Source organism: Ceratotherium simum, chromosome 33, assembly GCF_057802395.1.
Source record: "Ceratotherium simum simum isolate JZ-2026a chromosome 33, ASM5780239v1, whole genome shotgun sequence".
In the NCBI taxonomy this organism is placed as follows: Eukaryota; Metazoa; Chordata; class Mammalia; order Perissodactyla; family Rhinocerotidae; genus Ceratotherium; species Ceratotherium simum.
In genome coordinates, this window is record NC_141932.1 from 21,011,888 (window position 1) to 21,140,055 (window position 128,168).

General features: G+C 41.7%; 3 pseudogenes; 2 read left to right on the forward strand and 1 right to left on the reverse strand.

Annotated features, from left to right (window-relative positions):
- The first annotated feature begins 31,515 nt into the window (after nt 1–31,515).
- Nucleotides 31,516–53,316, forward strand: LOC147912884 (cytochrome P450 2B4-like; annotated as a pseudogene).
- A 13,304-nt stretch (nt 53,317–66,620) lies between these two features.
- On the reverse strand, nt 66,621–79,701 carry LOC101391625 (cytochrome P450 2B11-like; annotated as a pseudogene).
- A 15,171-nt stretch (nt 79,702–94,872) lies between these two features.
- On the forward strand, nt 94,873–108,246 carry LOC101391378 (cytochrome P450 2B11-like; annotated as a pseudogene).
- Nucleotides 108,247–128,168: the final 19,922 nt, after the last annotated feature.

The following is a 128,168-nucleotide window of genomic DNA, read 5'->3' on the forward strand; positions in this document are numbered from 1 at the left end:
GAGTAACATTCATAAGCAGAACATTTCTGACCCACTACACTGTCCCTATAAATTTTTAAGACTATGGTAAAATTAAACTAAAGAAAAATGGGAAATTGAGCTTCTAAAAGCCTACCAGTTCCTGAATGGGCAGCCTCCCCTTGGAACTCCAGCTGGGTTCATGCTGAAACTTGCAAGAACTAAACAAAATGGGAATATCTGTAAACAGCTGTCAAGATAACCCAGGATAATTTAAAATTACAGTGGCATGTTGGAGTTTCTTTATAAGAGGCAGGTATAGAGAAATTTTTAAAGAGTTGAACTCGCCACCTTCCAGCACAATTGCTCAAAACAAAATGTTCCAGAAGCAGTAAATATTTACAAAGAACATAAACAAAATCTTACCAAGGTTATTCCATGTCCTGAGGGCTTGGCCTAATAATCTTAGGGTTGGAGTCCCAAAATATGATTGAAAAAAAATGTGCTTGCACCCCGATTTGTGGTCAGAGATGGTTGGACAGAAAAGTGGGTTGCACTACATTTCAGGATATGGGTCCTATCAAACTACTTCTGGCCTCAAGGGAATTACATTGGTCATTAGAAGGAATGTTCTGATTAGATAAGATCATTTAAAAAGTGCACTTAAAAGCAAAGATTTTGAAATTCCAAAATAACCTTATTGAAAGTTTTGTTGCAAAAGCTAATAGAAAATTAAGTTATAAAAGGTACCTAAAATAAAATTATATTAGGTATATGGCTTTACAGACACTCTGGAAATCTGCTCCCAGAGTTAATGAGACTCAGAGCTTTTCTGGGAAACTGCTGTGTTAAAGTTTAATGGATAGGCAATACTGCCAGGTATAATTACTGTTTGTCCCAGCTGAAAGCTTGCAAGATATTTGAAAGGATTTAGCAATTCATACAAAATAGAAGCTGATATTCAGAGCCTGATAAGAATTTTTAGACTTTCTTCCCTAAGTTAAAATAAAACTAAACACCCAGAGGGAAAGAAGTAAATTAGGATGATGTAGTTGGACAGGTATATTGACCTGTAATATCATTTAAGTTACAACCCAAATTTCTGAGGAATTAAGAGCCACTTACAAATATTTGCCAAATTGGAGAGCACCTCTAGAGGCAGTTCAGATTCCTTCTATTTCCTTTATCTCAAAAAGGCTTATCACCTCTCCAGGAATTGTTACCTAGTCTATCACCAATTCTGGAGACTGAAGAAAAAAAGGAGCAAAGTGGATGTTTGTATTACTGTACCTGATTTTGAAGTATTTTTAAAACAATAGCTGTGGAGTCTGTGTGTACATGTTTATGTATCTTTTATGTGTGTGATATTTTTACCTCTGGCTAGGATAATTTCTAAAGAGCTCTATTTAATTGGCTTAAAGCAAGCACTTATATAAATTTAATGGAAAATAACTCAAATGTGTTTCAACTTAACATGATATAAAACAATCTTTGGTAAGTGAAAGCTTAAGTTTGTTGGTTTGATTAAAATGGGCATGACCTCAGAGTTGTCAGCATTAACTGACAGTTATAATGCAGACATGCAGCCTTTATTCTATGTTTATTGGTCAAATAAGCTAATGTTATCTCTGTTACAAACTGAGTAGAAAAAAAAACACCTTAAAATAATAGCAGATTTTACCTAATGTCTGATGAAGCTTTTTTAGGCAATTTAAATAATTGTTGGGAACAAGTAAACTAAATAGATGTGTAAAAGATAGAAGTGTTGGGTGAACTTTTTAGCAATAGTTATGTTATGGTGTATGTACTTGAAATAACTTCAAAACATTTCGGCAACTTGAAACCTTAGAGTTTTGCTAAATTGAGTTAAATGATAAAATTTATTGTGTATCTAGGTCATTTCTACATAAGATATAATATTAGATATTAATTACTAAACAAAGATTTATATACCTTTGACACTGTATTACAGAGAAATTGGAAAATTACTTAGGTTTAATTGCTAAACATGTTTTGTGCCATGCTTAGAAATTTTCTATGAGAAAGAACATTTCTAAACAGTATTTGGGATCTGCCAATCCACAGGTTGCCAAAACTAGAAAATTAAGGAAACTAAGATATATCTTTTTGTAAAGAAGATTTAAGGAGTGAAGATATTTTTATTTGTTTTGTTAAGAGAGATAAGTTTGTCCTAAAGTACTAGGAAGGAAAGAAGGCATGGGATAAATTCTGAATGTAAAAAGAAAGTTATAGAACGTTTGTGGAAGAAGAACCATGAGGAAAGAGTTTTGTGCATGGTCAAACTGGATAAGGTTAAAATGGATTTAATTAAGTAAATACTTTTTTGCTGGGAAAGATTCGCCCTGAGCTAACATCTGTTGCCAATCATCCTACCTTTTTTTTTTTCCTCCCCAGAGCTCCAGTACATAGTTGTATATTCTAGTTGTAACTCCTTATAGTTCTTCTACGTGAGCTGCTGCCACAGTATGGCTACTGACAGATGAGTGGTGAGTTTCTGTGCCTGGGAACTGAACCCAGGCTGCCTAAGCAGAGTGTGCCAAACTTTAAGTACTAGGCCATCAGGGCTGGCTCAGTAAATGTTTTAATATCAAAAGTAAGCTGGTACAAAAATTGGAATTTTGTTTTCTCTCTCTTAAAAGATAATTTTCTTGAACGTTTAGTTCTGCTCTTAATAAAAAGATTATAAAATGTTTTCTTTACCTGTGAGTTATTACACCTAAAAGACAGAAATTTTATGGTTTTTCAAAATAATTTCTGTATGTTTGCCTTTAACATATTCCATGTCACTTTGGTTAAATTGATAACTTAGAATTATTTCACAGTGACCACTGTTTCACAGCAGCACAAGGCTTGTTTGACCTTGTTTGATCTTGTTTGACCAAGTGTTTTAAAACCTGTCGATGTTTTTGACAAGCTTCCCCAAAATTCATTCCCTAAGTGAAGTCATTCTTTTGACTTGAAAATTTCTCTGAGAATTTTCAGAGGGCCCTTGGGACTTCTCAAAGAAATTTGTTCTCTCTTCATATAAAGAGGGAGATACAAAACCAACTAGGCTTTTTTGGTATGCCAAATTTCATGGGAAGCAATGCCAAGTAAATGATAATATAACTTCTTAGGTTATATTGCACAGGTAAATATTATTCACTACCTTAACCCTGCCACATTGCTTTCAGTAACACTGGAGGTAAAGGCCACAACTGCATTCTATTATCTAACTTGGTTTACAGATGGATCTCAAGGCCACTTGCCCCTTCCTAAGGGACCCTTTGAGGTATAGCATTTCGACTTTGTTAAAATGCCACCATCTCAAGGGTAAATATATCTTGTAATGATCTGTATGTTCTCACATTGAGTTGAGGCCTTTCCTTGCAGAAGAGTTATGGCTTTAGATAAATTATTATTGGAAAAGATAATTCCTGTTTGGGGTATTCGTGCTGAGTTACACAGTGAATGGGGAACTCATTTCACAGGACAAATAATCAAATCTATTTGTGACATTTGGCCAAGAATGCAACATTTTAACTAATGGCACAATCAAAAATCAATTGACAAAGCTTTCAGAAGCATTTAATCTCTCATGGTCAAAAGCTCTCCCAATAGTGCTCCTCAATCTTAGATCTACACCCTTTGGTAAAAATCAGCTGCCCCTTTCAAGACAATAAATGGATGGCCTATGCAATTAGAAGAAGAAATGTAGGAACCAACTTTGCTTAAAAGAGCTATCTTACATTATTGTCAAGGTCTCATTGAAACACTTAAAAAGAATGAGATGTTGGTAGCTGATTCTTTTCACAATGAGCTCCCAGAAGATGAAGATATTAAGCATCACGGATTTCAACTTGGAGTCAGGGCCAGAATGGGGGGCCCAGACACAGGAGTCAGGGCAGGATGGGGGGCCCAGGTAGAGGAGTCATGGTTGGGATCAGGAGGAGGCACAGGCAGAGGAGTCAGTGCCAGGATGGTGAAATCTCTGGGGATTTGGACAGCCAGCCTCTCTTTCTTCCTCCCTGCCCTCCTGTCTCCTGCCTCTCAACACCTGGCATGCATGCCTGCTGCCTTTCCCTCCTGTCTCTCTCCTTCATCTCCTTTCCTCTCCTGCTTTCCTTATAGGTGTCTCCTGAGTTGGGTAGGAAGTTCACTCCCATCCTTCCCAAGCATGCCTCCCTCAGCCCAGAAAAGTGAGATTGGAAGAGCTGAGATTGGGATGTGTGTCCACATGCCTGTGTCAGTAGGAGGGAGACAGGGAGGGAGGGGATCCTGCCTGGAGAAGGGCCCCCCCACCAGGGAACTCTGTGAGGGAGGGGCTGGGCTGTCTAGCTCACTGCTGTGTCGCCAACATCCAGCACTGTAATATTTCTGATGAAATCTAAGGATGGGAGTTTCACTCCCAAAAGGATTTCCAGGCTGGCATTCGTTACTCTGATAATTCACCATAATTCAAGAGCTGGTTCTCAACCCTTGTTCTGTGTTTTCTTATCTTCTGTATTTGTCAATTTGGCATCCAATCATCACAGGGCCTATTATATTAACTATATTTTCTTTATTTGAAGCTCTGACACTTGTGGCCTTGTTGATTGGGGAGAGACTGCGCCTCTCAGGGCCAGCTTACTCTGTGAGATGGTAAACAACATGTTGGGGAGCCTGCCTTTCATGTACAAACCCATCAGTCCTGAGTCCATGCCCACAGACACTCACTTTACCTAACTCTCATACACCTACCCTAAATCAACCCAGGGCTTGGTACCAGACAACTAGGGACAGCTCCTATGCCCCAAAGCCCACGGGAATTATTCAGACTAGCCAGTCCTATGCTGTTTACCTTTCCCTGCCTTTCCCATGTAAACCCCAATAAAGGTTGTGGCCCACACCTTCCCCTTGCTGTTTTCTGCCTCTTGACCAACACTGGTGTTTCTCCCTGTGAGTTTACCACTCAGTCACCTTCATAAATTAGAATCCTGTGAGTACAATTGAGACAACCCTATAGGCTCAGGAATCTGATCTTGTCCTGATACTGAGGTGGCCCCATCATGCCAGGCCCAAGGTAGGGACACAGGAATGCACAGTCTCAGGTGACCAACAAGGCAGAGTGGTGGGGAGCAAGGGTTCAAGAACCACATTGCCTGAGTTTGAATTGTCCAGCTCTGAGTCTGAACAAGTTTCCTAAGTTCTCTGTCTCACTTCACCATCTAAAATTCCTTCCTCTAATGGTTGTTGGGTGATTAACTGAGTTAATACCTGTGAGAAGCATGGAGCATCTAGTGGTCCATGGGGAGCATGATACATGAGTTAGTTGCATTGCTGATCAACAGAGGTTTAGTGAGCACATACTCCATATTAATGTAGGCTTAGGGGCTTTAGCCAAGAACACAAAAATCAAAGTGCCTCCCCTCACGGAGTTTGTAAATTCTAGCAGGTGAGACAAACTAAAATCTAGCAGCATATTGAATAAATAAGAAGACTTCAGTTGGTGATAAATACCAAGAAGAAAATTAAACAAGGAAATATGATGGATACTAACTGGTGGGGGCTGCTCTAAATTGGGTTTCAAGGAAGGCTTCTTTAAGGAGGTGACTTCTGAGAGTCAGCCATGGGAAGGTGTGGGGAGAAGCCTTCCCAGGGGAGGGAATAGAAAAGGCGAGCTAGCCTTTGCGAAAGCAAAGCCTTGAGGTGAGAGCAAGATGAACAAACTCCATGAGCAATCAGACATAGGCTCTGACCATGTCTCCTCCTACCCAAATGTCAGCTTTGTGAGGCAGGGATTCAAGCTGATTATGCACTGTTGTTGTGTTTGTTTGCTTTGGTCTCCGTGGGGACCATCCTCCCACCATCCTCTAGGCCAGTGTCCAACACACAGTAGGGTTCCTAATAACAATGTGTGGAATAAATAAGAGCTGTACCTTCCAGGGATCCAAAATTCTTGAACACAGCTTCTCCAGTTAGGCATGACAGATCCCTGTGTTGCATAATCATTTCAGGGTGTTCATAGGCTCCTTCTATCAGTCTTTGGACGCCAGGCTAAGAACTCATTTTTCTGAATTTGGGGGCTGCATCCCTGGAGTCCCCAGTTCTCTCTCTTGAGAGTGGAGGAGTTAAAATCACAGATTGGAGCCAGATAGCTGGGTGTTGAATCCTAGCTATGAGCTGGTGAATTTTATAAGTGACTTAACCCCTATGCTCTGTAAAATGGAGATAATAGTTGTTCTCACTGTGTAGGGTTGTTGTGGAGATTAGTGAGATGTGTGCAAAGTACTCAGAACATGCCTGGGGCATATTCGGTGCTCTAGAGGTATTAGCTGTAATCATTACCACTGAGACTTGTTGTTGGAATTAAAAGGGATCAGATCTGTCAGGGCTTGGCACAAAAGGTGTGCTGGAAACACGACTGTGCTGGCTGCTCATGAGGCTTTCCAGGCCAAGCTGGCAGGTCTTGGCCAGGTAGCCTACCCCTCTGATTGGCTCATAGCTCTCCTCCCTGCTGCCACCCTGTTCTGCCTCAGGCATGTCTCCGTCTCCTTCATTGGACTGTTTTTACTTCCCTTTGTGTCTCTTTGTCCCTCCCTCTGATCTTCTGTCTCAGTCTCTCCGTAGTACAATGGCTCTCTCCTCTGAATCTGTACTTCATACTTCTCTAGATCTCTCCACGTCTCCAGGTCTCTCTAAGTCTTTATCTTTGTCGACACATCTAAGTGAGTGTCTCTCTCTAGCTTGGTCTATCTCTTCCTTTCCCTGTATATGTCTCTTTCCATCTCTGGCTCTGTCTCTCCCTCTATCTGTGCCAGTGTCCTTCTCTGATTCTTTCTCCTTGTTTCCCTGGGTCCCAGTCAATCATTCCCTCCTCCCTTCCTCTCTCCTATTCTCTCTTTTTGTCTCTCTGACACTTTGTCTATTTCTCTGTCTCTCCCTGACTCTTTCACTCTCTCTCTTCCCACTGCCACTCTTTCTTTCTCTTTCTCTCTGTCACTCTGAAATTGCTTTCTCTTGCTCTCTTCTTACTTACACATGCTATTTTCCCAGATACCTCCCCTTCTGGCTTGCTGCCTGTGAGAGGTAGGAAGACGGAGCTGACTATGTAATTGTGTGTTATGAGTACAGGGGGTGAGGGATGAGGAGGAGGCCAGGAAGGAACATTTTCTTCCTTCATACCTTTCTTAACCCTCTCTTTTTTCCTCAATCCATCAACCTGGCCTCATAGATGCCTCTTCCAGCTCCTTTCTTCCTGGGTTGTGTGGAGAGATCAGACAACTGCCTTCCTCACTTGGAGACAATGAAAGAAAATATAACCTATATGGGGAGTCTATATGTGATCGCAGAGGCTTCAATCAGGGAGTGCTTCTCAGAGGTGAGCAGAGCAAGGCCATTGCTCAGTAACAAGCAGGTAGTAGGGCTCTCCTCCAATGCCTAGAAAGGGTGCTAAAGCAACAGAATCAAGATGTTAGTGGAAACTTCAGGGAACCACCCAAGACAGCTGGTTGAGGCCTAAGACATCCAGTTTCTGAATGCCCAAACTGAGACCTCTGAGGACAGAAGGAAGGTGCCCCAGCCTCCTCCCCAGCTCATTGGTTTGGGGCTTCCACAAGGGGGGAGGTACTTTACCATCTACCCCCTTCCTGGGGATTCTTGGTTACCATGGTGGCCCTGAAAAGTCTGTGGATCACTGCCTCTCTTAGCGGGGAAATATATTAAGCAGTTTATCCTCCCAACACCTTCACTTCGGCACTAGAAATCTCCTTACCCTACTCGCAGTCTCCCTACATCTTACACCATCCTTGCTATGTAGCAGCCAGTCTCATCCACGCATCTTCTTCCACGATGCAGCCTGAAGAGACAAGCCCCAAGCAGGTCACTGGAGGGGGGAGGTAGTGACTGGTGTGTTAATTCTAAGTCTGTCCCTTGAGAGCCCAGTGACTTATAGTGAGTCTCAGTCTGTTTGTGTGCAAAATGAGAAAGACACAGAGACATGAATATCCAATGAGAGCAATGAGTTTCCTAGTGTAAGAGAGCATAAGTGAGCCATCTTGTTACACTAAACGGTCCCAGTCCCTCCTCTGTGTGACTTCTCACTGCTCTGCATGCACTCCAAAAAGTTAATACACTCTCCTGATTTATGGCCTCTGCTTACATATGTACTTCGCAATAGCTTGAGAAATTAAAAACTTTGTTCTATGAGCTTCTCTCCAGGAACAGGCTGACCATAGGCAGAAAACACACCTACAAGGTATCCATCACAGCTGATGGAAGAATGGAACAATGTCATACCTGGAGCCCATCACTCCTGGAGACCAACATCCCTGGACCCCCTCCTTACTGCCCATTTTCCCTATATAACTGCCTCAAGATTCTGTAATATTTGAAGACGGTTTTTTTAGACATTACTCTACCATCTTCCCGGTTAGGCCAGCTAATCAAATTAAAGCTTTGTTTCTCGATCCCTAACTCGTTGTGATTAATTGCCTCTGATCGTGGTGAGCAGAGCAAGGCCATTGCTCAGTAACAAATTCTGGTTACCCAGACAGGACCACAGCTTCTGCCTGTGGCTAGTCAACTTGGAGGAGGCAGCTTGGGGATTTTCCTTGCAGCTGCCAGGCAGCTTGTTCTGCCAGGGAAATTCCCCTTGTGGCTTTCTCCCTTGCTGACTGCCTCTAACGCTTCAGTGATTGGTAAACAAAGGACTGGACCATAAGCTGACGAGCTTTCATCTGCAGCTAGGTGAGTCATCTGCAGTGCACCTCCCCAGTACTATATTTCTTTTTTCTTATCTGGAGGCCTTGGTCAGGCCAAGGTCCATCTGGTTGAGGCGCCATTGTTTAGGGATAAGGAAAGTACAGACTGCCTAGTATATTATCTGGAAGACTAGTCTCTGTTTTTTTCTGTGGTGTACATGCCTGTATGATCTGTTCTCGTGTTGAGTGTGTGTGTTGTTCCACAAGTCTGTGTGCCAGTTTTTCTCTGTGTCGGAATCCCTCAGCACAGTTCCAGTGCTTCTTACATCATCTGTGGGGACATGAAGTTTGTGACCTTTTCTGTCAAGTGTCAAGTCAAAATTGTACACCTCAATGTGGGCACTGCTCTTTGTGTGCTAACCCTTGGGTGGAAGCTATGAGAGCACGGCCTGACCATCTTTTCCCCTTCTTTGTCTATCTTGTCTGGCACTTTCTTTGTTGTCATTGTGTGGAAGTTAGCTTGGGCTGAAAGTAAGCTGAACTTAAACTTCCTGCAAAATAGAAACTTTCTGCCAGGCACCTGACCTCCTACACCAGCATCTGGAAATTAGATCTTATCTCTTGCCTCTTTGACTTGTTTGGCACTGGTGTGAGAACTGTATGCTTGGGAAGAGTTGGATTTGGATAAGTCCTGTAAGTTATCTGGATGCCCAGAGTCAATCCCTATACCCTTTTCCTGGTCCATTAATTGTCAGACACACAGACCCTTTATCACCATGGGCACCACTCTGTCCATTCCCAAAAAAGGGCCAACTAGGGTGCATGCTGGAAAATTGGGTTGATTTCAGTTATGAGCCCATGACAAAGAAAAGGATGATCTTTTACTATAATGTAGCCTGTCCCCAGTATAGACTAGGCTCAGGAGAAAATTGGCCCCTAAATAGGTCACTCAATTATGATATGATCTTGCAGCTAGATTCATTCTACAAGAAGGCAGCAAAGGAAAATAAAATTCCCTATGATTAAGTCTTTCTGCTGCTATATCTAGATCAGGAAGGGGGGACGATGGACCAAGGAGTCCCCTGGGTCCTCCTCATCCTCCTTTTCTCAGGCCCACAGCTCGTCCAGGGGAAAATGCCTGAATGATTACCAGGTCTAAGAGAGGGATTCTCTCCTTCTTGAACCTGACAAGGGATACAATTTGGTCAGGGGGCCCTTCCCAGATCGGGGCAATTTCCACTGTGAAAATGTCCCATAGGCATAAATGGACAAGGGCAACTGGCTGGCTTCATTTGGATGCAAGCTCCTTTCTCTACCTTGGATCTTTTTTTGTGTGAGGAAGATCAGTCCTGAGCTAACATTCAACGTCAATCCTCCTCTTTTTTGCTGAGGAAGATTGGCCCTGGGCTAACATCTGTCCGCATCTTCCTCTACTTTATATGGGATGCCGCCACAACATGGCTTGATAAACAGTGCATCGGTGCTCACCCAGGATCTGAACCTGCGAACCCCGGGCCACCACGGTGGAGCACGCACACTTACCCGCTGTGCCACTGGGCCGGCCCCCCTTGGATATTTTTAATTGGAAAAATTTTATATCCCTGAATGCCCTGCTCTCATCCTGGGACAAAACCTTCTATGTAAACTGAGTGCTGAATTGACTCTTGCTCCAGGCCAGCTAGAGATGAAAGTGCCACCAGAACAATCATCCTTATGGTTCCAGATGACACTGCCAGGGGTTCAAACACCACTGCTGGACCCACTGTCACCAGAGATGCTTAAGGAGGTAAGACTGCACATGTGGGCAGATGGGAGACCTGGGAAAGCAAAGAATGCCCAGCCAATATATATACCTTTGAAAACCCATAAGATAAAGCCTAGCCAGAAACAATATCTGCTAAAACAGGAGGCTCAAAAGGGCATTCAGCCAGTGATGCAGAAATTACTGGTGGCAGAATTAATCAGACCTGGCCAGTCGCCATATAATATTCCTATTCACCTGGCTGATAAAAAAAAAAAGAAAACAAAAAAAACAGTTCAGAGGAATATGGGTTTGTTCAGGACCTTTGTTCCATAAATGAGGTGTTTCAGGACCTGCACCCTATGGTATCCAGCCCTTATACTTTGCTAACCCACATTCCAGGTGAATATGGCTGGTTTTCAGTTTTGGACTTAAAAGATGCATTCTTCTGCATACTGCTCACAGAAGAATCACAACAACTCTTTGCCTTTGAATGATGTGACCCAGACACTCAGGCCTCTGAACAATATTGCTGGACAGTGCTCCCTCAGGGCTTCAAAAACTCCCCTATGCTATTTGGGGAGGCCCTAGCTAAAGACTTGAGCCACTTACAATTATAAGAAGGATTACAGTATGTGGATGACTTGCTGATAGTGAGCCCTACTTATGAGAAGTGTTTGGCCAACACAATAAAGATCTTAAATCATTTGGCTGAACGTGGGTACAAGGTCTCACAGAAGAAAGCACAGATCTGCAAACAAAACCTTACATACTTAGGGTTTACATTATCCAAAGGTCAGAGCGGGGGCAGGCCCAGTGGCATAGTGGTTAAGTTTACATGCTCCACTTTGGTGGCCCGGGGTTCACAGGTTCAGATCCCAGGTGCAGAGCTATGCAACATCTATCAAGCCATGCTGTGGCAGGTGTCTCACATATAAAGTAGAGGAAGATGGGCACGGATGTTGGCCCATAGCCAATCTTCCTCAGCAAAAAGAGGAGGATTGGCAACAGATGTTAGCTCAGGGCTAATCTTCCACACAGAAGGAAAACAAAAGGCCAGAGGGAACTGCTGCCAGATTAAGAAAGCGCGATAGAATGCCTGAGGCCTGCCGCCACCCAGCAACAGCTACCAGGATTCTTAGGCACAGCTGGTCTCTGTCGGATCTGGATTCTTAACTATGGTCTTAGACCCTTCTATGAGGCCCTAAAAGAGCTAGCCTGGGAGCCACCAGAATGGAGAAAGGAGCGTCAGGTAACCTTTGATACCATTAAGACAAAGTTAATTTTAGGCCTAGCCTTGGGGTTTCCTGACTTGGACAAGCCCTTCAGCCTTTACAAACATGAAAGGCAGACAATAATCCTGGGGGTTTTAACTCAAAAACTGGACATGACCCCCAAGCCAGTGGCTTATTTTTCCAAGCAATTGGATCAGACCATCAAAGCCTGACCACTCTGCCTCAGGGCAATGACTGCTACCTGTGACATCCCGCAGGAAGCTGAAAAATTCACCTCAGGCCAACCCACCATGGCATACGTGCCTCATCAAGTACTTACATTATTGGAGCAAAAAGGGGTATACTGGCTCACTTCTGGATGGATGGACAAACACCAGTCCATCCTTTTGGACAATTCAAATGTACAGACTCAAGTATCGTCCTCTCTAAACCCAGCCACCTTACTCCCTAATGAGACATCAGAAGCTAGAACATGACTGCTTACAAGTTATGGAGACAATGTATTCTAGCCAACCTGATTTGTTGGACTGTCCACTGGAAGAATCAGACTTGGAACTCTTCACAGATGACAATAGCTTCATGGATCAAGATAAGAGATGCGTGGAGTACGCTGTCATAACTTTACAAGATACTTTAGGGGCTAAAGCCCTACCCACAGGGACATCTGCTCAAAAGACAGAAGCCATTGCCTTCACTCAGTCTCTACATCTAACTCAAAGGAAAAGAGTAAATATATACACAGATTCCCGTTATGCCTTTGCTGTAGTTCACACTCATGGGACAATCTGGAAGGAAAGGGGACTCTCAACAGCAGGAAAAAATGAAATCAGACATGGCCCTAAAATCTTAAAACTTCTTGGTGCTATTAATGAGCTTGCCCAGGTAGCTATAATGCATTGCCCTGGACATCACTGGGAGAACCTAATGGGTCCGTAAGTACCCCATAGGGCCCCACCTACAAAAGATTATACAACAGGTGGCCAAAATTGCGTAATCTGTGCAAAGAACAACTCCAAGACCGCTTCCACTCCCCCACATATGGGCACCCAGCATAAAGAAACTGGCCCAGTGAAGACTGACACATAGACTTTACCCAGATGCCCTGGCAACTGGAAATTTCAGGTTTTTATTAGTGTTTGTGGACACCCTCACCAGATGGGTAGAAGCCTTTCCCACTAGGACTGAGAAAACATCAGAAGTCACTCGCATGTTGCTAAAAAATCATCCCTAGGTTTGGTCTGCCTAATACCTTACAGAATGATAATGGACCAGCTTTTGTCTCCCAAATAACCCAGCAAGTGTCCAAAAGCTTAGACACCTAATAAATACTACATTCCACTTGGAAACCTCAATCAACTGGAAAGATGGGGAAACAACGAATCACAAGTTAAAGAAAACCATTGCCAAAATCTGTCAGGAAACACAACTAACTTGGGATAAGTCACTGTCCCTTGCCCTGCTATGGGTTAGAGTAGTTCCCTGAAGTGAACTTAAATTCAGTCCTTTTGAATTCTATATGGGAGACTCTTTCAGGCGTCTCCCTCTGGGGCTAAATCTCTGGATGTTTTAAGGAATGTTATGATTGCTAATTATGTTAAATCATTAAGCTCTGTATTAATTTCTGACCATGAGTTTGCTTCTCATAGGTCTGCATATCCATCTGACATCCCTCCACGTGCTTTCTGATCTGGTGACCACGTTTTGCTGAAAACTTGGAAAGACCTGGGACCTCAAAACCAGTTGTCACCCAAATGGACGGGCCACTTTAAGATTCGTCACACTTTAAGATTCATCCATAAAACTTGCAGGCATGAAACCCTGGATACATCACTTCTGGATCAAGGCAGCCCCCAAATCACAGGAAAGTATCCCACCTGTATTGAGGGAAAAATGGGTGATAGAACACCTTGAAGAGGTAAAATATGTCTTTAAAAGAAAACTTTATCTCTTCTATAACTCTTTTCACACACTATTTATTGGAGTATTAACCTTTTTCCTTCTTAAGTTGGGTATTAAATGCCTATCTGCCATAAGCTCCAAATTGATCAAGTCAGCAACACTACAGCTCCAATTAAGGGTCCCCTCCAATGAATTCTAAAGGAAAGTAACTCTTTTCCATGCTATGGTCCCCCTATGATGTCCTGATTCAGCAGGAAGTAGCTAGAGAAAGTACGACACCCTTTCTCCCTTTGACCATAAGATTATGGGTTATTACTGACGGGGGAAAATTGTAAGTGAGCACAGGTGAGGCCATCTTGTTACACTAAATGGCGCCAGCCCCTCCTCTGTGTGACTACTCACTGCTCTACATGTACTCCAAAAAATTCACATGCTCTCCTGATTTATGGCCTCCACTTACACATGTACTCTCCAATAGCTTGATAAATTAAAAACTTTGATCTATGAGTTTCTCTCCAGGAACAGGCTGACCACAGTTCGGAAACACACCTACAAGGTATCCATCACAGCTGACAGAAGAATTGAACAATGTCATGCCTGGAGCCCATTATGCCTGGAGACCAACGTCCCTGGACCCCCTCCTTACTGCCCATTTTCCCCACAACACTGCCTCAAGATTCTGTACTCTTTGAAGATGGTTTTTTGAGACACAAGTCTACCATCTTCCCGGTTATGCTGGCTAATCAAATTAAAACTTCATTTCTTGATCCCTAATTCCTTGTGATTAATTAGCTCTGATCATGGTGAGGAGAGTGAGCCCATTGCTCGGTAACACTAGGGCTATCATAGCAAAGTACTACAAACTGGGTGGCTTAAAACATAGAAATTTATTCTCCCACAGTTCTGGAGGCTAGAAATCCAAAATCAGTGTATGCAGGGCCATGCTCCCTCTGAAGGCTCTAGGGGAGGATTATTGTTTAACTGTCGCTAGTTTCTGGTGATTGCTGGCAATCTTTTGTGCTCCTTGGCTTATAGATGCATCCTTCCAATCTCTGCCTCCATCATCACATGACATTCTCCCTGTGTGTCTGTGCATCTCTTCACATGGCATTCTGCTCTCTGTGTGTCTCTCTGTTTTCTTTTCTTATAAGGACACTAGTCATTGGATTAGAGCCCACCCTAACCCAGTATGACTTCATTTTAACTCAAGTAATTGCATCTGCAAAGACTCTACTTCCAAATAAGGTCACACTTTGAGGTTCTCTGTGGACGTAAACTTGGGAGCACTATTCACCCCAGTACAATACAATATCCCTCTTCTCATCCTTTAGTGGACCCCATACACCTAATCTCCTGGGACAGCTCTAACAGGAAGCCAGCCTCATCCTGGAGCTCCTCTTTTTCCCCCAAACTCAAGTCTTCCAGAAAATTAAGAAGTAGCAAATGAATTTCCAGTGCTCCTTGTTGACCAGAGTCAACTCTGCTAGCAACTTAAGGTCTATTTTTTCTTCCCCTTACCCACAGGCCAGGGATGGGGAAATACTAGGAGCCATCTTGGTCCTCCTTTTAAGGATCTTCCTCTTTCCCTCATGTGTCTAGCCTCATGGTGAGCCATATTGTAAGGAGAGTGGAGTGGGGGCAGAGTCAGTCTCCTGTATCAGACCTTTGTGAGGCCACTTCTTTTTTACACCTGTTTCTATCACTCACTGGATAGAGGGCAGCTCAGGAGGCTGAAACCTTGGGATAAGGGAGGACGTCTAGTAGAAAACGTGGGTTCTGCTGGGTCAGGTGGGTGATAGGGAATGAGCATATGTGTTGAAATAAGGCTGGTGTATAAGTGATGATGAAGACCCCTACCTGGGTCATCTGGAACTACATAGAAGCCCATTTCTCAGTCATCCTTCTGTTTCTTTCCTCACTATAAGGGCCCAGTTCATTGTTCCTTCTCTCCCTTCCTCTTTTCTTCTAAAGTTGGACAAAGAGATCAGATTTCAACCTCTCCTCTCCTAAAAAATGACTCAATGAGAGGGTCAGACAGGGAGGAAGGGAAAGCAAATCAATCAGTGTGGAATTTCTTGATGAGGATGACATGGATAGAGGGGATATGGATGTTTAGAAGGATTAAAGCTGGTAGAGGTGGATGGAAGCAAGTATGGGATGAAAGGACACATGATTGAATGATGAAGAGAAGGATGAATGGATGGGAGGATGGATGGATGAATAGCTGGACAAATGGAGAGAAAAATCATTGGATGTAGATGGTTCAATGGGTAAGTGAATGGGAGGATGGCAAATAGATAAAAGTTTGAAGGTATTTGTGAATGGAAGGATGAAGAAATAAATGTATTGATGGATGAGAGGATGTAATGATGGAATAAAGAATGGATGGATGGTTAAATGGATACATGGTAGAAGGGAGGGATGGATGATTGTAGGATGAATGTATCAGAGGACAAAGGATTAAAAAATGGATGCTATTGAAAGGGTACATAGCTAGAATTTCAGATAAGTTCCTGGTTGGGTACGAATGGATGGAAGAATGCCTGAATGATAGATGGGATGAAGAAGGGAAGGTTGAATGAACCAGCCTGAAGGGGGAAGGCTTTTTGAAATTGGTGCATGGGCAGTTGGGGATGAGTGGATGGATCTTAGAGTGGCAAGTCTCTGTGAGGAAAAGGTATATAGTTCCTATGGATTGTGGGTTGGGGGGATATTCAATTAGAAAGTCAATTAGAAAAAAGGAAAGGATGTTGTATCTGTATGTGTCAGAGACCCAACAATAACAGTGGCTTAAACAAGATAACAGTTTATCTCTGACGTGCCAGTCTGAGTGTAGGCAATCCGAGGGTGATATGGAAGTTTCAGCAGTAAGAACCCAGGTTTCTTCTGTCTTTAGCAGCACAGTTTCCCAGGGCATTGCCCTGATCCTCACAGTAGAAGATGACTCACTGCCCCCACGCGCTGAGTGTGCATTCCAACCAGCAGGATGATGGGGCACAGAAGTGGAAGGCAGAACCTGGATGTGGCAGACATTACTTTCCTTCAAATCTCATTTGCTCACAGTCTCAGTGTCACACTAAGCTGCAAGGAAAATGTAGTCTTTATTTTGGATGTTCTTGAGCTCAGTTCAGATTTAAGGGTTGCATTACCAAAGAAAGAAGGGGTAAGTGAATGAAGGGGAACAGTTAGCAGTGCCTGCCATAGGGATTGGCTCAGGGCTAATGGGGAAACAAAAGGAAAGCCATCTGCAAAGAGTAGGGTTGACATCCAGTGGACACACTCATTGTTATGAAAGTTCGGGTCAGGAAGTGGGGTCCCAGACAGGTTCCTAGACATGGCAGAGATGAATTCCTTTGGGCATCTTGCTCCTTTTGTTCACCTGCTTCCAGGCGGTAAAGATCACTAGGATGGACATGTGGCAAACTGGAAGAGATTGATGACCTCTCAGATTTCCATAGTACCAGGAGAAGGAACTGCCCTTGGCCAGGGGCCCTGGTTACAAAGATCTTGGGATTCAACTTCTTCAGTAACCTGAATGCTTTCAGACTAAATTTCCTGGGAGTTGGGTCCCACATGGGACCTTGTTGTGCTGTGGAGTTTATATGACTTCTGGTCTCTCTCTGAGCTCACCATTGAATGCAAACTCATGAGGCCATTATCTTGTCTTCATTTCTTCAGCCCCCTCTTCAGTCACGTCCATGTCCTTTGAGAGCATGTCCAAGGTCATGGAATGCTCTAGGGTCAGGAGGAACCAGGTTCAAGTCCTGTGTCTGCTACTTTCATGGTGCATAGTGATCTTGAACAAGACACTTCATTTCTTAGATTTCAGTTTCCATTTCTGTAAAATGAGAATACCAATAACAGTACCTCCCTTGCCAGGTGGTTGTATGGATTAAATGTATTGAAGGTCATCAGCACAGTACAATTACCATTAGTTATTAAACAGCCTACTGTCTAATCCGTGCTCCTTAGCCCTTTGAAATCTGTTCTCAGGGAGGAATATTCTGTGAGTGGGGCTGATAGCTACAACAGTGATGTTGAGCAGTGGGCCGAGCATAGACTGAGGCTGATGGAAGGTAGTGGGTAGACTACAGCATGGACTGTCAATTTGGTGCTGGTCCAGCAGGGGAGGGAGAGAGAAGAGGGGACTCCCTGTTCCTGGGCTTCTTCTGTGTGTCAGCGCTGTGCTAAGTAAACCATCTTCAAAGATTACAGAATCTTGAGGCAGTTATATAGGGAAAATGGGCAGTAAGGAGGGGGTCCAGGGATGTTGGTCTACAGGAGTGATGGGCTCCAGGTATGACATTGTTCCATTCTTCCGTCAGCTGTGGTGGATACCTTGTAGGTGTGTTTCCTGCCTATGGTCAGCCTGTTCCTGGAGAGAAGCTCATAGAACAAAGTTTTTAATTTCTCAAGCTATTGCGAAGTACATATGTAAGCAGAGGCCATAAATCAGGAGAGTGTATTAACTTTTTGGAGTGCATGCAGAGCAGTGAGTAGTCACACAGAGGAGGGGCTGGGACCATTTAGTGTAACAAGATGGCTCACTTATGCTCTCTTACACTAGGAAACTAATACAGGGACTATGAGGTCAGCCCTGAGAAGATCAAACCACATGGTGGTGGTCCCATGGAGAGAGGGGTGGTTGAACTCCTTAGGAAGGCTTGGACTGAGTGTTCCTGGATATCACCAGTTGGGGAATCATAGGAAATATCATTAAAATTCCTCTTGCCCAGGAAATCTTGACCCAGGGACCATGGCTAGGATTAGAGGGCCCTGTGAACTTCCTGAAATCAAATACAAAACCCACTGAGCATAAATATTCATGCAGTCAGGTTTGGGAGTAATATCACAGTTAGTAAAGCATAACTCTGCCTCCAAAATGAATTCAAAGTAATTTGAAACTGTTATTACCTTTCTGTCAGGACAGTAAAAGGAGATCTTGGGGGAAAAAAAAAAGGCATGGTGGCAGACTGGCTAAGTGTTTGCCAATCCTGTTTCTTCCCTCAGGGCGCACAAGATTACATTTCCCAATATTCCCTTGTAGCAGCTAGCTTAGGACCAGGAACATCAGCACGTGTTTTATGTAAGTAAGAAATAAGCCTTTGTGTGTTAAGTTAGTATGATTTTGGGATTGTTTGTTGCACCAGCTAACTGACTAAATTGAGGATCCAAGCACGTAGTCCTTGGGATCTTATTAAAATCCCATTTCCTCTCTTTCTCATTTCATCAGCTCTCTGCAGTTCTCTGGAGACATTGCCTCACCTCTGTGTCATTCCCTCACCACCACCTCTTCCGTCATCACTCTGCATTTCACCGACCACCCCCTTCACTTGCCTTCATGCGTATGTTGCATGCCTGGCTGGTGCTTCAGCCAGAGTAGCCCCTTTGGAATTATAAATGTTCTTATGCTCTCACTGTTCTTCTCATGAGTCTAAGCACCCACATACCCAGCTCGATTACTATTGTCTCCTACAGTCTTCCCTCCTTCCTAAGTTTTTCAGGTGGAATTGGCTGTAGTCACTCATATGTCAACTGTTTCTTTTGTGTTCATTATATATGTACATTTGAGTGTGGTGGGGGGTGGGTTCATCTGAAAGTAAACAGAAAAAATATAACAGGAGCTTAAGTAAGATCATTTAATTCTCTTACATATTCTAGACATTCAGAAGTTGTCCGTTCAAGGTTAATATGGTGCTCCAAAGGGTCTGGCTCTTCCGTCTTGTTCTGTTGTGTGTTTTCCACTCCCAAGATCACATCATGGTGCAGAACGACTGCTGGAGCTCCAGCCATTTATTCCATATGCCAGCCATCAGAAAGGAAGAAGAGAAATAGGATAAAAAGAGGGTCAAATACTTAAACCATGTTCATTAGTGGAGATACCAAGAAGGTGCCACATGACCATCGTGGTATGTCCCATTGACCAGAACCTAGTTATGTGGCCCCAGCCAGCTGAAAGTGAGGCTGGAAAATGTAGATTTAACTCTAGATGCCATGTGCCCGGCTACAAATTTGTGTTTCTGTGGCTGTGGAAGAAGAGGAGAGCAGATTTTAGGGGGCAATTGGTGATCTCTATTACAGTATAAAAATATTTGTTTTTCTAGGAATATACATATCATATATCTTCTTCTTGAATCATCTGTTTACATATTTTGCCCACTTTAGAAATTAAGGTTTTAAAAAATTGTTAGATAGAAGTCCTTTATCAGATGTGATTGGCAAATATTTTCTCCCAGTTTGTGACTTGCGTTTCCATTCTCTTAATAGTGTTTTTTTCAGAGCGAATGTTTTTAATTTTGATAAAGTACAACTTACAAAACTTTCTTTGATAAAGTATGCTTTTGGTATTGTATCTAAAAGCTCTTTGCCAAATCCAAAGTTACAGAGATTTCTTTTTAAATATTCTTTTAGGAGTTTTATAGTTTTACATTTTACATTTAGGTCTATGATACATTTTGAGTTTTTTTTTTTTAATAATATGTAAGACATGTATCTATGTTTTTTCCCTTTTTTTGCGTATGTATTTCCAACTGTTGCAACATCATTTCTTTAAAAAGATTATCCTTTCTCCATTGCAACTAGTTTTGTCAAAAATTAGTTGACTAGAATGATATGGGTCTATTTCTGGGCTATTTTATTACATTGATCCATATATCTGTCCTTTTGCCAATACTGTCCTGTCTTGATGAATGTATATTTACAGTAAAGATATCCAGTAACAGGACTCCTTTACCTTGGTTTTTTTTTCAGAATTGTGTTGGCTCTTCTAGTTCCTTTGCCTTCCCCTACGACTGTTAGAATCAGCTTGTTGATATCTATGAAAAAAGTCTTACTGGGATTTTTATTGGTATGGTATTAAATCTACAGAACAAATTGGAGAGAATTGATATCTTAACAATATTGAGTCTTCAATCCACGCACGTGGTACTCTTCTCCCTTTATTGAGATCTTTGATTTCTTTGTGTTTTATAGTTTTCTATATATAGATCTTGCACAAATTTTTATATTCAGAACTTAGTACTTCATTGTCTGGTGCTAACATAAACAGTATTAAAAAAAATTAGATTCCAATTGTTCGTTGCTGGTATGCAGGAATACAACTGACTTTTGTGTGATAACCTTTTACTCTGCGACCTTGTAAAACTTACTTATTAGCTCCAGTTTTTTGTGTATTCTTTGGGATTTTCTACAGACACCTTCGTATCGTCTGCAAATAAGGATAGTTTTATTTCTTTATTTTCTGTCTGTAGGCAGTTTATTTCTTTTTCTTGCCTTACTGCACTAGCTAGGACTGCCAATATGATGTTCAGTAGGACTGATGGGAGAGAACATCCTCGCCTTGTTCCAGATATTAGCAGGAAAGCATTTAGTCTTTCACCATTAAATGTGATGTTACCTGTAGTTTTTACATAGGTATGTTTTATTAGATTAAGGAAGTTTGCTCTATTCTTAATTTGCCGAGCACATCATGAATGGATGTTGAATTTTGTCAAAAGCTATTTTTGCATCTATTGATATGATCACATTTTTCCTTATTTATTAATATGGTTAAAGATATTGATTGATTTTTTGTCATGTATTATTCTATTTATATATTACTAGATTTGATTTGTTAATATTTTTTACATGTATGTTTATGAGAAATATTAGTCTGTAGTTTTATTTTCTCTTAGTGTCTTGTCTGTTTTTAGATTAAGGTAATGCTGGCCTGATGAAATGAGCTGGGAATTCCTCCCTCTTCTTGAAGAGACTGTTTAGAATTAGTGTTATTTCTTCTTTAAGTATTTGGTAGAATTCACCAACGAAACCGTCTTAGCCTCCAGTGTTTTTATTCTTCTTTTGCAGATTTTCAACTACTGCTTCAATATCTTTAACAGCATTGGGCTACTCAAGTTGTTTGTTTATTCTTCTGTGAGTTGTGGTAGTTGGTGTCTTTCAAAGATTTTGTATATTTCATCTAAGTTTTCAAATTTATGTGTATAAAGTTGTTTGTAATAGTCCCCTAGTACTTTTAATGTCTGTGGGTCAGTAATGATGTCTCTTTTCATTCCTGATATTGGTAATTTGTATCTTCTTCCTTTTTTCCCCATTAACATGGCTAGATCAATTTTATTGGCCTTTTCAAAAGAATCAGTTTTTGGTTTTACTGATTCTATTTTTTTCCCTACTATCAATTTCATCGATTTCTGCTCTACTTTTTATTATTTCCTTCCTTCGGCTTGCTTTACATTTAATATGCTCTTCTTTCTCTAGGTTCCTACGGTGGAAACTTAGGTTATTGATTTTAGATCTTTCTCCTTTTCTAATATATGCCTTTAATGATATAAGTTCCCTTTTAGCACCACCTCAGCTGCATCCCACAAGTTTTGACTTTCATTTAATTCAAATATTTTTTAGTTATTTTTGAGACTTCCTCTTGATCTATGGATTATATAGAAGTGTGTTAATTTCCAAATATTTAATTTTTTCTACATATATTTCTTTTACTGATTTCTAGTTTAATTCATTTATGGTCCAAGAATGCACAACATATTATTTATATTCTTTTAAATTTGTCAAGATTTGTTTTATAGGCAAAAATATGGCCCATCATACTGAATGTTCCATGTTTACTTGAGAAGAAAGTGTATTCTGCTATTGTGGATGGAGTTTTCTATGAGCTGTAAGTAGGTCAAGTTGGTTGATAGTGCTGTTTAGATTATCTATAGTCTTACTTCATGCCTTCTTATTATATCAGTCATTGAGGGAAGAATGCTGATATACCCAACTATAATTGTGGGTTGGTCTATTTCTCCTTTCTGATACATCAATTTATGTCTTGTGTATTTTGAAGCTCTTTTATTACGTGCATACATGTTAGGGTTAATGTGTCTTCATGGAAAATTGACCCCTTTTTCATTATATAGTGTCCTTCTTTATCCCAATTATCTTCTGAAATTTACGTTGTCCAAAATTAATATAGCTACTCCAGCTTTCTTTGAATTAGGTTTTCATGGCATATCTTTCTCCATTCTTTTGATCTTTTAATCTAAGCCTTTACATTGAAAGTGTATTATAGACAACATATAGTTGAGTCTTGCTTTTAATTCAATCTGACGAACTCTGGTTTTTAATTTGTGTATTCAGACCATTCACATTAAAACTGATTATTACTCAATTAAAAAATGGGAAGAGGATCTGAACAGACATTTTTCCAAAGAAGATACAGATGACCAGTAGACACATGAATAGATGTTCAACATCATTAATTATAGGGAAGTGCAAATCAAAACCACAATGAAATATCACCTCACTCCCATCAGAATGGCTATTATTAAAAAAAACAAAAACTAACAAGTGTTAGAGAGGATGTTGAGAAAAGGAAACCATCATACACTGCTGGTGGGAATGTAAACTGGTGCAGCCATTATGGAAAACAATATGGAGATGCCTCAAAAAATTAAAAATAAAACTACCATATGATCCAGCTATTCCATGCCAGGGTATTTATCCAAAGAACATGGAAACACTAATTCAAAAGGTATACACACCTCTGTGTTCATTGCAGCGTTATTCACAATAGCTAATACTTTGAAACAAGCTAAGTGCCCATCAATGGAAGAATGGATAAAGAAGATGGAATGCTGTTCAGCCATGAGAAAGATGAAATATTTCCATTTGTGACAACATGGACAGACCTTGAGGGTATTATGCTAAGCTAAATAAGTTGCATGGAGAAAGATGGAGAAATATCATAGGATTTCACTCATATGTGGAAGATAAACAAACAAAAAACACCAAACACGTAGATACAGAGAACAAATTGGTGGTTACCAGAAGGGAAGGGAGGTGGGGGAGATTGAAAGGGGTAAAGGGGTACATGTGTACAGTGAAGGATGGCAAATTGACTTTTGGTGGTGAACATGATGTAGTCTAGAGAGAAGTAGAAACATAATGATGTACACCTGAAATTTATATAATGTTATAAACTGATGTTATGTCAACAAAAAGACTTAAAAAATAATAAAAAAAATAAACTGGTTATTGATATATTTGGATTAAAATCTACCATCTGGCTAGCTGTTTTCTATTTGTTATATTTTCCTTTGTTTTTTGTTTCCTTTTTTCCTGCCTTTTCCGATTTTTTTTCCTGTGAGGAAGATCAACCCTGAGCTAACATCCATGCTAATCCTCCTTTTTTTTTTGCTAAGGAAGACTGGCTCTGAGCTAACATCTATTGCCAATCCTCCTCCTTTTTTTTTCCCCAAAGCCCCAGTAGATAGTTGTATGTCATAGTTGCACATCCTGTTAGTTGCTGTATGTGGGATGTGGCCTCAGCATGGCCGGACAAGCAGTGCATCAGTGCACCCCCGGGATCCGAACCCAGGCCGCCAGTAGCCGAGCGCGCGCACTTAACCACTAAGCCACGGGGCCGGCCCAGCTTTTTCTGATTTTAATTGAGTATATTTTATGGTACCATTTTATTTCTGCATGCAACATACTATTTATATCTTTTGTGAAAACTTTCTTAGTGGTTGCCCCAGGCAATGTACAATATTAAATTATAGGAGTTCATTTTCAAATAAAATTGTACCATTTCATGTGCAGTGAAAGAAACAGAATGGTATATTACCAATTCTTCCTTCCTAGCTCTTGTGTCATTCTTGTCATACATTTCACTTTTAATAGGCTATAAACACCCAATACATTGTTAATGTTATTACTTTAAACTGTTATTTTTGGGAACAATTTAAAATAAGAGAAGATATAAAATATTATTATTGAAAATTTATTTGATCTAACTCTCTTCATTTATTTTTGTAGATCCAAGTTTTGACCTTAATCATAGGCCTTTTGACTGAAGAATTTCCTTTAATATTTCTTATGGGGCAAGCATGCTGGCAATGAATCTCACTCCCCCCTCTTTTTTGTCTAAGAGTTTTGTTTGTCCTTCATTTAAAATTTTTGGCAAAATATACACAACATAAAATTTACCATTTTAACCATTTTTAAGTGTACAGTTTAGTGGCACAAAGTACATTCAGATTGTTGTGCAACCATTACTACTATCCATCTCAATAAGTTTTTAATTATGCCAAACTGAAACTCTGTGCCCACTAAACGATAACTCCCCATTTCTCCTTCATATTTGAATAACATTTTTGCTGTATATAGAATCGTTGGTTGACAGTATTTTTCTTTCAACACTTTAAAGATATCACCCCATTGTCTTCTTGCTTGCATGATTTCTAACAACAAGTCTGCTGTAACACTTATACTTGTTTCTTATAGGTAAGGCTGCCTTCAAAATTTTGTCTTTGTCTTAGTTTTCCTGAAGTTTGAATATAATATGCTTACATGTGGTTTTCTTTTTTGGTATTTACCCTGTCAGTGTTCTTTTACCTTGGATCTGTGGTTTGGTGTTTGTGATTACATTCGGGAAAAAAAAATTGGCCATTATTTTTTCTAATATTTCCGCTGTGCTATTCTGTCTTTCTTCTTCTTCTTCTGGTATTACAGTCAGCCACATGTTACACCATTTGATAGAGGGAGAGGTGGAAGAGGGGAAAAGAGAAAGAAATAGAGAGAGGAGAGGAGAGGGAAAGCAAAAGGAGGGAGGGGGTGAGATGAGAGAGAGAGAATGAAGGAAGAAAGAAGGAAGATATAGGGCAAGAGTCTTTGAAAGAGGGAGGACAGAGAGAGGGAGACAGGGGATAGACAGAGAAAAGGATGAGGGGAAAAGAGAGGGATAAGGGAGAGAGGAGAATTGGTGAGGGGAGAGAGGAAGGAAGGAAGAGAGGAAGAAAAGGAGGGAAATATTGAAAGGATAATTCTCAAAATGATAAAACATAATTCTCAAAATAGATGTTGTACATGTGTAAAAGATTATTTAATTCATTAATGAGGGAATCAGGTGTGAACAAAGCTGGTTCAAAAGACAAAAGAAACACTGGGATTTTTATAGTTAAAAAAAGAAAAGAAATGCTGAGTTAAATACAAAACTGGCTAATGTCTAATTTAATGCATTTGCTTTGGGAGGGGGCTGGAGGTCGACTTCTCTACTAAACAGAAAAGATAGTCCTCATGCTTTAGCAGTTTTACAGAATTGTAAAAGCCTAGACGCTGATCAGTTGTGTAAACAAAATGACATTCCATTTTGGGATGAGATTATCTTTAAATGGGCATGTTAGAAAATGTGCTACCCAACAGAAAAGATAGTCATTATGACATAGCAGTTTTACTTTGTAAAAAGCCTGAAACCTAGTTAACTGTGTAAACAAAGTGACATTCTATTTTGCAATGAGATCATCTTTAAATGGGCATGTTAGAAAATACAGTCATGCGCTGCATAACAATGTTTCAGTCTACGAAGGACCACAAATATAACAGTGGTCCCATAAGACTGGTACCAGACGGTCTAGTTGTGTAGTAGACTATACCATTTGGGCTTGTGTGAGCACACTCTGTGATGTTCACACAATGACAAAATTGCCTAATGATATATTTTTCAGAACTTAACTCCATCGTTAAGTGATGCATGACTATATGCTTACCTTGACATGAAAAACTTTCATAATCATTTTTTCCTTATTTCCAGGTTTTGGATAATTTTTCTTAGTGGAAGAAAAGAAATTCAAGAGTTCTATTTACTATCCTTGCCTCTGTCTAACAGAAGAATGATGCTTGTGCCAAATTCAACATCTAGAATTTGGTTCCTAAGGCTCGACAAGTTTATTTTTGCTGGCACTGAGAGCAACAATTATGTATTGGCCGTACCTTCCTGCTCCTGATGCAAGCATCCAGGGGGAAGTAAAAGGTCATCCTACTGTTGTCCCCACAGCTCTGCACTTTTCTAAAGCTGATTCCCCACTCACAACTGGAAGAATCCATAGACCACTGAAAACTTATAATCATAGAATTCTGGAATCATAAAATATTGGGACAACAGATTCTGAGAACCACGGTATCTTAAAAAAAAAATGCTAGCTCGGGGAGGCTGTTCAGCCCCATCTTGAAACTACCCCATAACACACCTCCTGTAATAGGTCTTCTTAGATTATGCATGAAGATCTCCCAGACTCACTTACCTTGCCATCCTAGAAAAAAGATTCAAATCTAGGTATCCTCCCTTCTACTGCAGTCAAGGAAAGAAACCAACAGATTTCTCCGTTTCCACAGTGAAGGAGATGAGAAAGGACACTCTTTCTCCATTCAGCTTTTCCTGGTCCCAGCCCCATTTTCCCAGCAGCACTCTGTCTAATTTTAATTTTAACAAATATTTATTAAATGTTTGCTGTGTGCCATAATTTGTTGAATTGTCCCCCAAACCACAAAAGATCAATATAATTATTTGCCTCATTTTACAGAGGGGGAAACTGAAGCACAGATAACGTCCATGGCTTATTCTCAGGGAATCTTAGGACCATGTCATTTTACAACTATCTAACCACGCTAAAAGCCTTCTTTTGGCTGACCTCTTTAGTATGTGCCAAGGTCTACATTGAGAGCTTCACATGCACGTTATCCAAAACTTCAAAAACCCTATGAAGGAGGCACTGTTATTTTCATCTTCAAAATATGGATAAGGAAAGGCTCAGAGAGGGAGGCTCACTTTTCTATAGTTTTCATGTCTATCAGTCTCTAGAGTCATAGAGTGCTATTCCCTGTATGACATTATCTGGGACATAAACATCAGAGCCAAATGAGCCCCAACTGAGCCCTCTTCTCCATTGCCTTCCCCCACAGAGAGGCAGAGACTTCTGGGGGAGTTACAGCTCATGTGGAACTCATGATACCAGCAAGCATCTGAAGATCTTCCCTTGTGCTCCCTTGGATCACCTACAAACATCAACCCCAAGCCTAGATCTCCAACTTTGGAAATGCAACCCTAGTGATGTACTGGCAAACATTTAACAATCATCTCTTGAGGAGGAAAAGCCCTGATTTGTAGAGTTTTTGTGGTGGAAATAGATACACCATGGCTGATTTCAAGCAACCAACCAACCTGATGCCACTAAACATGCAGTTGGGAAGAAACGTACAGAACCACACCATCATATAGTATTTTCACCGTATAGATACAAATAGACATAAATAACCTCAAGAGCATAGAAATGGCAAAATAATTAGGAAGTAATGAGCTTTGATATTTTTTACCTTCTTTTAAAAATATAATGAATTCAATTTTAAGTTTACACAATTTAACTAATAACGACTGTTTCACAATTAGCTCACATAATTTCTGAATATTTAATAATCAGCTCTTGTGCCAGCTCCACCACACCACTGCCCCTCACCTATAAGTTCTGCATCAAGCTCTGATGAGACCCCTTCCCAGGGGAGAAGGGAACTTCTGGAGGGCTATGCCTAGGGCTAAAATTCAGCACATTTATGCCACTGTGGTCCTGTGAATGTTATGGGCATCTTTTACAGAAGTTAGTAAACAGATATTCCTTCAGGACCACCGTTAACCAATATCCCCATAATTCAGCTACTAACAGAGCCTCCAGGACATCCTCCATCTCCAGCCAGTGTCTGTCTCTGCTGCATCAGTTGTTAAGTATTTTTATTGTTACCACAAGCAATATACAACTCCATGCATACATCCTCGCTCCAAGGAATTTTGCAATACCTCATAATTTATAGGTCTACTCTCTGCGCTGGCATTGGGTCCGAGGCAGACTGCAGTGGGCAGAAAGACAGTGAAGCTGAGCCAAAGGGTGTTAGAGCCAAAGGGATACAAAGCATTCCAGATGGACAGCTCCAGGGATGGGGAGGATGGGATGAGTGGAAGGTAACAGGCATCAAGCTGTTCTGGAAGAGCTGGTTGCAGAACTAGTTAGAGGAGAAGAACCAGCCAGGAGTCCTACCCCAAGTATTTCTAAGCTCATGTCTCCTAATTTCTGGATGTGCCAGAAAGATGTGGACCCTTCCCAAGATAGCTACATATAGGTGCAACATCTATCAACTTGAAAGGTCTAGCACATGCCTAGAAACTCGACCTTGACATGACCTTCCACAGTTGTCAGCTTACAGATGAAGAAGCACTAAGAAAATGAGGAGGCTCTTAGTGTCTCTGCCTGAATTTTCAGCTCCCTTTATCCTCATTTCTTCCAAGGTCATGGTTTATAACCTATTGGAGGCGGGGAGGGTCCTTACATGTCTGAGAATCTGTTGGAAGCCGTAGACTCCCCTCTAATGTGCATAAGTCTCATTCACAATCTTATGTACAATTTGGGGAATTTTCAGTCTTCCAAGGTTGTGGTTTATAACCTATTGGAGGGGGAGAGGGTCCTTACATGTCTGAGAATCTGATGGAAGCTGTAGACTCCCCTCTAATGTGCCGCAGTCTCATTCACAATCTTATGTACAATTTGGGGAATTTTCAGAGCTCCTGAAATGCATGGCTCTCAGGCTGAGAAAGAAAGACTTTCAGATATAAACAAACAGACCTGGTGCCAGAGACACATCCCACACACACTCCCAACACACACACCCAGAAAAAGACACAAAGCAATAACTACATTTGTAGGATCCTTCATAAGGGCCAGAATAGAATTCTCTTCTAAGAGTTTTTGAAAATATTATTTCTTTAACCTCAAAATAGCCCTATGAGATAGGTACCATTCTACTCATATTAGAAATGAAGAACATTAAAAATGTTATGTCAGAAATATGCAGACACCTACATGTGGAGGCAGACACACACATATACACACACACACATCAGACCAGAAGTGGATCATTAGATTCTGTGGGGCCACTGAACCCTTTGGAAATCTAACAGAAGCTACAAACTCTCTCCTGGAAAAATGTGCAAGGCACATCCACCAAAGATTTGCATCTGGATCCATAGGGTTTGGGAACCCCCTAAAAGTCCACCCATAATGCAGGTTAAAGGCCAATCCCATGCAAATCTGTTGCAATGGATGCAGATGTCCGGGCTTTGTGATGTGACAGGGCAAAGAATGTGCATCCACCCTGTGCCCACATTGACAATCCTCTGTGCCCAAAGGGAAGCCCATTTGTCTTGGTGAAGACATCATTCAAACTGGATTATTCCTCTTCTTAACCATCATCCTTCAGATCTTCTCTGTGGCCAGCACTTGGTGGGCCCTGAGGACATCGACCTCTCACTCCAGGAGAGTGGTGTGGGCAAATGGTCCCCAATGTACCAGATCAGCTTCCTGCCCCACCAAGGGGGCTGAGGGAAGGAGGTCAAAGTATTCCAGTGTCATGAATTATTACCACTTCTGCAGAGAACGGTGACTCTCTCCACATCATCTCCCGTCTGGGAGACCCACTGCGAGCCTGTATCCTTAACTTCATCTCCTTCCATCTTCTGCAGTTGTTCTAAGGACTCAAGGAAGTGTTTCTTTTCTCTGTTACCAAAAGTCCAGAAGTGGTATATATATAGAAATGGGGGTCTAAGAGGGGAAACCTGGCTCAGGGTCTCTGCAGTTCCACCTTCCATGCCATAGCTCACCCTGAGTGACTTCTCCCTTGCTCAGAACAACCACAGCTTCCCTTTATCAACTCCTTGTTCTCCACGATGTGTGCATACATGACCGCACCTGAATCCTCCTCCTGTTAGACCCCTGTGCTGAGTACAATGAGCATGCCCATTTTACAGATGAGTAAACAGAGCCCTGGCATTGGCATCAGTTGTCTGAGGCCACAAGGCTAGTGAGTGGAGAAGCACGATTCATACTGTGTCTGCCTAGCTCTAGAACTCAAAATCTTCACCACAGCTCCTTCTCCCTCCTTATATATATTTTAAATTAAGATGAAATTCACGTAACATAAAATTAAGCACTTTAAAGTGCGTAATTTAGTGATATTTGTTTAATTCACAATGTTGTATATACACCACCAGTATTTACTTCCAAATATCTTCATCAACCCAGGAGAAAACCTGGTACCCATTAGCAGTCACTCCCCATTCTTCATTCCCTCTGCCCCTGGCAAACACCAGTCTGCTTTCTGTCTCTGTGGATTTCCCTATTCTGGAAATTTCATATAAATGGAATTACACAATGTGTGATCTTTTGTGTCTAGCCTCTTTCACTCAATGTGATATTTTCGAGGTTCACCTGCATCGTAGACCACAGTTGTACACCACCATCGTCCTCCCGCATCCTCATTCTTACATCCTCTCCCTCTTCTTCCCTCTACTAAAGGGCCTCCTCATCCCACAGCCCCTGAGCTGTTGGATTCTAAACTTGTGACGTGGATTCCCTTATATTCCCTTCCAAGCCCCCTGAAACTCAAATAAACATCCAATGCCTGACGTCCTGGGTCAAGGGGTGATCTGTGCCATTTTAGGTGTGAGCCACTTATTGTGGGCTCACTAGGGATCTTTCCAGAGGGTGAGAACTTCTCCTTCACCTCAGTGCCAGCTCCACGAAGGTGAACCCATTGTCTTGTTCATCACTGTACTCTCAGCACCTGGAACAGTGTGTGGCATATGACAGGTGTTCAAAATATTTGTGGAAGAATGAATGAATGAAGGGCTAAATCAAGCAACCCTCAAACCCACCCAATGTGGCACTAAGCCTCCCCTTTCCTTCTCCATATCTTACTCTCCTCTGATGTCCAGAATAAATCCCCGTCCTAATTCTGAATGGCAGCTACTCTCGATCTCTCATGCTGCCATGCCACCCTTTGACTAAGCTGAGAGCCACCCTTGCAGGGCAACCACCTTAAACCCAGCCTGCACATGTTCCACAGCTGGCACCATCACCTTTCTTTGAGGGAGGTGCTCTCTTTCCAAGGGCATGGCTCACTAAGGTACCTCTGCCCAGCCAAGGGCAAGGGGAAGGCAGCCTTGAGAACCAAACAAGATGGCCAATTCCTGGCGTGTGCAGCACTTTCCTTTTGTCTCTAGAGAGTTATCCAGAATGTGCGAAGGTACATTCCTGGCATACACTTCCCCAACAACCACAGAAATAAAACAAAAAACAACAGAGTAGCCTGCCTTTTAAGAGAGACAGGGGAAGGAAAGGCAGGCACATAGAGGACCATGGCACTCTCGGCCATCCTGCTCCTCATCATTCTCGTTGGCCTGTTTCCACACCCCCTTCCCAGGGTCGTGTCCTTCCTGTACCCTGGCCTCTGCCATTTCTGGGGACCATTTTGCAACTAGACCACAGGGTTTTCTCAAGTCCTTCCAGGCAGTGACATGGGGAGGGCAAAGCGGTGGAGAGCAGGAGAGGCATGGACAGGAAACAGCTTACAGGCAGCAAAGCAGTTGAGGGTCAAACTCTGGGTGGGACTTGGTAGGCCAGCTTGGGGATTGTCTTCTTCTAGCCACAACCTGACCCAACATGCCCACTAGAGATGCTTCTGGAATTCTTGTGAGGAAGACTGGAGGGAGAAATTCTGATAGACTTGAGGCTTTGAGATGTGGTCCTGTGGGGATTGGGAGGGAGAGGTACTAGAGCTCAGATATGGGGAGTCTCTGTCATTATTAAAATCCAAAACTGGGAGGGTTCTTGGAAAAGTCAAGAGAGAAGGAGACTTGGGGTGAGGTCATGTGTGGGAAGCTTGAAGGAGGCCATGGAGTTCAAGTCTCCATTCTTCCCTGATGGGGCTGCAGCCAGCGGTGTTTGGGCTACCCTGGAAGGTATGGTCCAGGTGGGAGTGTGGAGACATTTCTCTTGAGTTAAATAGTGAGATCGGGACCTGCCCAACAGCTGAAGGAGTAATATGGGAATGTATTCACCATCCACCTGGGACCCCAGCCAGCCATCACCCTGTGTGGCTACGAGGCAGTGAGGGAAGCCCTGGTGGATCAGCCTGAGGCTTTTTCTTGCCAAGGTCAGATTGTCATCCTTGACTCCATCTTCCAAGGAACAGGTGAGTGGGCAATGGAGGTGGGAGTGGGGAGAGGATGAGGCCAAAACTTATGCCTCTTCACAAACTTCCTTGCGTGCTGCACAAATCAGGTGTGGCCTTTGCCAGTGGAAAGTCTTGGAAGGCCTTCCACAATTCTCTCTAGCCACCAAGAGGGACTTTGGGATGGGGAAGTGGAGCATGCAGGGGCAAATGAAGCAGGAGGCTCAGGGTCTGGTGGAGGAGCTTCAGAATTCCCAGGGTGAGATCCAGGCTTGGGAAGAAGGGCGGAGGTGCAGGCAGGGGTTGTGTGAGATGGGGACAGAAAGGATGAGTCAGAGAACGTGACTGACGGAGAGAGACCTGGAGACAGAGACAGACAGATGCAGAAACATGTTCGGAGAGAGAAGAGAAGTATACAGATGCAGAAATGGAGAAAGAGCATGAGGACAGCAGAGAGTGACAGAGACTGGGAAGGAGAGGGGGAGAGGGGGAGAGGAAGAGAAAGAAGACAGAGAAAAGAACAGAGACAGAGAGACTGTAAGACAGTGACAAACTGAGGACACTGACAAAGATTGATCCAGAAGCAGAAACTGCAAGGAAAAGGCTTATAAAGAAAAAGGTAAAAATAGAAATAGATCATGTAAGACTTAGAATGTCAATGAGGCCAAAGATAGGAAGCACAAAGAGACAGAGCATGAAAAGAGTAAGCATGGAGATGAAGAGGCTGAGCCTCCAAGAAAGACTCAGAGACAAGACCAGAGAAAGACACAGAGGCACCAAGAAAGTCAGACCCAGACAGAGATGGAGAAAAATAACAAGAGACACAGAGGGGGAGACTGCCAGAAAGAAAAATGAGATGCAGAGGCCCAGTGAGAGCTGGGCTGGGCAAGAGGCAGAGAAAGAAACCAGTCAACCAAACCACCAGCCAGATCAGATTCACCCAGAAAGGCAATGCAGGGACCCCCATGACAGACCTCTTATTCCCAGGGACATATCTGGATCCTACTTTCCTCTTTAACACCATCACGGCCAACGTCATCAACTCCATTATCTTTGATGAGCGCTTTAATTACCAGGATCCCAGATTCTTTTTTTTTTTTAACCTTTTATGGTTATCAGTATTTTATTTATTTATTTTTATTGCAGTAACATTGGTTTATAACATTGTAAAAATTTCAGGTGTACATCATTGTACTTCTATTTCTGCATAGATTACATCATGTTCACCCCCCAAATACTAATTACAACCCATCACCACACACATGTACCGAATTAGTCCTTTCACCCTCCTCCCTCCCTCCTTCCCCTATGGTAACCACCAATCCAATCTCTGTCCCTATGTGTTTGTTTATTGTTGTTATTATCTACTACTTAATGAAGGAAATCATACGGTATTTGACCTTCTCCCTCTAACTTATTTCACTTTGCATTATACCCTCAAGGTCCATACATGTTGTCACAAATGGCTGGATTTCATCACTTCGTATGGCTGAGTAGTATTCCATTGTGTATATATACCACATCTTCTTTATCCATTCATCCCATGATGGGCACTTAGGTTGCTTCCAAGTCTTGGCTATTGTGAATAATGCTGCAATGAACACAGGGGTGCATGTACCTTTACAAATTGGTGTTTTCAAGTTCTTTGGATAAATACCCAGCAGTGGAATAGCTGGATCATATGGTAGTTCTATGCTTGATTTTTTGAGGAATCTCCATACTGTTTTCCATAGTGGCTGCACCAGCTTGCACTCCCACTAGCAGTGTATGAGAGTTCCCTTCTCTCCACATCCTCTCCAACACATGTTGTTTCCTGTCTTGTTAATTATAGCCATTCTGACGGGCGTGAGGTGATATCTCATTAAGTTTTGATTTGCATTTCCCTGATAGTCAGCGATTTGGAACATCTTTTCATGTGTCTGTTGGCCATCTGTATATATTCTTTGGAGAAATGTCTGTTCAGGTCTTTTGCCCATTTTTTAATTGGGTTGTTAGTTTTTTTGTTGTTGAGACGCATGAGTTCTTTATATATTGTGGAGATTAAGCCCTTATCAGATGTATGGTTTGCAAATATCTTCTCCCAATTCTTAGGTTGTCTTTTCGTTTTGTTGATGGTCTCCTTTGCTGTGCAGAAGCTTTTTAGTTTGATGTAGTCCCATTTGTTTATTTTTTCTATTGTTTCTCTTGCCCAGTCAGACATGGTGTTTGAAAAGATGTTGCTAAGACTGATGTCGAAGAGCATACTGCCTATGTTTTCTTCTAGAAGTTTCACAGTTTCAGGTCTTACATTCAAGTCTTTAATCCATTTGGAGTTAATTTTTGCGTATGGTGTAAGGTAAGGATCTACTTTCATTTTTTTGCATGTGGCTATCCGGTTTTCCCAACACCATTTGTTGAAGAGACTTTCTTTTCCCCAATGTATGTTCTTGGCTCCTTTGTCAAAGATTAGCTGTCCATAGATGTGTGGGTTTATTTCTGGGCTTTCGATTCTATTCCATTGATCTGTGTGTCTGTTTTTGTGCCAGTACAATGCTGTTTTGGTTACTATAGCTTTGTAGTATATTTTGAAACCAGGGAGTGTGATACCTCCAGATTTGTTCTTTTTTCTCAGGATTCCTTTAGCTATTCGGGGTCTTTTGTTGTTCCATATAAATTTTAGAATTCTTTGTTCTATTTCTGTGAAAAATGTTGTTGGAACTTTGATAGGGATTGCATTGAATCTATAGATGGCTTTAGGAAGTATGGACATCTTAACGATGTTAATTCTTCCCATCCAAGAGCACGGAATATCTTTCCATTTCTTTGTGTCTTCTTCAATTTTTTTCAGAAATGTTTTATAGTTTTCGGTGTACAGGTCTTTCACCTCTTTGGTTAAGTTTATTCCTAGGTATTTTATTCTTTCTGTTGCAATTATAAATTGGATTGTATTCTTAATTTCTCTTTCTGCTACTTTTTTGTTAGTGTACAGAAGTGCAACTGATTTTTGCATGTTGATTTTGTATCCTACAACTTTACCATATTCGTTTATTACTTCTAAAAGTTTTCTGGTGGATTCTTTAGGGTATTCTATATATAAAATCATGTCATCTGGAAATAGTGACAGTTTGACTTCTTCCTTATCCATTTGGATCCCTTCTATTTCTTTCTCTTGCCTGATTGCTCTGGCTATGACTTCCAGTAATATGTTAAATAGGAGTGGTGACAGTGGACATCCTTGTCTGGTTCCTGTTCTTAGAGGGATAGGTTTCAGTTTTTCACCATTGAGGATGATATTAGCTGTGGGTTTCTCATATATGGTCTTTATTATGTTGAGGTACTTTCCTTCTATACCCATTTTATTCAGAGTTTTTATCATAAATGGATGCTGTATCTTGTCAAATGCTTTCTCTGCATCTATTGAGATGATCATGTGATTTTTATTCTTCATTTTGTTAATGTGGTGTATTACCTTAATTGATTTGTGAGTGTTAAACCATCCCTGCATACCTGGAATAAATTCCACTTGATCATGGTGTATAATCTTTTTAACGTCTTGTTGTATGCGATTTGCTAGTTTTTAGTTGAGTATTTTTGCATCGAAGTTCATCAGTGATATTGGCCTGTAATTTTCTTTTTTTGTGTTGTCCTTGTCTGGTTTTGGTTTCAGGGTAATGTCAGCTTTGTAGAATGAGTTAGGGAGATTCCCGCCTCTTCAATTTTTTGGAAGAGTTTGAGAAGGATAGGTATTAAGTCGTCTTTAAATGTTTGGTAGAATTCACCAGGGAAGCCGTCTGGTCCTGGACTTTTATTTTTGGGGGAGGTTTGTGATTACTGTTTCGATCTCCTTACTGGTGATTGGTCTATTCAAATTCTCTACTTCTTCTTGATCCAGTTTTGGAAGGTTGTATGATTCTAAGAATTTATCCATTTCTTCCAGATTGTCGAATTGGTTGGCATATAGCTTTTCATAGTATTCTCTTATAATCTTTTGTATTTCTGAGGTGTCTGTTGTAACCTCTCCTCTTTCATTTCTGATTTTATTTATTTGTGCCTTCTCTCTTTTTTTCTGGGTGAGTCTAGCTAAAGGTTTGTCAATTTTGTTGATCTTTTCAAAGAACCAGCTCTTGGTTTTATTAATTTTTTCTATTGTTCTTTTGGTCTCTATTTCCTTTATTTCTGCTCTGATTTTTATTATTTCCCTTCTTCTACTGATTTTGGGCTTTGTTTGTTCTTCTTTTTCCCGTTCCTTTAAGTGCATTGTTAGATTGTTTATTTGAGATTTTTCTTGTTTGTTGAGATAGGCCTGTATCGCTATAAACTTCCCTCTTAGAACCACTTTTGCTGTATCCCATAAATTCTGGCATGTCATGTTTTCATTTTCATTTGTCTCCAGGTATTTTTTGATTTCTTCTTTGATTTCTTCATTAACCCAGTCGTTGTTCAGTAGCATTTTGTTTAATCTCCACGTATTTGTGGCTTTTCTGATTTTCTTCCTATAGTTGATTTCTAGTTTCATACCGTTGTGTTCAGAAAAGATGCTTGGTATTATTTCAATCTTCTTAAATTTATGGAGACTTGTTTTGTGGCCTAATATGTGTCAATCTGGAGAATGTTCCATGTGCATTTAAAAGGACGTGTATTCTTCGGTTTTTGGATGTTAATGCTCTGTATTTATCTACTAGGTCCATCTGCTCTAGTTGTCATTTAAGGCCAATGTTTCCTTATTGATCTTCTGTTTGGATGATGTATCCGTTGGTGTAATTGGAGTGTTAAAGTCCCCTATTATTATTGTGTTACTGTCTATTTCTGTTTTTTTTTATTGATGTTTTAATGATTTCTAACATTGTGAAATTTTGGGTTGTACATTTTTGTTTGTCCATCACCATATATATGACTCCCTTCACCCCTTGTGCCCACCCCCCACCCCCACTGCCCTGGTAACCACAGTCCAGTTTTCTCTGTCCATGTGTTGGTTTATATTCCACATATGAGAGAGATCATACAGTGTTTGTCTTTCTCTTTCTGGCTTATTTCACTTAACATAATACGCTCCAGGCCCATCCATGTTGTTGCAAATGGGACGATTTTGTCTTTTTTTATGGCTGAGTAGTATTCCATTGTATATATATACCACATTTTCTTAATCCAATCGTCAGTCGAGGGACACTTAGGTTGCTTCCACTTCTTGGCTATGGTGAATAACGCTGCAAGGAACATAGGGGTGCATAAGCCTCTTTGGATTGTTGATTTCAGGTGCGTTGGATAGATGCCCAGTAGTGGGATGGCTGGATCATAGGGCATCTCTATTTTTAATTCTTTGAGGAATCTCCATACCGTTTTCCATAGAGGCTGCACCAATTTGCATTCCCACCAGCTGTGTATGAGGGTTCCTGTTTCTCCACTTCCTCTCCAACATTTGTTGTTTTTTGTCTTGGTGATTATAGCCATTCTAACGGGCGTGAGGTGGTATCTTAGTGTTGTTTTGATTTGCATTTCCCTGATGATTAGTGATGTTGAGCATCTTTTCATGTGCCTATTGGCCATCTGTATATCTTCCTTGGAGAAGTGTCTGTTCATTTCCTCTGCCCATTTTTTGATCGGGTTGTTTGTTTTTTTGTTGTTCAATTGTGTGAGTTCTTTATATATTATGGAGATCAACCCCTTGTCAGATGTATGTTTTGCAAATATTCTCTCCCGCTGGTTGGTTGTTTGTTCATCTTGATTCTGGTTTCATTTGTCTTACAAAAGCTCTTTAATCTGATAAAGTCCCACTTGTTTATTTTTTCTTTAGTTTCCCTAGTCTGGGTAGGCATGTCATCAGAAAAGATCCCTTTAAAACCAATGTCAAATATTGTGTTGCCTATATTTTCTTCTATGAGTTTTATAGTTTCAGGTCTCACCTTCAGGTCTTTGATCCATTTTGAGTTAATTTTTGTGAATGGCGATAGCACATGGTCCACTTTCATTCTTTTGCATGTGGCTGTCCAGTTTTCCCAACACCATTTATTGAAGAGACTTTCCTTTCTCCATTGCATGTTCTTAGCACCTTTGTCGAAAATTAGCTGTCCGTATATGTGTGGTTTTATTTCTGAGCTTTCAATTCTGTTCCATTGATCTGTGTGCCTGTTTTGGTACCAGTACCATGCTGTTTTGATTACTATTGCTTTGTAGTATGTTTTGAAGTCAGGGATTGTGATGCCTCCTGCTTTGTTCTTTTTCTTTAGGATTTCTTTAGCTATTCGGGGTCTTTTGCTGCCCCATATACATTTTAGTATTCTTTTTTCTATTTCTGTGAAGAATGTCATTGGGATTCTGATTGGGATTGCATTGAATCTGTAGATTGCTTTAGGTAATATAGACATTTTAACTATGTTTATTCTTCCAATCCACGTGCATGGGATATCTTTCCATTTCTTTAGGTCATCGTGGGTTTCCCTCAATAATGTCTTGTAGTTCTCATTGTATAGGTCCTTCACCTCCTTGGTAAGATTTATTCCTAGGTATTTTATTCTTTTTGATGCAATTGTAAATGGTATTATCTTTTTGAGCTCTCTTTCTGTTAGTTCATTATTAGCATATAGAAATGCAACTGATTTTTGTAGATTGATTTTGTACCCTGCAACTTTGCTGTAGTTGTTGATTGTTTCTAATAGTTTTCCAACAGATTCTTTAGGGTTTTCTATATATATAATCATGTCATCTGCAAATAGTGAGAGTTTCACTTCTTCGTTACCTATTTGGATTCCTTTTATTCCTTTTTCTTGTCTAATTGCTCTGGCCAAAACCTCCAGTACTATGTTGAACAGGAGTGGTGAGAGTGGGCAGCCCTGCCTCGTTCCTGTTCTCAGAGGAATGGCTTTCAGTCTTTCCCCGTTGAGTATTATGTTGGCTGTGGGTTTGTCATATATGGCCTTTATTATGTTGAGGTACTTTCCTTCTATTCCCATTTTATTGAGAGTTTTTATCATAAATGGATGTTGTATCTTGTCAAATGCCTTCTATGTGTCTATTGAGATGATCATGTGGTTTTTATTCTTTGTTTTGTTGATGTGATGTATCACGTTGATTGATTTGCGGATGTTGAACCATCCCTGCGTCTCTGGTATAAATCCCATTTGATCATGGTGTATGATCTTTTTAATGTATTGTTGTATTCGGTTTGCCAATATTTTGTTGAGGATTTTTGCATCAATGTTCATCAGCGATATTGGCCTGTAATTTTCTTTCTTTGTATTGTCTTTGTCTGGTTTTGGTATCAGGGTGATGTTGGCCTCATAGAACGATGTAGGAAGCGTTCCATCTTCCTCTATTTTTTGGAATAGTTTGAGGAGGATGGGTATTAAATCTTCTTTGAATGTTTGGTAAAATTCACTGGAGAAGCCATCTGGTCCTGGACTTTTATTTTTTGGGAGGTTTTTGATTACTATTTCAATCTCTTTACTTGTTATTTGTCTATTCAGATTCTCCATTTCTTCTTGGTTCAATTTTGGGAGGTTGTATAAGTCTAAGCATTTATCCATTTCTTCTAGATTGTCCAATTTGTTGGCATATAGTTTCTCATAGTATTCTCTTATAATCCTCTGTATTTCCATGGTATCCGTTGTAATTTCTCCTCTTTCATTTCTAATTTTATTTACTTGAGCCTTTTCTCTTTTTTTCTTAGTAAGCCTGGTTAAGGGTTTGTCAATTTTGTTTATCTTCTCGAAGAACCAACTCTTTGTTTCATTAATCCTTTCTACTGTTTTTTTGGTCTCAATATCATTTATTTCTGCTCTGATTTTTATTATTTCTCTCCTTCTGCTGGCTTTGGGCTTTGTTTGTTCTTCTTTTTCTAGTTCTGTTAGGTGTAATTTAAGGTTGCCTATTTAGGCTTTTTCTTGTTTGTTAAGGTGGGCTTGTATCGCTATGAGTTCCCTCTCAGGACCGCTTTTGCTGCATCCCATATGGTTTGATATGGCATGTTATCATTTTCGTTTGTTTCCAGATAGTTTTTGATTTCTCCTTTAATTTCATCAATGATCCATTGGTTGTTCAGTAGCATGTGGTTTAATCTCCACATTTTTGTCACTTTCCCAGTTGTTTTTTCCTGGTTCATTTCCAGTTTCATAGCCTTATGGTCTGAAAAGATGCTTGTTATGATTTCAATCTTCTTAAATTTATGGAGGCTTGCTTTGTTTCCCAACATGTGGTCTATCCTAGAGAATGTTCCATGCGCGCTTGAGAAGAATGTGTAGTCAGCTGTTTTTGGGTGGAGTGCTCTGTATATGTCTACTAGGTCCATCTCGTCCAGTTTTTCATTTAAGTCTACTATTTCTTTATTAACTTTTTGTCTGGATGATCTATCCATTGATGTAAGTGGGGTGTTAAGATCCCCTACTATTATTGTGTTGTTGTTGATTTCTCCTTTTAGGTTTGTTAATAGTTGCTTTATGTACATTGGTGCTCCTATGTTGGGTGCATATATATTTATAAGTGATATGTCTTCTTGATGTAGTGTCCCTTTTATCATTATATATTTCCCTTCTTTGTCTTTCTTAACCTGTTTTATCTTGAAGTCTACTTTGTCTGATATGAGTATGGCAACACCTGCTTTCTTTTGTTTGCCATTAGCTTGGAGTATTGTCTTCCATCCTTTCACTCTGAGCCTGTGCTTGTCTTTAGTGCTAAGATGTGTTTCCTGAAGGCAGCATATTGTTGGGTCTTGCTTTTTAATCCATCCTGCCACTCTGTATCTTTTGATTGGAGGGTTCAATCCATTTACATTTAGGGTAATTATTGAAATATGAGGGCTTAATGTTGCTGTTTTGTCACTTATTTTCTGGTTCTTTTGCATTTCCTTTGTTTCTTGTCCCATTTGTTTTGGACTGCCAATTCAGATTTGTTGTTCTGTCTTATGATTCTTCTAGTTTTCTCTTTGTTTATCATATGTGGTTTTGCTTTGATTATTTGTTTAGTGGTTACCTTGAGGTTTGGGCAAAAAATCTTGTGTATGAGATAGTCCATTATCTGATAGCCTCCTATTTCCTTATACTAAGTCAATTCAGTCACTTTCCTCTTCCCCTTCTAAGTTGCTCTTGTTATACCTTATTCTATCTTGTGTTGTGGCTGTGTGTTTACAGTGATGAGGTTAAATTTATTTTTGGTGAATTTCTTCCTTTGATCTTTGAGATTAGTATTTAAGTGGTTGCTAACCTATTCCGGTAAAGATCTACTATTTCTCTGATTTTGTCTACCTACTTTTCTCCTTCCTCCAAGCTTTGTGTTCCCTTTCTCTTCTTTTTTTCAGGCCTGAGGGCCTTCTTGAGTATTTCTTGTAGTGGGGGTCTGTGGCCATGAACTCCCTTAGCTTTTGTTTATCTGGGAGAGTTACTATTTCTCCATCATATTTGAAGGATATTTTTGCTGGATAGAGTATTCTTGGCTGAAAGTTTTTGTCTTTTAGTATTTTGAATATATCATTCCAGTCTCTTCTAGCCTGAAAAGTTTCTGTTGAGAAATCCACTGAGAGCCTGATGGGAGTTCCTTTGTACGTTATTTTTTGTTTTTGTCTAGCTGCCCTTAATATGGTTTCTTTGTCGTTGACCCTGGCTAACCTTACCACTAGGTGTCGTGGTGAAGGCCTTTGTCTGTTAATATGTATAGGTGTCCTGTTGGCTTCGCTTACTGGTATTTCCTGCTCCTTCCCCAGATTTGGGAAATTTTCAGCTATTATTTCCTTGAATAGGCTCTCTGTTCCTCTTTCCCTCTCCTCTCCCTCAGGAATACCTATAATTCTTATGTTACATTTTCTAATAGAGTCAGATATTTCTTGGAGTCTTTCTTCATTTCTTTTTAGTCTTAGTTCTCTCTCCTCTTCCATCTGGAGTATATCTGTATTCCTATCCTCTAAAGTGCTAATTCTTTCCTCCATATTGTCAGCTCTGTTCTTTAAAGATTCCAGATTCTCCTTTATCTCCTCCATTGTGTTCTTCATCTCCATCAGCACTGATTGGTTTTTCTTTATGATTTCAATCTCTTTTGTGAAGAAACTCCTAATCTCATTGAATTGTTTGTCTGTGTTGTCTCGTATTTCATTGAGTGTTTTTATGATAGCTATTTTGAAATCTCTGTCATTTAGTTTATGGATTTCTGTGTCTTCGGGGTTGATTTCTGGGTGCTTGTCATTTTGTTTCTGGTCTGGTGATTTCATATATTTTTGCATTGTGGTTCCTGTGTTGGTTTTGTTTTTCCTCATCCTGGAAGTCTCTGGTTGCAATTTCCACCTGCCGCCACTGTCTGGTGGTAAAGGGCTGTGTAGTCTAAGCCCCCTGTGCTCTGCCCCGGTTTTTCTGCTGCGATCCGCAGTTTTGTTTTTTTTTTTTTTTTCCCTGCTGCGATCCACGGGTCCAGTCCAGTTTGATCAGGTCTGCCTCGGATCGCTAGGTCTGGTCTGGTCAAGCTGCAGACTCCGGTTGCGGGGAGGGGGGAGCTCTCTCTTTTGCCCTCTGGGTCCCTGACGTGGGAGGCTTCTCGTTTGCCCCTCTTTATCCGCTCTCTGGGGTGCTCAGATGTTGATGGTAGCCCTGTGGCTCCTCTGAGTCCTCTGTGTGGGAGTTTCCCACTGGCTGAGAGAGTCCGAAGAGCCACGGTTTCCCCGCCGAGGGCCGCCCCTCCCCCCTCTCTGGGAGCCGCGCGGACTGGGATCGCTGATCTGGTGGGGAGGGAGCAGAGTTCTCCTTACCTCTCCCTACTTCCTCCGGGGGCCCAGCACGTTCCGCTCTCAGATGTGCGGCAGTGTGGATCCCTCTGCTCTAGGTTTTCACTGTCTGGGATTCCGTTGTTGGTCTGTGGCTGTTGCTTTTGTTGTATCTTGTGGGGGAAGAATTCACGGGAAAGCTCACTCCACCATGATGCTGACGTCACTCTGTCTATTTCTGTTTTTATGTCTGTTAATAATTGCTTTATATATTTATGTGCACCTACATCGGGTGTGTAGATATTTACAAGTGTTAAATCCTCTTGTTGGGTTGTTCCCTTGATCATTATGTAATGCCCTTCTTTGTCTCTTTTTACAGTTTTTGTTTTAAAGTCTATTTTGTCTGATATGAGTACTGCTACCCCAGCTTTCTTTCCATTGCCATTTGCGTGGAGTTGTTTTTCCATCCCTTCACTTTCGGTTTGTGAGTGTCTTTAGGTCTGAAGTGTGTCTCTTGTATGCAGCATATATATATGGGTCTTGTTTTTTTATCCAGTCAGCCACCCTATGTCTTTTAATTGGAGCATTTAGTCCATTGACGTTTAAAGTAGCTATAGGTAAGTATGTACTTACTGCCATTTTTTAACTTTTTTTTCCCCAGTGTATTAGTAGTCCTTCTCTGTTCCTTTCTTCTTTTATACAGAATTGATAGTCACTTTAGTTTGACCTCTGTCTGAAACCTGTACTCTTTAACTCCCCTCCTCCCTCCTTTTATGTTTTTGATATCATATCTAACCTCTTTTTGGTGCATTTGTATCCATTACGTTCTTATCATGGAAATAGATAATTTTTCCTATTTGTGGTCTTCTCTTTTCCCCTTAAATCGGTCCCTTTAACATTTTTTGTAGTACTGGTTTCTAGGTGACAAACTCCTTTAATTTTTGCTTGTCTGGGAAATTTTTGATCTCTCCTTCCAGTTTGAATGATAACCTTGCCGGGTAGAGTATTCTTGGCTGTAAGTTTTTTCCTTTTAGCACTTTAAATATATCGTGCCATTCTCTTCTAGCCTGTAAGGTTTCTGCTGAGAAGTCAGCTGATAGCCTTACGGGATTTCCTTTGTATGTAACTTGATATTCTCTTGCGGCTTTTAGGATTTTCTCTTTATCTTTAATTCTCGACATTTTGATTATGATGTGTCTTGGTGTGGGCCTCTTTGGGTTTGTCTTGTTTGGCGCTCTCTGTGCTTCCTGTACCTGGATGTCTGTTTCCTTCCTTAGGTTAGGGAAGTTTTCATCTATTATTTCTTGAAAAAGATTCTCTGACCACTTGTCTCGCTCTACTCCTTCCAGGACACCTATAACAAGGATGTTAGTGCACTTGATGTTGTCCCAGAGGTCCCTTAGGCTGTCCTCACTCTTTTTAATTCTTTTCTCTTTTACCTGTTCACCTTGGGCAATTTCTTCTAGTCTTTCTTCCAGCTAACAGATCCGTTCTTCTGTATCCTCTACTCTGCTTTTGAGTCCCTCTAGTGAATTTTTCATTTCCAGTATTTTATTCTTCATTTATGATTGGTTCTTTTTTATATCTTCCATTTCTTTGTTGACATTCTCACTGAGTTCATCTATTCTTCTCCCCAGATCAATGAGCATCCTTAACACTCTTAGTTTGAACTCTCTGTCAGGTAGGTTGCTCATTTCTGTTTCACTTAGTTCCTTTTCTGGGGTTTTGTCCTGTTCCCTTACTTGAAATGTATTCTTTTGCCTCATCATTTTGCCTCTTTCCCTGTGCTTGTGTCTACATATTAGGTAGGTCAGCTATGTCTCCTGCTCTTGGATAGGTGACCTTATGTAAGTGATGCCTTAGGAGGCCTGCAGTGTGTTTCCCTCAGTTCTCAATGTTCCAGGGATGACCCATATGTGGGCTATGTGTGTCCTTCTGTTGTGGCCTGTTTGCTCTCCCTGTAGGCACAAAGGGAGGCCGAGTTATGCTCCTGGCCAGCTGTTGTAATGCTCAGCTGCTTGTAGTTGTTGTGGGCCCTTCAGTCTCTTTATCAGGTGTGGGGAGCCCCAGCACACTTGGCTGCAAGTTCTAATACCACATTTGTGTTGCAGCATTTCTTTTAAGTGAGTAGGCCCCCAGGGTGGCAGGTTGTTAGGCTCAGGGCCTAACCCATGTGAGCTCATTACCCATGTGAGCTGCTCCCGCCAGCCATGAAGCTGGCGGCTTGTGAAGACAGCGTTTTTCCTCTCCAGATGGGAGTCTCTGCCTCTTCTACCTCAGTTAGGATTGTCCATTGTTGCAGGAGTTCCTCTTATCCAGTTTTCAGTTTTGTTGCATGGGTAATTTTTCCACGAGTAGTTGTAAATTGGCTGTGTCTATGGGAGGAGGTGAGTTCCAAGTCTGCTTATGCCGCCATCTTGACTTCCCCTCCAGGATCCCAGATTCTTATGGATGCTAAATTTAATGAATGAAATCCTCAACATTTCAGCTCTGTCTACAGCCAGATGAGTCCAAAGATTCAATGGTGGCCAGGAATCGGGGTATGTTGACCCTGAGAAGAGATCAGATGCTTTCTACCCTGGACACTGAAGCAAGAAGGCTTCAAGATGTTGGTTTTCTGTGTCATCGCCTACACCCTCCCAGGTGAGAATATAAATCAGTTTGGGGGTAGGAATCAGACTTCCCACAAGGGTGGACTTTGACAGAAGAATCCTCAGCAGATGTAAGAGTGAGTGTAGCTGTTCATGCACCACTGAGTCTGTGTGCATGAACATGTGTGTGTGCAAGTCTGCTCAGCTAGGGGGCACATTCCCCAAGTCCACGTGGTGAATGGTGCCCTTCAGATGTTTCTGTTGTGCAATGCACAGTGTCAACACCAATAACAGAATCCCAGAGAGTAGAACAGGTTCAGAGGCCTTCCCTGCTTACCTGTAGATTTTGAACTCCTCTCTGGCATCTTGAAACACTTTCCGGGCACACACACTCGCTTGTACAGAAACATTCAAGAATACGAAGATTGTCACCAAGAACATTGAGAGGCACTGGGAAATGCTGGACCCCAGTGCCCCAAAGGACTTCATTGATTCCTTCCTGCCATGCATGGACAAGGCAAGTGCTGACCTGGATTGGGGGTGGGTGGGAAAGAGAGTGATGGACACACTACTGACATTGACCTAGCGTGTTTGGGTACAATGTGTGTTGTCTAAATATTGAAATACTTCCCTACGGGTTGGTAAGAATGCCACTAGCCCAATCCCTCTTTCCCCCATTCCTTCCTCAGCCTCCCCAGGTTCCCCTCCTGGAAATCCTGTTAAGAGGTGGCAACTGAAGATGTAAAGTCTGGCCCAGCAGGGGGCCTCCGAAATCCTGTTTGGCCCTCTCATTCTTTTTTTAAAAATTATTTTATTGAGGTCATATTAGTTTATAATATTTTGTAAATTTCAGGTGTACATTATTATATTTCAGCTTCTAGGTAGAATCCATCACGTTCTGTTCACCAAAAAAAGTCTAGTTTCGATTGGTCACCATACATATGTGCCTTTTACCCTTTTTGCCCTCCCTCCACCTGCTTCTGATCTGGTAACCACCAATCTGTTCTCCTTATTTATGTGTTTGTTTGTTTGTTTATCTTCCACATATGAGTGAAATGATACAAATCATATTTGTCTTTCTCTGTGTTATTTCACTTAGCATTATACCCTCAAGGTCCATCCATGTAGTCACAAATGGCATGATTTTGTCTTTTTAATGGCTGAGTGGTATTCCATCGTGTATGTATATACCACTTCACATCTTCTTTATCCATTAATCCCTTTATGGACACGTAGGTTGCTTCCGTGTCTTGGCTATTGTGATTAATGCTACAATAAACATAGGGGTGCACAAATCTTTTTGAATATGTGTTTTCATCATCTTTGGATAAATACTCAGAATTGGAACAGCTGGATCACATGGTCTTTCTATTTTTAATTTTTTAAGAAATCTCCATGTTGTTTTCCATAGTGGCTGCACCAATTTGCATTCCCAGCAGCAGTGTATGAGGGTTCTCTTTTCTCCACAACCTCTCCAACACTTGTTATTTCTTCTCTTGTTAATAATAGCCATTCTGATGGGTGTGGTGATATCTCATTGTAGTTTTGATTTGCATTTCCCTAATAATTAGTGATGTGGAACATCTTTTCACGAACCTGTTGTCCATCTGTATATCTTCTTTGGAAAAACATTGGTTCATCTCCTCTGCCCATTTATTGATGGGTTATTTGTTTTTTTGTTGTTGAGTTGTATGAGTTCTTTATACATTTTGGAAACTAACCCCTTGTTGGATAAATGATTTGCAAATATTTTCTCCCAGTTGGTGGGTTATCTTTTCATTTTTTTGATGGCTTCCTTTTCCTTGCAGAAGCTTTTTAGTCTGATGTAGTCCCATTTGTTCATTTTTTCTTTTGTTTCCCTTGCCCTAGGAGCCCCATCCCATTCTGATTGGTCAGAGAACCATGTCTGTTCTGATTGGTCAGATGCTCGTGTCTGCTCTGATTGTTAGAGCCCATGTCTCTTTTGATTGGTCTAGAAAGAGTCATAAAGGTTGTTAAATATCTTCAGTATTACCTGTGAATACACAGCTGCAAGAGCCAATCAGGAGAGCAAAGACACCAAAGGACAGAGAAGAGAAAAACAACAACAATGTATTAATGCCTAGTGTTTATCAAACACTTACATACATAATATCAAAACAACCCCATTTCTTGAACTAAGTCACAGAGAGGTTATGTTCTTTGCCCAAAGGCACACAGCTAGTAAATGGTAGGGTCTGAGCTTGATACCAGTCAGTTTGGCTCCAGAGCCCACTCTTTTGCTACACTGTTGGCCTTGAACAGAGAAAAAGGGAAAGAAGGAAAAAGAAAAAGTGGCACAGAATAACATGGGGGTCGCTGGGGAGAAAAAGGGTAGGCATGAAGGATTGTCCATTGCCACCCCCTGGAATGCTCTAATCCTGAGAGTGAGTTCCATCATAAGAATCTCGTCCACACGGTACTCTCCCTGTTCTTCGCTGGCGTGGAGACCTCTAGCACCACTCTCTGCTATAAGTTTCTACTCCTTCTTAAGAATCCTGATGTCTTATGTGAGCTGGGCTTATGGTGGATGAGGGTGGGGACAGTTGAGGGTCTCTGAGGCCATGCTGGAAGGTGGCTGGGTGACTGATGAAGACATCTGTCCTAATCAGTCTGAAAAATTAAAAAAAAATCCACCTCTGTAGAGATTTGTAACTTATATTAAAGCTTTGATGCTGATGAAGATCTTTGAAGTTGACAAGGTACTTACAGTTTACTAAATAGTTTTCATTCAATGCAGCACCCTAGGTTTAGAAGATACTTTTGTATTTATGAGGTGTTTTGTAACTTGCAAAACACTTGGCAAGTTGTAAAGTGCTTGATGGTTTACAAAGCATGCTCCAGTCACAAAGCATTACCATTCATGGAACATTTTACAGTCTACAAAAGCACGTGGGTCTTGACAGAACTTTTTGAGGTTGACACTTTGAGGAAGACAAAGAACTTGAATATTTGGAGTATATTGCTGATTTACAACTAACTAAAAACCTCCTCAGTTGGTTCTCGTCTGGATGGTCTGCAGAAAAAACTTGGAGAAACTTTCATCTAATCCAATCTCCTTATTTTACAGATATGAATTTAGGCCCAGAGATGGGAAGTGACTTATCCAAGATCACATAGCAAATCAATGGGACAGAAGGAGAAGCCTCCAGTTCCAGCTGCAAGTCATTTTTTTCAGTGGTGCCTTGGGGCCAGCCCCGTGGCATAGTGTTTACCTGTGCAGGCTCCTCTTCAGCAGCCTGGTGTTTGTGGGTTTGGATCCTGTGTGTGGATCCACTCATCACACCACTTATCAAGCCATGCTGTGGTGGTGTCCTGTATACAAAATAGAAGAAGCTTGGCACAGATGTTAGCTGAGGGACAATCGTCCTCACCAGAAAAAAAAAATGCCATAAGTGTTGAATGAATTTCCACCCTCCCATGCTTACCCAAATGATCCCTGTCATAACTACAGTGGAAAAAACAGACAAGACTTTCCCCAAAAAAGCCATGGATTTTGTATCTTGATACTCTCATTGAGCAGGAACAAAAATTCAACATCTTAGTAAAAACTTCACAAGACCCTGCCCCCAGTCTTCAGGTCATTTTTGGGGTGACTTGGCTGAGCCCACTGTTATGGACATTCATTGATGACCACCCTCCCACCCTCATCATTCTTAGAAAAAGTCCAGGCGGACCTTCACAGAATGATGGGCCAACACCTTCTCCCAGCCTTTGAAGGTCCAGCAAAAATGCCTTATACAGATGCTGTCATCATTGAGGTTCAGAGATTCAGTGACCTCACCCCCCTGGCTGTCCCCCACTCAGTCATCAAGGACACTCACTTCCCAGGATATCATCTCCCTAAAGTGAGACCAGCAGGGCCACAGAATCTTGGATGGAAGGTGCTGTCTTCCTGCAGTCTAATGCTTCATGTCTCTGGTTATTGGAGTGCAATGAGAATTTTTATTTCCAGATTTCTATGGGAAGGAGGGAGATTCTAGAAATGCAGAAAAGTCCTCTACCCTCTGTCTGTCTTGTATTTTACCTTTAGTAGATTTTAGATTTTCTGAAAAAAGTACCATATACTTATTAAAACTTAGACAATACAGAGTTTTTTTTTTAAAAAAACCTATTTTATCATCTCCCGTACCTTCCTCCTTCCTGAGAAGGCATTTACAATCTAATGTTTATCCTTCCACACTTTCTTTAAATTATATAAACATATATGACATTTATATACATATACACAAAGATCAGTTCATACTCTATCACTTTGGAACTTGTGTGTACAATGTGCAAGTCTCCTTCCCCTCCTGTCTTTATGTTCCTACTAATAAAATTTGCCACTTGTTTTTTTTAATTTTGTTTCTATGTGTGTGGCTTTCCTTTTATAATATAATATTATGCTATCAATATATTTTAAAATCAATGCTTATGGTTCTAACTCATTTTCTTCTGTGGTTGCAAATGTTTCTGAATATAGATGAACCTAGTGGTGATACTCATAATAAACTAATCACCGAATGGACACCACTCATCAGATTAGATTCCAGCCCTTGTCATGGAGTCAGGTAGTTGGAGGCCACAGCTGAGCCAGATGTGACCCTTTTAGTTGATGGATCATGGAGAAGTCCAAATGGTCTTGGAGAACAGAGGTCAGGGCGGTCGGTGGGGATTCCTGGAGAGCTTGGGATACAAATATTAACCAAATGGGACAGAATAATTCAATTTATTATTTTCTCAATTATTTTAGCCACCAGTTGTAGACCATACAGTGGTTGAAGCTTACTATCAACTCTGGAAGTACCATCATCAATTCAGCCACTCCTTGTAGATGGTCCTTTGGGTCCCCTTGGCTTTGACTCCCTCATAGGACACTACTGTGTACATCATCCTGAGCTCTGTCCCCCACGACCCACGCCACTTTGAGTAGTCAGATGCCTTCCACCTTGGCCACATCTCAGATGGGGAGGGCAACTTCAGGAAGCAGGAAGCCTTCACCCCATTCTCCATGGATAAGCTGTGCCCTTCCCACCAAATGAGAATACCTACTCACCCCCTTTCTCCCTTTGTCCAACCCTGAACACTGGGTGAACATTTTTGAAAAAGAAGAGGATTCTGTAGGAAAGAGAAAGCAAGACATCTTCAGAAACAAATGTAGCGTGAGAAGGAAGGAAAGTGAAGAGTTATGATTGGGGAGAAAGACAGGACTAAGTCAGTGATGGAGATAATGTGAAAGACAAAGACACACATATGCACACACGTGCATACACAAAGGACAGACAGATAAATGATCCATTGTTGAGGACTTGCTATGTACCAAGAATTCAGAAAAGAATTTTCATCTTTTCTTTCAAAATAAAAATAACCATATTATTTTTTCTGATTTTTATATAAACAAGGAAGTAATTAAGGAGAACCTGCAATTCACTACCAAAACCAAATCTGTTAATATTACAGAAGAAATCCTTCCAAATTTTTTATTAAATACGTGCATGCACACCAAGTTAGTTGATGGATGGATGGAAGGATAGATAGATAGATAGATAGATAGATAGATAGATAGATAGATAGATAGATGATGGGGAGGTAGATGAAAGAAAGGTAAGAGGAAAGAAAGGAACAGAGGGAAGAGAAAAGAAGGAATATTCAATGATTTATTTTTTGTGAGCCAGTTGGTAAAATCCAAGTCCCAGGCTACAGTGCAGCCCAGGAGGCACTTAGGACACAAAAATTTGGGGAATCCTCGCTCTCAGGGTCTTGGAAGTTCCCTCATCCAGTCACCTATCAGATAATTCAACTTTTAGCCATTGGCTGAAACTTAAAATATGCTAAAATTTTAAAGCTCCTTAGATTTGTTTCTGGTATATTTGTATTCTTGAGTATTTTACCACAGATTCTTCTTTTTAAAAAATTTAAGTATAATTTGGTGTTGAGAACTGTCAAATATCTTTTCATCTCCTATGAAGGTGATCAAATTGTTTTTCTCCTTCGATCTGTTAAAAAAATAGTAGATGTCTTAGTGTTGAATCAGGCACTCTCTGAAGAGCTGGAACAAGAGGGGCCCAGGAGGGCAGGGGACTTGCCCAAGGTCCCACAGGAAGTCACGGCCTATGTTAGTCAGGGCAGGCTGGGCTGTGATAAGCAACCTGAACATCTCAGCAGCTTAACGCCTAAAAATTAATTTCATGCTGATGCAACATGCCGTTCCCTGGCCACCACCGTCCTGTAGAGGTGGGGACTTGGAAACACCATCCTGACACAGTCAGAAACAAAGAGAATGGTAGTGTACATGCCAATTTAGCCCTCACTTCATTGGCCAAAGCAAGTGCCATCCAAGTTCAACATGGCATAGATGTTTAATGCAGCCAGGGATGTGCCATAAAGATTTGTGAATGATAATGCACTTTACCACACTGGGTGGGGCAGCTCTCTGGGCCCCCTCCCTTTCCCATTGAGGCTGCAGCTCAACAGGATGCAGTCCACACTGTGGTCCAGCCCAGGGACACATTTGCTGCCCCCCCTGGTCATGCCAGTCTCACAAGCCTGTGCTGAAGTCAACAGTGGATCCCGAGGTCTCCATGTAGATGGGACATTTGTGTGATGGTGGATCCCATTTTTCAGGAAGATATGACTGGGAGATATGAGAGGCAGAAACTTAAGGTAGTGGGTGGGCGGGGTATGCTATTAAAAATGTTTATCAGCCATCATGGGGCCACTGACCAATCAGAGCTGCCACTGATTGTGGTATAAGAGTGTCTGGGAGGCTTACCAATTATCTGCTGATTGTGGGCCCATCTGGGGGCCATGGGGGAGGGCCAAGGTGAACAGACGAGAGGGGGCACTCGGAAGCTTAGAACAGTAGCTGTGCACCACCAGTTCAGAAGTAGTTCAATGTTTTAACAGCCAATCCAGACACTGGTGCCCACCTACTGCATATCATATCCAGGATGGTGGCCGTGGAGGTTTCAGCTCCCCTCTACCTCTCATGGCTCCTCATGCACAGGGCACACCTGCAGGGGTTTTTCCAATGTTTTCACATTGTCTCATAAATTGGCTTAGTTGAGAATATACTGCACTAGAGACACAGAGAAAATGGAGATTGCAAGACAGGTAAAGACAGGGACCAAGAGATACAGAGGAGGGCACGGTACAGGAGAGGCTAAGAAGAGGTGGGACAGAGAGAAACACACACACACACAGATACACACACACACTTGTGTTGTTGGTATTGAGGACAAGAATAGGAGCAGAGGTACCTCACATGTAAATCTGCATAAATGAGCATGTAAATGTCCTGGGAGATTGGGGGTGGGGCAACCAAGTTCTCTCCTAGGGCTCCCCCAATGACACAACCCCTCCTTTTGCCTTCAGGAAAACGTATCTGGCTGGTGGAGAGCTTGGCTTATTAGAGCTCTTCCTCTTCTTGACTTCAATGCTGCCGAACTTCTTGGGATCTCCCAAGGCCCCAGAAGACATCAACCTCACATTGAGGAAGAACACGTTAGCAAAACTGCCCCCTGTGTTCCAGCTCTGCTTCTTGACCCACTGGGGCAGGAGAGAAGGGATGCAGAGCCCCTCAGAGGCCTTGCATCCAGCCCCCACCTCTGCCCACAATGAATCTGTGGAGGCCTCTTGGCTCCTCCCTGCTCACTCTAACCTGTGGAAAGTCCTTTCTGTAGTCTCTCCTTCATCCATCCTGCTGTCGTCCCCATTTTTCCCAGATGGCCTGCACTGTTGACCAAGAGTAAAATCTCAGGGTTCGGGGCCAAGAAATACTCAATAACTTAGTGTTACCACCACCAACAGCACAGTTAGGAAAACTGAGGCCGAAAGGAGGGAAATATTTAGATCCAAGGTTACCCAGGACAGAAGCAGCAGGTGCCCTGCCTCTGTCCCTTGTCCCCATCTACACCCGCCACCACCACCCTCCTGTTCCCTCCTTGAGTTGAGTGGGCAAGTTCAGCCCTCAAGTTATGTGCTGTGTGACTCAAAAATATCTCCCTTACCTCTCTGATTTTATCCTCTAAAACCAGTGAGATAAAAAAGTTCTACTATTTATGGGAAAAATGGATATCTGTGCTGCCTTGCTATTATCATTTTTTTGGAGGTAAAATTTACAGAATATGAAATTAACCATTAACTATTTTAAAGTGCACCATTCAATGGCATTTAGTACAATCACAATGTTATGAAAGCATTGTCTCTATCTATTCCCCAAAATTTTCATCACCCCAAAAAGAAACTCTGTACCCATTAAGAAGTTGGTTCCCATTCTTCCCTCCCTCTAGCCCCTGGAGACCACTGGTATGCTTCTGTCTCTGTGAACTTACCTATTCCGGTAATTTCATTTGAATGCAGTCATAGAGAAAGTGACCTGTGTCTGGCTTCTTTCATTTAGCATGCTTTCAAAGTTCATCCACATTGTAGCATGCATCAGTACCTCATTCCTTTTGTGGCTGAATAATATTTCATGGTCTGGAAATACTACATTTGTTTACCCCTGCATGAGATGATTGGCGTGTGAGTTGTTTCTACCTTTGTCTGCGTGAATAGAGCTGCTGTGAACATTTGTGCACATAGCGACCCTGATTTTGTTTTGCTCTTCATCAGGGCAGTCTTCATATCTGAGGCTCTGGAAGGATGGAGGCAGAACTCCCCTCTCGGATGGCCCTTCCAGGTGGTTTTGAAGATTAAATGAGACAGTACTGATAAAGTGGCTAAAGAACAGTGCTTGGCACCAAGTAAGTATTATTTAAGTGATTGATAAATAAATAAATCCTCATCTTCCAGTTGATGCTCAGAGAGGTGGAGTCACTGGCCTGAGGTCACAGAGTGACTCACACCCCCAGCCCGATGACCGCCTAGGCTGAGCTCTTAGACGTGGACAACATTGGTGGATCAGGTTGAAAAGTTAGATGTCATGGAGAAGGGTGGCCTTTCCTATCAGCCCTGTGCCTTGGTTTGCCTACTGTCTCATGCTGAGTGTCCCAGTCAAGGCATGTCTGAAGTGAAGCTGCCCCATGAAGAAGGGTGGGAGGGGTAGCCGGTTCGTATATCAGGGAGGATGGATGTGGGGATGAGGATCACAAACAGTCAAAATAACCCCCTCCCCCAAATCCGTCATTCTATGACACAACCCCAGACAGGCGCAGTGCATGCTAGGGCCCAGTGCTCAGGAGAAGGGAAGCTGGGGGCTGTGGTGGGGTGAGGGGCTTACTGCATCACAGCTCATAGGTCCATAGACAGCCTGAGCTACACCTTCACAGCTGAGGGGAGGGGATGTGCTTGAGGTCACATAGGGAGCTAAAGAATTTTCCTCTCTTCCCTGTTGGGTCCACAAACAGGCTTCAGGCTCAGCTTGAGGAGGTGGCCAGAAAGACAGTTGTGAAAGCTACCCTATAACTTCAGCAGGAAAACTGCGCGCTGGTTCTTCTGCCAAGGGCTCTGGCCGGTAGTTGTGCTGTGTGTGACTGTGTGATTGAGGTTTTTTGGGAGATGGTGATGGAACAGTCAAGGGATTCTCCAATATGGATGAGATTGCTGAAACCTGTCTTATGGGGTATCAATGAGTGGAGGGTAGACAGTGTCGCAAGAGAGAGTCAAGTGGAAGATGTACTGCCTTTTATGACTTTGACTTGGAAGTCATGCAGGGTCACTTCTACTGCATTCTATTTGTGACAGCAGTTATACATTCCATGAAGTTTTAAGTGGAGTGGACAAGAGGACAACCCAGTGGTGACATGTCAGTGTCACATTAAAAGAAGAGTGCATGGGACAGAAGATATATATCTATATAGATATATAGACGTATATAGTGGAAATTAATAAAGAAACCTTAACTGAATTGGAGTTGGGAAGGCCTGTAGGGGAGCCCTCACACCCTACCACATATCATCAATTACACCAAGGAGGAAGAGACAGATAGATGCTTGCATCTCCAACAGGAAATGAAACTACTTTACTACTGAAAGGAGATTTCTCTCCCCACCAGGCAACAGCCCAGCTGATGAGAAGTGCCACAGCTCAGCCAAAGAAACCCATTGCCACTCTGAACTATTACTTCCCTCCTAAGGACTTTCAGTTTAGAACAAGCCCCTCCCTACTCCCCTTTTTCTCTATAAAGTCATGCTCCCCTCCTTGGTTTTCTGAGTTTGCCTATGGTTTGCCATGGTGTGCACATTTGAAATTGCAATTCTTTTGGCTATTGCCGAAGAAACTCCTTCTGAGATAAAATAACAAGCGAATTTGCCTTTTTATTTGACATATATGGTATCAGAAAAGTGGATCCAAAGGAAGCGATCCCCTAGAGACAGTGGCTCCCAGAATTGAGCAAGGTACCCACATGGAGCCCCTTGTGCACATTGCTTATGTGTGTTGCCTCCTGCTTTCTGTTTGGTGAGTCTCTGTTCAGATACTGAGCTCTGTTCTCTTTGTGTTTTGAGTTATCAGACTTTATGTAGAACCTGGAGAGGCTTTGTCCTCTTGGGCGCAGGACTTTTTCCTTCTGGTTCAAGGCATTGCCCTTTCTGAGTAGTCAGTTATTTTCTGGAGGTAGCATGGTTCCTTTTGGGGCTTAGGCTTGCTGACAATCCAGCAGTTCTTCTTTGGTTTTCAGATTCCTTTTGGAATCAGGGCTAGAAATCCAACAACTTTTCTTTTGTTTATAGATTCCTTTGGGGGTAGGGCTAGGACTTTAGGAACTTTCTTGTGTTTTCATGGGTAATTTCAGATATGAGACCCCAGTCATCTAAATGTTCTGAAGGAAACCCTCCTTCAGGGACCCCAGCCTAGTTTATGTTTAAGAACGTTGGGCCCCCTACTTGCACAATTTTTTTTTATTGATGTCATAATAGTTTATAACATTGGGAGATTCCAGTTGCACATTATTATTTGTCAGTCACCATATAGATGCCCCCCTTCACCCCTGGTGCCGACCCCCCAACTCCCTTCCCCCTGGTAACCACCAAACTGTTCTCTCTGTCCGTGTGTTAGTTTATATTCCACATACGAGTGAAGTCATACAGTGTTTGTCTTTCTCTGTCTGGCTTATTTCACTTAACATAATACCCTCCAGGTCCATCCATGTTGTTGCAAATGGGACGGTTTTGTCTTTTTTTATGGCTGAGTAGTATTCCATTGTATATATAACCACGTCTTCTTTATCCAATCATGAGTCGAGGGGCACTTAGGTTGCTTCCACTTCTTGGCTATAGTGAATAATGCTGTAATGAACATAGGGGTGCATAAGCCTCTTTGGATTGTTGATTTCAAGTTCTTTGGATAAATACCCCGAAGTGGGATAGCTGGATCATAAAGTATTTCTATTTTTAATTTTTTGAAGAATCTCCATACTGTTTTCCATAGAGGCTGCACCAGTTTGCATTCCCACCAGCAACGAAGGAGAGTTCCCTTTTCTCCACAGCTTCTCCAACATTTGTTATTTTTTGTCTTCATGATTATAGCCATTCTTATGGGTGTAAGGTGATATCTTAGTGTAGTTTTGATTTGCATTTCTCTGATGATTAGTGATGTTGAGCATCTTTGCATGTGCCTATTGGCCATCTGTATATTTTCCTTGGAAAAATGTCTGTTCATATCCTCTGCCCATTTTTTGATTGGATTATTTGTTTTTTCGTTGTTCAGTTGTGTGAGTTCTTTATATATTATGGAGATTAGCCCCTTGTCAGATATATGATTTGCAAATATTTTCTCCCAGCCGGTGAGTTGTTTTTTCATTTTGATCCTGGTTTCGTTTGCCTTGCAGAAGCTCTTTAGTCTGATGAAGTCCCACTTGTTTATGTTTTCTTTTGTTTCCCTTATCTGAGTAGACATGGGATTCGAAAAGATCCCTCTAAGACCAATGTGGAAGAGTGTTCTGCCTACATTTTCTTCTAGGAGTTTTATAGTTTCACATCTTAGCTTCAAGTCTTTGATCCATTTTGAGTTAATTTTTGTATGGCAAAAGATAATGGTCTACTTTCATTCTTTTGCATGTGGCTGTCCAGTTTTCCAGCACCATTTATTGAAGAGACTTTCCTTTCTCCATTGTACGTTCTTAGCTCCTTTGTCAAAGATTAGCTGTCCATAGATGTGGGGCTTTATTTCTGGGCTTTCAATTCTGTTCCATTGATCTGTGTGTCTGTTTTTGTACAAGTACCATGCTGTTTTGATTATTATAGCTTTGTAGTATGTTTTGAAGTCAGGGATTGTGATGCCTCCAGCTTTTTTCTTTTTCCTCAGGATAGCTTTGGCTATTCGGGCTCTTTTGTTGCTCCATATGAATTTTAGGATTCTTTGTTCTATTTCCATGAAGAATGTCATTGGGATTCTGATTGGGATTGCATTGAATCTGTAGATTGCTTTGGGTAGCATGGATATTTTAACTATGTTTATTCTTCCAATCCATGTGCATGGAATATCTTTCCATTTCTTTATGTCATCATCGCTTTCTTTCAATAATATCTTATATTTTTCATTGTATAGTTCTTTCACCTCCTTGGTTAAATTTATTCCTAGATATTTTATTCTTTTGCTTGTGATTGTAAATGGGGTTGTATTCTTGAGTTCTTTTTCTGTTAGTTCATTGCTAGAGTATATAAATGCAGCTGATTCTTCTAAGTTGATTTTGTACCCTGCAACTTTGCTGTAGTTGTTGATTATTTCTAATAGTTTTCTGAGGGATTCTTTAGGGTTTTCTATATATAAAATCACATCATCTGCAAACAGCGAGAGTTTCCGTCCTTCATCGCCTATTTGGATTCCTTTTATTCCTCTTTCTTGCCTAATTGCTCTGGCCAGAACTTCTAGTACTATGTTGAATAAGAGTGGTGAGAGTGGGCACCCTTGTCTTGTTCCTGTTTTCAGTGGGATGGCTTTCAGTTTTTCCCCATTGAGTATGAGGTTGGCTGTGTGTTTATCATATATGGCCTTTATCATGTTGAGGTACTTTACTTCTACACCCATTTGGTTGAGAGTTTTTATCATACATGGACGTTGGATCTTTTCAAATGCTTTCTCTGCATCTTTTGAGATGCTCATGTGGTTTTTATTCCTCATTTTGTTAATGTGGTGTATCATATTGATTGATTTGTGGATGTTGAACCAACCCCGTGTCCCTGGTATAAATCCCACTTTATCGTGGTGTATGATCTTTCTAATATATTGCTGTATTTGGTTTGCCAATATTTGTTGAGGATTTTTGCATCTATGTTCATCAGCGATATTGGCCTGTAATTTTCCTTCTTTGTATTGTCCTTGTCTGACTTTGGTATCAGGGTGATGTTGGCCTCATAAGAATGTGTTAGGAAGTCTTCCATCTTCCTCTATTTTTTGGAATAGTTTGAGAACGATAGATATTAAATCTTCTTTGAATGTTTGGTAAAATTCTCCAGAGAAGCCATCTGGTCCTGGACTTCTATTTTTTGGGAGGTTTTTGATTATTGTTTCAATCTCTTTACTTGTGATTGGTCTATTCATATTCTCTATTTCTTCTTGTTTCAGTTTTGGGAGGTTGTATGAGTCTAAGAATTTATCCATTTTTTTCTAGACTGTCCAATTTGTTGGCATATAGTTTTTCAAAGTACTCTCTTATAATCCTTTGTATTTCTGTGGTATCCACTGTGATTTCTCCTCCTACATTTCTAATTTTATTTATTTGAGGCTTCTTGGTGAGTCTGGCTAAGAGTCTGTCAATTTTGTTTATCTTCTCAAAGAACCAGCTTTATGTTTCATTGATCCTTTCTGCCTGTTTTTATTTGGTTTCAATTTCATTTATTTCTGCTCTAATTTTTATTATTTACCTCCTTCTCCTGACTTTAGACTTTGTTCTTCTTTTTCTAATTCTGTTAGGTATAGTTTAAGATTGCTTATTTGGGATTTTTCTTGTTTGTTAAGGTGGGCCTGTATTGCTATGAATTTCCCTCTCAGGACTGCTTTTGCTGCATCCCATATGAGTCGGTATGGTGTATTTTCATTTTCATTTGTCGCCAGATATTCTTTGATTTCTCCTTTAATTTCTTTAATGATCCATGTGTTGTTCAGTGGCATGTTGTTTAGTCTCTACATCTTTGTCATGTTCCCAGCTTTTTTCTTGTAGTTGACTTCTAGTTTCATAGCATTATGGTCTGAAAAGATGCTTGTTATGATTTCAATCTTCTTAAATTCATAGAGGTTTGCCTTGTTTCCCAACATATGGTCTATCCTTGAGAATGTTCCATGCACACTTGAGAAGAATATGTAATCTGCTCTTTTTGGATGGAGTGCTCTATATATATCTATTAAGTCCATCTGGTCTAGTATTTCATTTAAGTCCACTATTTCCTTATTGACTTTCTATCTGGATGATCTATCCATTGATGTAAGTGGGGTGTTAAGGTGCCCTACTATTATTGTGTTGTTGTTGATATCTCCTTTTAGGTTTGTTAATAGTTGCTTTATGTACTTTGGTGCTCTGGTGTTGGGTGCATATATGTTTATAAGTGTTATGTCTTCTTGGTAGAGTGTCCCTTTTATCATTATTTATTGCCCCTCTTTGTCTCTTATCACATTTTTTATCTTGAAGTCTACTTTGTCTGGTATAAGTATGGCAAAACTTCCTTTCTTTTGTTTGCCATTAGGTTGGAGTATCGTCATCCACATCTTCACTCTGAGCCTGTGTTTGTCTTTAGAGTTGAGATTTGTTTCCTGGAGGCAGCAAATTGTTGGGTCTTGTTTTTTAATCCATCCAGCCACTCTGTGTCTTTTGATTGGGGAATTCAATCCATTTACATTAAGAGTGATTATTGATATATGAGGGCTCAATGCTGTCATTTTATTTCTTGTTTTTCAGTTGTTATATATTTCCCTTGTTTCTCGTCCTGTGTATTTTGGACTGCTAATTCAGTTTGGTGTCTCTCTATGATGGTTTTCTCAGTTTTCTCTTTATTTAACATTTGTGTCTTTGTTCTGATTTTTTGTTTGGTGGTTACTGTGCAGTTTGTATAAAAGATCTCATAGATGAGATAGCCCATCCCCTGATAGCCTCATGTTCCCTTAGTCTAAGCAGATTTCACCCCTTTCCTCTTCCTCTTCTTAGTTGTTGTTGTCACAACCTGTTCTGTTATGTGTTGTGAATTTTTGGTTAAAAGGAAGTGATAATATTTATTTTCGATGTTTCCCTTCCCTTTATCTTTAGAGTTATAATTAAGTGTTTGCTAATCTGTTCTGATAGAGAGTTGCAATTTTCTGATTTTGTTTGCCTATTTATCTGCTTGCTTTAGGCTTTGTAACCCCTTTCTTTCTTTCTTTCTTTCTTTCTTTTTCTTTCTTTCTTTCTTTCTTTCTTTCTTTCTTTCTTTCTTTCTTTCTTTCTTTCTTTCTTTCTTTCTTTCTTTCTTTCTTTCTTTCTTTCTTTCTTTCTTTCTTTCTTTCTTTCTTCCTTCCTTCCTTCCTTCCTTCCTTCCTTCCTTCCTTCCTTCCTTTCTTTATTTCTTTATTTCTTTCTCTCTCTCTTTCTCTTTGTTTCTTTCTTTCTTTCCTTCCTTCCTTCCTCCCTTCCTTCCTTTCTTTTTTTCAGGTATGTGGGTTTTCTTGATCAAATCTTGTGTGTGGGGGGGTGTTGTGGCAATGAACCCCCTCAACTTTTTTTTATCTTGGTAAGTTTTTATTTCTCCATCATGTCTGAAGGATATTTTCGCTGGATGCAGTATTCTTGGCTGAAAGTTTTTGTCTTTCAGAATTTTGAATATATTATTTCGCTCTCTCCTAGACTATAAGGTTTCTGCTGAAAGCCTGATAGGGTTTCCTTTGTAGGTTATTCTCGTCTGCCTTGCTGCTCTTAATATATTTTCTTTATCATTGACTTTTGACAGCTTTACTAATATATGCCTTGGAGAAGGTCTTTTTACATATATGTAAGTAGGAGTCCTGTTGGCTTCTTTTACATGTAATTCCAGCTCCTTCTCCAGGTTTGGGAAGTTCTCAGTTATTTTTTCTTTGAAGAAGCTTTCTGCTCCTTTTTCTGTCTCTTCTCCCTCTGGAATACCTATAATCCTTATGTTGCATTTCCTAGTTGAGTCAGATATTTCTCAGAGAATTTCTTCATTTCTTTTTAGTCTAAGTTCTCTCTCTTTCTCCATCTGAAGCATTTCTGTGTTCCTATCCTCTAGATTGCTAACTCTATCCTCCATTTTGTCAGCTCTGTTGTTTAAGGACTCCAGCTTTTTCTTTATATCATCAGTTGTATTTGTCATCTCTAACAATTCTGTTTGGCTTTTCTTTATAGTTTAGATCTCTTTTGTGAAGAATTCCCTCTGTTTAGTAATTTGGTTCCTGATTTCATTGTCTGTCTTTCAGAATTCTCTTTTAGCTCATTGAGTTTTCTTATGATGACTGTCTTGAATTCTTTGTCATTTAGATCATAGATTTCCATGCATTCAGGATTGGTTTCTGGGTATTTGTCTTTTTCCTTCTGGTCTGGAGTATTAATATATTTCTTTATACCATTTGATGGAGTGGATTTGTGCTGGCGCATAGTGAAAGTTTCTGGACTCAGGTTCCACCTGCTGCCACTTGGGGGAAGCAGGAGTTGTGTAATCTGATCCCACTGCCATGATCCCTGTCAGGTGTGGCTGTCCAAGCCTGGGCCACTCCTTGGGATTGCAGAGGCCCTGTGGGGTCTCCCACCAAATGGGAAAGTAGTCATGTGGGGGGCTCAGGTCTACTGCCTCCTGCTCCCACAGATCCACAGAATTGTGCTGCCTGCTTCGGGGCCACAGTGGTACTGTGGATGTTCACAACAGCTGGGAGCTTGTTTGCCCAGACTTGGAGATCAGCCACCCTGTGTTCCTAGGTCATACCAGCCGTTGTGCTTAGTGGGCAGGACTTCCTTTCTGGGACAAAGACAAAGCCACTCTCTGTGACTGGGTGGGATTGTGGGTTCTCCCACCAGATGAGACAGTAATCACATGGGGGCTCAGGGCTACTGCCGCCTGCTCCCACAGTCCTGCCAAAACACGCTTCCCCACTTTGGGGCCGCAGCGGTACTTTGGGTGTTCACAGCAGCTGGGAGCTTGTTTGCATGGACTGGGGTCTCAGCCACCCTCTGCTCCTAGGTCACACCAGCCATTGTGCTTGGTAGGTGGGACTTCCCCTTTGGGACCAAGCCAAAACCACTACCTGGGACCATGGTGGGATTGTGGTTTCTGCCTCCAGATGAAAGACTGATCACTTGGGGGCTCATGGCTACTGTTGCCTGCTCCCACAGTCCCACTGAGACACGCTTTCCCACTTTGGGGTTGCAGCAGTACTATGGGCACTTGAGGCAGCCAGGAGCTTGTTCACCTGAGTGGCAGCTCAGCTGCCCTCTGCTCCTAGGTAGCACCAGCCTTTGTGTTTGGTGAGTGGAGCTTCCCCACTGGGTCCAAGCCTGCACCACTCTCTGTGGGCTGCATTCCCCTGAGGGTTCTCCCACTAGATGAGGAAGTGATCATACAGGGGTCTCAGGTCTGCTGTAACCGGTTACCACAGTTGTGCTGAGGCACGCTCCAATCCTCAGAACCACCACGGTGCTATGATTGCTCCAGCTGGGAAAGTAGTCACGCATGTGCACTGGGTTGCCTGGGGTCCAGAGGGAGCTCACCTATCTCCACCACCTCCTCAGGGGGGCAGTCCATCCACCTTCAGATATATAGTTGCTTGAGTTTCTCAGGCATCCTGATGTGCTGTATGGGTATCCTCTGCTGATCAATGAGTGTCCTTTTAGTTGTAGTTCGAAGGGGGAGAGACACAGGGAACAGCTCACTCCACCATGTTTCTGACGTCACTCTCCCTACTTGCACATTTTTAACTGAGTGGGCCAAACGGACCAAAGCAGTCAAGAATTGCAATGGCCATTATAGGGAACTTTTGATCTCCCCAAAAAGGCTTTTCTTAAAACCAAATTGGAGGAATGTGGCTCTAAAGTTAAGCAAAAGAAATGACATGGCTATTTTCATTGGTATCTGGAAGCTTCTGGATACGCACTTAGGATGCAAATAATCAATAACTAATCTATAGGTAAGAGAGAGATTTGAAGAGCCATTGTGAGGACTAGCCCGGAAGCACTCTCTTCCCCAGGGCAGAAAGCACTCTGAGGAAGTGTGGTTTACAGCATGGTTATGCAGCATTTCAGAACAAAGAACATACAGCAAGCAACACAGATATATAATTTTTTCCTCAAAGTCGCAAGGAGATGTTTTGCCACAGTTGAGCACATTCTCAGCAGGTAAACTTGATATTGGCACTCTGTTAGGAAAAGCTTATCTTCAAAGAACTACTGGTATTGGCATCACAGAAAGGGAGACACTCATCTGTATCTTTAAAGAGTGCATTCTTTGCTTTCAGAAAACGTTTGAAGCAGATGTACAATGCATGTGCAGACGGCCACAAGTCAGGCTGCTCTGGGATAAACAAGTTTTAGGACAATTCAGATTTAAACTAGAATGGCTTACCCATATATGTCTATATGTGACAACTGATTATTATTCTTATTATTTTCATCATTTTTCCCCTTGCAATCAAGAATCTTTTGACAGAAAGCATTGATGATCATGTTATTGTCCCTTGTTGCCAGGGTCGTTGCTGCCTGCCCTGGGTCCATCATGTCCCTCAGAGCTAGGATTTTATTTTAATGATTTACCCAGTTATCCAGCTTGGGGGGAAATAGCTGAGCTTAGTGAGCAGACATAGTGGTATATAATGATAGGGGAAGCCTTCCACAGCTCAATAATTTTAGACTGTAGCACAAACACTGTAAATATGGTTCAACAAGATTTTGTGATTATCACTTATAACAGTAAAAAACTGTAGAGAAGACTTAGTAGTAGTAATAATAAAGTGTTTAGTTGAGAAGAATAAGTCTTAAGGTTAATCCTTATCAGAGAAAGAGGGTTGTTCAGAACATAAGATTGATCGGCCATCTCAAGTTGTCGAGCAATCATTAGTCTAGCTTGCATATCAGTCTTACAACCTTCAGCAAGGAAAACTATAATTAGCTTGATTATTATGATTAGTACAAGAATTCCAAGAAGTAACAAAAATAAGAATTGTAATCCAGATCACAGAAGGGAAGCAATACCTGAAAGAAGCCAACTAAATACATTGAGACCTGGTGAGGAGTCACTTAGGGCATCCATCTGTTTTTCCATGTGTTTTAACAGAGATGACACATTAGAAGATTCATCAGGTATAAAAACACAACAATCAGTTTGAATTATAACACATGTACCACCTTGGGATGCAGTTAGAATATCTAAGGCCATTCTATTTTGAAGGATAGCCTTTCTCATTAAGGACATTTCAGTATTCAATAAAGCTATTCTTGTTTGGCTATCATTAAGGGCCTGTTGAGTAAATTCAGTCAGGGCTTCAACATGTAATATGACATCTTCTAATTCTATGAAGGGAAAACTTACAGTGGTAGGTGGTCATACCCACAGAACAATGAATAAGCCCACTTGTCCTTAAGGAGAGGAAGATGGGCCACAGTTGTTAACTTAGGATAAATCCTTCCCTGCACGTAAGCGAACCCCAGAGCACAGCTTCCTAGCCACCCAGGCAGTAGCAAAGTCACAGATTTGTTACACAAGACCACTGAGTTCCTGTGGGTGCCACGCAATACACGTCTGTACTTCAAGACCAGTCTATTCCAAACCAATCACTTTCTTTAAGAATAATAGTATTTAGACATGACTCCAGGGTTATCCATCCCATGTTTTGGGTACAGTTAGGTAAGTTTTGTTTGGAATGGTTTCTCTGTTCCAGCATAAAGGTGCTCATGTATTAAAGACCCGTAACTAGGAGTGAGACAGACAAATCCATCCCAGGTTTACGTGAAACCTCCCACAGTTTTGGTGGTAGAATCCAATTTCTTTTGTTTAGTGGCAAATTGTTGGGGTAATTGAATAGTTTGAGCAACAGAAAAGGAATGACCATGTCCTTTACCATTGATAGTATTGGCCATTGACCAGGCTTCAGGATCCTAGTTAGTAATATCAGATGAACTCTGAACATTGGAACTAGATCTCTCTATCGTGTGGATTGAATAAACAATCATAGTACCAGAAAAACCTTAAATGGCATTCTGGTAGTTAATTAAAAAATTTTGTACTTATTCTCTGCTAAGTGAAAGAGGCCAGACAAAAAAGATCACATATTGTGGGATTCTATTTATTTGAAATGTCCAAAGAAGGCAAATCCACAGAGACAGAAAGCAGACTGATTTTTGCCAGGGGCTGAAGGGAAGGAGAAATGGGGAGTGACTGCTAATGGGTACGGGGTTGTCTCCTGGGTGATGAAAATGTTTGGAACTAGATAGTGGTGTTGGATGCACAACATTGTGAATGAACCAAATGTCACTGAATGATACACATTAAAATGGTTAATATTATGTTGTGTGAATGTCACCTTAATTTTAAAATATATGTAGGGGGAGAGGAGCTGTGGCGAAGAGTTTGAGTTCTAGATCCAGGCAGACAGAGTCTGAATCTTGTGCTTCCACTCACTAGCCTTGTGACCTCAGACAGGTGATGCCACTGCCCACCCTCTGTTTACTCATCTGTAAAGTGGGCATGATCGTTGCACCCACCACAGGGACTAACGAGAGGAGGATCAAGCATAGTCATGTAGGCAGAGATCGTGGAGCACAGGGAGTTGATAAGTGGAGGCTGTGGTTGTTCTGGGGAAGGGAGAAGCCCCTCAGGGTGAGCTGTGGCCTCATAGGTGGAGCTTCAGAGACCCTGAGCCAGGTTTCCCCTTTTAGCTCCCATTTCTATATATACACCACTTCTCCAATTCTGTTAACAGAGGAAAGGAAAACCCCTCCTCGATTCTTTAGAAGAGCTGCAGCTTGATGGAAGGAGACGAGACCACAGAAATCACTTTCCCATGGAGGTGGGAACCATGGAAGGGGGAGGAACAAAGGCTTACAAAGGTTCTCTCAGAGGTGGGAAGACATGGAGACAGTCAGGGCCATTCTGTGAAGAGGTGGGGATACTTCATGACCCTGGAATACTTCAACCTCTTTCCTCAGCCCCCTCGGCGAGGCAGGACGCTGATCTGGTACTTTGGGGACACTTTGCCCACACCATTCTCCAAGGGAGTGAGGTCGATGTCCTCAGGGGCCATGGGGCTGGCCACGGAGAAGTTCTGGAGGATGGTGGTGAAGAAGAGGAATAATTTGGTGCGAGCGATGCCTTCACCAAGACAAATGCTCTTCCCTGTGGGCACAGAGAATCACCAATTTTGGTACCTGGCAGTTGGATATTCTTTGCCCTGTCACATCATAAAGCCCAGAGATCTGGGTCCACTGTCACAGATTTGCATGGGATTCGCCTTTAACCTGCATTTTAGGGTGGATTTTAGATGGTTCCCAGTCCCTGTGAATCTCCCAGTCCCTGTGAATCCAGGTGTATGTAAATCATTTGGTGGATGTGTCTTGCACATTTTTCAGGATACAGTTTGTAGCTTCTGTTAGATTTCCAAAAGGTTCATGGCCCCACAGAATCTAAGGACCCACTTCTGGTTGTGTGTGTGTGTGTGTGTGTGTGTGTGTCTCCAGGTGTAAGTGTGTGCATTTTTCTGACATAAGATTTTTAATGTTTTCATTTCTAATATGGGGGTACTTATCTCAGAGGGCTATTGTGAGGATAAAGAAGTTAATACTTGTAAAAATTCTTGGAAGAGAATTCTATTCTGGCCTGGCTTAGGATCCTGTAAATGTAGTTAGTGCTTTCTGTCTGTTTCTGGGTATGTGTGGTGGGAGTGTGTCTCTGGCACTGCATACATTTGTCTGTCTCTGGGACGTCTTCTTATCTCAGCCTGAGAACCATGCACTTCAAGAGTTCTGAGGAATTCCCAAATAGTACATAAAACCGTGAATGGAACTGACGCACATGACAGGGGAGTCTATGACTTCCATCAGATTCTCAGAGGTGTAAGGACACCCACCCCCAATAGTTTATGAACCAGGGTCCCGGGAGAAATGAGGACAAAAGAAGCCAGAAACTGGTGCAGAGACACTGAGGGTCTCCTCCTTTACCTCCATGTTTTCATCTGCAAGCTGACAACCTTGGAATGTCACGTCAAGGACGGGTTTCCAGGTATTTGCTAGACCTTTCAAGTTTATAGACTTTGAGCCTGTGTGGAGCTATCTGGGGAAGGGTCCACATCTTTCTGGAACTTCCAGAAGTTAGGGGCCATGAGCTTAGAAATACTCAGGGCCGAGCTCAGGGCTGGATCTTCATGTTTAACTGGTTCTGTGACCCAGGTCTTTCCAGAACAGTGTGATACCTCTTGGGTACCTCCCACCCCATCCTCTGCATCCCTGGGGATGTCCATGTGGAAACACTTTGGTATGCCTTTGGCTCTAACACCTTTTTGGCTCGGCTTGTCTTTCTTTCTGCCCATGGCAATCAGTCTCGTTTTTTTGCCTCTGTCTATACCTCCTGTCAGGCCCTGGTTCTCTGTCTCTCTTCTCTTTGTATCCTTTATTCTGCTTTCTTCCTGTTGTTTACCTCCCTATCTCTGTCTATTTGGATCTGATTCTGCCTGCAACTCTCTCTCTCTCATTTTTCATCTCCATCTGCAGGTACCTTTTCTCTCCTTTACTATTTCTTCTTCTCCGCTTGTGTCACTCTCTTTTTTCACTCTTTTGCTTTTCTGTTTCTCTCCCTCTTCTTCCCCCTTTCCCTTCTCCACCTCCTCCTCCCTGGTTCTTTTCCTTCTCACTCTCTCTCCCCTCCTTCTTCTCTTGTCTGACATTCACCCTGTCTCTTTCCATCACTGTATCCCCTGTGTCTATGTCCCGCTGTGTCTATCTTTGTTCCCCTCTTTGTTTCTCACTCACTCTGTCCTTATCTGTCTGTCTCTGTCCTTGTTTCCCCACCTCTCTGCCTCTCTCTAAACATAGGACAGGACTATGGAATGGAGGAATTGACCCTCAGCCCACCACATGGCCTCCAATTCTCACTTAAGATGAAATGAGGAAGGAGGCCATTGCACTGGGCAGAGCCAGAGCCCTGGTTCACTGAAGTCACTGATGGAACTCAAGACTCGGGACTTGATTCTCCAGTCTTCCTTTCTCCTACATGAAGGACCCTGAGGCCAGAAGTTTTCTCTGGATGGGGCCAAAGAGTGGGGAATGGGGATAGATAGACGTCAGAGCATGTCAGGACCCTGCCTGGCTCCCCAGTGTTATCAAGATTAAGCCAAACTCTCCCCAACATTCGGGGCCCTATAGATAAGCTATTCACCCTTAGCCCCTTCCTTAATCCATACCCCAGACAGCCTGGTTTCTTCAAGTTTCTTAATGCATCATGCTGTCTCCAGTTTCAGGCTCTTCCCTTGCTTTTCTCTCTGCCTGAAACACTTTTTCCAGTAGCTGGTTGATGGTCAGCCACAATGTCTTAGCTTAGAAGCCAATGCTTAAGATAAGCTTTTCCTCACTAACCTACCAAGAGTTGTCAGTACCTCCCATTCCGTGCTCCCAAAGCTCCCTTTATAGCGCTTATGACAATTATGAATAATTATAATAATAATAACTGCCCCATGAGCATTTACTTTGTGTCAAGCTGTTCTAAGCACACTGCAGGCATTAATTCAATTAGTTATTATTTTTTGACTATGCTATGAATGCCCATCTCCCTTACTGGACCATAAATTTCATGAGGCAGGAACTGTGTCTCTGTGTGACTTGTCCAATACATGATCTTCAGCCCCCAACAGAGCATGATCTCTGAATAATTATCAACAGATATTTTATACTGAGATGTGGAGAGGTTAAAATATTTGCCCAGGGTCCAGCTAACCAAGATTTGCCTTTGGAATATGATTTCACTTCTCATGCCCCCTCTAGGGTTGTAGTGAAGATGGAGTGGTTAATGCAGGTAAGGCAACTGGTATATTCTCACTGCCAATAAACAAAGACCTCTCCCTGATTGTCTCAAGGAGTGGATGGCACCTGTACTCTGGTGTCTGGGAAACGGAGTGAGGGTCCACCTTACCTGTGGAGAAGGGGATGAAAGCATCATTCTTCTTCAATGCACCATTGGCATCCAGAAAGTGGTCAGGGTTGAAGGCGTCTGGTTTTTCAAAGTAACGTGGGTCATGGAGAGCAGAATTAAGGATGGGATATACTTCAGTGCCCTGAGGGATGGTTACAGGATCAAAATATTGTCATTCCCTTCCCCACTCCACTCTGAAAATCAAAAAAGAGGGCCCTAGTGATAAAACCAATAGTAGGTCAAGTTTGGAGATGAAGAGAACCCAGGATGCCCACTCTGGAGTGATGCAGGAGCCCAGCTGGTCTCACCTTGGGGATGATATACCCTCGGAAGTGAGTGTCTTTGGTGACCACAAGGGGCAGGTTCATGGGGATGAGGTCCGAGAATCTCTGAATCTCGTGAATGACTGCATCAGTGTAAGGCATTTTGGCTCGGTCATCGAGAGCTGGAGCGCATTGTGAGCCAATCACCTGATCGATCTCCTTGTGGACTCTCTCTGCACAGAAGAGTGGGACCAGTGAACCTCATTTCAAAGAGACATTTTGGCACAGACACTGCTCTATGGGCCAGTGAGTCAGGAAATACCTATAGTAAAGGGTTAGATTGTTGACACCCTTCGGAGCAACCAGCTTGGGATCGGGGAAGGATGGAGGAAGCAACAAGATTTCTCACCCACTGAAATCTAATGAATATTATGGATTCTCTCCCCACATACACAGGTAAACACAGACACACACATACCCACAGGTGCCACATTTTGGCATAGAATTTCAGAATAATAACTCTAGGCTATGAATCTCTAAAAATTGTCCAAGAAGAGTAGAAAATGAACAAATACTTATTGTGTATGTATGATAGATGGGGCACTGTGCTAGGTCCTCAGGAATATGACAGTGAAATACATCAATAGATTATCCCATGAACAACTGGATACATAAATGAATACATCAATCAATCAATCAACCAAAGGATCAATTCAAGAATGGAAAGGTTTATGAATAGAAGAATGTTAATAAATGTATGCATGTATTTACTTATCAATCAATAGATAAATTAATGAATCATTAATTAATAAATGGTCCATAGACCAATAAATCACGTGAATGGATGAATGGCTAGATTTATGAAAGAATAAGGGAATGAGTAAATTAGAGAAAGAAGGAGTAAATTAAGCTATAAATAAAAGGATGGATTGAATAATAGATGACCAAATCAAGAATGAATAAATGAGTGAATTATTAAATGGACAAATGAAGGAAAAGATGGATGAAGTATGAATTGAAAGGCTGACTGATGGAAGGATTAAGGAATGAGACCTAGCTCAAAGAAGGACAGATGGATGCATGAATGAATGAATGAGCCAATGAATCAATGACAAATACTTCATTGAATTAATCACTATTTCAAAGGATCATAGATGAATCAATTAATCCAAATAAAGAATGGAAGTGTATGTTTTTGGATAAATCATAGATAAATAATCTCAGGATACAGGTTAATTAATGAATAAAAGGACAGACAGATGAATGGATGGATGGAGGGATGGATGGATGGATGGATGGATGGATGGATGAGTTGATCTTTAAATGATCAGAGAAAACACTGAAAGAACAGATTAACAAATTCTTCATTCATCCTTCCACCAACAGGGCTGGCCTAGTTGGGAGCTTCTTCAAATCCTGCAGTGCTCCAGCTATAAGCATGGAACACACCCCCTCTCATTGATGAAGGAACCCTAGCCCCACTTCTGCAGCCCCAAAAGGGGTCAGAAGACCTCTCTCGCCTGGCTGTCCCAAGCCTGCCCACCTGTGATGTGGGGGTATTTGAGCATAAGCAGGAATCCATAGCGGAGCGTGGTGCTGGTGGTCTCAGTGCCAGCGAAGAAGAGCGTGAGAGTACTGAGGATGAGGTTCTGCTGGTGGAACTCGCTGTTTGGGTCTGACTTTTCCTGTGTCCAGAAGGGTAGGGCTCGTGTCAGGGGAGGCTGGAGCCTCACAGCACACACCTGTCTCAGGGTGTCCTCTACCTGTTTCTGGGTCTCTCATACCGTCTGGCTCATTTTCCTATTCTCTGTCATTTGCGTGTCCAACCACGTATCTTTGTTTCTGTCTCTCTAATTCTCCCTTCACTCTGTCTGGCTCTATTTCAATCTCTCTCTCTATCTCTTTGATGTGTTTGTCTCTCATCTTCTCTCAGCCTCTTTCTGCCTCTGTGGGTCTTTTCACCCATTGCTGTATTATTGTCTCCTGTCCTGTATTTCCAGTATCTCTCTCACTCTCTCCTCCCTACTTTCTCCTTCCTTTCATCTCCCACTCCATTCCCTCCCGCATCTCCCCGCTCCTTTTCCTAATCTCCCCTCCTCATCCTCTGTACTTCCCTCCTCCTCTTCTCTACTCTCTAAACCTTTCCCTTGTCTTGTTCTCAACCCCCTTTTTTTCTCTCTCCCCTTCCTTCCAGCTCCCCTCTCCCAAACCCCACTTTGTCCATGCGCAACAGGTAGGTATCGATGATGTCCCGGGGGTTACTGGGGTCCAGGGTTTCACGGTGTTTCTCCACACTGTGGGCAATGAAGGCATTGATTTCCTGCAGATTTTTGTAGACTTGCCTGTGTGTGCCAGGAAAGTGCTTCAGGAAGTTGGGGAAGAGCTCAAACACCTGAGGCAGGAGGTAGAGAAGGGGATGTGAGGTGGTCCTAGGGCTGAGGTGACAGGAGGGGCAGCCCTGCTGGGCCCTAATACCTCCTAGGGTAATCTCCGTCTCCCTTTCTCTTTATCTGTCTCTGTCTCTCTGTTTCTCTGTCTCACTCTCTCTCTCTATATATATATAACTGTTTATACCTGATCCCTCACTCACTGATTCTATGTGTTCCTTGATCTGTTTTTCTCTCAGTTTTCTCTTTCTGCATCTTCCTCTCTCATCCTCCTGTCTTATTGTTGGTCTCTTCCCCACCTCTCCATCTCTCCTTTCCACCTCTCCTTATATCTGTGTGTCTCCTTTTATCATAATCTCTCTTGGCTTCTCTTGCCTACCTCAGACAGTTTACCTCTCTTGCTCAAACCTCTCTCTGACTCTTTCCACCTCCTGCATCTCCCTTCCTGTGTCAGGTATTGATAACAGGATGTTTACACCCGATGAGCCTATCGGTTGGCGTAAGACTATATATTTATGTGGAACATATTTGTACTGTTATGTCTGATGATAAATGTAATAGTCAAATTGTTGCAAATAACTGCAGAAGATTCAAAACCTATCAATGTAAAATTCCTTGTTAATCCTTCCCTTTAAAGATAACCACTGTTAACTTTTTAGTGGATCAACTTCCAGACATTTCTATTTCCATTGTTCTCTAGGGGAAGAGAAAATTGAAGTGACCTCTTGGGCTTGTCTTAGATCCTTGCCCTGGGTCCCCATTCCAGATTTGTAGTAGTCCTATCTGTGAACATGACATACACCTGGTAAAGAGCAATGGCCCAGCATATGTTGTGCCATTTATTTATTTATTTGGTGAGGAAGATCAGCCCTGAGCTAACATCCATTGGCAAGCCTCCTCTTTATGCTGAGGAAGATTGGCCCTGGCCTAACATCTGTGCCCATCTTCCTCTATTTTCATACGTGGGATGCCTGCCACAGCATGGCTTGATAAGCATTGCGTAAGTCTGTGCCCAGGATCTGGACCTGTGACACCCGGGCCACCAAAGCAGACTGCGTGAACTTGACCACTATGCCACCAGGCCAGCCCCTGTGCCGTTTAATTTTTTTAAGTTAATATACAATAGGTGTATTTCCAGATTAGTCGAGAAAGGGAAACTTTATTATTTTGTTTTAAAAGAGGAGCATATTCCTTTATAATCTGGGAGACATTTTTTAAAAACATAAGGAAGGAGGAGACATGGGGAAAATGAAGAAACGCAGTTTCTTATTTTCAGTGATCTTTGGATTTCATCAAGTGAGGAGTTTTGCCAAAGACAGAGGCAAAGATCCAGGGGAAGCAGGGACAGAAGAGTAGAGAGCCTGAAAGCCTGATTCATTCTCCCTCTCTCTCTCTCTCACACACACGCGTACACACACACACACAGACATACACACACTCTTTTCAACTCTCTCTCTCAGCATATCTTCATCTCTGCCCTTCTTTGTCCCGTTTTCTCTCTGTCTTCTCTCTTTTCCTCCCCTTTTCTCTCCTGAAAGCCTGATTCATTCTCTCTCTGTCTCTCTCTTTCTCTCTCTCTCTCACACACACACACGCACACACACACACACTCGATTTTCAATTGCCTGTCTCAGGATCTCTTTGTCTCTGTCCTTTTTGTCTTGTTTTCTCTCTGTCTTCTCTCTTTTCCTCCCCTCTTCTCTCCTTTCTCTCCAAGCCCTCATTCCTTAGTCTCTCTATTTCTGCCTCTACTTCATTCCTTTTTCTTTCTCTCAGTCTCTCAGTCCCTGTCTCACCATCTGTCCCTCCCTCCAGGTCTCAGTGTTCCTGTCTCTCCCTGTTCCTGTCTCTGCCCTTTTTCCAGCCCTAAGCTGCATTTCTGGCCCCCAAAGTAGATCACTCCTTTCCCCTGCCCTGGATGTCCCCTCATCCCCGCTGTCCCTCAGCCTCTTCCTGACCTGGCTGGAGAAGGAGCTGATGAGCTCAAAGGACTCGTAGAACAAGTCCAGGAGCCGCAGGAACTCAGGATCACTGTAGGAGAAGCGTTTTCCAAAGACAATGGATGAGATGATGTTGGAGGTGATGGCATGGAAGAAGAAGGTGGGATCCCGGAAGGCTCCTAGGGGGAGAAGACACAGGTCACTGGACACAGACTCCAAGGCCTGGGGAACGTTTGGCTGCTGCCACAGCTCTGTGTGACTATCTTCCATAACTCAGTAATGATGGAGAAAACAGAACCAGAAACAGCTAACACTCATTGGCCCATATTATGTGCCAGGCCCTATTCTAAACACTTCACATATTGTTTTACTTAATTTCCCCACTGCAACCCTGTGAGGAATGCACACTTCTGTTATTACCTCCATTTCGTAGATGGGCCGACAGAGAAGTTACCTCATTTGACCAGGGTTACCCAGCTATTCATCAGTGGCTCCAGGACTCAGACCCAGGCCGCCCAGCTACAAGGGCTGTGTGGTGGGACCCTGCTCAGGCCCAAGCTCTGACTCTGGGAGCAGGGAGAGTTCAGTCCCAGGGACAGGGGTTGCACAGAGAGGGTGTTCAATCAATCGCATGTGCAAATTAAAAACCTCTGCTCTCCCTGTCCCTTATCTGTCACTCCCCCTTCATCTCTTCTCTCCACCTCTCTGTCTCTGGTCATCGGGAATCATTCTGCACTTGTCAGTTGACGTCTGTGTAGACAGACTTGGCCTGGTTAGAGAGAGGGTGGGCTGTGAACCCAGGAATGTCAGGTGGGTGCAGCCACTCTCTCTGGGTCTCACTCATCCATCTTCTCTTGTTTCCACGCACATCCTTTCCTGAGCCTGTCTTTCTGTCTCTCTAATTTTTTCTGCCTTATTGTCTCTCTGCCTTTGCTTCTTTCTGCCTCTGTGAGCCTCTTCCAATCTCTCATCTCTGCATGTCTCTCTTGATCTTGGCCCCTCCATCTCTGTCTCTGTCTCTCTGTGTTACTCTGTTTCTTCCTGTCTTTCTTCTCAGCCCTCTGTCCCTATTCTTCTGTTGCTCCCTGTTTCTCTGCCTCTGCCTCTCCCTCCCAGTCTCCACATTTATGTCTTGAAATCTCTTGAGAATGGACCCTGTCACTTTTGTGTCTCATAAACACTCTTTCATGGAGAATCCACAAACAACCAGAAGTGCTTCTTTGATGGCCCATCCCGCTGCCTGAGAGCAGAATACCCCTCTGCCCTCTTTGCTTACTGCCAGCTCCTCAGAAGTTCACCCCAAGGAGGAAAACTCAGTTCATCATTTTCAAAACGTCTGTACCTTTCTCTTTTCTCTCTCTGCTTTCTTTTATCAAAGTCCTGTTTTTCCCTTTGATAGATACAATTAATCCATGCATTGGTCTCCCTGAACACAAGCACAGAGTGTGCTAATACCTTATTTTATGTTTTTGGTTGTTGTCGACACTACACACCCCATGTCTCTTCTGGCTCCCCATGTCCATCTTCTGCTCATCTCTGTCCGTGCTCCTCTCTCTGGCCCTGTCCCCCAGTCTGATAGTTTCTCAGCTCTGTCTTTCTCTATCTCCACCTCTCTTTCTCTGCCCACGTCTATCCCTCTGTCTTTCTGTTGCTATGTACCCCTCATCTCTCCTGATTCACTGTCCATCTTTCCTACCCGTTCCCCGGGGCTCACCCTTGGTATTCCGCAGCTCCTCCAACAGACACTGAGCCTCCTCCTGAATCCGCTCCTCCACACTCCGCTTTCCCATCCCAAAGTCCCTCATGGTGGCCAGAGAGAATCTGCGGAGCGTCCTCCAACATTCCCCGTTGGCAAAAACCACCCCTGGGGGTGTAGAAGTTAGGTTGGGTCCCTCTCCACTCCTTACTCTCCCTTCCCAGACTCACCTCCCCAATCCCCTTCCTCCATCCTGCCCCCTCCCAATGCCATTGAGGTGCTCACCGTATCCCTGGAAGACTTGCTCAACGACAGCGATTTTTCCTCGACCAGAGAAGGCCTCAGCTTGGTCCACCAGGGCCTCCCGGATGGCTTCAGTCCCACACTGCATGACCACAGGCCTTGGACCCAGGTACATCGTGAAGACGTCACCTTATTTCTCTTGGAACTGCCACGCATATGCACCCCCAGGGTTGCTGTTAGTCATTGTGAACCTCTGTGCCCATTCTAATTGTTATACCATCAAAAAACTTACATTAGACTGATAATTAGCTGCTGCCCCCAAGAGTCTCCACCTCAGGACTCAGTAACTAAAAGGTTAACCCAACACCCAGCCATGGTCCACATGATTGGTGCCATGATGTTTAAATATTTCTAGTAACATGCTTGCACATACCCCTGAGTCTATAGACCTCCCTGATGTTGCAACTAAAAAATCGTCTTTTTTCTGAACCATCTTCAACCTCCTCTCTGCCTCCTGACAATTTCCCCAGAGAACCACCCTGAACTCCCCACCTGGTAGACATGAAGGGAAAGAGAGTGCCCTCTGAAGTGATCATGAAATTTGAAAAATCATAACATCAGTACAGCCAATTGGGAAACTCCTCAGGTGTACTTACTGAAGCTGAATGAATGTTTACATAGAGAGTCAGCATATGCATTCTCAACAAAATGCACAATAAATATATGCATGTGGATTCACCAAAAATATGAACAAGATGATTCATAGAACCTTATTAATCAAATGTTCAGCACCATCGATACAGAATAAATATGTAATGATGCACTCATGCCATGGAATACTACACAGCAATGAAAAAGAACAAACCATTGCTACACCTAACAACATGAATGAAACTCACAGACATAATGTTGAGTGAAAGCAACTACACACAAAGAGTCCATCCATCATAATTCTATTTATATTATGTTCAATGACAGATAACACGGACTTATGGTGTCAGGACGGTAAGAGGGTAGTGACTGGAAGGAGGACATGAAGGCAGTTTCTGGGGACAGGCCATGTTGTTACTTACCTGTATGTCATTTACATGAGTATGTTCATTTGAGAATATTCACTGAGCTGCACACTTATGATTTGTGCGCTTTTTTAGGGTAATGTTAAACTTCAATAAAAAGTCGACTTGAAGTTATTAAAGGGTTAAGTTTGCTTAAAACTTACATTGATCTCTGCAAAGCCTCCTCGCTGGTCTCCCTACTTTCATTCCTGTTCCCCCTACAATCGTTTTACCACCCACCCACCCCACACCAATCCAGAATCTAGAGAAACCTCCTTAAAATGTTAGTTAATTAATATCCCTAACCTGCTCCAAAAACTCCAATGCTCACACTGCACAGAGAACAACACCTGAAGACTCCACTCTGGACCACATGGCCCTACATAATGTGGCCCCACCAACCCTCTGACTTCTCCTCCCACTCGCCCCTTCACTCACTCAGATCCAGCCTCTGTGTTGTCCCCCGAAAGTGCTGAGCTTGCCCCCTGTTTTAGGGTTCTTACACTGATACCTGCCTCTCGCTGGTGCCTTCCACCTGCATCTTTCAGGGTCTCTGCTCAGAAACAGAGCAAGATTGAGCCTTTCCCTCACCACTCAATCTAAAGTAGCTCTCACCACTTTCTAAAATATCACTCTGCGTTATTTTAGTCATAGCTCTTGTCTACTTAATATTTCCTTATTTGTTTATTTTGTATCCCTGTCCAATGCCACATCATCAATGCCTAGAATATTCCCCAGCACACAGAAGGTGCCCAGTAAATTATTATTGTATGAGTGAATAAATGAAAGAGTGGATTGAAATAGCTGCCATTTAACTTAATATACACCAGGCTCTATGCAATATCCCGTTATTCCTCACAACAATCTCAGGAAGTGCAGATTCCTGTGGTCACCATCTCATTTTACAGAAGAGGAAGCCAAGAGTGAGAGTTGAGCAAAGAATAAGACTTGAATCTGGAACATGAACCCATGTCTGTCTGACCCCAGAAGGAATTGGGAGCACATAGGGGAATGGAGGAGGGGCAAAGCCACCATCCTCAACCCACACCATCCTGACACCCACTAGCCCATGCCTTCTCCCTCCCTCCCTCTCTCAATCTCTCTCTCTTTCTCTCTCTCATTCTAACTTTCTCTCCACAAAGATGGAATGATAATGGAGGATCTTGGACAACTTGAGGACCCTTGGAGTGTCATGGAAGAGCTTTAGGGGCTCTGGAACTCTCAACGTTTTATGCTAAATATGTATGAATATTTGCAGGAGAGAGACCCCACAGCTTTAATCAAATTCCCAAAGGATTCAGTGATCCCCAAATTCTTAGGTAGCTTTAGACCATGAGGGCATTGGAGATGAAGAGATCTTTGTGCTGGACCCAGCTTCCCCTCTCTGAAGTCCCAGCTCTGTGGCTGTGGACAAGTGCCCTCCCCAGGCTGAGCTTCCCTGTCCATCCCTCTAAGATGAGGATAGCACCTCTCCAGCCCTCTTGTCATGAAGAAGAGCTGCTGAATTCCCACCACAGTACAGATAAATCCTAGCCACATATTTCTGATACATGAAAGCATGGTACCCTTGTGATACATCAAAGACATTGAAAACAATATAATATGCACTTGGGGCCTCCACATTAGTGATAAAATGTTCTCTATTAAAAGCAAAGTGATGACAACCCAAGACTCAGAAATGTGGTCACCATGACTGGAGAAAGTGGTTGGAGGAGCACAGGACAGGTGGAAGTTACTGTCAGTGTTCCAATTCTCTATTTGAGAGTGCGTTTATGGAGGTGGATTACATTATTAACTAAAATAGATCACCAAACATGAAATCGTATCTGGAAGTGACACAGATCCTAGTAAATGTCACCTACTATTATAGTGCATTAATGTTCATTATTGGTAAGCACTCAGCACCTGGCCTCCTGTCCTGTTCTCCCTCCCATTTCCCCATTGTCCTGGCACTGCCATGAGCCACTCTTTGCTGTCTTTTGTTTCAGAGTAGAAACCTACCTGACTGATGCCACCGCCCCCTTTTCTGTCTCTTCCAGTGTTGAGCAGACCCCCAGGAACCGACAGAGGGTGGCAGAGGAGGGTGAAATTCTACACCCATGGCTCACACCCCGACACCCCTTCACGCCCAGTTGCCTGCTCTAGACACAGTGCCCACACACTTCCAACTGAGCAAGGACACCTCTGACTGTCTGACCACCATCCACCATGCTTCAGCTCCATGCCCCTTATGCACCAACCTTCACACATCCCACCCCTGAGCCTGGGAGCATGTCTCACTCCTTCTGGGGAGTGATACCCAAGTACAGAGGCAGGGAGCAACCCGCAGACCCCATCCATCTGCGTCTCACCCTCAGGATGGATTTGAGTAGGCCTCTTCTGTCCATCTGCAGAAGGTTCCCCAAGAAGGGCAGAGGACGGGGTCCTGGAGGGAGGTGGCCTTGGGCCTTGGGACGGCCCCTGACAAAGAGAACCAAGAATCCCAAGAGGAGAGCAAGCAGGAGGAGCACACTGATCTCCATGGTCCCACTCTGACTACCTTCCACCCCACTGCAGCCAGGAGTTGGGCCTTTTATCCTGAGCCCGCCTCCCCACCCAGTTATGTAAGGTCCTCCGTTCCCCACCTCATCCCTCATCATTGTCCAGGAGTTTGAACTTTAAAGAGAGGAGCTAACGGACCCATACTTCCGGCTCCGGCAGCCTAGTGACCTGCTCATTCCCTACCTCTGTACTCCCTCCCTAGATGTTGGCAGAGATGTGTGGTAGAGATACCAAGGTCCATATGAGTGTGTGTGCGTGTGTGTGTGTGTGTGTGTTCATTTTTGTGGGTATGGGTGAGCATGCACTGTCTGCTTGGATTGGCCATGTTTGTGTGTTTTTGCTTGCATGTGTTTTTCCATGCCTGCTTGCATCTGTGTGTGTGCTTGAATGATTTTCATACATGAAAGGGGTGTTTGTATTTATGTGAATGTGATGATGTGTGCCTCTGTGTTTGAGTCCACGTGTGCTTATGTGTGTATTTTTGCATATGTGCGGGATGATATATATTTGCATGGTTTCATACCTGAAGGTGTGTTTGCATTTGCGTGGTGGTCGTGGTATATGTTCCTGTGTGTGAGTCTGTGCGTGCTTGTGTGCTTGTGCATCAAACAGTTCCTATCCTTATAAGGCCTGCAGACCCTCAGTGTCTATGTCTCCAGTCCCCCTTCCTTCATCCTCCTTTCTGTGACAACCACAGATGAGAGTTGGGAGAAACAGAGGAGGGGAAGAGACACAGAACAGGTGAGATTCAGAGGAGGAGGGGTCAGGTGGAGAGAGACAGAGAGACTGAGACCTGGCAGGTGGAGCGTTGTGGTCCTCTGGATGTCTGATTGTTCTGAGCAGCACCAGGCGGGTCTCTCCCTGCCTCTGGCTCTGTCTTCACAGTGCAGGACTTGTCTCTGACCCTCCCTGACAATCTGTATGTGTGTTGCTCTCTCTCCTGCTGTCTTTCTATGTCTTAGTGTCTATGCTTCCCCCTTTACACTCTGAGCTCCAGGAGCTCAGAGACTGGGTCCAGTTTGATTGACATCCACTGGTCATGTGTCTGTCTCCATCATCACTCTGAGCCTGCCCCCACCCAGCCTCTGGCAGGCTCACTCCGTATTTGCTGAATATGTGAAGGAATGTGTCCTTGTCCATTGTCATGGCCTGGACCTGACTTTCCACCTCTCTCTGTCTGTCTCCTTTAAAAGGGAGGTGGGGGGAGATGAGGCAGCACATTTCTTGCAATGTTAGGCAAAATCCTTGCAGGACCCAGGGCCCTAACCCAGACAGTTGAGTCATACTCCTCCAACCCAGGAGTCGTGGACTGATGATCCTGACCTCTTGAATTCAGGGGTGGAACCTGTACTTTCATGACCTTGGAGACGTGCCACAATAGACTTTCCTGAACCTGGACACTGGCTCCTGTTGTGTGTGTGATCTGGCACTAGGCTCGGGTCCTCATGTCAGTCCTGGGAATTGCAAGTTGGGACACGTGAAGTACTTTACACAGAGTAAGTCACGTATCCTCACCCTTTGAGGCAGGTATGGTTGTCATCCCCACCTTATTGATGGGGAGACTGAAGCACAGAGAGGTTGAGAATGTTGCCCAAGGCCACATTGCAGGTTAGAACTGCATTGTCCAATATGGTATCCACTTGCCACATGTGGCTATTAAGCCCTTGAAATATGGCTAGTAAGACTAATTAAAACTAAAATTTAATTTTAACTGGAAATTGATGCTCAATTCAGTTACTGGAAAACTTCTAGCACATTTGGAGGAACTTGGGTATGTGAATCTCCTTTTTCAATTGTAACTTTCAAGAAATCTAAATACAGATCAGGTATTTCTGAAGAAAATTTAGGGTCCCAGTTAAGATGAAATATAAGTGTGAAATGGACACCAGATTTCAAAGATTTATAATAAAAAAAAAAGATATGATAAGAGGCAGAGGCAGAAACAGAAAGAAACTCGGAGACAAAGAAAGGCCCAGAAATAGACAAGAGATATAATACAGACATGAAGGCAGACAAAGGGAAGGTATAAGAGACAAAGAGAGAGAACAGGACAGCAAGAGAGGCAGACACACAGACACACAGAGACAAGGGGCCTCCGGGGGGCACAGGCATGGCTGAGATCAGTGAACGAGCTTGATTTTATGTGTAAGAGTGTGTTTGTATTATTAGTATTTAATTTTTAAAAGTTTTACTGAGGTATAATTGGCATACAATTAACTGCATATATTTAAAGGGTACAATTTAATCAATTCTGACATATCCCACACCTGTGAAACCATCACCACAATCAAGATAATGAACATATCCATCACCCCAAAAGTCTCCTCTGGCCATTCTGTAACTCCTCCTTTCCCCCATTTCCAACCCCCTACCAAGGCAACCACTGACCTGCTAACCCTAGAGATTAGCCTTCACTTTCTAAATTTTAGAATTTAGAATCACATAGTGCGTCCTCTTTTGTGTCTGCCTTCTTCCACTCAGCATAATTATTTTGAAGTCTGGGCTATGCTGAATAACAGTCTCCCAAATATATCCTCGTCCCAATCCCTATAACCTGTGAATGTGACCTTACATGGCAAAAGGGACTTTGTAGATAGAATTAAATTTAGGATCATTGCATGAGTCGGTTATCCAAGCAGGCCAAGGATGTAATCACAAAGATCCTTAAAGTCAGAGGCCAGAAGGTCAAACTGAGCAGTAGAAGAGGTGACAATGGGAAGCCAGAGGTTGGAGTGATGTGAAGGGGCACTGAGCCAAGGAATGCAACTTCCAGAAGGAATACAGCCCTCCAACAACTTGACTTTAGCCCAGAGATTGATTTTGGTCTCTGACCTCCAGAGCTGCAAGAGAATAAATTGTGTTGCTTTATGACCCTACGTTTGTGGTGATTTATTACTGCACTACTAAGAGAATAATATAAGGTTTGTTCATGTTGTTGCAGTTGTTAGTCCCTCATTCCTTGGATTGCTGAGAGTATTCCATTGTACGGATACTCCACTGTTGATTACCCATTGATGTGTTGATGGACATGTGGATTATTGCCAGTTTGGGCATCTTGCAAATCTTGCTGCATTCAAGTGTTTGTATGTACATATGCATTCATTTCTCTCAGTAAATACCTATTTGTGGAACGGTTGGATCATATGATAGGGATATACATTTTGTAAGAAACTGCCAACCTGTTTTCCAAAGTGCTTGTAGGATTTTATATTCCCACCAGCAGTGTATAAGAGTTACAGTTGTTCCACATCCTTGCCAACTCTTGGTACAGTCAGTGTATTTAATTTTAGCCATTCTGATAGGTGTGTAGTGGTATCTCATTGTAATTTTAATTTGAATATCCATAATGACTAGTGGTGTTGACCATCTTCTTGTGTGCTACTTTGTCCTATGTATGTCATCTTTGGTGAAGTGTCTGGTCAAATCTTTTGTCCATTTTTTACATTGGGTTCTTCATTTTCTTACCATCATGTTTAGAAAGTTCTTTGTTCTGAAGAGAAATCCTTTTTCAGGTAGGTGATTTATAAATATATTCTCCAAGTCTATTCCCTCCCCTCTTGTCCTCTTAGTAGTGTCTTTTGAGGAGCAAATGTTTTTAAATCTGATGAAGTTAAACTTACCATTCTTTTTATGGATTGCACTATTATTGTCTTATCTCAAAAACTTTTCCCAATCCAAGGTACCAATATTTGATCCTGTGTCTTTTACTAGAAGTTTTATAGTTTGAGGTTTTATAGTCAGACTTATGGTCCATTTTTAGACAATTTTTGCATGAGGTAACAGGTATGGATCAAAATTCCATTTTTTTTGCATATGAATGTCCCAATTTCCCAGCAATATTTGTCGAAAGTATTGTTTCTCCACTGAATTTCCTTGCAACTTTGTCGAAAATCACATAAACACATATGTGGGTCAATTTCCGGACTCTCTGTTATTCTATTCCTTATTTTGTGGAGCTTGACCCAATACCAAACTGTCTTAATTACTGTACATTTACATTCCTGAAATCAAATACTACAATCTTCCAACACTCTTTGTCTTTTTCTAAGGTATATTATTTGAATTCTTTTGCATTTAAATCTGAATTTAAAATCAGTTTGCCAATTTCTACAAGAGAAAAAAAAATCCTGCTGGGATTTGATTGGGACTGTGCTGAATCCATAGAGAATTGACATATTAACCACCTGAGCCTTCTGACCTATGAAGAGAGTATATTTCTCCATTGATTTACGTCTGTGTGGTAGGTAGAACAATGGCTAACCAAAGAAGTCCACATCCTAATTCCCAGAACTTGTGAATATTTTAGGTTAGATGGCAAAGGAGAATTCTCCTTGCAGATGGACTTAAGGGTATAATCAGCTGAATTTAAGATAGGGACAGTATACTGGATTGTCCAGGTGGATGTGATGTAATCATGAGGGTCCTTAAAAGTAAGCGGAAAAGGGAGGCAGACGAGAAGGATCAAAGGGAGATTTGACTATAGAAGGATGATCAGAGAGATACATTATTGCTGAAACGAAAATGGAGCAAGGGACCACAAGCCAAGGAATGCAGGCAGCCTCTAGAAGCTGGAGAAACGCAATGAAACAGATTCTCCCTTAGAATTTCCAGAAAGAAACCCAGTCCTGCTGACCCTTTGATTTTAGCCCAGTGAGACCTATATTGAACTGCAGACCTACAGAACTAAGGATCATAAATTTGTGCTGTTTTATATCACTCAATTTGTGATAATTTCTTACAGCAGCAATAGAAAACTAATACAATCTTCTTTAATTTCTCTCAGCAATGTTTTGTAGCAGTCAGTGTACAGGCCTTTCACATATTTTGTCAGATTCATTCCTAATTATTTCCTATTTCTGATTGGTCATTGCTAGTATATGGAAAAGCACTTGATTTTTTATGTTAATCTTGTATCCTGCAACGTTGTTAAACTCACTTAGTTCTAGTAGATTGTTTTTGTGTGTGTAGATTCCATCAGATTTAAACATGCATGTTTTCTGTCAATAAAAGAGTTTACTTCTTCATTTGCAATCTAGACGACTTTCATTTCTTTTTCTTTCTTTCTTGCACAAGCTAGAACCTCCAGTTTCATCTTGAATAGAAAGTAGTAAGAGCAGACTTTCTTGACTTGCTCTCAATCTTAGAGAAGATTTCAGTCTTTCACTATTATGATGTTACCTGTAGGTTTTTTTGTACATGGCTTTTATCAAGTTGAAGAATTCTGCTTATTCCTAGTTCACTGATATTTTTTGATCACGAATGGATGATGGATTTTATCAAATGTTTTTTACATATCTATTGCAATGATCATAGATATAGATATAATTGCTTGTTAATATGGTGAATTACATTAATTGATTATGAAATGTAAAAGCAACCTTGCATTCCTGAGTAAACCCACATGGGTAATACAGCTAAATCATAGGGTTTGCCTATAATGTATTATCCTTCTTATATGTTGTTTTTTTGATTTGCTGAAATTGTGTTTAGAATTGGTATGTTCATGAAGATATTGTTCTGTACGTTTTTTTCTTTGTAGTGATTTTGTCTAATTTTCATATCAGGGAAACAGTGGCTTCATAGAATGACTTTGGAAGCATTACTTCTTCTTAATTTTCTGGAAGAGTTTGTATAGAATAGGTAATGTTTCTTTCTTAAATGTTTGGTAAAATTCACTAGTGAAGCCATATGGGCCTGGAGTTTTCTTTGTAGAAAATGTTTTTTTTTTTTTTAAGTTTTTAAATGCAGTAAGATACACATAACATAAAATTTAGCATCTTAACCAATTTTCAGGGTACAGTTCAGTAGTGTTAAGTATATTTACATTGTTGTGCAACCAACCTGCTGAACTTTTTTGTCTTGCAACACTGAAACTCTGTACCCATTAAACAACAACTCCTCACTGGTCCCTGGCAATCACCATTCTCCATGATATTTTTGTGAATTTGACTACTCTAGATACTTCAGTATGCCACTTTTCCTTTTTTAAAGGCTGAATTATATTCCTTTACAGGTATATACCACATCTTTCCTGTCCATTCATCCATTAATGGACACTTGTGTTGCTTCCACTTTTTGGCTGTTGTGAATAATGCTACTATGATCATGGGTGTACCAATAACTCTGACACCTTGCTCTCATTTCTTTTGGATCTATATCCAGAAGTGAAATTGCTAGTGCATATGTTAATTCTATTTTTAATTTTTTGAGGAACTGCCCTACTGTTTTCCATAGTGGCTGCACCATTTTATGTTCTCACCAACAGTGCACAACAATTCAAATTTCTCCACATTCTTTACAACATTCATCATTATATACATAACAGATATATATAATCTTGATGAGTTTGAGGTGATATCTCATTGTAATTTTTGGTTTGCATTTCCCTAATGATTAATGATGTTGAGCATTTTTTCACATACCTGTTAACCATTTGTATACACTCTTTGGAGAAATATCTGTTGATGTGCTTTGCTTACTTTTCAATCAGGTTGTTTCTTTGTTTTGGAATTGTAGGAATTCATTATATATTCTGCGTATTAACCCTTTATCAGATATATGATATGAAAAGTTTTCTCCCATTGCATAAGTTACCATTTCTCTCTATTGATTGTGTCTTTTTTTTTAATTGAGGTCACATTGGTTTATAACTTTATATAAGTTTCAGGTGTACATCATTATATTTTGATTTCTCTGTAGATTGCATCATGTTCACCCCCCTAAGACTAATCACCATCCATCACCGTACAAATGTGCCTAGTCAATCCTTTTGCCCTTCTCCCCAATCTCTTCCCCTCCAGTAACCACCTATCTAATCTCTGTATCTATGTGTTTGTTTGTTGTTGTTGTTCTTATTTTTATTTTCATTTTATGAGTGAGATCATGTGGTATTTGACTTTCTCCCTCTAACTTATTTCACTTAGCATAATACCCTCAGTGTCCATCCATGCTGTTGAAAACAGCTACATTTCATCTTTTTTACAGCTGAGTAGTACTCCTTTGTGTATATATATCACATCTTCTTTATCTACTCATCCCTTAATGAGTGCTTAGGTTGTTTCTAAATCTTGGCTATTATGAATAACGCCGCAATGAACATAGGGGTGCGTGTATGTTTACACATTTGTGTTTTTATGTACTTTGGATAAATACCCAGCAGCTGGATCATATGGTAGTTCTATTCTTAATTTTGAGGGATCTCCGTACTGTTTTCCACAGTGGCTGCACCAGTTTTCATTCCCACCAGAGGTGTATGAGAGTTTCCCTTTTTCCCCATCCTCTCCAACACTTGTTATTTCTTGTCTTGTTAATTATAGCCATTCTGATGGACGTGAGGTGATATCTTATTGTAGTTTTGATTTGCATTTCACTAATACTTAGTGATGTTAAACATTTTTGACCTGCCTGTGAGTCATCTGTGTATCTGTACATCTTTCTTGGAAGAATGTCTGTTCAGATCTTTTACCCATTTTTAAATTGTTGTTCATTTTTTCTTGTTGAGATGTATGAGTTCTTTATGTATTTTGGATATTCACCCCTTATCAGATATATGGTGTGCAAATATCTTCTCCCAATTGTTAGGTTGTTTTTTGTTTTCCTCATTTTTTTCTTTGTTTTGCAGAAGCTTTTTAGTTTGATGTAGTCTGATTTGTTTATTTTTTTCTTTTGTTTCTCTTGCCTGCTCAGACATGGTACTGAAAACATGCTGCTAAGACTGATGTTGAAGAGCGTACTGCCTATGTTTTCTTCTAGCAGTTTTATTATTTAAGGTCTTACATTCACTTTAATCTATTTTGAGTTAATCTTTGTGTCTGGTGTAAGATAATGGTCTACTTTCATTTTTTTTACATATGGCTGTCCAGTTTTCCTAACTCCATTTGTTGAAGAGACTTTCCTTTCTCCATTGTTTGTTCTTGGCTCCCTTGTCGAAAATTAGCCGTCCACAGATGGGTGGGTTTGTTTCTGGGCTCTCAATTCTGTTCCACTACTCTTTGTGTCTGTTTTTCTGCCAGAACATGCTGTTTTGATTACCGTCACTTTGTAGTATATTTTGAAATCAGGAAGTGTGATAACTCCAGCTTTGTTCTTTTTTCTCAGGATTCCTTTGGCTATTCAGGGTCTTCTGTTGTTCCATATAAATTTTAGGATTCTTTGTTCTATTTCTGTGAAAAATGTCATTGGAACTCTGAAAGGGGTTGCATTGAATCTATACATGGCTTTAGGAAGTATGGACATTTTAACTATGTTAATTCTTCCAATCCAAGTGCATGGAATATCTTTCCATTTCTTTGTGTCTTCTTCAATTTCTTTCAACAATGTTTTATAGTTTTTAGTGTACAGGTCTTTCACCTGTTTGGTTAAATTTGTTCCCAGGTATGTTATTCTTCTGTTGCAAATGTAAATTAGATTGTTTCTTACTTTCTCTTTCTGTTACTTCATTGTTAATATATATAAATGCAACTGATTTTTATATGTTGATTTTGTGCCCTGCCAATTTCCTGTATTCATTTATTATTTCTAATGATTTTGGTGGATTCTTTAGAGTTTTTATATATAAAATCATGTAATCTACAAATATTGACAGTTTCACTTCTTCCTTTCCAACTTGGATCTCTTTTATTTCTTTTTTTGCCTGATTGCTCTCGCTAGGACTTCCAATACTGTCTTAAATAAGAGTGGTGAACGTGGGCATCTTTGTCTGGTTACTGTTCTTAGAAGTACAGCTTTCAGTCTTTTTCCACTAAGAACCATGATTAGCTTTGGGTTTGTAATATATGGCCTTTATTGTGTTGAGGTACCTTCCTTTTATACCCATTTTATTCAGAGTTTTTATCATAAATGAATGTACTGCCTTGTGAAGTGCTTTTTCTGCATCTATTGAGATGATCATGTGAAATTTATTCCTCGTTTTATCAATGTGGTGTAACACATTGATTGATTTGCAGATGTTGAACCATTCCTGCATCCCTGGCATAAATCCCACTTGATCATGGTCTATGAGCTTTTTAATGTATTTTTGTATCCCTCTTGCTAGTATTTTGTTGAGGATTTTTGCATCAATGTTCTTCAGTGATATCGGCCTGTAATTTTCTTTTTTTGTGTTGTCCTTGTCTGGTTTTGGTATCAGGGTAATGTTGGCCTTGTAGAATGAGGTAGGAAGCTTCCCCTCTCCTTCAATTTTTAGAAGAGTTTGAGAAGGATAGATATTAAGTCTTCTTTGAATGTTTGATAGAATTCACCAGGGAAGCCATCTGGTCATGGAGTTTTGTTTTTTTGGGAGGTTTTCGATTACTGTTTCGATCTCCTTCCTGGTGATTGGTCTATTCAAATTCTCTATTTCTTCTTGATTCAAGTTTGTGAGGTTGTATGATTCTAAGAATTTGCCCATTTTTAGTAAATTATCCAATTTGTTGGTGTAGAGCTTTTTGTAGAATTCTCTTATAATCTTTTGTATTTCTGAGGTGTTCATTGTAATTTCTCCTCTTTCATTTCTGATTTTATTTATTTGAGCCTTCTCTCTTTTGTTCTCAGTGAGTCTACCTAAAGTTTTGTCAGTTTTGTTTATCTTGTCAAAGAACCAGTTTCATTGATTTTGTTGTTGTTATATTAGTCTATATTTCATTTATTTCTGCTCTGACTTTTATTATTTTCCTCCTTATACTGATTTGGGGGTTTGTTTGTTCTCCTTTTTCCAGTTTCTTTAGGTGCACTGCAAGATTGTTCATTTGAGATTTTTCTTGTTTGTTGAGGTAGGTCTGCTATAAGCTTCCGTCTTAGTATCACTTTTGCAGTATACCATAACTTTCGGCATGTTGTATTTTCATTTTTATTTGTCTCCAGGTATTTTTTTTGATTTCTCCTTTGACTGCTTCGTTGACCCAATCGTTGTTCAGTAGCATGTTGTTTAATCTCCACGTATTTGTGACTTTTCTGATTTTCTTCCAGTAGTTGATTTCTAGTTTCATACCATTATGGTCAGAAAAGATACTTGGTATTATTTCAATCTTCTTAAATATATTGAGATTTGTTTTGTGGCCTGATATGTAATCTATCCTGGAGAATGTTCCATGTGCATTAGAAAAGAACGTGTGTTCTGCAGTTTTTGGATGGAATGTTCTGTATATATCTACTATGTCCATCTGGTCTAATGTGTCATTTAAGGCCAATGTTTCTTATTCACCTTCTTTTTTGATGATCTATCCATTAGTGTCAGTGGGGTGTTATCCAAAATTGACAAACTTTTAGCTAGACTCAACAAGCAAAAAGTAGAGAAGGCTCAAATAAATAAAATAAAAAATGAAACAGGGGATAAAAACTCAATAAATTGGGTATAGAAGGCAAGTACCTCAATGTAACAAAGACCATGTATGGCAAACACACTGCCATCATACTCAACGGAGAAAAACTAAAAGCCATTCCTCTTAGAATAGAAAAGCCATTCTTCTTGCCACTCTTATTCAATGGAGCAAAACAAGAAAGCCATACCTCTTGCCACTCTTATTCAACCTATATCAGAAATTTTAGCCATTGCAATTAGGTAGGAAAAAGAAATTAAAAAAGGGATCCAAATTGGAAAAGAAGAAATAAAACTCTCACTTTTTGTGGATGGCATGTTCTATGTCTAGAAAATCCTACAGAATCCATTGGAAAATTACTAAAAATAATTAACAATTACAATAAAGTTGCAGAGTACAAAATCAACCTATAAAATCAGTTGTATTTATTTATTATTATTATTTTTTATTTTTCCCCCGAAGCCCCAACAGATAGTCACATGTCGTAGATGCACATCCTTCTATTGCTGTATGTGGGACGCGGCCCCAGCATGGGCGGAGAAGCGGTGCATCGGTGCGCGCCCGGGATCCGAACCTGGGCCGCCAGCAGCGGATAGCGCACACTTAACCACTAAGCCACGGGGCCGGCCCATTTGTATTTATTTTTTATGGATTTTTCTTTTTGCAGTGATAGGTTTGCGCTGAGCTAACATCTGTTGTCAATCATCCTTTTATTTTCCTCTCCAAAGCTCCAGTACATAGTTGTACATGCTAGGTGTAGGTTATTCTAGTTCTTTATGTGAGCTGCCTCCACAGCATGGCAATTGACAGACAGGTTGTGGGGTTCCACGACTGGGATGCAAACACAGGCAGCTAAAGCAGTGAGTGCCAAACTTTAACCACCAGGCCATCAGAGCTGGCTTAAACTTCTATACACAAATAATGACTAGCAGAAATAGAAGTCAAGAATACAATCCCATTTACACTTACAAAAAAAAAAAAGAATAAAATACTTAGGAATAAATTTAAGCAAGGAAGTGAAAAACCTATACATGGAAAACTATGTCATTATTGAAAGAAATTGAAGAAGACTTAAAGAAATGGAAAGAAGTGTGTCTCTCTCTCCCATCCCCCTTCCTTTGTCCTCCTTTCTATGACAACCACAAATGAGAGTAATGAGAGAAACAGAAGGTGTGGGAGGAGACACAGAACTGGTGAGTTTCAGAGGTGGAGGGGGCAGGTGAGGAGAGACAAAGAGACTGAGATCTGGCAGGTGGAGCGTTCAGGTCCCCTGGGTGTCTGATTGCTCGGACCAGCACCAGTTGGTTCTCTCCCTGCCTCTGGCTCTGTCTTCACAGTGCAGGACTTTTCTCTGACTCTTGAAGACAATGTGCATGTGTGTATTTCTCTCTTCTGCTATCTCTTTCTGTATCAGTGTCTCTATTTTCCACCTTAGATCTGAGATCCAGGATCTCAGAGGCTGGGACCAGTTGGATGTCCACTGGGCTTGCTTGTTTCTCCATCATCACTCTGAGCCTGTTCCCACCCAGCCTCTGGCAGGCTCAGTCCGTATTTGCTGAGTATGTGAATGAATGTGTCCATGTCCACCTGTTGGGGCCTGGGCCTGACTTTCCACCTCTCTCTGCCTCTCTCTTTTAAAAGGGAGTGGGGGAGATGAGGCAGTGTCTTTCCTGCAATGTTAGGAAAACCCTTGCTGGACCCAGGATCCTGGCCCTGGCAATTGAGTCATATTCCTCCTACCCAGGAAGTGTGGACTGATGATCCTGACATTTTGAATTCAGTGGTGAAACCTATACTTTCATGACCTCGGAGAGGTGCCACCATGGACTTTCTTGAACCCAGGTACTGGATCCTGCTGTGCTGTGTGATCTCCACTGAGTCAGGTCCTCATCCCAGCGCTGGGAATAGCTGGTGGGGACAGATGAAGGGCTTTACACAGAGTAACTCACTTGATACTCACACTTTGAGGTAAACATTGGTGCCATCCCCACTTTATAGACCGGGAGAGTGAAGCACAGAGAGGTGGGGAGTTTTGCCCAAGGTCACACTGCTGGTTAGAACTGCATTATCCAATGTGATAGCCACTTACCACATGTGGCTGTTAAGCACTTGAAATATGGCTGATAGGACTAATTTAAATTTAATTTTAATTAAGAGATTGATACATAAGAGATATAATACAGAGATGGAGGCAGACAGCGGAAGTCACAAGAGAGACAGAGACAGAGAACAAGAGAGCAAGAGAGGCAGAGATACAAACACAAAGAGACAGGAGGCCTGCAGGGGGCGCAGGTGGGGCTGGCATCTGTGAAAGAGCTTGTTTTTATGAGTGTGTTTGTATTATTTTTTTTTTATTTTTGACAGCTTTACTGAGGTATAATTGACGTACAATTTGGTGATGGTTTCACAGGTGTGCAATATGTCAGAACTGATCAAATTGTACACTTTAAATATATTCAGGTTATTTTATGTCAATTATACCTCAGTAAAGCTGTTAAAAATAAGAATAATGCAAACACACTTTCACAAATAAGAACAAACTTTGTAACAGATGCCAGCCCTGCCCTCACCCCCTTGTCCGTGTGTCTGTATCTCTGACTCTCTTGTTCTCCTGTTCTCTCTTGGGTCTTCCTTATGTCTACCTCCATCTCCATATTATATCTCTAGTCTATATCTTGGCGTCTCCCTGTGTCTGGGTTTCTTTCTGTTTCTGCCTCTGCCTCTCATCATATCTTTTTCCTCATTACAGTTCTTTGAAATCTGGTGTCTATTTTCTACTTATAGTGCATCTTAACTGGGACCCGAAACTTTCTTCAGAAGTAGTTGATCTGTATTTAGACTTCATGAAACTTACGATTCAAAAAGGAGATTCACATATCCAAGTTGTTCCAAATTTACTTGGGAGTTTTCCAATAACAGAATGAAATCTAAATTTTCTAATTAAAATTCAATTTTAATGATTTCTACTAGCAACATCGCAAGTGCTTAATGGCCACTGGTGGCAAGTGGCTACCATATTGTATAATGAAGCTCTAACATGCTGTGTGTCCTTGGGCAAAACTCTCAGCCTCTCTGTGCTTCACTTACCCCATCTATAAAGTGGGGATGGTAACCATACCTACCCCAAAGGGCGAGAATTAAGTGAGTTACTCTGTGTAAAGCACTTCACTCATTCCTACCAGTGATTTCCCAGACTGGATTGAGGACTCAAGGTCAGTGTCACATCACACAGCACAGCAGGAGCCAGTAACCCGGTTCAGGAAAGTCCATGGTGGCACCTCTCCAAGGTCAGGAAAGTAAAGATTCCACCCCTGAATTCAAGAGGTCAGAATTGTGGTTCCTCTCCTCCTGGTTCAGAGGAGAATGATACAACTACTGGGGCAGGATCCTCTGTTGAGCAAGGGTTTTGCCTAATATTGCAAGAGAGATGCTGCCTCATGTCCCCCCACTCCCCCTTTTTTATTTTGTGAAGAAGATCAGTCCTGGGCTAACATCCATGCCCATCATCCCCCAATTTATGTGGGACACCGCCACAGCATGACCTGACAAGCCATGCATCAGTGTGCACCCAGGATCTGAACCCGGGCCACCAGCAGCAGAGCACGCGCACTTAACCAATATGCCACAAGGCCGGCCCCCCCTACTCCCTTTTAAAGGAGAGAGACAGAGAGAGGTAGAAAGACAGGCCCAGTCCATGACAGATGGACATGGAAACGTTCATTCACATATTTAGCAAATACGGAGTGAGCCTACCAGAGGCTGGGTGGAGGCAGGCTCAGAGGGATGATGGAGACAGATGCAAGCCAAGTGGACATCAATCAAACTGGACCCAGTCTCCGAGCTCCTGGAGCTCAGAGTCCAAAGGGGGAAACAGAGACACTGAGACAGAGAGACTGCAGGAGGGAGAGCAACACACATACAGATTGTCGGCGAGAGTCAGAGAAAAGTCCTGCACAGTGAAGACAGAGCCAGAGGCAGGGAGAGAACCACCTGGTGCTGGTCAGAGCAATCAGACATCCAGAGGACCCCAACGCTCCACCTGCCAGGTCTCGATCTCTCCGTCTCTCTCCACCTGACCCTCTCCACCTCTGAGTCTCACCAGTTCTGTGTCTCTCCCCCTCCTTCTATTTTTCCCATCACTCCCATCTATGGTTGTCACAGAAGGGAGGGTGAAGGATGGGGGACTGGAGAGATGGACACTGATGGTCTGCAGGCCCTATAGAGACAGTAAGTTGTTGGCGCACGAACACGGAAGCACACACATATTCACACACAGGGACATATACCATGACCAACACACAAATGCAAACAAACCTTCAGGTATGAAACCATATAAATACATATAAGTCTACACACATGCAAAAATATACACATAAGCACACGCAGATTCATACACAGAAACACACATCAGCATGTTCACATAAATACAAACACCTTTTCACATATGAAAATCATGTGAGCACACACACAGATAAAAGTAGGCACAGACCAATGCATGCAAGCCTAAAGCAGAAACATGGCCAAAACAATTATATATTGCATGCTCACCCATACCCAGAAAAATAAACACACACTCTTGCACACTCACACACTCACGTGGATCTTGGTATCTCTATCATAATATCTCTGCCAACATCTAGGGAGGGAGTGCACAGGTAGGAAATGAGCAAGTCACTGGACTGCCAGAGCAGGAATTATGGGTCCCTTAGCTCTTCTCTTTAATGTTCACACTTCTGGACAAGGATGAAAGAGGAGGTGGAGAATGGAGGACATTACATAACTGGGTGGGGAGGCAGGCTCAGGACAAAAGGCCCAGCTCCAGGCTGCAGTGGGGTGGAAGGCAGTCAGACAGGGACCATGGAGATCAGCGTGCTCCTCCTGCTTGCTCTCCTCATGGGACTCTTGCTTCTCCTGGCCAGGGGCCACCCAAAGGCCCACAGCCACCTCCCACCAGGACCCCATCCTCTGCCCTTCTTGGGGGACCTTCTGCAGATGGACAGAAGAGGCCTACTCAAATCCATCCTCAAGGTGACATGCAGATGGACTGGGTCTGAGGGTGGCTTCCAGCCTCTATACTTGGGGATCACTCACCTGAAGCAGTGAGGCATCCTTCCAGACTCAGGGATGAAGGTTGGTGATTAAGGAGCATGGAGCTGAAGCATGGTGCATGGTGGTCAGACAGTCAGAGGTTTCCTTGCTCAGTTGGACGTGTGTGGTCACCATCCTGGGAGCAGGCAGGTGGGCAGGAAGAGGTGTCTGGGTGTGAGCCATGGGTGTAGAATTTCACCCTCCTCTGCCACCCTCTGTCATGTTCCTAGGTGCCTGCTCACCACTGGAAGAGACAGAAAAGGGGTAGGTGGCAATAATGCAGTAGGTTTCTCCTCTGCCAAGAAAAGACAACAAAGACTGACTCGTGGCAGTGCCAGGACAGTGGGGAGACGGGAGGGAGAGCAGGACAGGAGGCCTGGTACCAAATGCTTACCAATAATGAACACTAATGCACTATAATAGTAGCTGAAATTGTGGCGTATTTACTAGGCTCTGTATCACTTCCGGGTATGATTTCATGTTTGATGATCTATTTATTTGTTAATAATGTAATCCACACCCATGAACCCATTACCCAATAGAGAATTGGAACACTGACAGTAACTTCCACCTGTCCTATGATCCTCCATCCACTTCCCCCCACCATGGCGACCACACCCCTGAGTCTTGGGCTGTCATCATTTTGCTTCTAAGAGAGAGCATTTTATCACAGATGTGGAGGCCCAAGTGCATATTATTTCTTTAATGTATCACAAGTGTTAGATGCTTTTGCATAAATTCCCGGACTTAGTTTCTTCACTCAGAATTATGTGGCTAGCATTCATCTGTATTGTCGTGGGATTCAGCAGGTCTTGTTTACAGCGAGAGGCTTGAGAGGTGCTATCCTCATCTTAGAGCTATAGACAGTGAAGCTCAGCCTGGGGAGGGCACTTGTCCACAGTCACACAGCTGGGACTTCACAGAGGAGATGTTGGAGTCCAGCCTGGATGTCTCTTTCTCTCCAATGCCCTCATAGACTGAAGCTGCCTAACAATTTGGGGATCACTAAATCCTTTAGGAATTAGACTAAAGCTCTGGGCTCCCTCCCCTACAAATATCCATACACATTTAGCCTAAAATTTTGAGAATTCCAGACCCCCTAATCCTCTTCCATAGACCCTCCAAGGATCGTCAATGTGATCATGGTCCTCGATTATCATTCCTTCTTTGTGGGGGTGGGGGGAGAAGAGAGAGAGACAGATTGAGAGAGGGAGGGAGGGAGAGGGCAGGGGCTAGCAGGTGTCATGTTGGGATGGGTTGGGGATGGTGCACTGCTCCTCCTCCATTGCCCTGTATGCTCCCAATTCCTTCTGGGGTCAGACAGACGTGAGTTCATGTTCCAGATCAACTCTTACTCATTACTCTACTCTTACTCTTGGCTTCCTCTTTTGTAAAATGAGATGGTGACCACAAGAATGTACACTTTTTGAGACTGTTATGAGGATTAAATAGGATATTGCATAGAGCCTGGTGGATAGTAAGTTAAATGGCAGCTACTTCGATCCACTCATTCATTTATTCACTCATAGAACAATAATTTTCTGGGCACCTCCTGTGTGCTGGGGAGTATTCTCAGCATTGATGATGTGGCATTGGACAGGGCATATAAAATAAACAAATAAGGAAATATTAGGTAGACAAGAGCTATGATGAAAATAAAGCAGAGTGATATTTTAGAAAGTGGTGGGAGCTTCTTTAGATTGAGTGGCCAGGGAAAGGCGCAGTCTTGCTTAGTTTCTGAGCAGAGACCCTGAAAGATGCAGGTGGAAGTCACCAGAGAGAGGCAGGTGTTGGTGTAAGAACTCTGAGACAGGGGGCAAGCTCAGCATATTTGGGGGAAAACACAGAGGATGGATCAGAGTGAGTGAAGGGGCAGGTGGGAGGAGAAGTCAGAGGGTTGGTGGGGCCACGTTATGTAGGGCCGTGTGGTCCAGGGTGGAGACTTCTGGTGTTGTTCTCTGTGCAGTGCAGGCATTGGAGTTTTTGGAGCAGGTTGGGGATATTAATTAATTAACATTTTAGTGAGGTTGCTCTGGCTTCTGCATTGGTGTGGGGTCAGTGGGTGGTCAAATGATTGTAGCGGGGCAGGAAACAAAGTAGGGAGACCAGTGAGGAGGCTTTGCAGAGATCAATGTAAGTTTTAAGTAAACTTAACCTTTTTATGATTTCAAGTCAACTTTTTATTGAAATTCAACATCATCATTTAAACTGCACAGATTATAAGTGTACATCTCAGTGAATTTTCTCAAACTAACATACTGACGTATAGACATTCAAATAAGTAATGACACGGCCTTACCCCAGAAACTCTCCTCATGTTCCCGTTCTGGTCACTATCTTCTTACTATCCTGACACCATAGGGCATGTTATTTGTTATTGAACATAGTATAAATAGAATTCTGACATATGGACTCTTTTGTGTCTAACTACTTTCTCTCAACACTATGTTTGAGAGTTTCATTCATGTTGTTAGGTGTAGCAGTAGTTTGTTCTTTTTCATTGCTGCATAGTATTCCATGGTATGAATACATCACTATAGATTTATTCTGTATCAATGTAGCTGAACATTTCATTAATAAGGCTTCTATGAATCTCCTTGTTCATATTTTTGGTGAACTCAAAGTATACACCTTTTTGCTGGACACATATCTGAAAGTGAAGTTGCTGAGTCACTGAGTAAACATGCATTCAGCCTCAGTAAGTACAGCTGAGGAGTTTCCCAAGTGGCTGTACTGATGTTACGATTTTTCAAATTTCATGATGATCCCCAGAGGGCCCTCAGTTTCCCTTCATGTCTACCAAGTGGGGGGTTTCAGGGTAGTTCTCTGGGGAAATTATCAGAAGGCAGACAGCAGGATGAAGTTGGGTCACAAGCAGGATGACTCTTTCATTGTTATCTCAGGGAGATCTGGCTAGACTCAAGGGTATGGGCGAGGGTGATATCAGAAGTGTTTAACCATCGTTACTGCTTAGGGTACTAATCACACAGACCCTGGCTGGGTGATGGGTTAATCCTTTATTTGTTGGGTCCTGGGGTGGAGGGTCTTCTGGGCAGTAGCTAATTATCAATCTAAAGTAAATGCTTTAACTTTTTAACAATTGGGATGGCCACAGACGTGCACATTGACTAACAGCAACGCTGGGGGTGTGTATTCTTGGAAGCTCCAAGAGAAATGCAGGAGTGTCTTCACAGTGTACCTGGGTCCAAGGCTGGCAGTCATTCTGTGTGGGACAGAGGCTACCCAGGAGGCCCTGGTTGATGAAGCTGAGGCTTTCTCTGGCTGGGAGAAAATCATTGTCTTGACCCAGTCTTCCAGGGATACGGTAAGGACCCAGCGGCACCCGGTCAGGGCAGGATCGAGGATGGGGATTGGGAAGGTGACCTTGGGAGGGAGGGTAAGGGGTAGAGAGGGACCCAGAATCTTCTTCCAACTTCTACACCCCCAGGTATGGCCATTTTCAATTGGGAACATTGGAAGACCCTTCGCCGATTCTCTCTGGCCACCAGGAGGGACTTTGCAATGGGAAAGTGGAGTGTGGAGGAGTGGATTCAGGAAGAAGCTCAAGGTTTAATGGAAGAGCTGTGGAATACCAAGGATGAGCCCTGGAGGATGGGTAGGAAAGAAGGATATTGAATCAGAGAGAGATGTGCAGTGCACAGCAAAAGAAAGACAGGGGGTAGATGTGGGCAGAGAAAGAGAGGTAGATATAGAGAAAGATAGAGCCCAAGAGACCATCAGACTGGGGTACGAGGACAGAGAGAGGAGCATGGAGATGGACAGAGATGAGGAAGAGAGGGACACGGGGATCCAGAAGAGACGTGGGGTGTGTAGTGTTGAAAACAACCCAAAGACACAGACTAAGATATTAGTACACTACTTACTTGTGTTTAGGGAAACCAATTGCTGGATTAATTGTGTCTATCAAAGGCAAAAACAGGACTTTCATAAAAGAAAGCAAAGAGAGGAAAGGGAAAACTACAGGCATTTTGAAAATGATGAACTGAGATTTCATTTCCATGGTTGAACTGCTGATGAGCTGGCAGTGAGGAAAGAGGGCAGTGGGGTATTCTGCTCTCAGGCAGCTCAATGGGCCATCTGTAAGTACTTCTGGTTGTTTTTGGATTCTCCATAAATGGGTGCTTATGAAACACAAAGGTGATAGTGTCCTTTCTTAAGAATTTCCAAGACATAAATGTGGAGGCTGAGAGGCAGAGGCAGAGACACAGGGAGCAACAGAGGAATAGGGACACAGGGCTGAGAAGAAAGACAGGAAGAAACACAGAGTTACACAGAGAGACAGACAAGGAGACAGAGACAGAGATGGAGGGACCAAGACCAAGAGAGACATTCAGAGACAAGAAAGAGAGTGGAAGAGGCTCAGAGATGCAGAAAGCAACAAAGCCAGAGAGAAACTGAGGCAGAGAAAATTAGAGAGACAGACAGACAGGCTCAGGAAAGGATGTCCAGGGAAACAAGAGAAGATGTATGAGTGAGACCCAGAGAGAGAGGCTGCACCCACCTGACATTCCTGGGCTCACAGCCCACCCTCCCTCCAACTGGGCCAACCCTGGAGTACACAGACTTTAACCAAGTGCAGAACAATTCCCAAAGACCAGAGACAGAGAGGTAGAGAGAAGAGATGAAGGGAGGGTGACAGATAAGTGACAGGGGGAGCAGAGCTTTTTAATTTGCATGTGCAATCAGGTGGACACCTGCTCTGCGCCACCTCTGCATCTGGGAATTAGCTCTACCTGCACCTAGAATCAGAGCTGGGTCCTGAGTGGAGACCAACTACACAGCCCTGTAGTTGAGCCGCCTGAGTCTGAGTCCTGGTCCCAGCGATGAGTAGCTGGATAACCCTAGTCAAAGATGTAACTTCTCTGTCACCCATCTTTGAACAGAGGTAATAACAGAATTACGTGTTCATCATAGGTTGTGGTGAGAATTAAATAAAACAATAGTGCTTAGAATAGAACCTGGAGCCTAATATGGGCTAGTGAGTGTTAGCTGTTCCTGTTCCTGTTTTCTCCATCATGATTGAGTGATGGAGGACAGTCACAAAGAGCTGGGGCAACAGGCAAATGCTCCCCAGGCCTTTGAGTCTATGTCTGGTGACCTGTGCCTACTCCCCCAAGAGCCCTCCAGGACCCCACCTTCTTCTTCCACGCCATCACTGCCAACATCATCTGCTCCATTGTCCTTGGAAAATACTTCTCCTACAGAGATCCTCAGGTCTTGCAGCTCCTTGACTTGTTTACGAGTCCTTTGCACTCATCAGCTCCTTCTCCAGCCAGGTCAGGGAGAGGCTGAGGGACAGTGGGCACGAGGGGGCATCCAGGGCATGGGAAAGGGGTGATCTGCTTTGGGGGCCAGAAATGCAGCTTAGGGCTGGAAGAAGGGCAGAGACAACAGGGAGAGACAGGGACTGAGAGACTAAGAGAAAGAAAGTGGACTAATGAGGAGGTAGAAATAAAGAGAGAGACTAAGGAATAGGGGCTTGGAAAAGAGAGGAGAGAAGAGGGGAGGAAAAGAGAGAAGATAGAGAGGAAACAAAACAAAAAAGGACAGAGATGAAGAGATCATGAGAGAGACAGTTGAAAATCGAGTGTGTGTGTGTGTGCATGCATGTGTAAGAGAGAGAGAATGAATCAGACTTTCAGCCTCTCTACTCTTCTTCCCTTACTTCCTCTGAACCTTTGCCTCTGCCTTCAAAGCCCTTCACTTGAAGAAACTGAAGGATGCATGAAAATAAGAAACTGTATTTCTTCATTTTCCCCATTTCTCCTCTTTTCTGATTTTTTAAAAAATATGTCTCCAAGACTATAAAGGAATATGCTCCTCTTTTAAAACAAAATAATAAAATTTCTCTCTCTTGACTAATCTGGTAATACCCCTATTGTATATTAACTTAAAAAAAATTAAATGGCACAACATATGCCTGGCCATTGTTCTTCACCAAGTGTGTGTTACATTCACAGGTAGGACTATTACAAAACTGGAATGGGGCCCAGGGTATTTCCTACAGGCCCAACAGGTGTTTTCAATTTTGTCCTCCCTTAGAGAAATGTGGAGAGAGAAATGTCTGGAGGGAGGTCCATGAAAAAGTTAACAGTGTTTATCTATAGATGGAGGGATTAAAAAGGAATTTTACATCGATACATTTTGAATCTTTTGCAGTTATTTGCAACAACTTGACTATTGCATTTATCATCACAAGAAACAGTACAAATATGCTCCAAATAAATAAATAGTCTTAAGTCGTCAGTAGGCTCATCTTGTGTAAACACAGTGTTATCAGTGCCTGACACAGCAAGGGAGATGCAAGAGGTGGAGAGAGTCAGAGAGAGGTTTGAGCAGAACAGATAAACTGGCTGAGGTAGGCAAGAGAAGCCCAGAGAGATTATGAGAAGAGGAGACACACAGAGATAAGGAAAGGTGGAAAGGAGAGATGGAGAGGTGGGGAAGAGACCAACAAAAAGACAGGAGCATGAGAGAGGAAGAAGCAGAAAGAGAAAAATAGAATAATAAGAGATCAAAGACAATAGAATCAGTGAGCGAGGACTCAGATATATATAGAAAGAGAGACAGAGAGAGTGAGCCAGAGAAATGGAGAGACAGAGACAGACAGATAAAGACAGAGGGAGAGATTCCCCTAGGTGGTATTAGGACCCACAGCGCTGCCCCTCCTGTGACATCTGCCCCAGGAGGACCTCACCGCCCCTTCTCTCCCTCCTGCCTCAGGTGTTTGAGCTCTTCCCTGACTTCCTGAAGCACTTTCCTGGCACACACAGGCAAGTCCACAAAAACCTGCAGGAAATCAACACTTTCACTGGCCGCAGTGTGGACCTCAGCAACTCCCAGAACTTCATCCATACCTACCTGCTCTGCGTGGACAAAGTGGGGTCAGGAGAGGGGAGTTGAAGGGGACGGTAGAGAGGAAAAGATGGGGGATGAGAAGAAGGGAGGGGAAAGGGGTAGAGAGTAGGGAAGACGGGGAGGAAAGAGCAGAGGATGAGGAGGAGAGATTAGGAAAAGGAAGGGGAGATGCGGGAGGGAATGGAGGAGATGGAAGGAAGGAGAAAGTAGAGAGGAGAGAGAAAGAGAGAGAGATACAGGAAATACAGGCCAATTCACAAAAATACAGCAATAGAGGCAGCCCTGATGGCCTAGTGGTTAAAGTTCTGGGCTCACAGCTTAGGTGGCTGGGGTTCGCATCCAGGTCACAGAACCAGACCTCCTGTCTATCAGTTGTCATGCTGCGGTGGTGGCTCACATAGAAGAACTTGAATGATCTACAACTAACATATACAACCATGTACATGTACAACCATGTACTGGGGATTTGGGGAGGAAAGGGAAAAAGGAAGATTGGCAACAGATGTTAGCTCAGGGCAAATCTTTCCCGGCCAAAAAAAAAAAAAAAATATATATATATATATTTGGAATAATATATAGTTCCATATATATATATCTTTGGAATAATATATATTTTCATATATACATATATATTTGGAATAATATATATTTCCATATATATATATATATTTGGAATATTTATATATATATATATATATATATATATGGAAAAAAAACCCACAGCAACAGGTGAAAAGACCCACCGGGGCAGAAAGAGAGGAAGAGAGATAAACACACCAAAGAGATGGAGAGAGAGATCGAAACAGAGCAAGACAGAGTGAAGAAAGACTGAGACAGAAGTACAGATATACGGTTGCACCTGCAGAGGACATTGGTAAAGAAAATGAGCCAGATGGTATGAGGGACCCAGAAACAGGTGGAGGACACGCCAAGAGACATGTGTGATGAGAGGTTCCAGCCTCTCCTGACACGAGCCCTAGTGTTCTTGACCCAGAAGTCCGACTTGAACAGCGAGTTCCACCAGTAGAACTTCATCATCATTGTGCTCTCATTCTTCTTTGCTGACACTGAGACCACCAGCACCACTCTCCACTATGGATTCCTGCTCATGCTCAAATACCCCCACATCACAGGTGGGCAGGCTTGGAGCAGCCAATTGATGGCAGTCTTCTGAGCCCTTTTGGGGCTGCAGAAGTGGGTCTAGGGGTCCTTCGCCAATGAGAGAGTGTGCCTTCACCTCATCGCTGGAGCACTGCAGGTTTTGAAGGAGCCTCTAACTAGGCCAGCCCTGATGGTGGATGGATGGATGAAGAATCTGTCAATGTGTTCTCCCACTGTTTTCTCTGATCACTTAACTATCAACTCATCCATCCATCCATCCTTCCACTCATCCATCCATTCACCCGTCTGTACTTTTATTCATTAATTAACCTGTATCCTCAGATTCTTTGATCTATGATTTATCCAAAAACATACACTTCCATTCTTTATTTGGATTGATTCATCTATCGATCCTTTGAAACAGTGATTAATTCAATGAACTATTTGTCATTGATTCATTGGCTCATTTATTCATTCATGCATCCATCTGTCCTTCTATGAGCTAGGTTTTATTCCTTAATCCATCCATCAGTCAGTCTTTCAATTCATCCTTCATCCATCTATTCCTTCATTTATATATTTCATAATTAACTCATTTATTCACTCTTGATTTAGTCATCTGTCATTCAATACATCCATCCATTTGTTCCTTTATATACTCATTCCTACAGTTACTTATTCATTCACTTATTCCTCCATAAAAATGGTCATTCATCCATTCATGTGTTTTGTCTATGGACCATTTATTAATTAATGATTCATTAATTCATTTATTGGTCGATAAGTGAATACATATATACATTCATTAATGTTCTTCTATTCATCAATCTTTCCATTCATGAATGCATCCATTGGTTGATTGATTGATGTATTCATTTATTTATCCAGTTATTCATGGGTTAATCTATTGGTCTGTTTCACTGTTGTATACCTTAGGACCTAGCACAGTGCCTTATCTATCATACATACACAATCAATATTAGTTGATCTTTACACTCCTCTTGGGAAATTTTGACCGAGTCATAGCCTAGAGTTATTAATCTGACATTCTGTGTAAAAATGTGGTGCACATGGGTATGGGTGTGTCTGTGTTTACCTGTGCATGGGGGCAGGGAATCTATAACATTCATTAGATTTCAATGGGTGAGAATTCTTGTTGCTTCCTCTCTCTGCCCCCCTCCCCAAACTGGTTGCTCTGAGGATTGTCAATAATCTAACCCTTTACTAGAGATATTTCCTGGCTCACTAGCCCATAGAGCAGTGTCCCTGCTGAAAGCCCTCTTTGAAATGAGGTTCACTTGTCCCACTCTTCTGTGCAGACAGACTCCACAAGGAGATTGACCAGGTGATTGGCTCACATCACCTTACAGCCTTCGATGACCGAGCCAAAATGCCATACACTGAAGCAGTCATCCACGAGATTCAGAGATTTGGGGTCCTCATACCCCTTGGCATGCCCCACATGGTCACTGAAGACACTTACTTCTGAGAGTACATCATCCCCAAGATGAGGCCTTCTGGGTTCCCATATCTGACCCGGATGGGCACCCTGTGTTCTCGTCATCTCTTAACTTGACCTCTTATTGATTTTATCACTAGGGCCCTCTTATTTGTTTTTTTAGGTGTGGAGTGGGGAAGGGGATGGCAATATCTTTGATTTTGTGACCTTCCCTCAGGGCACTGAAGTATGTTCCATCCTGAGCTCTTCTCTCTCTGACTCATGTTACTTTGAAAAACCAGATGCCTTCAACTCTGACCACTTCTGGGTGCCAATGGGGCACTGAAGGAGAATGATACTTTTATCCCCTTCTCCAAAGGTAAGCTTCACCCACACTCCCTTTCCCAGACACCAGAGTGAGGTGTCATCTGCTCCTTGAGACAATCAAGGAGAGGTCTTTGTTTATTGAGCAGTGAGTATATGTCAGTTGCTTTACCTGCATTAACCCACTCCATTTTCACTATAATCCTAGAGAGGGCTTGAGAAGTGAGATCATGTCCCAAAGACACATCTTGATTAGCTGAACCCTGGGCAAGTATTTTAACCTCTTCATGTCTTGGTATAAAATAGCTGTTGAGCATTACTCTGAGTGCAGTGCTCTGTTGGGGGCTGAAGATAATACATCTGACAAGTCACATAGAGACATAGTGCCTGTCCCAGGGAATTTACAGTGAACCAAGGGAGATGGGCATTATCATATGGTCAAAGAATAATACCTAATTAAATGAATTAATGCTGGCAATATGTTTAGAACTGCTTGGCGTAATGTAAGTTCACATAGGGGCAGATATTATTATAATAATATTAATTGTAATAAATGCTCTAAAATTGTCTTTGGGAACATCAAATAGGAAGTACTGACAACTCTTTGTAGGTTGGTGAGCAAAAGCTTACCTGAAGCACTGCCGTCTAAACTAAGACATCATGGGTGAGCATCAACCAGCCACTGGAAAGAGTGTTTCAGGCAGAAAGAATAGCAAGGGCAGAGACTGGAGGTGGAGACAGCCTGGTGGATTGAGAAACTAGAAGAACCCAGGCAGCCTGAGTGTGGATTACAGAAGGGTATAAGGGTGTAGAGCTCAGCTGGAGGGCCATAAAATTCGGGGGAAGTTTGGATTTGTCCTGCTCGCACTGGGGAGCCAGGGAGGATTTGACATGTGCTGACGTGTGTCTAACCCCATTCTTCACTCTTCAGCTGCATCCAGAGAAAACTGAGAGCCCTCAGGATGGCTGTTTTTTCAGCACAGGCTTGTGTCACTGACATAACCAAGGGTGGGCAGCAAATGTGTCCCTGGGCTGGGCCACAGTTTGGACTGCATCCTGTAGACCTGCAACCTCAGTGGGAAAAAGAGGGGGCCCAGAAAGCTGCCCCACCCAGTGCGGTAAAGTGCATTATCATTCACAGATATTCAGGGCACATCCCCAGTTGCATTAAACATCTCTGCCATGTTGAACTTGGATGGAACTTGCTGTGGCCAATGAAGTGAGGGTTAAATTGATGTCTGCCATGCTCTTTAGCCTGCTTCTGCATGTGTCACGATAGAGTCTCCAATAGCCCCTATCTCTTCAGGACTGTGATGGCCTGGGATGGGAATGTTGCATGAGCATGGAATTAAATTTTAGGCTTTAAGCTGATGAGATGTTCAGGTTGTTTATTATAGTGCAGCCTGCCCTGACTAATATTGGCCATGACTTCCTCCTGGGCATTGGGCAAGCCTCCTGCCCATCTGGGCCTCTCTCGTTCCAGCTCTCCAAGAAAGTGCATGATTCAACACTAAGATATCTACTATTTTTTTAAACAGGTCAAAGGAGGAAAACAAGTTGATACACACTCAATAACTTAGTGATACCACCACTCCATCACATTTAGGGGAACTGAGGTGCAAATGAGGGAAAGATTTAGATCCAAGGTTACCCAGGACAGTAGCAGCAGGTGCCCTGTCTCTGACCCCTGTCCCCATCTACACTCCCACTCCCACCCTCCCCTCCTGTTCTGTCCTTGAGTTGAAAGGGCCAGATTATCCCACAACTTCTGTAATGTGTAACTCAAAAATATTTTCCTTACCTCTCTGATTTTATCCTTTAAAGCTAGTGAGATCAAAATAAAATTCTACTATTTCTGGACAAAATGGCTATCTGTGCTGCCTTGCTATTATCATTTTTTTGGAGGTAAAGTTCACAGAACATAAAATTAACCATTAACCATTTTAAAGTGTCCAACTCAACAGCATTTAGTACAACCACAATGTTGTGCAACTATCGTCTCTATCTATTCCCAAACATTTTCATCACCACAAAAAGAAACTCTGTACCCATTAAGAAGTCAGTTTTCCTTCTTCCCTCCCTCTAGTCCCTGGCAACCACTAGTATGCTTCTGTCTCTGTGAACTTACTTGTTCTGGAAGTTTCATATGAATGAAATCACATAGTAAGTGACCTGTGTCCGGCTTCTTTCATTTAGCATAATGTTTTCAAGGTTCATCCACATTGCAGCATGTACTTCATTCCTTTTATGGCAGAATAATATTCCATTGTTGGGAAATCTCACATTTGTTTCTCTCTACATGAGTTGACTGGCATGTGGGTTGTTTCTACATTTGTCTATTGTGAATAGTGCTACTGTGAACATTTGTGCACAGGGTGGCCCTGCTTTCATTTTACTCTTCATTGGGTCAATGGAAGGAAGGTTATCTTCAATTTCCACCTTCAGATCTGAGGCTCTGGAAGGATAGGGCCAGATCTCTCCTCTCAGATGCTCTTCACAGCTGGTTTTGAACATTAAATGAGATGGTACTGGTAAAGTGGCTACAACAGTACTTGGCACCAAGTATCCATTATTTAAGTGATTGATAAGTGAATAAATCCTCATCTTTGAGTTGAGGCTCACAGAGGTGAAGTCCCTGGCCTAAAGTCACAGCCTGACTCACACCCCAGCTCGATGACTGCCAAAGCTGAGCTCTTAGATGTGGACGACATTAGCAGGTCAGGCTGGAAAGTTGGGATGTCATGGAGAGGGGTGACCTCTCCCATCAGCCCTGCACCTCCATTTGCCTCCTGTCTCATGCTGAGGGACCCAGTTAAGGCACATCTGGAGTGAGGCTGCTTCATTGAGAAGAGTGGGAGGGATAGCTGTTTCATATATCAGGGAGGATGGATGCAGGGATGGGGATCATCATAAACAGCCAAAGTATCCCCCCTCCCTTCCCCTGTTCCATCTTTCTCTGCCTCAACCCCAGGCAGGCACAGTGAATTCTAGGGTCCAGGACTCAAGAGAAGGGAGTCTGGGGGCTATGGTGGGGTGAGGGGATTATGGCATCTCAGATTACAGGTCTTTAGACAGCCTGAGCTACATACACCTTCACAGCTGAGGGGAGGGGATGTACTTGAGGTCACACATGGAGCTTAAGAACAATACTCTCTTCCTGGTTGGGACCACAAATAGTAGGCTTCAGGCTCAGCTGGAGGAGGTTGCTAAAAAGAGAATTGTGAAAACTACTCTATAATTTCAGGGGGAAATCTCGACCCTGGTTCTTCTGCCAAGGGCTCTGGCTGGTGGTTACACTGTGTGGGATTGAAGTTGTGCAGGAGACGGTGATAGAACAGTCAAAGGATTCTCCAAAAGAGATGGAATTGAGTGCTGGAAACAGTCTCATAGGGAATCAATGAGTGGAGGGCAGAGCAAAGTGTCCCAAGAGAGAGCCAAGTGGAAACTGGACTACCTTTTATGACCATACCCTGGAAGTCATGCAGAGTCACTTCCACTGCATTCTCTTGGTCAAAGCAGTTATAAATTCCACCCAGATTCAAGTGGAGGGGAAAAGAGGACATCTCAGTGGTGGCACTTCAGTGTCACATTGAAAGAAAAGTGCGTGGGACAGAAGATATATAGATACATACATAATGGAAATTAAAGAAATCTTAACTAAATTGGAGCCAGGAAGGCCACACATATCCTATCACATATCACCAATTACACCAAACAGGAAGAGGCAGATAGATGCTTGCAGCTCTCACAGGAAGTGAAACTACTTTACTATTGAAAGGAGATTCCTCTTCCCACCAGGCAACAGCCCAGCCAGTTAGAAGCCATTGCCACTCTGAACTGTTAGTTTCCTCCAATGGACTTTGAGATGAGAACAGCCCCTCCCAACTCCCCCTTTTTCTCTATAAAAGCATGCTCCCCTCCTTGGTTTTCTGAATTTGCCTATGGTTTGCCACTATATGCACACTTGGAATCGCAATTCTTTTGGCTATTCCTGAAAAAACTCATTTTGAGATAAAATAACAGGTGATTTTGCTGTTTTAGTTGACATATATAGTGCCAGGAAAGTGGACCCAAAAGAAGCGATCCCCTAGAGACAGTGACCTCCAGAATCCACAAAGTACTCACATGGAGCCCCTTGTGCGCATCGCCTATGTGTGTTGCCGCCTGCTTTTGGTTAGGTGAGAGTCCTCTCAGATACTGAGCTCTGTTCTCCTTGCATTTTGAGCTCTCAGACTTTATGCAGAATCAGGAGAGCCTTTGTACTCTTGAGGGAGGGACTTTGTCCTTCTGGTTCAAGGCTCTGTCCTTGGGTTCAAGGCGTCTGCCTTGTGAGTACTCAGTTGTTTTCTGGAGGTAGCGCAGTTCCTTTAGGGGCTCAGATTTGCTGAAAATCCAGGTGTTTTTCTTTGGTTTTCAGATTCCTTTTGGGGTGAAGGCTACGAATCTAGCAACTTTTCTTTTGTTTTTAGACGCCTTTGGGATAGGGATAGGCCTTGAGCAACTTTCTTGTGTTTTCAGAGGAATTTTTGGAAATGGGATCCCAGTAATTGCAATGTTTTGAGGACACCCTTCTTCAGGGACCCGAGTCAGGTTTATGTTTAAGAACTTCGGGCCCCCTACATGTGTATTATTTCCTCAGTGGACTAAACAGAGAAAAAGCAGTCCAGAATTGCAATGGCCATTATGTGAAACTTTTGATCTCCCCAAACTAGCCTTTCTTAAAACCAAAATGGAAGACTGTGGCTCTAAAATTAAGCAAATAAGGTATGTTTATTTTCATTGGTACCTGGAGGCTTCTGGATGCACTTTTGATGCAAATAATCAACAACCAATCTATAGTTAAGAGAGAGATTCGAAGAGCTAATGTGAGGACTAGCCCAGAAGTCGTCTCTTCCCCAGAGAAGAAAGCACACTTGGAAGTGTGGTTTACAACATGGTTATATACCATTTCAGAACGAAGAACATATGGCAAGAATGACAGAAATATAATTTTTTTCCCCGAGAGTCACAAGGAGATGTTTTGCTGCAGTTTAGCACATACACAGCAGGTCAACTTGACCTTGATTCTCTGGGAACAAAGCCTCATCTTCAAAGAACTACTGGTATCAGCGTCAGACAAAGGGAGACACTCATCCCTATCTTTAAAGAGTGCATTCTTTGCTTTGGGAAAATGTTTGAAGCAGATGTACAGTGCATGTTTGGTGGGCTGTAACTCACGTTGCTCTGGGAAAAACAAGTTTTAGGCTGAATCAGATTTAAACCAGAATGGCTTCCCCATACACCTCGATTTGTGAAAATTCTTGTTGTTCTTATTATTTTCATCATTTTTCCTCTTGTGATTGATAATCTTTTGATAGAAAGTGTTGATGATCAAGTTATTGTCCCTTGGTGCCAGGGTGCTTGCTGCCTGCCCTGATTCCATCATGTCCCTTGGAACTGATCCTTCATTTTATTTTACCCATTATCCACATTGAAGGGAAAATAGCTAACCACAGTGAGCAGACATAGGTGTATATGCTGGTAGGGGAGACATTCCATGGGTCGATAATTTTGGATTGGTGCACAGACACTGTACATCAGCTTCAACAAGATTTTGTAATCATCACTTATAACAGCTAACAACTGTAGAGCAGATATAGTAGAAATGATAATAAAACACTTCTTTCAGAAGAATAAGTCTTAAGCATAATCTTTATCATAGAAAAAGGTTCATTCAGAATTATAAGAATGATCATCCATCTCAATTTGTTAAGAGATTGTTACTCTAGCTTGCATATCATTCTTACAACATTGAGTAAAGTAAACTGTAATTAGCTTGAATATTATGATTAATACAAGAATACCAAGAAGTAATGAAAATAAGAATTGTAATCTAGATCACAAAAGGGAACCAGTACCTGAAGGGAGCCAACTAAATAAAGTGAGACTTGCTGAGGTGTCACTTAGGGCATTCACCTGTTTTTTCATGTACTTTAACAGAGATGACATATTAGAATATTCATCAGGCATAAAAACACCACGTTCAGTTTGAGTTATAGCACGTGTACCACCTTGGAATGCAGTTAGAATATCTAAGGCCATTCTTTCTCATTAAGGACATCTCAGTATTCTATAAAGCTATTTCTCTTTGTCTTCCAGTAAGGACGTGATAAGTAAATTTAGTCAGGGATTCTACATGTGGTATGATACCTTATAATCCTATGAAGGTGGTCATAAAAATTGGAACAGTGAACCAGTCTATCTGGCCTTAAGGAGGGAAAGATTGGCAACAGTTGTTAACTTAGGATGAATCCTTCCCTGCATCTAAGGGAGCCCATGCAGTGTCCTAGGAATCCAGGCAGTAGCCAAAGCCAAAGATTTTTTCCTCAAAACCGTTGAGTCACAATGGGTGCCACTCAATAAATGTCTGGCCTTTGGGACAAGTCTGTTACAAACCAATCACTTTCTTTAAGAATGATAATACTTTGAAATGACTCCAGTGGCAAGCATCCTATGTTTCAGATACATTGAGGTAAGTTTTGTTTGGAACAGTTTCCATGTTCCAGCATAAAGGTGTTCATGTACATAAAGACTCATAACTAGTAATGAACCAAACAAATCCATGCCAGACTTGCGTGAAACCTCCCACAGTTCTTGTTGTAGAATCCAATTTCTTTCATTTAGTGGTGAATTTTTGGGATAGTCGGAAAGCCTGAGCAACAGAAAAGAATACTCATGTTGTGTACTATTAATAGTATTGCTACTGGCCAGGTTTCATGATCACAGTTAGTAATATCAGATGAACTGTGAACATTGGAACTAAACCTCTCTATAATAACAAATTGTTATAGCTTTCCAATCTGCACCTTGAAAGGGAGAAACCCACCAAGGTAACCCAGATATACTATAAAGGGGAAATTGGCCACATATCCAACAATTGGACTGATTAATATGTGAAGCAAAGGAATGAGCCCATTGTAAGAAGACATTGCCATCAGAAGTCCATCAAGATGTGGACTGAACAAACAACCATAGTACCAGAAAAACCTTAAATGACATTCTGGTAGTTAAAAGATTTTGTACTTAAGCTTTTGTCTATTTTAGTCTAGAGGGATTGAAAGAAAGCATTAATTATAGGAACAATAATTACAAGGTACCAAAAAGACAATCTAAAACACAAGGAAGGTGACCAACATCACGGAAAAGTATTAAAATTGCTTATATTCTCAAGTATATGATTATTATAGCAATTATAAATGGGTACACAGCGTAAGCATTACAAGCATTTAAATGAGGGGATATAAGGTTGGGGCTACAGGCCTGGTCCAGGATCTTGGGACAGCTGTCTACAACAGATGTCAGCTTCTTCTCATTGTGGTTTGGTAGTACTTGTCTTAGTCAGTCAAAGCTAGCTGTCAGTAACAGGAGTTGAAATCCACTCAGGAGGGGTGCCATTTTTAAATGAGAAATGTGAATTCATGATTTTATGTCTTTTAATTTTGCAGCACATGGATTGGTAAAAAGTACCTGGTATGGTGCTTTCCAACGAGACTCAAAGAGTCTTTAATTTGGTGTCTCTTCCAATAAACAAAAACTCCGGGTTGTAGTCCATGATTCTCAAGGTCTTTGTCTCCCAGGAGACAAAGCTTGGTGTGAAAAGAATGTACTACCAATTTTTCATTTCATTTAGTGTCCCAATAAGAGCTTGATAATAATGTAAGGTATCTCCTTTGAGCAAAGTTGGTTCATATATTCCTTCATCTAATTGCATAGGCTGCCCTGTTATTATTACAAAAGGAGACAGCCAATGTTTACCAAAGGTTGTAGATCAAAGATTGAGGAGCACTAGTGGGAGAGATTTTGGCCATGAGAGATTAAATGCTTCTGAAAGTTTTACCAATTGAGTTTTGGTTGTGCTATTAGTTCTTTCTACCTGTCCCGAGGATTGGGGATGATAAGAACAGTGAAAACGCTGCCTTATTGGCCAAATGTCACACATAGATTTAATTACTTTTCTGGTGAAATGAGCTCCCAGTCACCGTGAAACTTGATAGGAATTTCCCAAGCAGGAATTATTCTTTCTAGTAACAACTTACCTACTGTTAAAGCTACTGCTCTTCTGCAAAGGAAAGCCTCAATCCAATGTGAAAATGTACAAATCATTGCTAAGATATATTTATATCCTTGAGATGGTGACATTTGAACAGAGTCCAATTGCCATACTTCAAGTGGTCCCTTAAGAAGGAAAAGTGGTTTCCCCTGGTTATATTTAAGACATACAGTACAAAGAGCATAGGCTTTATGAGCCACTTTGGGAGAAAGTTTCCAAAAATATTGTTTTCTACACAAAATTATTCTTTCAGGTGCCCAATGGGTTAACTGATGTATGTGCTGGAGCAGTGCCAATTGTGCTCCAATAGGCACTGTGGATTTTATATTTTTCCCAAACCACATTTTTGTTGTGGGGTCAAATATTCCCCTTTTTGTTACCATATTTGTTTCTCTTCTTCTGTGGTGATTTGTTGACCTTGTAGAAGGAAATCTTTCACTGGGTTATCAGGGTTTACAAAGAGCAGTGGGCATTCTCGAGACTGCACAGGATAAGTTTTTAAAGCTACTTGCTTAGCAGCTACATCAGCAAGTTGATTTCCTTTAATTCCAATGTGTCACATTCAGAATGCCCCAGGCTTTTAATAATTGCCAATTGTTTTGGTAATAGTACAGCATTTAATAATTCTGCAACCTCTTTTCCATTTTTTATAGGTTGCCCTGAAGCTATTAAAATCCCCTGATGTTTCCATAGCATTTCAAAGTCCTGTGTCACTCCAAAAGCATAATGGCTCTTGGTATAAATATTTGCCACCTGGTCTTTAGACAATTGACAAGCTCGACTTAAAACAATTAATTTAACTTGCTGCGCTGACTTTATTTCTTGTAAATAAGAACTCTCAATTGTATCCACTGAGGATTTTATTGCATATCCAGCCCGGTAATGTCCTTGCTTATCCTTTAAGTAAGACCCGTCTGTAAACCAACTCAGATCAGCATTGTCAATAGGAGTTTCTTGTAAGTCATTCCTAGGGGCAAGAAGGTAACAGGTTATTAAAACGCAGTTGTGGTGGTTTTCCTCCTGTGGTGCAGGAGTCAAAGTTGCAGGGTAAGGATTATGACATAGGGAGAAGGTAATATGAGGTCAGAAAGACACAGAACTTCATCAGAGGCTAATCAGCCTATAGAGTAATGCTGAGTGTGATGAGAATTCATAAAAGATTCAGTTGAGTGTGGAACATAAATAGTGAAAGAATACCCCATCACCATTTCTTCAGTGGCCTTGCATAAGAGAGCTATAGCTGAAATTGCCCTCATACAAGGCTAAGGTCCTTTTGCTACTGAATCTAATTGCTGACTATAATATCCTATAGGATGATGTTGATAACCATGTTTTTGAGTCAGTAGACCTAAAGCATTTCCTTTATCTTTGTGCACAAAGAGGAAAAATGGAAAGCTGAAATTACCGTGTCTTAAAGCTGATGCCTGATCCAAGATGGACTTTAAGTTGTTTACTGCTTTCTCTCCTTCTAGTGTCCATTCAATCAAGTCATGCTGGTCAGTACTAAGTAATGCATATAAAGGTTAAGCAACAAGTGAAAAGTTAGGCACCCAGTTCCTGCAGTATCTAGTTAGACCTAGAAATACCCTCAATTTGTTTTTTTGTTTGTTTGTTTGTTTTTGTTTTTTAGGGAGAGAAAAAGCCAAAATTCCTTTAATCCTTTCAGAATCAATCAATAGTCCATCTTTCGATAGTAGATGCCCTAGATATTTCACAATAGACAAATAAAATTGGAGTTTTCCTTTGGATAATTTATGTCCTTTAGATGTCGGTGGTTGTAGCAGATAGATTGTGCCCTTTTGAGAGTCTAATTCAGTTTTTGAGCATAAGAGGAAGTCATCTACATATTGAATTAAGGTAGAGTCATTAGGGAAATCTGCACTAGCTAAATTGCCTTGAGTATTTGAAAAAATAAGTAGGACTTTCAGTATAGTCCAGTAGCGTAACTGTCTCAGTATACCGGCAACCTTCCCATGTAAAGACAAAGAGATATTGACTATCTTTTTCTACTGGAATACTAAAGATGCCATTGCATAAACGAATTACTGAAAAACAGCAGCTGTTATTTGGAATGGCTGAAAGCAGAGTCCGTGGATTTGGGGCCACATAATGTTGAGCAATCACAGTATTATTTACAGCTCTCATATCTTTAACAGATCTCCAGCCTTTTCCACTTGGTTTTCTTACTGGTAAAACTGGTGTATTACAAGGACTGTTACAAGGAATTATATGTCCCTTCTTAAGAAATTTCTGCATAGTAGGTCTTGTTCCACTTAATGCCCCTGGTTTAATATTGCCAAATATTAGGTAGAGACTTAGAGCTGTCAACAGCCATCTTAATGAGAGTAGCCAATTTAATCTTTCCAATATCTGAAGAAGATGGCGACCACAGTTCTTTAGGCACTTGCAATAACATGTCATCAATTCTTTCTTGGTCTATTTGAGTCACTTATTTTATAATCATCAATTTTTCAGTAATGAAATTTTAGTCAGCATCCAAATTTTCTACATCTAGAAGCTTTTCACAGTTTTGTGAAAAGGGAATATGAGCATTGTATGCTTCTAGAAGGTCTTGTCCAATCAAATGAATTGAAGCACAATTTAACAGGAGAAGCACATGTCTCCCTGTGATGGTTCCTAATTGAAAGGTTATTGGCTAAAATTTAAAGACTTGCATTGATTGTTTACTCCCAGGGAGAGGGCAATAAACAAGGGTAGGGTTAAGGACAGATAATGTAACCCTTTTGTCTACAAGGGTCTTTGAAGTTTCCCCTCCAAATAGTTATTTCAACTTCCACTAAAATATTAGTGAGGAGCAGGGAAATGCTCTCTCATAAACCTCTGAGGATCTGTATCCCTTTTAAATTTTGCTATGTTCTAAATTCCATTTAAACTTGCAACCATCATTTTTGAAATGACCAGGCATTTTGCAATAGAAACAAGTGTGGTCATTTTGCTGGTCAGGGGTTGAAAAATATGTCTTAGTTGGACAGCTAAGCTGTTGCAGTTGTACATTCATAACCTTAGTGCCTCTTTCTTTTTCTTTTGTAAAGTTTTAGAGAGTTTATCTGCAATAGTGACTAGTACACTAGTGTGTAATGTGGCCCAATCAAATTCATATCTTTTGATTAGCCTTGCTAATTCCTCACCCAATCCTTCCAAAATAATGGAATTTAAAATTGGACAATTTTGATAATGCAGAAAACTCAGGAGCTGTCCTGGAGTATTTTGTGAAGGTTTGTTCAGATCTTCCAAAGTAATCAAAAACAGTTTCTCCAGGCTTCTGCTTACATTCGCAGGCCTTGCCGAATCTATTTTCTCAGGAAAAATCCTGGGAATGGCTTGGTACAAGTTATGAGCAATTTCCTTGCACTTATGAAGGTCAGCAATCTCATGGTTATGAAAATCTTCCATGGGCACTTTCCAATTTGCCTCCTTTAGCCAAGCCTTAGCTTTATTTTGGATACTGGCAAATGCACAAGCTGACATAAATGTGAGTATCCTGGTTTATATGTTTTAACAGTTAGGTGAAATATCCTAGCAAAACCTAAAGAATCTTTTACAGGGTCTGGGAAGTCTTTAGTTAAAGTCTTAGGTTCAATTCTAGTCCAGGGAGTATACACAAGTGAAGTCTCATCTCAGCCAGTGGGTTTCTCTTTAAAGGGAGCCACAATGACCTTAGGAATCTCAGTATTTGTATCCTGAGATTGACTCTCAATATTAGTTCCCTGGGATTTAGGTATTGTTTCTTCTACAAGTAGGGGAAGTGGAGGAGGCAAAGTAGGCAAGTCAGGGCACAGAAGTTCAGAAAGTATAGGATATAAATATGCCCAAGAAGGAAGTAGGAGAGGAGGTGCTGAAGCAGAAGAGAGAGGTGGAGAGGGAGGTGGTGAGCTCTGAGGTGCTGAGAGTGGTGGTGAAGGCCATGGAGGAGGTGAGAGAGATGGGAAAGCCTCTGAATTTTTCTCTTTCTCTCACTTAGCCACAGTCTCTACCAATTTTTTGTTAGTTTCCTGTAAAGGTTTCATTTTATCATTACCACAATTTGAAGCTTCTAAATTCCAATTATAATATGTTTCCCATTCTACTTGTTTAATATTATAGCTGGGTGTTTCCAGTTGTGCATACAAATAAGCTAATTTTGAGAAGTTGAATTTTCCCCATTTTGGCCACTTAAGATTCAAGTCATCTTTACTTAAACCTGCCCATTTTGTTAGGTACTTGCAAGTATTGCCTCTGTACATACTGTAGATGAAACCAGCCAGAGTTCCAGTGGGTGGCTGTCCGTCCAGGAGCTGGCCTGCTTTAGAAGAAGGTTTTTAATTTTTTTTAGTTTCATTTTATTGTAAATTCTGAACAATTTCTAAGTTCAGTGTTGTGGGTCAGAAGTGCGCCACTAGTGAGTGACACTTCCTTGAAGGCCATGAACACGCTCTTATTTTTTCTCAGTTTCTCTCACCAGTAAGCTGAAGTTACCATTGGGGCTCAGAGTGTTGGATGATCAACCATTATGTGTGCATCACTAGATGAGACTTTAATTATTTAAAGTGAAGTTTCTCGGTGGAATTCCTTATGGGCCCACTGTGCATCACGGAGATCAGCCTCAGACACTTCCACTAGTTTCTCAGTCACCTGAAGACATCTTATGGCTAGAAGGAGCTGGCATCCCATCTCTTCAGAGCTGAATTAGTTGCCTCTCATTTTACTATCAGAGAATTTGTTCAGACTTTATAAGCACATTCCTTTCCAATGAAAGCTAAATTAAACGGACAGCCAAAACCCAGTTCACTATGATCTTCCCCAAGGTCCTCTTGCCTTGAAAATTTCCCTTTACGTTCCTCTAGCCTAGGAAATGTGCCCCTAGGTTCCTCTTATCTAGGATATGTACTGGTATTCCCTTAAGTCACCTAGTCTTAAAACTAGAAACAGCTCGGATAAATTTCAAGAGCATCAACTTAAACAAAGAGGTCCTGATTTCAGGAGAACTCACCAAGCCATCTGAAGAGTACAGTAAAGCCAGAGGAGATCAGTGGGCCTGTGATGGTACCGAATACTGCTTCAAAGTAAATTCCAGGTGGTCTCAGGTGGGTTTCTCTGAAATCCCACCAACTATGCCAAGAAATGTTGACCCAAATAACCAGTAACAAATGTATAATTGAGAGAAATATGTAAAGAGCCAATGGTGAGGAGTAGTCTGGGAGTGTTCCCTTCCCCAGGGAAGAAAGAATTCCAAAAAGCATGATTTACAGCATGGTTATATACTGTTTCAGAATCAGAGCATACATCAAGCATGACAGGAATATAGTTTTTTTCCAAAGTCACAAGGAGATGTTTTACAACAGGTTAGCATGCACAGCAGGTCAACTGCATCTTTGTTCTCTTGGAAAAAAAGCTTAACGTCAAAGAACTACTGGTATCGGCATCAGAGAAAGGGAAATATTCATTATTATCTTTAGATAGTGAATTTTCTCCTTTGGGAAAATGTTTGAAGCAGATGTAAAATGCATGTTTGGTGGGCCATAAGTCAGGCTGCTCTGGCAAAAACAAAGTTTTAGGCTGAATCAGATTTAAACCAGAATGGCTTCCCCATATGCCTCAATATGTGAAAACTTCTTAGTCTTATTATTTTCAGAGGGAACAGCAAAGGCAGAGCCTATAGGTGGAGACAGCATGGTGCATTGAGAAACTTGAAGAACCCAGGCAACCTGGGGAGTGGATCACAGAAGGGGATTAGGATGAAGAGCACAGCCGGAGGGGCTATAAATTTGGAGGGAGTTTGGATTTATCCTGCTGGCACTGGGGATCCAGAGAGTGTCTTGACATTCTCTATCATGTCTCTATTTCCCATTCTCAACTATTTGCATCCATCAAGAGAAACCCTCAATGATGGGAGTCCTCATCATTTGGTAAAAGGAAAACCAGAGAATCAAATCTGCAGTCTTGAATTCCATCAGTGACTTCAGTGACCCAGGGCACTGGCTCTGAGCAGTGCAATGGCTACCTCCCTCTTTTCATCTTAAGTGAGAGTTTTGGGCCATGTGGTGGGGTGAGGGTCAATCCCTCCACTCAAAAGTCCTCACCTACCTTTACAATGAGGAAGATAGGTGGAGAAATAAGGACAGAAACAAACAGAGAAGGATAGAGTGAGTGAGAAACAGAGAGAGGGACAAAGAGAGACACAGAGGGACACAGAGTCAGGGAAGATAGTGTTGGAAAGAGACAGAGAGTGAACATGAGACAATAGAGGGAGTAGAGGAGAGAAAAAGAGAAGGAGAAGAAGGAGGGAGAAGGAGAGGGAGAGGAGGAGGGAAAAGGGGAAGAAAAGGGAGTTAAATAGAAAATAGAAAGAGAGAAAAAGAGAGTGACATAAGCAGAGAAGAAGAAATAGTAAAGGAGAGAAAAGGGATCTGTAGAGGGAGATGAAAAATTAGAGAGAGAGAGAGTTGCCGACAGAATCAGATCTAAATAGACAGAGACAGGGAGGTAAACAAGATGGAAGAAAGCAGAAAAAAGGAGACAAAGAGAAGAGTGACAGAGAAACAGTGCCTGACAGGAAGTATAGGCAAACTAAAATACTGAGTCCCACTGCCATGGAGAGAAAGAAAGACAAGCTGAGCCAAAAATGTATTAGAGCCAAAGGAATATCAAAGCATGTCCAAATAGACAGCCCCAGGGATGAGGGGATGGAGAGGGAGGGAGATTACAAGCATCAGGTAGTTTTGGAAAAAGCTGGGTCACAGAACTACTTACAGGAGAGGAACCAGCCCAGAGCCCAGCCGAGTATTTCTAAGCTCATATCTCCTAACTCCTGAATGTGCCAGAAACTTCCCTATATAGTTCTACACAGGCTTCTCATCTAAAAACTTGAAAGGTCTAGCAAATGCCTGGAAATCTGTCCTTGACATGACCTTCCAACGTTGTCAGCTTGCAGATGAAGAACGTGGAAGTAAAGTAGGAGGTTCTCAGTGGCTTTGCTTGAGTTTTTGGCTCCCTTTATCCTCATTTTTTTCCAAGCTCATGGTTTATAACCTACTGGGGAGTGGCTCCTTACACCTAATTTCCTGAAACAAGATCCTCCCACACTGGTCTTCTTTTTCAAAGTTGTATTCTTTGAAGTCTTTTGCATTTATATCTGAATTTTAGAATCAGTTTGTCCATTGCTACAAGAAAAAAAGCCTGTTGGTATTTTGATTGGGATTGTGCTGAATCCATAGGGAGTTGACATCATATATATATATATTTATTACATATTGTATCCATACATATAATCTTAATGAGTGTGTGGTGATATCTCCTTGTGACTTTGCTTTGCATTTCCCTAATGAATAATGATGCAGAGCGTTTTTCTCATATACCCTTTAAACATTTGTATATCTTCTATGGAGAAATATCTATTCATGTGCTTTGCTCACTTTTCAATGAGGTTGTTTGCTTGTTGTTGAATTGTAGTTCTTTGTATATTCTGGATATTAACCCTTTATCAGATATATAATATGCAATTTTTTTCTCCGATTCAATAAGTTGCCATTTCACTTTGTCGTTTGTGTCCCTTAGTGCACAGAAGTTTTTGATATTGTTGTAGTCCAATTTATCTAGTTTTACTTTTTTTGGCTATGCTTTTGGCATCCTATATGTAGAAAATTTAACTAAAAATTCAATAACAATAGCGCTATTCAGGTTATGTATTTCTCCTTTAGTGAGCTTAGCCAGTTTCTGTATCTTTTGAGGAATTTATCCATTTCATCTAACTTGCTGAATTTATTCGCATAATGTGTTCATAATATGTTTTTATTATCCTTTAAATATTTATAGACTCCAAAATGACATCACCTCTCTTACCTGATACTAATAAATTGTGTCCTCTTTTTCAATCCCTGTAGATCTGGCTAGAAATTTATCAATTTTATTGATCTTCTCAAAGAACCATATATTTCTTTCATTTGTTTTCTTTTTTGTTTACTATTTCATTCATTTCTTCTGATTTTTATTATTTTATTTCTTTTACGTGCTTTGGGGTTCATCTCCTCTTCTCTTTCTATTTTCTTAAGAAGAAGCTAAAATCATTAATTTAAGAACTTTCCCCTTGGAATGATGTCAGGGTCATGGTAGAGTTAGCTGTTCCTTTTGTCTCTCCCCTCTAAATTACAATGAAACAGACATCCATTGACCAACAGAGGATTCCCTATACAGCACAACAGGATGCCTAAGAGTTCCAGGAAGCTATACATCTGAAGATGGATTGACCGGACCCCGGGAGGCAGTGGAGCTAGGGGAACAGCCAGCTAAGACTCTCCCAAGAGCAGCAATCCAGGGTGCAGATTTTCACACAGAGGCCAATGTGACTGTGAGTTGAGGTGAGGACAGCCCTGCCCCACTAGGATGTGAACACTCATTAGGCAGTGGTGGTGAATGGAAGAAGCCCTGGACTTTGACAGGAATGTCCACAGAGCACCAGTGGTGGCTGACAGCGGCCCCATGCATGCATGAATGCCTGCAGTGGTGGCCCCACACCACAAGGTTCAGTGGAACAGTTTCAACAGTGGTGTCCCAACTGTGCAAATGCGACCAGACAGGGTAGGAACACCCAGCCACCAGTATCAGCACCGCTGACACCAACTCCACCAGCAGCAACAGGGGCTGCATACAAGTCCCTAAGTCCCCAGGATGCCACAAGCCATGGTGACACCCATGAATTCAGCACCCCCAGGTGCAGTGCAACCAGAACCCCCAGACAATTCATGAACAGCGGCAAAGATGGTGCAAGGACAACAGCGTCCAAACCTGTGAAGAGCCAGTGGAAGGACATGAGACCCAGGTGACCAGAACCAAAGAAATCAAAGTCATAACCAAATAAGAAAAGGTGGTTACTACCACGAATGTGCCAGAAGAGGATCAAATCATCAAACAAGATGAAGAACTACAGTAACATGGCAGAAAAGAATGAAAATGACATCTCTCCAGAAACAAAGCCTGAAGTCACAGATTACAATCTAACTGACAGAATTCAAAATGGCTGTCATAGATCACTGAGAAGTTGGTGGTATAAGAGCACCCTGAACACACCTCCTTCCGTGGACACAACAAATTTACAACTACCCTTGGAACAATTACTCCTGAGAGAGAACCAGAAACTGGATAAAAATAACCCCCACAAGAAGGGACAGTGCTGACTGAGGTCAAGGAGGCAGAAATACCTTTAAGTAAAAGAAAAAGCCACATTCTACCTGTGGAACTTCACAGCTTGGAGCAATCTTAAGTACAAAGCATTTCCTGGAAGAGCGGGAGATCTGAGAGGGAGAGCTTTGCCACAATGAGCAGCTTCTGAACTCAGCACAACCAAGACTAGTGTCGTAATATCTGGCTTTGATGGTTATAAACAACAATGGGGAATACGCCAAGAAAATCTATCAAACATAAGAGAAAGAAAATCCTGCACTAAAAGGACCCATGCATAAAATCACCCATTCTGGAAAGCAACAAGGTCACCAGAAAGAAAGGTGCACAATCCTTTCATGAAAGAGGCTCACTTGATAAGCTCTGGGCACATCTCAGTGAGGCAGGAGGTGGCTGGGTCTACCTCACTAGGGACTGAGACACCATTATTGTGACACAGTACAGGTGTGCTGGAACAGGCACCATTGCAGATCTACCCTTGGCCTGTTAGCACGGGGGTTTGCACCACCCACTAGAGCACTGATTTAGTCCACCTCAGCCAGGATAGGCAGCCCACTCTAGGGACTGGCCTCCCTCACCAGCAAGCCCTTGGGAAACTTGTGGGCCTCCATACGCAGGGTGTGTGGGACCTCTGCAGCAGGGCAAGTGGGTTAACCTCTGTGAGGCAAGACATGCATGAGGGGCAGGCCTGCAAAGGTGGAGTATGTAGGGCATCTGCAGAAGACTGAATGGGTCCACCTTGGAGGGACAGAATGTGTCTGAGAGGCAGGGCATGTGTGAGGGGTGGGCCAACATTGGTGGAGTTAGCAGGGCCTCTGAAATAGGGTGAGTGGGTCCACTAAGGGGGTCGGGGCATGTACATGGGGAAGGAATACGTTGACGAGGTGTGTGGGCCTGCAGGCCATGGGGATTGTCAGCAGCAACAGACTTGTGCTTCTCATGCAGCCACACAGAAGATCTGCCTTACCTACAAATGCCTGATACAATTCTGTGCTGCTGTACCTGTGTTGGCCCCACCCAGCCGCACTCCTGAGAAAGCTGACAATAACCTTGCATGCCAGGGGCCTACATCAATTGTGAGACCCTGAGCCTAGCAACTAACCATGCTGGGAGCCTACTCACATAACAGAACAACTGCAGCAGGCATATCCTATTAGAACTTGCAGCCAACTGTGTTAGGGCTCCCCACCCCAAAATGAAGCGACTAAAAGGATCATAGCAGCCACACACAGCTGAGCCTTACAATCAGCCAGCAAGGGGAGCAGCCTAGACTTCCCATGCACAGGCAATAAGAGCAAAACTGACACAACAGAAGGACACATGTAACCCACTCAAGGGACACTCCTCGAACATTTGGAACTGTTGACAAGTGGGAAGCACATTGCTGGGCCTCATAAGGAATCTCTTACATAAGGCCACTTCCCCAAGATTGGGTGATGTAGCTGATCTACCTAATACATAAGCATAAGCACAGAGAAATAGGCAAAATGAGGAGACAAAGGGATATATTGCAATGAGAGACCAGGACAAATCCACAGAAAAAGAACTAAACAAAACAGAGATAAGCCATATACCCGAAAAAGAGTACAAATTAATAGTCAGAAGGATGCTCATTGATCTTGGGAGAAGGATAGATGAACACAGTGAGAACTTCAACAATGAACTGGAAAATATAAAAGAGAACCAATCCAAATTGAAGAATACAAGAATAGAAATGAAAAATTCACTAGAGGGAACCAATAACAGAGTAGATTATACACAAGAACAGATCAACAGGCTGAACAAAAGATGAGAGGAAATCACTCAAGCTGAACAGAAAAAAAGAATTAAAAAGAACAAGTACAGTCTAAGGGACATCTGTGAAAATGTCAAGTGTACTAACATCCATATTATAGGTGTCCCAGAAGGAGAAGAGAGAGGCAAAGGGGCAGAGAATCTATTTAAAGAAATAATAGCTGAAAAATTTCCTAACCTAAGGAGGGAAACAGACATCCAGGTTCAAGAAGCACAGAGAACATCAAACAAGAAAAATTCAAAGAGCCCCACCCTGACACATTATAATTAAATGTCACAAGTTAAAGATAAAGAGAGAATCGTAAAATCTGCAAGAGAAAGGCAACAGGCACCAACAAAGGAAACCCCATAAGGCTATCGGTTGACTTCTCAGCAGAAACCTGACAGGCTAGAAGGGAGTGGCACTATATATTTAAAGTGCTGAAAGGAAAAAACCTACAGCCAAGAATACTCTACCTGGCAAAGTTATCATTCAGAATGAAAGGAGAGATAAAAGTTTTCCAGACAAGCAAAAACTAAAAGAGTTTGTCATCAATAAACAGCCTTACAAGAAATGTAAAAGGGACATATTTAAGTAGAAAAGACAACAAACAGGAATAAGAAAATTATCAAAAAATAAAATAAAATCACTGGTAAAGGCAAATGCAGTAAAGATAGAAGATCAACCACCTATGAAGCTAATATGAAGGTCAAAAGACAAAAGTACTAAATTTATCTATTTCCATCATAAGAGGGGAATGGATACACACACACAAAAAAAGAGATTAACTATGATATCAAAAACATAAAATGTGGTGGGAGGGGAACAAAAGAATAGATCTTTTAGAAAGAGGTCAAACTTAAGAGACCATCAACCTTATATAGATTTCTATTTACATAGGTCAGTGTATATGAACCTCATGGTAATCACAAACCAGAAACATATAAAAAATACACAAAAGATTAAGAGAGAGAAACCCAAACATAATATTAAAGAAAGCCATCAAACCACAAGGGAAGAGAGCAAGAGAAGAAGAAAGGAATAGAGAAGAACTACTTAAACACCCAGAAAAAAGTAACAAAATGTCAATAAGTACATACTTATCAATAGCTACCTTAAATGTCAATAGACTAAAACTACAATGGAAAGATAGGGGGCTGATTGGATAAAAAAGTAAGACCCATATATGTGATACATACAAGAGACACACTTCAAACCTAAAGACACTCACAAACTGAAAGTGAAGGGATGGAAAAAGATACTCCATGCAAATGGCAATGAAAAGAAAGCTAGGGTAGCTATACTTATATAAGACAAAATAGACTTTAAAACAAAAACTGTAACAAAAGACAAAGAGGTCCACTACATAATGATAAAGGAAACAATCCAACAAGAAGATATAACACTTGTAAATATCTATGATCACAACATAGAAGCACCTAAATAAATAAAGCAATTATTAACAGATATAAAAGGAGAAATAGATGGCAAAACAATGATAGAAGGGAACTTTCACACTTCTGTTTTATCAATGGATAGATCATTCAAACAGAAGATCAAAAAGGAAACATTCGCCTTAAATGACACATTACTCAGATGGACTGAGTAGATATATATAGAACAGCGCATCTAAACACTGCAGAATACACAATCTTTCCTAATGTTCATGGAACATTCTCTAGGATAGATCACATATTAGGTCGCATAACAAGTCTCAATAAATTTAAGATGATTAAAATAATACCAATCATCTTTTCTGACCACAGTGGTAAGAAACTAGAAATCAACTACAAGAAGAAAAGTGGAAAAACCACAAATATGTGAAGAATAAACAACTTGCTACTGAACAACTATTGAATCAACAAAGAAATCAAAGAGAAATCAAAAAACACCTGAGACAAAGGAAAATGAAAATAAGACATGTCAAAATTTATTGGCTGTAATTAAGACAAGAAATAACAAGTGTTGGAGAGGAAGTGAAGATAAAAAGTAATACAATACTGATGGGACTGTAAACAGGTCAGCCACTTTGGAAAACAGTATGGATTCCATGGAAAATTAAGAATAGAACTACCATATGATCGAACTATTCCACTGCTGGGTATTCATGCAAAGAACATAAAAACAGGAACACATAAAGATATATGCACACCTATGTTCATTGCAGCATTATTTACAATAGCCAAGATTTGGAAACAACTTAAGTGCCCATCAAAGAATGAATGAATAAAGATGATGTGGTATATACACAATGGAATACCACTCAGCTAAAAACAAGAGATGAAATCTTGCCATTTAAAACAACATGGATGGAGCTTGAGGATATTAGGCCAAGTGAAATAAGTCAGATGGAGAAAGTCAAATATCATATGATTTCACTCAAAAATATAATATAAAAACAACAACAACAACCACAAACACATAGACACAGAGATTAGATTGTTGGTTACCAGAGAGGAAGGGGTGAGGGAGAAGGGTGAAAGGGGTGACTGGGCACATGTGTATCTTGATGAATGGTAATTAGTCCTTGAGTGGTGCACATGATGCACTCTACATAGAAATAGAAATATAATGATGTACCTTTGAAGTTTATATAATGTTATAAACCAAGGTTACCTCAATAAAAAAGGGAAAAAGACAACAACAAAATAGCTGTCATAAAGAAAACCAACGAGTTACAAGACATCTCAAAAAGAAAGTTCAATGAGTTCAAGAATAAAATTAATGCACAAAGGAATACTTTATCAAAGAGGTTGAAACTCTAAAAAATAAAACCAAACAGAAATTGTGATGTGAAGACACAATTACTCAGAAAAATAATACTGTAGAAAGCATTAAAAATAGAGTAGACCTTAGGGAGAAGAGAATTAGTGAGCTTGAAGTTAGAAACCTAGAAATTATTCAAATGTTGGAGGAGAGAGAACTAAGATTTTAAAAAGATGAAGATATTCTTTGCAGAAATATCTGACTCAATTAGGAAAAGAAACATAAGGTTAATAGGTATCCCAGAAGGAGAAGAGCAGGAGAAAGAAGCACAGAACTTATTCAAAGAAATGATACCTGAGAACTTCCCAAATCCTGGAAAGGAACTGGACATACAGTACATGAAGCTAGAAGAACTGCCAATTATATCAATCCAAAAAACCCTTCTCCAAGTCATATAATATAAAACTGTTAAAAGCCAATGGCAAAGGAAAAATATTAAGAGCAGCAAGACAGAAGAAAATAACCTCCAAAGGAACGCCCATCAGGATTTCAACAGATTTCTAAGCAGAAAATTTACAGGCTAGGACAGAGTGGAATAATATATTCAAAATACTGAAAAACTATCAGCAAAGAATGCTCTATCCAGCAAAATTATCCTTCAGATATGACAAAGAAATAAAAGCTTTCCCAGACAAACAAAAGCTGAGGGAGTTCGCTGCTACTAGATCTGCCCTACAAGAAATGTTGAAGGGAACCCTGCTACCTGAAACAAAAAGACAAAGGTTTACAAAGCCTTGAGCAAGGCGAGAAATAGACAAAATCTGAAAATTGCCACTCTATATCAGACTAGGTTTGCAAACACTTCATTATAACTGAAAGGATAAAAGGAAAGAAAGCATCAAAAATAAGTATAATCACTTAAATTGGGTCACAAACTCATAACACACAAAAGAATAATTGGTGACAACAAAAACATAGAAGGGGAAGATAAAGAGGTGGAACTTACATAGGCTAATGGAGATTAGAGGTGATCAGAAAAAGGACTGTCTCATCTATGAGATTTTTTATATAAATCTCATGGCAACCACAAAACACAAAATCAGAGCACAGTCACAAACAATAAAGAGAAAACCATCACAGAAAACCACCAAACTGAAATTACAGACAGAAGTACAAGGAAGAAGAAAAAATGGAAATATATGAAAAATGCAAAACAAAAGATAAAATGGCAGTATTAAGCCCTCAGATATCAATAATAACTCTAAATGTAAATGGATCGAGTTCACCAATCCAAAGACACAGAGTGGTTGGATGGATTAAAAGACATGAGCCAACAACATGCTGCCTCCAGGAAACACGTCTCAGCTGTAAAGACAACCATAGGGTCAAAGCAAAGGGATGGAAGATTGATACTCCAAGCAAATGGCAAGCAAAAGCAAGCAGGTGTAGCCATCCTTATATGAGACGAAGCAGACTCCAAGATATAAAATATAACGAGAGACAAAGATGGGCATTACATCATGATAAAAGGGACATTCCACCAAGAAGACATAACACGTATTAACATTCATGCACATAGC